General features: G+C 40.0%; 6 protein-coding genes across 17 annotated transcripts in view; 2 read left to right on the top strand and 4 right to left on the bottom strand.

Annotated features, from left to right (window-relative positions):
- sp3a (sp3a transcription factor) overlaps positions 1–8,303 on the top strand; it is a 10,375-nt gene extending 2,072 nt beyond the window's left edge. The window contains exons 3-7 of one of the 3 annotated variants that reach the window (XM_019274158.2): positions 1,084–1,170; positions 2,696–3,935; positions 4,856–5,042; positions 5,136–5,332; positions 6,242–8,303. In XM_019274158.2, coding sequence (XP_019129703.1) covers positions 1,084–1,170; positions 2,696–3,935; positions 4,856–5,042; positions 5,136–5,332; positions 6,242–6,534 — 2,004 coding nt within the window. In that variant the 3' untranslated portion in view covers positions 6,535–8,303. Of the gene's footprint in view, positions 1–1,074; positions 1,171–2,695; positions 3,936–4,855; positions 5,043–5,135; positions 5,333–6,241 lie in introns of all 3 variants that reach the window. The other 2 variants (XM_019274156.2, XM_019274159.2) reach the window with 2 other exon arrangements.
- A 30,564-nt stretch (positions 8,304–38,867) lies between these two features.
- cdca7a (cell division cycle associated 7a) lies at positions 38,868–43,010 on the bottom strand. 2 transcript variants are annotated; one of them, XM_019274175.2, is made up of 10 exons: positions 42,856–43,010; positions 41,888–42,031; positions 41,670–41,792; positions 41,373–41,573; positions 41,210–41,287; positions 40,907–41,098; positions 40,696–40,827; positions 40,447–40,596; positions 40,229–40,365; positions 38,868–40,141 (listed from the first exon to the last, which is right to left on the bottom strand). In XM_019274175.2, the coding sequence occupies exons 1-10, from the start codon at positions 42,874–42,876 to the stop codon at positions 40,108–40,110; spliced, it is 1,212 nt and encodes a 403-aa protein (XP_019129720.2). In that variant the 5' UTR covers positions 42,877–43,010; the 3' UTR covers positions 38,868–40,107. The 2 variants fall into 2 exon arrangements, with proteins under 2 accessions (XP_019129720.2, XP_019129721.2); XM_019274176.2 differs by having other exon boundaries at positions 40,696–40,824.
- A 3,001-nt stretch (positions 43,011–46,011) lies between these two features.
- On the bottom strand, positions 46,012–71,480 carry map3k20a (mitogen-activated protein kinase kinase kinase 20a). 2 transcript variants are annotated; one of them, XM_010741943.3, is made up of 20 exons: positions 71,123–71,480; positions 67,796–67,985; positions 66,068–66,155; positions 62,538–62,639; positions 61,867–61,932; positions 61,704–61,732; positions 61,010–61,147; positions 58,099–58,185; positions 57,437–57,511; positions 57,235–57,341; positions 54,445–54,580; positions 50,960–51,004; positions 50,839–50,869; positions 50,612–50,751; positions 50,449–50,511; positions 50,280–50,369; positions 48,337–48,453; positions 48,120–48,194; positions 47,802–47,952; positions 46,012–47,688 (listed from the first exon to the last, which is right to left on the bottom strand). In XM_010741943.3, exons 2-20 carry the CDS (start codon positions 67,952–67,954, stop codon positions 46,967–46,969), a joined length of 2,421 nt encoding a protein of 806 aa, XP_010740245.3. In that variant the 5' UTR covers positions 67,955–67,985; positions 71,123–71,480; the 3' UTR covers positions 46,012–46,966. The 2 variants fall into 2 exon arrangements, with proteins under 2 accessions (XP_010740245.3, XP_010740249.2); XM_010741947.3 differs by lacking the exons at positions 46,012–47,688; positions 47,802–47,952; positions 48,120–48,194; ... (4 more) ...; positions 50,839–50,869; positions 50,960–51,004 and adding an exon at positions 51,012–53,568.
- A 1,376-nt stretch (positions 71,481–72,856) lies between these two features.
- Positions 72,857–108,125, bottom strand: rapgef4a (Rap guanine nucleotide exchange factor 4a). Of its 5 annotated transcripts, XM_019255193.2 has the most exons (32): positions 108,059–108,125; positions 107,684–107,941; positions 104,853–104,995; positions 104,687–104,775; positions 103,678–103,824; positions 90,142–90,214; positions 86,424–86,488; positions 85,319–85,369; positions 85,103–85,209; positions 83,024–83,145; positions 82,741–82,924; positions 82,565–82,649; positions 82,281–82,341; positions 82,030–82,106; positions 81,775–81,921; positions 81,215–81,312; positions 79,480–79,565; positions 79,067–79,145; positions 78,811–78,961; positions 77,722–77,810; positions 77,514–77,544; positions 77,339–77,417; positions 76,955–77,101; positions 75,179–75,276; positions 74,715–74,840; positions 74,372–74,550; positions 74,187–74,277; positions 74,061–74,111; positions 73,780–73,867; positions 73,588–73,652; positions 73,448–73,502; positions 72,857–73,365 (listed from the first exon to the last, which is right to left on the bottom strand). In XM_019255193.2, the coding sequence occupies exons 2-32, from the start codon at positions 107,749–107,751 to the stop codon at positions 73,238–73,240; spliced, it is 3,060 nt and encodes a 1,019-aa protein (XP_019110738.1). In that variant the 5' UTR covers positions 107,752–107,941; positions 108,059–108,125; the 3' UTR covers positions 72,857–73,237. The 5 variants fall into 5 exon arrangements, with proteins under 5 accessions (XP_019110738.1, XP_019110739.1, XP_019110740.1 ...); XM_019255194.2 differs by lacking the exon at positions 85,319–85,369; XM_019255195.2 differs by lacking the exons at positions 103,678–103,824; positions 104,687–104,775; positions 104,853–104,995; positions 107,684–107,941; positions 108,059–108,125 and adding an exon at positions 102,314–102,428.
- Positions 108,126–114,321: 6,196 nt separating this feature from the next.
- On the top strand, positions 114,322–136,716 carry ppp1r9ala (protein phosphatase 1 regulatory subunit 9A-like A). Of its 4 annotated transcripts, none has more exons than XM_027290809.1 (19): positions 114,322–114,458; positions 115,032–117,072; positions 126,305–126,437; positions 126,816–126,936; positions 127,326–127,430; positions 127,709–127,844; positions 128,566–128,724; positions 128,867–128,920; positions 129,227–129,456; positions 130,250–130,346; positions 130,435–130,561; positions 130,738–130,889; positions 131,427–131,751; positions 131,834–131,891; positions 131,979–132,050; positions 132,220–132,421; positions 133,905–134,021; positions 134,714–134,902; positions 135,455–136,716. In XM_027290809.1, the coding sequence occupies exons 2-19, from the start codon at positions 115,201–115,203 to the stop codon at positions 135,611–135,613; spliced, it is 4,308 nt and encodes a 1,435-aa protein (XP_027146610.1). In that variant the 5' UTR covers positions 114,322–114,458; positions 115,032–115,200; the 3' UTR covers positions 135,614–136,716. The 4 variants fall into 4 exon arrangements, with proteins under 4 accessions (XP_027146610.1, XP_027146608.1, XP_027146611.1 ...); XM_027290807.1 differs by having other exon boundaries at positions 114,322–114,564; positions 135,455–135,613; XM_027290808.1 differs by lacking the exon at positions 114,322–114,458 and adding an exon at positions 114,643–114,716 and having other exon boundaries at positions 135,455–135,613.
- Positions 136,717–136,943: 227 nt separating this feature from the next.
- Positions 136,944–143,951, bottom strand: pdk1 (pyruvate dehydrogenase kinase, isozyme 1). The gene is made up of 11 exons (XM_019255200.2): positions 143,469–143,951; positions 141,494–141,635; positions 141,321–141,392; positions 141,055–141,239; positions 140,069–140,164; positions 139,903–139,980; positions 139,714–139,790; positions 139,517–139,615; positions 139,336–139,446; positions 138,135–138,248; positions 136,944–138,029 (listed from the first exon to the last, which is right to left on the bottom strand). The coding sequence occupies exons 1-11, from the start codon at positions 143,575–143,577 to the stop codon at positions 137,889–137,891; spliced, it is 1,224 nt and encodes a 407-aa protein (XP_019110745.1). The 5' UTR covers positions 143,578–143,951; the 3' UTR covers positions 136,944–137,888.
- Positions 143,952–144,179: the final 228 nt, after the last annotated feature.

Genomic DNA, 144,179 nt, shown 5'->3' with positions numbered 1-144,179 from the left:
TTCACATGTTTCAGACTTGGAGGGGGGGTATTGCACCCTGATTTGAACCTCTCAGGCAACACTTCCTCTCACAAATCCCGCCTCCTCAGCTAGGATTGAAGTGATAATAATAAATAATAATAATACATTTTATTTCATAGGCGCCTTTCTGTCACCCCAAGGACACCTTACAGTAAATAAAAGTAGACAGCAAATAACAGAAACAAACAAAAAGAACCATAAAAGTAAATCAAATTACAAGAATACAACATTAAAAACAGGTTAAAATAGGACAATGCAATTGAATCAGATGGAAAAAGCTATTTTTAAACAGGTGGGTTTTAAGTGCAGACTTGAATTGTGAGAGTGAAATGATGTGCCTAAAAGATTCAGTCAGGAAATATTCCTAATAATATCTTAACACTGAGAGCTCTGTGACTTTGTGAAGCTGTAAACAGCAAACACAGTGACCACTGCAGACCTCACCAATATTTAACTTTTTGATGCAGATGCCAATAATCAATTCATATTTAAGAGCTCAAAAACATCTGATATAACAAAAATCATCCAGAATATTGTGAATATAAACACTTGATGTAGTCACAGCTGTATAATAACTCGTCAGTGCTCTCTCGTAGACAAACTATGTAACGATGACTCTAATAAAAGTAATAAATGACCTGCAACACTTTGTTAGTATCGCTTTAAGTTACTCTGATGTCTATATATAGTATATAATATCAGTCAGACTTACAGGTCAGCCTGTGATAACAATAAATAAGTGGAGAAATAATGAAGAAATAGCAATACATTAAAATAAACAAGATTTTACAATAAGTAACTGTAGCTGCTAACTGTCAAATTAACCTCTAATGAAACACAGAAAAACTAAAATATTAAGTCACCAATTAACTGTGATTAGACTGTGAATTCAAAACATCACCTCAAGGTGCTGCCTGGGGGGCTCAACACACAGTAAACACTAAAATGTCCTTTTCACCTCCAAACAAGCTCTTTAAAGTCACTATTTCTATGTGGCCCAGTTTCTAATGGCCACCCACTTTCTTCCTTTTAAACCTCGCCCGTTCTGGGTAGGACACTCAGCCATCTCCCCTCGACCTGCTAGCAACCACCTGCACTAAGGTTGGGTCACCGTCGTCAGAGGTGGACAGAGGTGCTGCCGCTGATGTGGTAAGTCGGCACCTCTGCTACAGCAGAAGTTGAAGCCCTCAAATCACAGTGGAGCAGAAATTGGTGGTGGGAGTGTTGCTAAGGTTGCACTTGCTCACGTTGAATTGCAGGCACTGCGTTTTGGCATTTAGACAGCAGGATATGTCATCGCTACAACTGGAATTATTTAGCCAGTTTAACTACTAGTGAGACATCCGTTTCCTTCTGGTCATGTAAGAAGACCTTCTATATTCGATGTAGTTTACGCAGCTGGCAGCTCATACTAATGCTTCAAGCTGAACTTCTTATGCGCTCTGATAAAACAACCACATCAACCCTAAAGCACAAGTGCATCAGAGAGTTCAAGATAAGTTCATGTAGGTCAGAGCGTAGTTTCACGATGACACTCTTCTATCAGTGTGTTTATGTTTTTAGTTGGTGTTGAATCAGGATTTTGTTATCCCAAGTTTTTGTTGATAAGATGTTCTAAAGACAGATACTGTGATGCGAGTTAGTTTATGTGCATATAACACATTCTGGACAGTATGCTGTCGTTGATAAATGTTTATGTTTCAGTGGTGATAAGGTTTAATTATAATGAAAATGACAAAACAGCGTGTGTTCCATATTCTTGTTGCTAAATTGTATTTTATTTAAGAAGGAGCAAAATTTGCAGCTTGGATGATATTCAGGCTCTGGTGTGGAGAAAGAAAACTGTTGTAGTTGTGTACCACTGTTTAAAAAGCCTGCTGTGTTTTGGTTCCATTTCAAATGAATTAATGTATTTAATCATACTGTTGCTAAATATGACAAATCTTTCCATCAAGAATCAAAATCAGACCAAAACACTGCTGCAAAAGAAACAAAGCAATGAACACTACTCCAAGGTTTTCGCTTTAAAACAGCTGCAGGAACAGTTACATTTGTATTTATAACAAATTAACACATCATTACAGCTGTGATAACATCACAAAGTAGAGTTTATAAGAAAACTGTGAGGTTTCACACCTGTTTAACACAGTCAGTACAAACTCTGCTGTGTTTTCCCGTTAGCTCATTTTGGCTGATTTAAACCTTCAAGCGCAGCCCGTAACATTCCCTTCACGAGTCAGTTTAGTACTAATGATGCAGGACAACAAGTCACCTGTTACCTGTCAGTTGTGATTTCAGGGTGACGCCTCTTGATTTGTCAGATTCTTAATGAATGAGTGTGAACCTCACAGACCAGAACAAACATACAAGCAGCAATAAGGTTTGTTCTGGACCAAAGGGACCGTACAATAGACAAGAACACAACTTTAGATCGTCTGTAACTAAGAACAGAAACATACATGTGAAAGTCTTTCTCTGTCGGCTTCTACCAACTCAAAGAATTTAACTATGCTCTCTGCCTCCGCATGTTTGTTGTGATTGTGTGAATTGCTATCTTCAAAATATTGTACAAATCAAAGCAGCTTATAACTAGACTTCTAAATAAGTGCTTTGCATTGCTTTAGCTAATTTATTAACCACAGATGCCTAATCGGTCAATTATTTCCTTTCTCAGACATCAGATCCGTCTGCGCACCTTACTGGGACTGATAAATGGGAGGTGTTAACCCCCACATCAGCAAAGGATGAGTCTGGAATGATACACATCCAAAGTCAAGGAATATTAACATCAAATGGACAGTATGTTCTTCCTCTCCAGAACTTACAGAGTCAGCCAATCTTTGTGACGTCGGGAACGGACGCTTCCTCCGCCAACTCAGTGCCTAACATTCAGTACCAAGTAATTCCTCAGATTCAGACAGCAGACGGACAGCTGAGCTTCTCCACGTCCGGCGTGGAGGCAGCGACTCTGACTCAGGATGCCACGGGGCAGATTCAGATCTTACCTGATGGTAGCCAGAGTCTCAGTGTATCAACTGCAAACATCCTTAATAACAACCAGAACCTCATATCACAGACTGGTAATGTCCAGCAGATCCAGGGGGTTTCTATCGGCAGCTCCACCTTCAACAACCAGGGTCAGGTTGTTACTAATGTGCCTGTGGGTTTGCCTGGGAACATTACTTTTGTTCCTATTAACAGTGTGGACTTGGACTCCCTCGGCCTGTCTGGTGCTCAGACTATAGCAACAGGGGTCACTGCTGATGGCCAGCTAATTATGGCGAGTCATCACGTGGATGGCTCAGAGAGTCTGGCGAAGACAGATAATCACCTCTCACAGACACTACAAGTAAATGACTCGAATGCAAATCCCGAGATATATGTGCCAACGTCTTCCTCTCAGCTACACATTCCAGCAAACGAATCAGGTCTGCTGACGCAAGACACATCAACAGTGGCCACAGAGCAAGCTGACTCGAGTTCTGGTCTCCAGGAGGGCTTCATCCATCACAATCAGGAGCAGAGCGTCCAGGTGTCCTCAACTCAGCCCATCATTCAGCTGCAGCAGGTGCCCATTCAGACAACCAACGGTCAGGTGGTCCAGTCAGTGGCGACAGGTGGGCAAGGCCTGCAAAATGTGCAGCTGATCAACCCGGGAACCTTCATCATCCAAGCCCAGACGGTCACCCCGTCGGGTCAGATACAGTGGCAGACCTTTCAGGTGCAAGGGGTGCAGAACCTGCAGAACCTCCAGTTGCCCACGACACCACCCCAGCAGATAACGCTGGCTCCAGTACAGACCCTGTCGCTGGGTTCCAGTCCGGTCAGCATCAGCACGGGGCAAATCCCAAACCTGCAGACGGTGACGGTCAACTCAGTGGCCCAACATGAAGGAGACCCAGACAACCCCGGAGGTACAGTAGCTGTTTTTAGTGTCACGATACATAACCAGCCCACGCAGCCCGGTTCGCTTTGTTGCCCGATTAGACGTCTTCTCAGAGCTGTGTGGGCGTGTACAGACGGTGTTGGATTGACATGCTCATTACTCTCCTGTTAGGGTGGTTGCATCTTTCAGGATGAGACAGTTTAGACCTTTTATTCTTTGTATTAGTACAGAGCACGTCTCACCTTTAACCAGAGCAGAGCTCTGACCAGCCGGAGTAACTCCCAACACCTGCGAGGATTTAAAGCCAAAGTCACTGCGCTCGAGCATCGAATATAAATACATACTTCATTCTTATTTTGTTGCATTTATATTTAAAATTGACTTAATTGCTGCATTTATTACACTAATACAAAAAGATAAATCAAAGTTTGTTCTGAGCTTTCCCTGCTGTTACAAGTCAGTGTCTGCTCTGAAAATGATGAAAAAGTCTCTGAATTTACATTTAATATATTATTTTAGAAACTGTATCCAACAAAAGCTTGGTGTTATTTAATTGAGAACCTGTTTGAACAGGTTTACTTTCCTTTTGTATTTAACTCATTTATATTTTCTGTGTCCTTAAAGCAGTTTTTATGTTTTATATAATTATAGTGATCAAAACATCCTGATGAAGTTTTTGATTGTAGTAAAGTCCTTCCATCCATTTTCTGCCACTCATGTGGGCCAGAAAGTCCACAGGCTACGTTTTATTAATTATCAAAATTGCTATTGATACGTTTTCTGCCAATCAACTAATTATTTTATCACCATGCTTAATATGGAGTTTAACTTGTGAAATGTGCTGCCATGCTGTCAATCACACGCCGTAATAAAGCAGCTCTCACTGTGCAGCCTTTTTGGGAACTCTATCACGGCTTGTCTTGACATTAACGTACACATTAATTGCAGACATCCAGATAAAGGAAGAGCCGGACTCTGGAGACTGGCAGCTGAGCACCGACTCCACCCTGAACACGAGCGATCTGTCCCACCTTCGTGTCAGGATGGTGGACGAGGAGGATCAGCTGGGGCAGGAGGGCAAGAGGCTGCGCAGAGTGGCGTGTACTTGCCCCAACTGTAAAGAGTCGGGTGGGAGGTGAGTGAGCTCTTTGAATCTTCTCACTCTGTACGGGTCTGCACAGGAAACAAGCATATCAGGACCATAACTCTCCATACCTGTGTTTCTCAGAGGATCCAGCACGGGGAAAAAGAAGCAGCACATCTGCCACATCGCAGGCTGTGGGAAAGTATACGGAAAGACGTCGCACCTGCGAGCGCACCTGCGCTGGCATTCAGGGGAGCGACCTTTTGTTTGCAGCTGGATGTTCTGCGGGAAGAGGTTCACACGCAGCGACGAGCTGCAGAGACACAGGAGAACACACACAGGTGCCCTTTTTTTTTTCCTTGCTCCCTCAGTGTTTGTACATCAGGAAAACATCACTAAAAAATGTGTTAATTTGTGCCCTGCAAAGCATGAGTCACACAAGGGATGACAGCGTTTGCAACCCCACTGGATTTACATGGCATAAATATCAGGATAGGAACTAAAGAGCGTTTGATATAAACATATCCAGATTTCACAAACTTGGTGTTATTTTTGAACAGTTTGTCCTGCAGGATCTATTAACAATCAGATTATGTAACAAAAACGAGATGTAAGTAGTGAGAGTCTGAACAGTCGTGTATCAGATCACATAATCTGTTCTTAATTTTGTCGAAAAATGCCGCTATGGGGTGAAACAGAAGCAGGAATGCGGCCTGAAAGTCCGGTCAAAGCAGCACAGCAACATTATGATATCCCTTATCAAATGACATTTACTGCTAAGAGATAGATATTCATAGACCTATGAAAGAGATATGAGCACTTGCTGGTACCGTTGTTGAATATATAAACCCTATCATTGGCTGAGTGAGGCCTTCATTATGCTGTCAGCTTCAGGATCAGATATTAACAGTTAGTGTTCACGGTTAACTTTCAAGTGGATATTAAATAATTCTATTTTTTAATTAGCGAGAATTGTAATCAGTCATATACGACTTGTTTGTCGTTTTGGCAGCGACACGTTGGCATTCAGCAACTAATTCACTGATTTACCATTGGTTAATAGGAGTTTTGATTTCAGGGATAGATCTGCTGTTTATTATTTTATTTAGCATCTAAAATGTCTTTGATTTTATTCATGAAGCAAGCAAATCGAACTTCTCCTCACTTGCGAAACATATCCTCCATATAGATTGCATGTTTGACCCTCTCCAAATGTATTCAGCATCAAACTGTATTTTTCTCTCTGGCAGGAGAGAAGAAGTTTGTCTGCCCAGAATGTTCCAAGCGCTTCATGCGGAGCGACCACCTGGCGAAGCACATTAAAACTCATCAGAACAAAAAAGGCGTGAACTCTGGCGGCGCTGTGGTGGCCTCGATGGAGTCCGCGGGATCCTCAGACAGTATCATCACCACGGCGGGCGGAACCACCCTCATCCTCACCAACATCCAGCAGGGTTCCAGCAACGCCCAGGACATCCTGGCCAACGCAGAGATCCCTCTCCAGCTCGTCACCACAGTAGCGGCCAGCGAAGTCATGGAGTGATTTACGCTCCACTTATGAACTTCTACAACCTCTCTCATACTGTATACTCCTACCTGCATTTTTATTCAAGTTTTGAAGAAAAGCTAAAATTATAAATATATAAATATATATATTTTAACACAGAGACAGTCGGTCCATGTCGGTAACGGAGACTAAAAGAAGATGAAGATGGAAAAAGACATTGCAGTAAACACACAAGGAAATGCCTTATTTTGTACAATATTATGTTGTTGGAAAGGTAGGATGCCATTTTGCTTTGAATCTACTAATTTTGTTATGTGTTTTTCACAAAAGAATATTGGTAAGTTGAGCAGTTTTCTCCTCGCCTCTTTTAGTTGTTGTTTTTTCTTGATGGTATATCCTTACGATGTCCTCGGTAATCAAGGTTTGTTCCATATTCCTTTTGAGCAAAGACTGAATCTCATAACAGAGCTAATTTTATCCAGCTGAAGTAATTGTTATTGCTATTGCTTACGTCCATGCAAATGAATTGATGTTATGTCTTTTTTTGTTCTTAAATATTATGCATTATTTTATTATTTTTTGGGGTATGCGTGTCCTCCTTGCAGTCAGTCTGCTTGCAAATTAGGGAGCCCTCCACCCTCCTTTTTATTTTGAAAAACTTTTGCTCACATCTCCGACATTTTGCAGGCGAAAATCAAAACAATCAAAATTTTATATTGTAAATCCTTCTTGAACATATACTGTTGATATGATACACGTTATTTGCTTATGAAATATTTTGACTGAACAGCTATTTATATTGGGCTTTACATAGAAAATTCATTTGTGATATTAGAGGTCCCAAATATTTCAAATGGCTTCATTATATGTAATTCAAATGTGTTTTTTTCTAAAAACTTTTTTGGAGGACTTCAAAACAAACAAACAAAAAAAAAACTGAAGAATAACTTGTTGATATGTGATGCGAAGAGAAAAATAAGCCATTATTTTGGAAGGTAATTGCCAAATTTGACTATAAACTCAGGGTGACTTGTGACTGTGTGATATAAGTAGAGTTAAATCACCCCTGTAGCTTCTCGGGCCATGGTGTGAAGGTGTTGTGAAGAAATGTTTTCTGATGGACCAAAAGCTGAGGTGAAATAAGCTGTCACCATGTTACCTATGCTCGTCGAATCCCACCATGTTGTTTGTTTGTTTGCTGTTTGTTTTTTTACGATAAGGACGACCTCCCTCTTCCTCTCCCTCTCCCTCCCTCGTTCATGTTATAGAAACAGCTTTGCAGAATCTCTCACCTCCATCAGTCCTCATCACGCAGTTGGAAAAATCAGTGTATTACTGAAAGCGGTACTCTTTTTAACAGCACTGTTCTCATCACTTTCATCTTGTTGTTAATCCTTTTTTGTATAAAAAGAAAAAAAATGTTTTGTATTCTCCCCAAGAGACTGTCCTTTATAATCATCGTCAGTAAATGTACAATGTTTCTGTCTTCGTGTTGATACTTTTAACTGTATGTTGCATTTCCCTGTTCCATGTTATGTGTTTTGTTTTGTTTTTATTTTATCTCTGAACTCCAACTGATGAGTTGTTCAAATGAATACACACACACACACTGAACAGTGAATTATAGTGTCATATTTGATTTGATTATACTTTTACCCTCTGAGTCGGATAGCAGGATGCTGTTTAAACATTCAAAGAGCATCTTTATATTATGTACTAAACACTGAAGGTTTATTCTCACTCGAAAATCTTCTGTATAAATATGTCAATATAACATCAATATAAACATTTCTGTTACACTTGAATTTCCTTTCTGTTTTTTGGCTTTGTTTTATTTTATTGTTGTATCGAGGTTGTACTTTTAGCTGCTCTCCGAGGGCAGCGTGATATTTCATACTAAAATGACTAAATGTAAGACAACTTTGAATTTTTCTTCCACTTGAAACCTTTTTTGTTTTGTGTCTTTTTGAAGACTTGACATCCAGCCAGGAGCCTCATCCCCTCCTCCCCCCTTTTGGCTTACACTCTGGGTTATTAGTCCAGTAGATGTCACTACAGCCAAGGGAGCTGGACGAGAGGTATGTTTGACCCCTTGACCTTCCACATGTAGCGGCGCTAAGATGAAGGCAGAAGTCACCGAGGCCAACAGGAGGTGTGGACCCTCAATTAACTACAAGTTAATGTCACATAGAAATGTCAGGCACATATTCTGCTGCGGAGAACAAAGTATTGTCTCATGACTTTGAACAAAACCCTACAGAGACGTGAGAGGTAACAGCTTCTGGCTTTATGACCTGGATTCATGTATGTTTAAGAGAATTATCAGGATTTCAAATGAGCTGTTTTGTCTCGTTTCTGACTGTAAAGTGTGCACAGAGAAATAATCATTTCTTAATATTTTGACACATTAAGCTGATACATGCTGCATCACCCTGTACCTCTTACACTAAATGGGACATTTTACTAATTAGGTACTGTTGCTATTTTTTCTTTAATATGAGGCTCAGGAAGGCGACATAAGGGAGTTAAAAATGTATTATAGCCTACCTGGTTCTAGTGCCTGTGAACATAATTAAAACGGTAGTCTATGAAAAGCTTTATCTGGTAAATCAGAGTGAAGAGCACATGCTTTTTGAGTCTTAGTCAATTTGCTGGAAACGTGGACTGTAACGCTAAAAAGGACTCGTCCGTTTTGTCGTTCCTTTCATTTGCATAATTTAATGAATCCAATTCATTGTAATGCAATACCAAGTGCACCAGGAACATAGAATGACAGTTTGAGTTAATGAAATGTGTTAACGGTATCATCATTTACTTGTATGTTAATTAGTCCAATTAATTTCCCCTGCTCGGTAATCTGAATATTGTAATAATCTTTGCTCCCCTGCAGGAATGAAATCTATGATACACAGACCTCTGGGACAATCTGAGTGGAGAATCGTGTTTTTTTTTTTTTCCAAACGTTTGGCAGATCTGAAATATTCCTTTAGAATATTTCTGCCGTTTTAGGACAGGGGGGTTGTACTCTCTTGTGTATGGTCTGCTTTTCAGCTTTTGTGATGCAAATCACACCCATAGTTGGAAATGTATCGAGGAATGGAGGGGCGATTGTCCGGCGCCGGAGCCAGGATAACTTTGTCTTGCTTGACAAAGTGTCATTGCCTCGTAACAGAAGGAGGCACAGCTCTTCTGGCCGCTGCAGATAAAAGCTGCCATCAGTGAGGGCGATCCTCCTCCCCGGCTGAGCGTGACACTGTCCACACAGTTGTCATTTCAGCTGACCACCTGGATTGGAGGCCAACTTTGTCAGCAACTCTTCTGTTATTGTTCTTACATGTACTGGCAACAGTGTTTTTTAGGCCAGGTAATGAATCTGGAGAGGTAGAATTAGTCATTAAATCAAAGCGATCCGAGACAAGTTGTGGTTTTGATTTGTTGAGGCAAACATGTCTTTTCTGCGCACATGTTATTGTTGCTGATGTAGTTTGAACATTATGCACATCAAATATTTTGCAAGAGAACACAATTCGACTCGAGTCTCATCTTGGAGAGTAAAAAGGAAAAGCTTTTTCGATAATCAGCATTGTGTTTTTGTGATACACAGGTATCATTTCAACCAGTACTTACACCACAAGTTGTTTGTGTGTTTTTTTTTTATTTTTTATCATAGCGAAATAGCTTTTGGTTCTTCCAGCTCAGTTTGAATAGCTGTGTAATTGTACGTGGTGTTCAACTTCTCTTCCAATTCATGTGCAAAATTCATAAATACAATAACAGTGCAGAGGGAGAGAAACACTGTAATCATGCAATAACATTTCCAAGTGTATGTGTGATAGAATTCAAAATGCTATTGGGATTATGGTTCTTAACCATTGGGAGGTAATGTGAACTGTTGGCAGAAATGACTTATTTCATTATACCGTCCCAAATATACAAAATACTTCAGCGAGAGGGCTGCTTCTTCCCTATCCCTGCCCAATTTGAACTGTTTTCCCTGAGTTGTTGAAGGATAGGCCTGCAATTTTGCAAAGTGACTATTATTTGTCTTTCTCAAGGAATCAACAACTCCAAAGTACAGTGCAATGAATTGTTGGGGGCTCTGCAGCTGCATGCATTTACAATACATCCTCCCCTGTGAAACATCTCGCAGAATTTAGAGCATAATGCCGTTATTTAATTTGCCCTTGGATATGTACTCTTTTTAAGTGAAAAGCACTCAACGTCCTGCTTAATATTTTGTTTACAGCGCGGTACTAATGGTGTTTTCTCTCTCGTAAAGCATTAGGACATTTGAAACAACATAGTGTCCCGTGTTTCTACATTCCTGACACATTCTTGCCCTTGATCAACTGCAGAAGGCAGACAATAGCGCAGATCATTTTCCCCCGGGCAGGGAAACACAGCATGGATCAACTCAATAACCTGATATTCCCTGTCTTCTGAATGTGGCCAATTTAGCAGAAGGTCAGCGCCTTTTTTTATTTATTTATTTTTATTCCAGAGACAATTTGGTGACCTCCCTCCGGAGCCTCAGCAGGACCAGCGGAGACAAACAGAATCGTCGAGCTCCAAAGTGCTCGTGTTGACATTGCGTTTAGGTGTGGACTTCTCAAGGTGAACAGATACCTGGTGTGGGACAGGGGGGCTATTATGCAAACCTGATAGCAACAAGCCAGAAGTCGCGTTTGCTTGTGGATTTGGTTTGTCATGTGTTGGCTGCCAACTATTTACAGCGTCTTGGATGCACGTTTAAATTTAAAGATGTGCACTGGGCAGAAAAGTATGGTGTGTTGATGTGGCTGCAAATCATCTTCCATCATCCTTACATGCAGAGGTGCTATTCAGCGCTTCAAATTAAACACTTGTTTCGGGGAAATTATGGTCTGACTCTATTTCAGGGTGGAATTCAGATTTTTCGATCTTTATTGTAAAATTTCTCTCTCCTGCTGTTTTGCATTTACTGTATGTATGTTTTTTTTCCCAGATCCAACTGTGAAAATTGAATTGAGGACAATGAGACACCTCCATCAAATTTTCCACATTATGTTGTTCTTTGTTCTTTGCACAGTATGCGTCTGTTTTTAGTGAAGAGACAATTGCATAAGATGATGTCGAGGTCTATGAGAAGATTAGCAGGGATCACTTTTAGCCGTTCCTCACAGCAGTCGTACGGTTTCCCCGCTGTACAAAACAACTGTGTCTTAACTGCGCACCTCAAGGTCAAATGTGACAATGGCTTCAACTTCCTAGGACACGGGGAAAAGCTGCAAGTGTGCACTCAATGTTGTCTTTTGGTGACAAGAGCTGGCCCTCTGTGTTATCCAGCCCATTGAAAAACGATTTCAGATAAGAAAGGAGACGTTTTGTATCTGAAAATGTACATTAAATGGTGTCAACAACATCCCAGAGGTCAGAGTAGAGTCCCCATGGAGACTGAATGTGGCTGCTGCGCTCGAAGACTCGACACCCCCCTGAGTGGCGGCTCTGTGATGGCTCTCAGTTTCTCTCGTCATGTCCCTGGCAGCTTTGACACAGGTAATATGCATGCAGGCTGACAGTGCCTGGGATGTGCGGCAGAGACAATGATGTACATATCATTTTCCTCCCTGACTGATTGAAGACTGTAATCTGTGCTGGACTTTCTCTCTGATTACACACGTCTCAGGGAGCAAAACAAGGACTCTGAGCTGCCACTGGGCACTGGACTCATCCAAGGCTTTCAGCCTTCAAGAGGACTGAAGTCCGCCTTTAAGGTGAGCTCAATTTTCGTCCCATTTACACTATTGTTACAAGTGTCGGATAGAATGCATCTGGTAGATAGTGGTCAAACAGTGGCTGTCTGAAGATGACGCCGGAACAGAGATGTATCTGGCACCTAAGGTCATCCATTCCCATTTCTGGTACTGTCACAAATGTTTAGAGCCGCAGTAAAGGCACTCACAAAGAGAGAAACAATATCATGAATTTTACATTCACCGGCAATTGTGCTCTGTGGTTACAACATGCAAAATGTGTCCTACGGTGCAACAGGCCAATACTAAACCTGTCCAACAAGATCCACCATGAAATGCACACGGGGAGTACGTCACTCTATTGTTCTCTGCACAAAGAAAGTGTTCCACCGGTTTAATAATGAATCAGTTTTTTTCTTCTTGCATAATATGTCATGTTTGCAAACAGCGCGCGCTCTTAACCTGCATGTGTAACCTTGTGAGGCACACTCATGTCTTTATGTAAAAACCTGAGAGATTTTTTTGTTGACAATAGGTCAATCCGTTACAGAAGTTACCTAGCACATTACAAGGTTGGTCTCGGGGGAGAAGTAATGGGTTCTGGGCAATTGACCAACCTGCCATGCTTTACTGCACCTGCACTGAGTTAGAGCTGTCATCATTACCACTTCCTCTAACGTTCCCCCACAGCAACCCAGACACTCCCACTTAGAGCGATATTTCACTTTGGTGGAACATTTTCACTTTTTATCATGCATCCCTCTGTAGACGAGTGGAGGCAGTCTAGCTTTAAGATTTGAAGCAGTCAGGTAACCTCTAACAGGCCTTTGGGGTCCCACACTAAAACATAATGTTTCCAAAATAGCTCCCTATCACCAGCTACGATTCCGACTTAAACTTTTTTTCGGATTGAGAGCCATGCTTTGCCGAAAAGAAGAAGAAGAAAAAAAAGAATCTCAAAGATAAAAGGTTGTAAAAGGTGTCTGCCCACATTCTCTCAGTGTCAAAATATGAAGAATGTGAGGTTAGTCATTTTGAATGGCATTTATCCTCTATTTCAGTTGAGTTATTCGAAATGATTGCAAGATTGTACAGTCTGAAAATTATCATTAGGCCGTTCTGTAAAGAGAAAAAAGCTGTTTGAATGGTTCATTAAAATGAATCAGGACAAAAAAAAAGGAACAAGCTTCTACATTAGTTAGTTAATCAAGACGTGCTTTTCTTTCCTTTGCAGCAACACTACGTACAGGTCAGGAGGTCACACACATACAGATTTGTGATCGCACATCCACCTGAAATCTGCAATCCGATGAACATTTTCCACAAACATTTTGTCCTTTAACGACTTTAAGGCCGCTTCATCGTTAACAAACAATTTGAAGAGACGACATCCACTTAATCGATTCGAGTTTTATTGATGAAATGTCGCTACGAGGTCCGTCTAGTAGTAGCTGCTCCAGAGGTTTTATATGATATAACATGATTTTCATCAGAAGATGGAGTTTGGATGAAATAATGGATAAGGTTTGACATCAGCTAATGTCACAAAGAATACAGGGAGCTGAGAGTTAAACTGTGTGCTGAATCTCAACGCGTTATATATATTTTACTTATCTCTCTGCAACAATCTCAAATAGAAACCAGCAAATATTAATGCAGTAGAAATGTTTAGCGTTTTTTAAACGACAAATAACCAGAAATGATCAAGGCCTCTGCGTAGCGAGCCTGCAGCAACTTCGCTCTGACTTGCAGATGTTTTTCCCTCAGTTTTCACTTCCTCCTCCCACGCATGTCTTATATCAGTATTTGCCGGATCCAAAACGACCAGCTTTGAAAATGAAGGAGAGGAACTTTACATTGTGCCAGAAAAAGGAATGGAAATTACGGGCAGTGTCAGATAATTGAGCTTGTCGTAAGAGACATGTTAATAACAGACGGAGATGCAGAAGACTTGTCACTCCGTACCCTGGGTGACAGACTCTCTCTGCTGTTGATGAGCTGTTTTAGAGGGGAAATTGTTCCACGCAAACACCATCGTTATTACAAGCTGGCAAGCTGCTCGCTTGTGTACCCAATTCTGCTTGAACTGACAGAATCCAATTGACCGGCACATATTCATGCACTTTATTTTCTTTATTCTCACCAACAATGCAGATAATTACTGCACCAAGTAAAACTGAAAATAGAATTTCACTGTGTCCCAGAAAACAATGCCAGAGCTGTCTCAGCAACATGTCTGCTGAAATTGCTGTGACTGGGAGACCTACTGTAAGACAAGCAGCAATCCAATATTAGTTGTCAACTTAAAACCTACTGAAGCCATTCTCCTCTCTTTAAAAAAAAAAACAAAAAAACAGTGAGAGCGAAATAACTTGGCATTGTTCTCTCTGCTGCAAAGCAAGGCTGCATGCAAATCTTTATTCAATAAAGCATTTAGCAGCAGTTTCTGTTGTGTTATGACCTACTTGTATGTAAAATCGCACCAGTTGTAGAAGATATCTGATTCTGTGGTCTGCGACAGCATAAAGAAACTTCCATAAGCTGAAATTAAAGCATCAACTTTTGAAGATGTGCTGGGGGTCGACCTACACATGAATAATTCCGTATTTTTACATCTATTTATTTGTCTTAATGTAAACAAGGCTTATTCTCAGTGGAATACAGGCATATTTTAATATTTTTTAAAAACAGCCATGTTTAGGTGCTGAAATCACATTTTAATGCCAGAATTTGTTGTTGTTTTTTTTTCTCCTGTAAAATCATCTCCTGATTAAGCTCACAAGCCTGCATCAATTTGCATCACTAAAATCAGGCTACAAATGGTGTCTTTTACCACTGATGAAATGAAATTGTAATTTACTGCTTTATGTTTTTAATCCAGAGTTGTTTTGTTGATTAATTTAGTGTTCATAACTGGCCCTTTTTTCCCGTGAAGTATTTTTCAAACTCAATGACAAAAGGGTCGCCCCGGAAAGTAATTACCTTGTTTTCATCGCGTGTTTCTGTAAAATTCACAAATAGCAGTACATTTATAGCGGTACGTGTGGTTTTCATATTACAGCTCATTAAAGAGCAGGTTTCAGAGGGCTGGGAAACGTATATGAGCATCACTCAGATAAGTTTAGCTATTAAATGAGCTCGTTCGTCTAAAAAATGATCAAATATTTTAGACTGTGGTGTGGTTAAAAGGCACATCTACCCTAAATTTCATGTCTGTGTTCTTACCATTAATCCCCTTGGGAGTTAATGTGATCAGCGGAGTAGCAAATGGGACGTTGTCTCTGGTGCTTGTGCCTTCAGAGAACAGCGCCCATGGTGGGACGACGGTGGACTGTCTCCCAGGGGCCAGACCACATCTGCTGAGTTCACGTCCCTCTGCCACCTCTAACACAACTCATTATTAAGGATCTGTTACAAAGGCCATGTTAGTGTGTCATGTATTTTTTTTTTTACTTTAACTTTGTTGTGAGTCCCACTGTGCTGAGGAGCATGTGTGGCTGTCATACTAATGTACAGGGACACTCTAGAGCTGCTGTCCAACAAGTCGTCCGTTATCTGAAGGAAATGTGTCCGTCCAGAGGTGAGGGCGGCTTTGTGCTCTCAACCAGGCCACCTCTCAGCCTTTGTGCCAGTAACAAGCTCAGCTCAGGCTCCAACGAAGCGAGAAATTGTAAACTCTCCGGAGAGGCCCAGCGGAGAGATAAGGGCTTAGTGTTTGCTGGCAATGTGCATGGGGATGAATCTGATACGGCCGAGTCCCACGCCAGAATGGGAGTGATGATACCTCCCCTTCTATGGAGAGTTATGTTTAATCCCCTTTGCCAGTGTATTCACTTGCAAATATTCCTGTCACCATTAATATGTATTAACATCCTTCACACACTGTTCAATACAGATTTATCAGACTCTATTTTTCCTCTTGTGCTCGCCACCATCTCCCTGCTGCTCTTCAACCACCAGCTTTTTATTTGGAGAATAGACCTGAATGTGCTGCTGATGTTCGAGCAGCAAACCTTTGCCTGCAGATCCTTCAGGGTTCAATAAAGACCCTGCTGCGACTGCAGCACACAGAACAAGACAAAAATCCACCATAATTTATGGATTATAATTCACGAGTGAACATTTTCTAAATGTTAACTTCCACATTGGGACATTTCACGGTGTGACCGTACATTGTTTGAGTAGTGTGTCGCGGTGTTGGCGTTAGCAGGAATTGAAGAAATACACCATTTGATTTAGAGTTTAATAAATGTTTTATTGTGTAAATGTAAATGTGCGTATGCTGTAAGTTTATAAGATAGTGTCAAAATGTGCTAAATTCAGAATTACAAATAGTAGACTAGTACTTATATTTGAACCAATTCTAGCACATTTTATTAGTTTATGTAATATTCAAGATATTAAACTATGTTTATTGTTCATGTTTTTAGCCTGACATATCAGATGGAACACTCACATTTAGTCTTAAAAGAGGATTTAAAATTATTCAGTTCTGCTCTCTGATACATGCAGATACCTTGACTATCGACACAGTTTATTTAGATTTAAATGTAAGGATGTTGCCACTATTTATTTATTTTTTATTTGAATGTAACTTTGAATTTACAGTACACAGTACAATCTAACAAGATAAAGCACGTTGGATGGGATTTGTGTGAGATTTTGTCTGTGTTTGGTGGTCTAATCCAGACAAAGCCCTGAGAAGCTCATTACAGCCTGGTGAGGCCTTAAGCCTGTGCTGCCTGCATTAAAGCAGCCAAGAACTGTCTGTCAGCTTCCTGGCAGAGCCCAAATCAAGCTGTCAATTACTGGACGTGTTTATGGAAATTACATGTTTGTTAACATGCTGGAAAAATGTGCTCTCGGCTCAAGCAGCATGTGTTCGGAGAAACAATTTTGCTCGGAAATCACCTTTCAAATGGATGAAGGTGATCCTCATCAGATCACAGACACGAGAGGCATTTTAACTCTCCCGGTCCTGATACTTGTGAGGAAAAGCCCAGACAGAGCGAGCCACAACTAACAATCAAAGCTGGAGTCCGTGTATGATGCTATGTTTTTGTTTATTAAGTCATTTCACTCCAGCTCGACTGTTGTTCGACCCCCTTTGTTACTCGTAAAGATGAAAAAGGGGACAGGTTTGGTGAAAAGAGAAGCGCTTACATTTTGACATCCAGCTGTATAAAGCGCTAAACAAATTTAATTAAACATCTTAGAAGGTAAATTCACCACTAGAGGGAGTGACATGCTCTGATTTCTAATCAGGAATATCAAATGAATCATTTACGCGCAGTATTTCCATTTCCTCTTAATGTATGCGGCGTTCACGTCTTGCAGTGTGAACAGTTTCCACCTGAAGAATGGTTCCTTTAAAGTATAGATTCACTTTAAATGGATTTGTAACAATGCAGTGTCAAGATGAAGTTCCCTCTACCATTCAGTGTAATGTCTCCGATGAGATGTTTATGTCAATTTCCCCGTTGATTTTCTCTCACATAAAGGCCTTGATTTCAGCCTCCCAATGATCATGAAATTGAGCCAATCGACATGCATGTCTCAGATGTCTGTTCGAGCTCATCTTAGACAAGGTAATTTTGTCAGAGCAATTACCATTGTAATGTATTCCAAAGTCAGGGCATTTTCTGCTGCTTAGGTGAGCCGCTGACAGCATGTTTTGATTTTTAAGCAATTGTGCTTTTCACTCCGACATCACGCCAAGGTCTGCATTTCTCCCTATGTAACAACCCGCCATGATTCCATTATTTCACATTAACATCTAATTACCTCACTCAGACCCGCAGCTATATTGGAAAAAGCCACCGCGAGTTCTGGGGTTTGACAAAGCTGTAAGTAAAGATGGGTTGGTGGTGATGGTGGCGGGTGGGGGTGGATGGGGTCGGTGCATGTTTATGAAGAAGAAACTCCAACTGTAAGACATACCCAATTCCCAGTGGACCCGTATTACCTGTCAGGGATGATGACAATGCCCTGGAGAATGTCACTGTGCAGTGAAACTGTCATCACACAATTACTCTCACCATTACTGGCCCTACATCTCCATGTAATGGCTGTGACACACTTTACAATTCAGATTGTATTCTCAGTCATTGGCACTTAAATGCTGCACTCCGTTTTATGAAAAGATAAAGATCTCTGTAATCTGCCAGAGCTCAACCATCCCTTGAAAGCTTGTCAGGCGGCATTTTGTCGTTCACAAGAAGTTGTCATACCCCGTAGCATCTCCCTTTGTTGGGCTGGTGAAAGTGTCTTTTTGAGTGCACTATTGTGTGCTTGTTGATATGTGCTTGCCTATAGAGTCAGACTGTGTTTTGGTCCAGTTATCTATTTTGAGTCATCACAAAGGCAGCGTGAGCGGGAGTGTGGTATATTGTGTAGAGTTCAGCCGCGACTGCAGATCAGACACAGAGCATCAAAATATCCACCTTAGTCATGGATCATCAAATGAAGATCCAAACGTGGTGCTTGATTTGTTGTCTCATGGCTACCACGTTCAAGTTTTCTCCTGAGATTTAAACTTTTTTTTATTTTTTGTTGTTGTCAACACGTCAATCGAAGTAGTAATACTCTCCAGCTTCTCCAGATTGTCTGTGGCACTTAGCCCAAGCTTAGTTGTTCCAACTGAAGATGTGAATGTTTAAAAATTGGTCACAAATATATAATTTCACTTTTTATTTAAAAAATGGCTAAACAATTTTCAAAAACTGTCATTTTCAGCAAACATTACCCAAAAGGTGCAATAAGCGTATTTTTCGGGAACTATCTGCAGTTGTGGATTAATACACACTTTATGTCATGAATGTCACCCGGTGTAACAACGTGGCACTTCTAGTAGTTTGTAGACTAGATGAATGGAGGTCTATGGTACAGAGAAATAAGCTATATCATCACACTTTATATATATAAGAGATTAGAGATAATACATGTTGGTACTTCAGCTGAGTTCACTTCAGATCATAAAACAAACCATAAAAACACAGTTTGAATTGAAGAAGTAAAAGTGTGCGTACTCTTCATGCAGTAAAGATTATAGGAAGAGCTTCATTTGATAAAACCAAAGAAAAATTGCAAATATAACAACAATGATTAGATAAAGTGTCAGTCAGTTTATGATTCTGTACCACATTCAACTTTAGATCAGAAAACTTGAACATGTTCCACCTCGTTTTTGGAAATGTGTATGTCTGATCAGAGATTTAAATTTCTTGATTTAGCAGTATGTGTGATTTGGCTGCTCGTCTCATATTTAAACTCTGTTTGTCTGCAACACATGAATCTGTAAAATAACATCTCTGTTAAATCATCCATAGAAAACACAGTGTTTGTCGCCCTTTCCTGTGTAAAAGGATCCGCTCATTGTTTGTCTTTTCATGAGATTTTCTAAGAACGAAAAAGAAAACATGCATTATCACCAGGTTTATGCTTTAAGTTTCAGCTGTTAGCAGCCAAACTGCCGGCCTGTGTGTGATAGCAGATTGAGTTTAACAAGCCAGATGGGTTGTAATTGTCTGATCAATCCAATGTTTGTGAGCTTTTATGCCTTTTATTATGGTTTGTTTTCCTTACGTGCTGTTTCCTCTGCTGATTTCCCTTCCCTCGGGGAGGGTCTGTGTCAAAAACATTTTAGCTGCCCGACCAGCGTTACTTCTCTCAGGATGTGGAGTGTGCTGTCTGACTTGGGCAGCACCTCCCATGAAAATGACTGGAGCAGCATTATGTTCCCCGCCTGTCGGCCATGCCGCTGCAGTTTTACTGTTCACCTTTTCAGAGCAGTTGTCTGGCAAAGCCCCATATGATTAAGGCTGCCTAGCTTTCCACTGCGCAGAGGTTAGCGAATGCTTTCTTCTACCACATTTCTAAAGAGTAAAAAAATCAATTTAGACATTTTAAAATGTCATTTTGCGTCTACAAACCATTTGAATTCTCTCAGCTTTTTTTTTTTTAAACCCTGCAGGGATCGACCTTTTCTGTTTTTTTTCTCTCCTCACTTCACGTTAAAACATTCGTGCATCTGAATCATCAAATATTCTCATTGAAACATTAACTTTAACAAACATAACATGTACAGATGCGTCTGACTTCTGGGTCTTATAACTCAGGCATTGTTATTTTCATGCCACATGTAACAGCAGGCTTTCTTTCCAATCATAACTTAAGAGTTGGTCCCTGTACAGATGTGAAGAGGTTAACCCTTCACTTTTGGAAGCCATTTTCTTGCCTCTCCTTTACTTTATCACAGTAATTGAAACTCTTTTATGGCACTTCTGTTTCTTTTCCTAGATATATAATGTACTGGATAGATCCTCAACCTGCTCAATCACAGAGAACTAATTTAACTGTATTGTTTGACAAGTGTTCCTTACAGCTTGGTGTGAGTGAGATGCAATTTAAGAACAATTATGCCATTTTCTAAGAACAGTATGGGGCATGTAAGAATCATTTTAGATTTGCACAGGTTAAATGTAATGACCACTCTCAGTGCTGAATTTCAGAGTTTGTAGAAATGTCTTTTTATATTCCGACCTGGCTGCTTTTGCTCAGGATGAGACAAGAAATATTTGCATTGTATACATGCACATGATGCCGATGCTCGCCACTTTTTTTGGGGCGTTTGTCCTTACTTCTTCTTCAAAAGCTGCAGAATCTTTGCCCGTCTGCCACATGAGAAGCAGATCGAGTCATTTTCATACATCGTGAGGACTTAATTCTAATTCTGCAGCACATCAGGTACCTAATCTTAAAAAATGGTAGGTAAAAGACCCTGAAGGTGCACTGGCATTTCAGAGGCAGTGAAGTAAAAGAGCTCAAGGTTGCAGAGGACTGAAACCCATCTGAGTCACGTCTTTGAAGCCCCTGTTGGACTTTTAAATTTTTATCACTCCTGATATTTGTTCTCGATGGCAAATTAACAGCCTTCCTTGTGCCATTCAGTTTCCTTTCTGAAGACAAGCCTTAAATTTTGTCTAACTGCCTGAATTTACTACTCTTCTATTTTTCACACGACAGAATCAATACCAGGGCTGAAGAAGAGAGGATAAAAATTTATGGTATCTTGCAATTTAATGGTTGAAAAGATGCAATTTGAAAGATCATAAATTGTGAAGGAGCTTATGCTTCATTGCACTTGATTCAGTGCTTGCTGTTAGAACTTGATTTGCGAGTGTCTGCAAAGTGTGATTAACGAGGCGATCAATGTGCAGTGCAGCACAGTATGGCACTCCTAATGCTCTTCATTAGAATAAATAAAATAAATTGACTGCAGCTCTATGAAAACTCTGTAATGGTTAAAAATCAAAGAATGTCATCCCCCAGCCACGATTTAGCTTCTCTCAGCCTGCATCCACCTTGATCACATTACCCTGACAGCCTTGTCTCTGAACCTGCAGGGGCCCTGAGACGAGCTCGCGGTGAGCGAAGGAAAAGGAAGTGGTGTGTCGGCGGGGGCCACAGGCTATTGCTTAGTTGACTGGTAATCATAAATCGGAGGGCTTTTGTGCCGAAAGTGTTGGGGTGAATGCAGTTTGTGGAGTATTAATGCATGAAATAGCATTTCAGGCTGATAATCGGTTCGCAGAATGGTCAGTCAGTGCAGATTGCTCTTCCCTCTTTCTTTTTCATGAAGGCATATTGTTTGTAATAACATTTACCAGGAGAATTTATTCCACTTCATCTCATGTTTTCTTACCAGACAGCTTCGTATTGCCGTTGTGGAGGGAGGTGGGGTGTCAGGCTCAGCTGTTAATATTCACTCCTCCTGCCTGTCCTCCTTGGATTATTGTCCTTTCAGATTAGACTATGTGGAATTGGCCACAATATGAGCTGTCACGCAGTCACTTAACTTGGCCCTTCAATTGATTTCTTGCTCTGTCTCCCATGTGGTTGTTAAAATCAATTAACTATAAGTAACTGGGCAACAAAACGCATTTGTAAATGAGGTGGTATTGATATTTTCATCTTTCTCCATTAAAAAGCAAAGTATCGACTCAAAGGTTTATGTTATGTGTCATGTTGTCTCTTTGTCTACACTAAATGCTGCGATATACAGATCCACGAGAGTGTAACAGCTGATGAACATCCAACAGGACGCACAACACCAACAGCAATACAGTTTGTGTCAGCTAAAGCAAATATCACATTCATAACATGAGAAGTTATCTTTTGGAGGGAAATATATTTGACATGTTTATATTTCTGCACCTCAATGTGCTCATTTGTTTCCTTCGCACTAAAAGGAGATTAATATTTTATTTTTGCGTGCACTTGCAGGCTTGTAACTGCTGATGAGATGATAGGTTGCCTGCCGGAGTCCGTACGGCAACCGGCGGCCCTCCCTGCAACACCTTTGGGCTGCTACCGTAGGGTGAGTCACCTCTCCTCCCGCTCAGCCCAACCTTTATTAGCTCTCTGCCCATTAAACATGACCTGAGTGCTTATTTTGCATGGAGACATTTAATTGCGTGCTGCTGAAGCTCAAGTCCTAATAGGCTAAGTGCTGGCTCTTAGGGTGACTACATGCACTGTATATGAACTGCAACCACCACCACACCTTATTCCAATCAAAATCGCACTTTCTTGACCTGAACGTGTTAGATCTGTGCACATGTACAGATACATTTCCATTAAAGACTTGTTAAATGCTTCACATATTTAATTTCAGTTAAATCTCATCTTTCTTCACAGTGCAATCATTAGGGGAATTATTGGAAGTCATATTTATTTATCTTTTAAATTTAAAACAAGCTGTATTTCTAAGAAACTTCAGGCTGAAAAGCACTCAGGTGGATTTAAAGGCAGTTTCCTGACAGGAAGAAAATATTCTACTGCAGTCCCGGTGAGCTCAGTATGGCGCTACCGCCACCATAATTTGTGCTTAATTTCCTGCATTCATGTTCAAATGTGCAGGACTTGTGGTAATGTACTGTGCCTTGGATTGAAGTTTCCACCACCATGTTCCAACAGAATCAACAGAAAGACTCACAAAGAGCATTTAAAATGTTCCCAACATGCAGCACGTCGACTTTAAATATACATTTTCTGTCAAAGACTTAATACGGTAAATAAAGTAGGTCTGTCTGATGGTTGAGGCCAGCTAGAGAATACTGTACAACCTAAATCTAAGTTTAGAAAGGCATGATCAAAAATGTTTAATCAAATTACAGAATGTTGTTTGTTTTAATTTGCACATATTAATTAATTATTTAATCCATCCAGTGGTTGGTTTCTAACTTCTTAGCACCTAATTCCTGCATGTTGTGTGTGAATCACCCTAAAACAGGATGGAGAGTGCACCCTAGTTTTTAATTAATGGTATTCATCAAACCACTAGTTTTATCTTTAACAATATGTTGTGGATTTTTTTTTTACATAAAATCTAAATCTATGATATCATGACAACGTCAGCTGTCAGAGGAGAAAAACGTTTTCCTCTGAAATGTAGAAGTATAAAGGCTACAGAACGCCGATCCTATAGCGGCAGATTATATACCATATTTCTTTAAATAGTAAAACCTTTATAACACCTGAAACACAAACACAATAGACCTTTTTTTCCACAGCAGCCATTTCGACATGAAATAGTAGGGTTGCGGCGGGTGTTTCCAATGATACTAATTAAGGTTCAGTTACATTTATTGCAGCAGAGACTTTCCAGTGAGCCAACATGCACCACAGCAGCACCCTGATACACACAAACACCTGTGTGTGTTTACCTAGTTCATGTCAAAATGGCTGCTGTGAAAGAAAAGATCTGTTAAATTAAAATTTGAGGGATATTTGACCAAGTTCAATGAAATTAAATGAAATTAGAACATAAATGTGACATTTACGTGAAATGTGAAGTATCTAAATTGCCCATTTTCCACCAGAATATATATACGAGAGCATTTCTTCTGTTCTCTGTCCGACTTCATCATCCTTCTTTGTTTACAGTTTGTTACAGTTTTAACTTTCGGTTGATTTTTGATTGATTATTCCCAAAACGTTGGCGTTTCTGCACCCTGTTAAATCTTCTGCAACAACTGGACTGAAAACATTTTTATCTTTAACAGAATACACTAGACTGCGAGTCTTGTGGTCATTGTCCAGGTGGTCAGTTGCGCAAGGTTTGATTTTGTTTCAGCCGTCCATAATGGGAGGCTCATTTCTTGGCCCTTGTTTTCTTGAGATTTCTGCAGCAACTGTGGGTCAAAGCCCAGACATGGTGGCCACTGATATATTCCATGAGAGAGTACTGGATACCCTAAAGTAATTATTGCAGCATCCTGAATTTTTTTGTTTTTTTGTTCTCTTGATGATTTCCCTGGGTATCTCTTTTCAAATGGAGGACAATGTGTGCAATCATTTCTATATTTTTGTTTTCCACCATCAGCCAGAATACTGCTAATAAGCCATGAAGGCTTTTTTTTCTCCTTTTTCCTGAAAGGTAAACTGTATCCGAGCACAGCCAAATGGGAAGGGTCAACGCCGAAACAAAACAGATCAAGTTTTTCTGTTTTCAAACTGTGTTTATAGTAGGCTTCATGTTGCGCGGCGTGTGTCCATGAATAATAGACCGCACAATTTATTTCCAAAAGATTGCTTCAAGACCGAGATGAAATAAACAGATGTTGACTGTACCTGGAAAACCTTGTTTGTAATGAAGTTTATGTTACAAAGTTTTCATTTCACTCACGAAAAGATGCGCACAGCTCAGTGTGAGGTACATAAAACTGGAAAACAGTTGCATCTGCTGCATGTCGGGATAAGAAAAGTATTAAATCTATTTGTTATATATGAAATCCTTTAACTCTCACTGGTTTAAAGCAGACTGCAGACCAGAGTGTATGACAAATAATCATATTTTAAAAGCTGGTCACACACAAAGTCGTGTAATAAAGTAAATCTGATATTTTCCTCTGAAAGTGAAGTAGAAGTATTAACTAGCATCAAAATGAAAAATACTCGAGACCTGTCCAAAGGCTCGCTGTGCCACCTCACTTGAATTCACTCATTGACAAAATCCTGAGAGTCTTTCACAGTTATAAGTCTAATTAAATCAAACATATTGGTAATGCTAATTCACTTCTTGCTTTAAATAACAACCCCCTGCCCAGCCAATTAAAAACAACTAGTATGACAAGTGCAGTCTGTGCTTTAGTGCAGTACTTGATTAAACGCATTTCCAGCTTTACTCACGAGACATTTATTTTAAAAAGTAAGTAAGTAAAAAAGTTTTTTTTCATTTCCTCTGATTCAGTAGATGCACATTAGCTTATTCGATCGGTTATATAGTTTAAGCTCTGAGCCTGTGAGCCATCATACACTTTCTGCTGTACCTCCCACTGTCCTCCTCCCCGGCTGAGAACAGAACTGGTCCTTTTGCTTCATGCTACACAACAGAGGAATGAATATCATTGTATGAAATCATTGCTTTGAAACTTTAACAACACACTCCTCATCACGTTGGAGCATAAGGAGCTGGGAGGGGGCCACAGGGCAGCCGAGCTGTGAATAGGCCTCATCAGTGAGGGTGAGGGTTCAGATCCTTATATTAGTTATACAGGAGTCACCCTCCCCGACCTAAGGCAAATAAGCCACTTAACGCAATTATTTGCAATCACTAAATGTGGTATTCATTATAAAAGATTTTTTTTTTCTTGCCTCGACATAATTTCCTATTGTTCGTGTGAAAATGGCAACCAAAAGAGCATTTTAAGTGTTACTGTGGAGAGAAGGGCATCTTTTTTTTCTTTTTTTTTTTTTTCAAAAAACGGCTTCAAAGTCTGAATAAACTTTCAAATTGTGAGATGAAACTGAGCCTTATTGTGTGTCGAACCCCTCTGGGGGAGAAAATGGCAGGCTTCAGGAGCACATTGTATTGGGCTGATTTGTAAATATAAGCTTTTGAAACGCAGTACAATACACCATCATGAATATTTCAGCTGCTGTGTATTTCATGCCATTGTAAGACGTGGACTCTTTTTGTTAACCTTATCAGCAGGTATTGTGGTCGGAGCTACGTCATCTCAGCCATACACACTTTCATCTGATACCTGGCACGTATAGACACCCTATAGATGTGAAATCACAGAGAGGGAAGTGACTACATATAATTAGCTGATCTCTCACAGACGAAGAAACATCAGAGAGCAGATGAACAATTATTCCAAACTTTCCCTCTAGTGTTTATCCGTGCATCTGTCTTTGTTTGATTACAGTTTCAAGAACAGAAGCCCTCACTCTCTTTAGCCTCCTATCAGCGCGGGGCGTAAAACACTATTTGGTAATGCAAACCAAATATCTGACTAATTGGCAGTTCCCTCACGTTGCTATACGTTTTTTCGCTCTGCATATTTCTGCCTTCCAGATAGTAATGCAATTAAGCACAACATTTTTTTTTTCTCCCTCGACAAAATTGCTTAAGTAGATGTAATTAGGGAGTGAATGTTTTGATGAGGAGGACAGAACTTATGGAATATATCCGTAAACCTTCACTCGGGAACGTCACACAGTAGCTATAGGAAGTATGCATTTGTAACACGTGTGCAGTGACTCTTATTTAAAAGATTGACTATTTTAATATATTTAATTATATATGTGTATATTAGAAGTGTTATTGGTTGCTGAAATTGTTCCTCCTCTTTATAGGTCCTTGTGTAAAGAGCGGCTGACGCTAATATGATCAATCAAATCGAGTGGGGATCTTGAAAAGTTTTGTTCCTTTTAGTGCAAAATGCATTTGTTCGGTTTCCTTTTCTTGAGCTGCAGGGAGGCACATTAACAAAAAGAGAGTGAATTTTCTACAAAATTAGACTGTAACTTTGGAAAATAGCCTCATGGTTTGACTAACAGTGATTCCAGAAGCCTCATACTGACTTTGGTCTAACTTTATGGTGCATGTTTGCACAGAGTGTATCTGCTTACGCTGAAATAACATCAGGGAGTGATGTCTTCGTGGCCACCTTAGATGAAGGTTGTTTTAATAATGAATTATACTGATGTGCATTTTGAAACAAAGACTCTGTATTCTGTCATTTAAACCAACATTTCATTGAGCAGCTGAACCATTCCCTACTCCCATTAAACCTCATATACTGAGCTCAGAGTTTGAGAACTTGTGGTGGCATGCGCATCTGTGTGAAAACTGGTGGCAGCATGATGCGTCACAATCGCCTCTGATCAGTTACAATGGAAATAAATAATTCATGCTGGAGGAAATGAGTCTAATTAGCAGGCAGTTTGGGTCCTTTGATAAAGCTGAGGACTAATTCTATGAAGGGCAGGAAGCTCTGTCATCAGTCAGCCCTGAACAGATTAGCATCTATTATGAATGAGGGACGAGCACCCTGGTGAAACCAAGTGTGTCCGAGAGACAAACTTAATAACTCCTGCAATGGGACAAACTTCCCCTGCACCCTTCAACCCCTCCTCCTGCACAGCAACACACATATATTCTCCCTCCTTTCTCCCGTCTCTCTCTCTCATCAGTCTACACTCCCATCCCTGCAGGTCTATTGTGTGCAGGTAGAAGCATGCCGCTGCAATGGAGAGACTCGCCCCTCTGTCCATCACCCTGACAGCTGTGGAAATACATTCGCCATGCTGCATTAAGGAGCGTCCACAGTGTTTAACACCACACTTAAACACAAAAGGAATTCGGGGCCACCTTCTTGCGTGCACGTTTTCCACGTCCTTGCACCATATTCCTGGCGCGTTAAAGGAAATATCACTTCATTTCCAGCCTATTATTTCCTCACCGGATTTGTTTTTGCAACTTCTGGAGACAGACGAGCAGTAAAGAGATGCTCTGCGCGACGTGAAACTTGTGGAGCAAAAATGATGCCACATGTCTCCTCTCTCTTTCTTGCTGGGGAACAACACAATAAAGGCCAATTAGAACTGAGTGCAGAGCCGTTGTGACAAGCAAAGGTCCCGGTATCAGGGGGGACAGGCATGGGCGGGGTGGACCTGTCAGCACTACATTGAGGGAGATAACAATAAATAGCTAATAATGACACTTAATGAGCTTGATTAAGTTGATTTGTTATGGAAAAAGTGCAGCAAATGGTGGATGTAGGCGATGTGACGAGAGATTGATTTTAATAGATAGGAAACTCTGTTGGGGCTTTGCTGCACAATGGGGCTGCAGAGGGAAAAAAAAAGGTACAAAGGGATGCTGAATGGATTCTCACGAGACATATTTGAGATAATTAGATAAATTTCACACTAACATACATCATTCACTCAAGGACATTATGAACATGTTACATTTCTCAGCAGACAGAGGATTTCATATATTCTCAAGAACGGCTGGTCTGATTATTTTCAACTTACATGTTTCCAGCAAGCGCAGTATGTTCATACAGTATATGAATGTCGTTAAATGCTATTATGGGAGCAGTAATGACTGCCAGATAATTATCCCTCCCACTCAGACTTGACGGCTGCTGAATTTCTCTCATTTCACCACATAATTGTCTATGATTGAATTGGAGATTTTATATACTTCTCTGTTCTTTCAGGCTGAGTTGACTTTCCACAGTGGCGGTGGAGGTTATCACGGGCCCTACAAGTCCCCCCTGAATTGCCCTGTAAACAACATGCAATGGTGAACAAAGTTTCCCTGGCTTTTCAATATGCCTCTCCCAATTTTCCCTCGAAAGCGACAGAAAGTCAGATGAAGGGAAGTTTAATTAAGTAAGAACCTGTTGAGGAAGATTTCCAATCATGGTCTTCAGAATGAGTGCATTCAGCGTATTCATCTCCAGGCGATATGCTCTCTCTTTATCCAAGTGTGCGCTGGAGTTCTCTAGAGGGACCCCAGTTAATTGAATACATTAAAGTAGAGTGCCGGAGGCTTTATTTATTTTTCTACTTTAGTCAGACTTGTTTAAAGGAGACCAACTGCTGATGTTTGGCCCCTTCTAGAGTTTAAATGGTCTCTACACTGGGAGTGGTGTGCAGGAGTAGTGGTTTGAGAAGAGATTTGATGTAATCCACAGCCTTATTTATTCACCATGAACCCCTGAGTGAGCCTAGTTTATGTATTTGGCAGTCATTCAAATGTGCATCTTGGCCCTCAGGCCTGTGTCCCATTATGTATCTAAAGGGCTTAATACTGAGGAACCTATGCGGGTTTCATTTTGTTCCCTTTAATGTTTTAATGTCTGTCTCCCTTGTAACTTTTACGACAAGCTGCGCCACACTCTTCAAACTGACCTTGTTCGTATGAACTCTTTTCATTTTGGTCTCTTGTGCACAAAGCGACTTTAGACGAATGAAGGTATCTCACAATCATGGCTCATTCTCTGCCATTTTTTCAATTTAGATTCTGTGCTCTCAAACATTTTATTTAATCTTACATTTATACATATAAAACAGCTTCTGCAATGGAATAACCTAAACGTGGATCTCAGGTTTTCATATTAAAACAAATGTGTGTTTCAGTCTCTTTAATTGTCCTGCTAAGATCTGTTCACATGCCCCAGATACATTTCTTTTTAAATATTATCACAGATACAAAAGACTTTGAGACCTATTAATATTAGTTGTGTCGCTGGTTGCAAATGTCCTCACTGCGGAGGAGTTTGTTTCCGACTAGTCAATGCCCTACAAGATACATAACTTTCAGTTACATACAATATAAACTGAACCAGGTCTGGACGGGTAGGAATGACAGAGGAGATCCTTTAACAAGCAGCTTGATGGTGGACCTTGGGGTATTAACATCATGTGATGTGTGAAATCTAGACGGTGGCTTTCTCCCCTGTGGGCACCGAGATCAGATCCCCCGGACAACACTCATTAGTCAACATGCTCTTCACCTCCGTCGTCACATTTATCACGACGACACAGAAAACTTACTTGCACAAGCACATTATATGCTCGTTAATAACCCAGTAGAACATTCATCTTGCTGGAGAGAAAATTCATTTCCTTGCTGTGGTGCACTTGTCCATTTAAACCAATTGTCAAAAACCTTTTTTTCTTTGTTTTGCTAGGCTGGGATCGCTGTATCCCTTCAATCATAGTTAAAAAGGTAATGGGGTAAATATTATTTTGCATTATATTTAACTGGCTGGCTATCAAGAAATGGACTTTAAAGTGTTTTTTTCCCCCCGTAATAAACATGAATTTGCGGTACAAACACAAAGAACAAAAACAAAAAGTGCTTTTTAAAGGCATTTTCGCTGTTGATAAAGTTCTTTGAATTGTCCAGAGATTCATTTGAATATGTAAAACACTGCCTTTTGAATACGAGGATGCCTTTTAATTAAAAAAAAATAAAATAAAAAAGGACTAAAGTGAGATTTAAAATGAACAAGGTGATTAAGAGCGACTCTGCTGGACATTTATGTAGCAGGACTGCACGTAATGAATAAAGATTCATGCTTTAGTTCCAAATTTAAATTTTTGCACAAAATGTGCCTGATGTAGTCAGCTTTTAATCACCTCACTGACAGGAGTAACTGCTTTCATTTAACCTTGACTGAAGATCATGAATTCTAAAGCATTTAATTGGATACGTCATTTAACAGAATGAACAGAGCAAATTTTCACCAATTCAAAGGCTCAGATTGACAGACAGTGGCAGTAAGACCCACCACAATTAAAGCTGATCTGTATTCACTGGCCCTGTCACCCATCGCCATTAGTGATGTGACTGTTTGATCATCTCTGCAGAGAAACTTTGCTGAACTTCACCTTGTTTTGAAAGGACTCGACGCTGAATGAAAGACGAAGGTTGAAGAGGGGAAGGGGCTCTGGAGGATAGCGACACACACACACACACACACACACCTATCTACCACCGGGACCAAAGCCTCCCTCTGATGCACCTAACAGCAGTAACTATCCTAAAAAACGGACGTGACAGCACAAAAGAAAACAGTGCAAGTCTCACACCATTATGTTTATTATCTTCATCAGTGGCTTAATTGAAATGTTTCAAAATCAGAAAATAACAATGCCATCTTTTTGAGACATTGGAAGTAATGGCTTTGTCTCATCGCTCTCTGCAGACAATTGCCCCAGTGATGTGAAAAACTGTGTCAAGTGGTACACAGTGAAATGTGCGGCAGACACTTAATTGTTTTCCTGCCTTTGACTTCAGAGAGAACAAATTCAATCTGTGTGCCAGACATTTCCTCTGTGACTAAGCCTAACCAGCCAAAGCATGTTTGGTTAAGCAACCAGCCCCAGGGTTAAATTTCAGATTTAGCAATTACAGTTTTTTTTTTTTTTATCCACAAAAATACAACGTGTTATTTAAATGAACATAGCTTTGGGATGTTTCTGTTAACCAGATCTAATATATAGTGGTTCTCAAAGTGAGGTCTGTGGACCCCATGTGGGCCCTTTGGTGTGCCCTGAGGGTTCTCTTGTAGAATGAATTGTAGATTAATTTCACTCTGTTTTATAATTTCATACAGGGAGAATAGATCGTCTGTTTTTGGGGTCATCAACAAGATGTCTCTATGTTTATTGTGCAGATGTTTTACTGTTTTCTTGTGAAAATAATTAGATAAGTGACTGACGATGAATAATAATGTTTCTAATTCTTTGCGACGTTTATACGTGTTTAAGTCAGGGTTCTTCTTGATTTCAAGAGGATTTAGCAGATGCAAATGAATTGCATCTGCATAATATCACAGGCAACAACTAGAAACACGCCTTAGACCAAACACTTTATTCTATCCTCTTGGGAAAAATCTTCTGAAAGATTTTGCAACTGGGATGACACACTGGCTTATTCCAGCTGGATTTGATCAACGCTGACATTTAGGAACAGAAGAAAGGCATGTTAAAGGAAATGCAGATTAGGGAGACCAAATCAAATCCACTCAAGTGTTGTTCATTCTGCCCCGCCACAATACAAACCATGTGTGCCGCTTTTAAGTGGTGAAAATAATCCTAAGATTATAGAGTGGTCTCTGGTGCTAATTGTCTCAGAGCTGTTTTTCTTTTGCTCCCATTAATTCTTCCTTTAAGAGCTTTCCCCGAATGTTTTAACTGGATTTTTTTGTCAACTGTTAGCTTTGGAGGTATTGTTTGACGGCAAATGTAATGAGGGAATCATCATTTCAACATGTGTGGTGAAACAGATCTTACAAATGTTCGCCGGGACAGCTGTCGTAACAGATTTAAAATGTTAAGAAGTTTATGCTGCCTCAGAGGAAAGGCTCTTAGCGCCTGCTCGCTGATGTGTGTTGTTCTCATGCTCAGTGAGGGAAGAGTCTGACAACAGCGTGAACAGCTTCACAGTTTCCATATGAGGCTCAACAAAGATGCACTCAGCTACAACAGAAACGTCATTAACTTGAAAATGTATCTAAAAAATATCTTTAAGAAAAGTATGTTGTTTCTTCATTTGAATGTTTGAGACGTATATGTGTGCAGAGTTTTCAGGAAAGTTTCTCTGAGCTCATCTAAAATCTGAGTATAACATTATTTTGTGATGTCACAACTATCTTTGCAGCCAATCAGGGTCCAGAAAACACAGAAAGCACATTGATGTAGGAGGCATCTTGTGCTCAGCATGTTTCCTTCATAGTTTCTGAGAAAGCAAATATGTAATTATAAGAATTTTGTGGAAAAACCATGTCATATTATTCCAAAAAATATTTTCTTATACGACTTAAAATGTGTCTGGATTGGGATCTTTAAAAGTAATCTCAAACTGCCCAGCTGTATCTCACCGCCACTGACTGTTTCTCACCTCCAGCCTTCAGTAAAAACACCAAACACACTCTCACCAAGTGTCACTCCAGCTTTTTCTAAAGAGTTGCTGCATCCACTGCTGAGTTTTCACAACAATACTCACACTCTCATTGTTGCTGAATAGGGCCAATCACTAAAAAACAAAGTCAGAAGTCAAAAGCAAACCATCCATTTATCCCCCTTTACCTCCCAACGCACCCTCCCATCTCTAGCCTTGCTAAAGCCAGCGAGGGCCGTCCACTTAATGGTGACACAGGGCAGAGCAGCATGCATAGGTGCTTTCATGACTGATTGATATTGTTGGGTTTGAGGCTATAATATTAAACAAATGGTCCAATATAAAGAGCACACGGGGAATTTTGAAATTCCTCGCTGTGAAATGGAAAGGCGATGATGACGTGGCGACCATAGAAGTAAGTAAACACACTGCAGGGATACAACAGCTATCTGAGGATGCAGGTAATCTGTAATTATCCTGATAGATTTTAATCACTGATTGATTTTTTTTTTTAAGGCGATAGTGACACTCACAATTGTTTCAAAATGCCCTGTTGTCAATAGCAGGATTTTATATTGTTAAAGCAGAATTAACAAGAAACTGTGTATGTATAAGATTTCTAGTGAACTCAGTTTTTGTCAGCATGCTTTTTGTTTCTGTGACTTTCTGACAGCTAAATTGATGCAACACTTCATCTTACTGTGACATGAATGAACACTTCCATCCTGCATGAACATGTTTTTTTTCCCTCTCTCTCTCTTTTTAATGTAAAGCCACAAGTTCAAAAAGAAATAACCTTGCGCATGAATACGATTTGATCTGAAGTTATGTATATTTCATGTGTTACTGATTTGTTTTGACAGCGTTACCCGGTGTATCCACTCCACTGAAAGTCGTCCCGGGCTTGTCCATTTGCCTGTAGCCTGGATTCATGGCCAGCAATGAATTGTGTGTTGAAGGGTCTGAAGGAGAGAGTTAATGAAGTAAAAATTAATGAAGCACGTGAGCACCACCATCTCAAGGCTGTAAGCTCCTCCATGCCCCATTTATAATGTATGATCTCAATAAAATCAATCCAATGTACCAGTTCTCACTTATGGTTAGAATAGATTTACAGATTACAGCCCTGTGTTCCCCTGGTCATAATTACCCCCTCACCTTCCCCTCCCCCTCCCACACAGAGTGCTGCTGGAGTCCGTTAGAGAATTTAATGTGAAGTCTCACAACACCGTGCACAGACAATGTCATCGTCCTCCTGTCACATGCCTGAATATTCAGCTGTGATGCTGCAGGTACAAAAAAAAAGTCACCTTAACACACGAGGTGTACAAAAATGTGCTTTTTTTTGTGTGTGTTTCCTGGTTTGCAGAGCAGCATATTTGTGCTCTTTTTAATTATTTGATTAAATGTATGTGATGCGTGAAGAAAAGGCTCTGACAGCCCTTTAACTTTCTCCACCACTCCTGAAGACTTGTTGAAAGTTGAAGGGAGATAAAGTGCAGCAAGTTGCCTGTATTAGAGCTCCCCCTTCAGGTGTCATGGAGACTGAACTGTCCTCATGATGAGATACATTACAGCATGTCCACATTATTTATTATCAGAAATCAAAGAAGATTTTTAGAAGCTTATTTTCTTTTAAAATATACATTTATATCTACTTGAATATGCAAAGCGTTTGGTAAAGTCCCCGTGCCAATTATGCACAGGTGAGTGCGCAGCATGTAGTATGTATGCAGTGAGATGTAAATAAATAAATAATGAGATATATTTTCAGGAATGTCTTCACACATTTTGCCCAGCACAACAAGTGTGCATGAGATTATTGGCTTAATTTCCATAAACTGTGAATCATCGAGCTGTGGCACTCCTCCTGGAACTGAAGTTGTAAACTAGGTGAAGCTGCAGCTCCAACTAGTTCAAAGTATAAACATTCGCAATTACTGTTTGACTATGTAATGTTTGAATAAGGAGCTGATTTTTTGTTTTAGATACACTCATACAGGCCTTAGATGTGCACATGAAAAACAGAATTGTCAAGTTAAGCTGCCTGATGTACCTACCCCGCCACCTCCATGAACAATTCTGTATTTATAATGTCATCTTATCACACTCCCCTTGAAGGCAGCAGCAAGTGCACTTATGCCTTTCTTTGTTAGGGTGAGTTGGCAATTTCCTGTGAGATGGAGCAACTGCAGGCAGCCCTTTTCTTTGATAATGTCCCTGACACCTGGACCAAACTGCTGTTTCCATCACTTTGCAGGCTGGAAGAGGGGGGGAAAGGAACATGTCATAAGCCTCCTGCCACCCAGAGTCACTCACTGTGCATTTAACAGCACTCTCCTTACTACACTTTCCAGGATGTAGCGGTCAGAGTCAGAGGGATATTCTCATGTGGAAAGTTTTCTCCCCTGAGCTGCATCAGAAAGAAGGAATAGTCAATACTAGACTCCTATTTTCATTTTAATGTTTCACTTTATTACCAGAAAAGCATTTCACTAGATTTTCTTGTACATATTCACTGTACTGACGTAGCTTTACATGATGTACCAGCGGTGTACCATGTTACATTCGTACCATGGAAAGCTGGTTATTAAGCAGCAAGCCTGAAAGGGTGTTTATTACAGAGGCCTGACAGATTGATTCTAAATTATAATTAATCAGTTGATTTTGACCCACAGATTGTGATTGTGCCCTGTGAGTTTCATTTATTCAGCTTTTCTTCCGGCTCTACTACAATCACCGTAGACCTGCAGGACTCCCAAGCAAATTAACAGTCTTCACGCTACCCTGCAGCCATAATGAAAATATCAGTCAATCAAAACCCATATTATGCTGTGAAATCCTACCACATATCTCCAGACCTGCATACAAATAGAAAGTGCAGAATAAGCGCTCTATCTGTCCCAGCTTTATGGCTGGCAGTATATCAGCGAGACGGATATTTATAAGCCTTGCTGCGCTGGGCACGTCCACCTGAAGCACCACTGCATTGAGATTTTCTACTTTGTCGTCTGTTGACATGTAATAAAACAGATAATCTGGATATTAAGATGCTTTGAGGGGAAATCCAGCTTTAACTCCTGGAGGTTGGAGAGCAGGGCATGCAGGGATGTGGGGGGGGCCCATCTGCGACCTGTCTACAGGTCCGGTGATGTATAGCTGTGGGCTGGACGGCCACAGTCAAGGCTGTGTGTTGCTGCTCATTGTGCCATGGCATTCAGGGCACTTCAACCCCCAGTCCCTCCTTACAGGTACCCCGCAGCCCGCCACCGTGCGCTACTCATTTACTGCTACACTGGTTTTCATAATTAGCGCCGCAAGGCCTCATTAAATCTGCTCTAATGAATAAATATTGTATTTCATAGCCTGATTACCAGATCAGCTCAATGCTTGAGCGTTGTAAACAATTACTTCCCTAAATATTCATCACCCCAAAGTGGATGATCATTGGTATTTAATACAGGACTAGTATTTTCAAGTGCATCTTTATTATACTAATAATAGTTTTTGAAATGTTCCTTTTGTGGTGAAAAAAGGAGGGAAAAAGAGGAGCTGTTTGTTAGAAGTTGTATTCTTGTATGACGATGATTTTATATATATATATTCTGTTAATGCAGTTTAATACAGAAACCCTGTGATAAATCTTTGTCAGTTCAACTGGTGAATTTGTACCATGATTATTGAATTAAATCAAATGTTCTAATGAATAGCATTATATAAAGAGGTACTCTAAATATATTGTTCTACTCATATAGGCGTACATAAAGATTGGACAAAATATAACACAGATTCACACACACTCCAGACGTGTCTAATAAACTGATTCATCTATTGTTCTGTCAAAATCTACATAATATTGCTGTGTCAATAATATTCATTCATTTTCCATAACCACTTATCCTTATCTGTGTCGCATGAGGCTGGAGCCAGTCCCAGCTGACAACGGCCGAGAGGCGGACAGGTCGCCAGTTCATCACAGGGCTGACACATCGAGACAAACACCCATTCACATCACTTAACCTGCATGTCTTTGGACTGCGGGAGGAAGCTAGAGTATTTCCTGTGTCCATATTTTATTTTATTGCTTTGTTTCATTATTGTGTAACAGTTGTGTAATTGATAAACTCTAGATTTACAGATTTAATTGACAGATTACCCATTGGATTTGTAAATTAGTTATAAATTCTTCAATGATAATATATTTAGTATCGATTGCTGCTTTCCCATCAACTTTCCACATAAGATTCATGGATCAAAAATCAAGACAACTACTAGAAAACAGACGTTTCCTCAACAGTTAGCAACAGTTTAGTCTTAGTGTTTAGGATTTATAATTGGCATCTAGCAATTTAGTTGTGCAACTAGAGTACCTACGAAATGCACCAAACACGCTGTAGGTCGTCTCTAGAGCCCGTGTTTAGTTTGTTCGTTCTGGGTTACTGTAGAAACAATATGTCAGACTCCATGGAAGAGGACCCACGTCATCTGTAGAGTCTAATTCTGAGGTAACAAACACATAACGCTTCTTATTTTCAGTTGATTATACACTAATGAAAACATACCATACATATTATATTACATCATGTTCCATTTATGTCATATTCTGAAAATAAAGCCCCTTAAATCTGACACACTGGATCTTTAAGTCTAATTTGTATTATATATAAACCATGAGGACGTGGCACAGTGGTGTGTAAATATAGTGAGGATAGTCTGCTGCAGGTATGTCTGTCACACAGATATTAACAATGATACAATGAAAATATTCTATATTTGCACACTTTAAACTATTTTATACAAGTATTAACAATTACATGATGCCTGTTGCTGAATAATAATAATCCAACAGCTATGTTCTGACTGTCTCCATGAATCCCGTAGGACATTCCTACTGGTAATCTTTAGCTTTTCACATTTTATACACTGTAAACATTGCTGGTGTCCCTGCATGGGTGACTTAGTGACATCTGCAGTCAGCAGTTATGAGATCATCTTATGAGGTGATCAGATGTTTTTTTGTGTCTCATGTGAGATGGACCAATGGAGACAAACAGAGTTCTGCTTCAAAGCCTGGATTGTGGGGTTCCTCTCTTTGCACATTTCTCCATAACCTGGTTGTGTTGGATGGCATTCACAGGTTGGTCAAGGCGTGACCGGAAACAGGAACAGGAACTTTAGAGCTTTTACTCACAAAGAGCCAGGGCACATATGGATTTTACATTTTCTACCCACTCTAATGGACCCTCATATCCAAATATCAGCTTCTGTCCCTTGAACATTGCACTGCAGTGATGGATTCAAGCAATTTGGACACTGATTTAATATCCAACCCTGATTTTAGTCCTGACACTATTGGCTTGAAAAATAATAAACACTCATTGATGAGTGTTTTATTGTGTAAAAAAAAACATTTACTAGTTTCCAGCTTCTCAAGTGTGAGATGTTTTATATCTTTTTAAGTTTAGAGCATTTCAAGTTGAATACCTTCAATAGTCAGGTATAACCTCGGCCTCTGCAAAACTGTAAGTGCCAGTTTTTAATATTTTAAGAGCCACACTATTAATGGACACATTAATTCATATTTAAAACTATTACTTGCAGCTCTACCTGATGTAGTAAATCTGAAATTTACGGAGTTATCCAAAATTGTGCACATTCGATTCGTGTGCTTATGAATTGCGAGTATCTGACCCATTCAAGGTTGAGTAGGCGGTTTAGTGACGAGTCAACATTAGTTAGTTTTACCCTCCGTAAACAGACTACAGCTAGCTAACAGTGATGGAAACGTTAATAAACTTCCAGCCTTCAGATCTTCAATCACCGGCAGCATTCAAGATTTCTCCACCATGTTTCAATAACAGTAATTACAGCTGCCACTGTTCTGGATAGAGTGATGGTCAAGTCAAAGAAAACCGATAACATGATTCCGCAGTGATTAACGCTTTAATGAAAATGTACAGTTAACCGAACGAGCACAAAGCCAACCATCAGTACAACAGATGTTCCCATCAACAGTCCAGCATTACTCTTCCCGTTAGCAGCACCGTGCCTGATAAATACAAGCAGCAGCGAGATAACCTCCACCTGCCATTACCCTGAACAAGAAATCTCAACCGTTGATTATTTTGAAACAGTATCGTATAATCAGAGTGTGTCCTGGTGCAGGTCAAATGAAGCACATTTCAAAGATGAAAGACACAAAGGTTAATTCCATGTCGTTTCGTGTAGAGTATTACACTTCTGAACAGAAAATGCAGGCCATAACTCTATTGCCACTTCAGTGGCACCTTCAACCATTCCTACTTAACAGTGTAAGGCAGAAAATGAGCCAAAGAGACTGGAGCAGAGCGAGAATGTGCTTTAACAGGATAAAATGATTTACAGGTATGAGATTCCCATTAGAGTGTGCTAATTGTTTCCACACCATTAGTGACAGTTATCTAATGAAGGATATTTAACCAGGCGCTGTAGTATATCACACAGTTCCTCTCGGGTTTAGAAGTGAGAGGCAGTGGACCCCGGTCTATGCCCTTTCCACCTGCAGCAGCAGCAGCACCTCAGTATCATGCAGATCATTCGGCCATTTCTACAGGACACCCCAACTAAAGCAAAACAATTTTGAGCAAAAACATTTACACTTTCAGATTTACAAAAAGACGACGCAACTTGTAAAAAACACAAGCATAAAAGAGCAACTAGAATTTAAAAAAAACATAACGACACAAAGATCGATGCTCCGTGTTCATGGATCAAGTGGGCGCAGTAAAATATATACATTTAAAACAATGTAAAATACAGTACATCTAAAACAGTTCATATTTTTGTAGGTAGGACGATTTATTTTTTACATTGGGAATATGTACATCAAAGATCTTATATATATTTAAGATCACAGTGGGCTGCCAACAATTTAAGGTTGAGACGTTTTCCTAAGATTAGTTTATAATTAACCAGTCTTAATGTAAAAAGGGCTCAGCTCTCGAGGACAGGCAGGAAAATATGTGGCAGAACATACAACAAAAAATACAATGTGAACCAGATGTCAGTCAACGTTCAAGAAATGTAGGAACAATTAGCATTATAACACAATGCTAGGAACAATATTTGGTCTTTGCGTGCATGTAGAACAAGGTCAGGATCAGGATCAGCCTCCTCCGTGACACTTTACTTGCTACTCTCTTCTAGCTCCTTTTTTAGGCTGCAGAAAAAATAAGAGAAGCTCAGTGTTAAAAACAGACGTTTATATAAATAAATAAACTTAAAATCTTAAAAATGCTCCTCTCACCTTCTCAGGTAGGCATGCACATTATCAAAGCCGTGATATTTAGCCAGGTAAACCAACACTCCTGTAGCACAGCGACCGTCTCGGGCTCGACAGAAGCTGCAGTTGCAGATCCCTCTGCATGGCGGGCACTGCCACTCCTAATAATGAGAGAACAGTCAAGTCAAGTCCGACACACACTCAAGCAAATGTCTATATGATCAATATATTTAGGTACTCACGGGATTCAGCAGAGCGTCTCTGACCTCCTCTCCGTAGCGGTTACGGAGACACGGGCCACAGAACTGACCCCTCACCCCGACACACTCCGCGTTACGGCAGTTGGTTTTAGTGTCGGTTGTTTTCTGGCGGCACTGGTGACAAGTGGATCCCTGGAAATACGAAGAAATAAATGTGTGTCTTCAGCCAAAGAGCTTGACAAACAAACGCAAAGCAAATCTTTCCAGCATTACAGTGAGTGTGGGACTTACAGTGGAGCTGTTGTAGACCTTCTCCCGCACGTTGTGGCAGATTCTGTCCAGCTCCATCTCTGTGATCTCGTCCACGGGACGCACCACGTGAGGGATGGCCTTGGTACCGTTGAAGGAACGCCGACGGGGCTGCTAATGAAATAAATGTAGTTAATGAGGATGTGATTAATGCCTATAAATGTATATTAAGACCGTTTGTGATGTGACTTACTGGCTCGTCGTATTCCTCAAAGTAGCGGCTTTTGCGAACCAGGCTGAACTTGTCCTCGGGCTCCTCCTCTGGAGTTGGGCTGGGAGGTCCGTCCACCAGCGTGCGGGACCGTGTGTGGGGTCGGGACGAACGCGCCGGGTTTCTCCTACGAGCTCCCGGAGTTCCCATGCACCGCCGTGGTGTCTGACGAGGCTGCAGAAGTTCAAATTGTACAAATTAATAAAAGAGCATTGAAAGACCATCGCGTCCTGTGGCGAGATGTGAAACGACAGATTTAAAATGTTTATCCGCAGGTTTAATTACCGTAGTGGATGCCGACACTGCCATGCGTCTTGGGAAGAGTCCAGGTACTTTGTTCAGCTCCGCCATGAGCTTTGCAAGCTAAAAATAAATAAATTATTGATGAGATTTTGCTCAATAAACATGGAGGTTGTTCTGAACAATGTTCAAATGCAGAAAGTTGTACCATTTCTTTGTTCTCCTTAATATTCAGGGCTCTCTTGTCCATGAAGTTCTCCTCTTGGTCAGAGTCAGGGTCCAGTACTCTAGATTGAGGAAGCGGCTCAGAGGCAGGCCTCTTCTTGCCCGTCTTCTTGGTGGGGAACGTCATCGCGATCTTCAAGCCGTTGGACCTGCGGCCACGCCTCGGAGAATCAGAGTCTACTTTCTAAAAACAAAAACACATTCACGGTTAGAAGAAACTTTCATTGTGTCCGATCCGAGTTCTGAAATATGTTGAAATTGTATTCTCCTGAAAACTTACCATGGCTTTCATCTGACTGTGGATCACACTGTCATCAAACCCGCTGCATGTATCCTCCTCTGATGTCGCCTCAAACACCTTTGGTTTCTGTGCCATCCTCCTCGTCTGTCTCAGGCTGCTCCTCTAAAGACACAGACGCGATCTTTAGTTGCAGATGGTGCTGCACGCTCACCACCACCACCACAATTGTTAAAAGACAGTAAGACTCTTATCGGTACCGTATTTGCAAAGCCTCCGTCGGAGCCGAAGCTATCACAGCTGTCATCGGAGGAAGAGGAGGATGAAGTCTCCATGGGAACCAGCGGGGAGCTGCGGAAGCTCCTCAGACTCATCCTGGTGGACGGAGACTGGGCCGCCAGTTTCTGCAGGTGACAACAGGTACGTTAATCAGGCTGTGTTACAAATATATGCACAAAGAGCTTTACAGTAGTCCTACGAGTAACTTTTACTTTAATAATCAATTAATTGTTTGATCAATAAAACACCAGCAAACATCAAATAACACCTAAAAGCCAAAGTCGACATGTTCAAACTTTTTTATAACCAGAAAGAAATTAAGTTAAACGTCTCAATCACAGCAAATATTCAATTTTAAAAAAAAATGGCATCAGTTTTTGCTTTAAAATTACTTAAATAATCCTTAATAATACTGAAAGTGTTTACTAAAGCAACATTAATTATTACATTTTCTGTCAGGGGACTAACAAATCAGTTCATGTGCCAAATGTTTAAAATCTTCAAAGCCTTGGAGACACACCCCTGTTGGCAAAGGTAGCCAAATGCAGGTATAACTGTGTGGTTCATATTTTAATACACTTACTTCAATATTTCAATAAAACTTGCACAACTGTATTATGTTACTGCAAAGGATAACATTGGAACAATTAACTTTTTTACTATCCAAACTTAACTTATTTAAGTTAACATTACTGAAGGAGGGTGGTTAGCAATAAAACAAGTTAAAATACATTTAATTTGATGCATATTTATAGATTATCGTGCTCAGATTTGTAGGTTTAAAGCGTTGAATTAGTGTGAAAATGTAAGATTTAAATGGCAACCTAACTGTTACAATGTGGTCACAACAGGATGTTTAACTATCAGTAAAACACACTATAAGTAATATATACTACATATATATTAATTATCATTTACATTTTAAAACATGTTAGGATGTTTTTCTTACCATGGAGCGGGTGGATGGCATTTTTCTTGTGATAATCGTCCCAGAGAAAGAGAAACAGAAACACCACACACACAGGTACACACAGACACACAGCGTGCAGCAGCTCTGCAGTGAACAATGCAGGACCTGCAGCTGCACGCAGACACACTGTTCATTTCCCGCGCCACCAGAAGGTCCTGGAAGCTGCGTAACAACTACTCAGGTATTTTAACAAAAAAATAAACTTTCTGGAAAACACATCCAGAACAAAATCACATTATTTATATCTTAATACACGTTAGATATTTATTTTACCGGTAAAACCTCACAAATCAATTAATTTATGAGGTGTTCAGGGAACGAGGGCGGTGGTTCTTCCAGGTACTGCACCCTGGCGCGAATTTTTTATTTGACTATTTGCATGCAAGGCGGGTAAAATGTTGAACTCTTTCCAACATTGGAAGCAGGTCAAATTTTTTTGAATTGTGTTCTCAGCAGGTCACTTTACAGCAGACAGGACATCATATTTATTTGTTCAGACTTCATAATATCAAATGGATTAGGGCCACAAAGTTTAAAGTCAGGAGTATATTTTATTTATCTATAAGTATCAGGTATATCTAAACAAGTTGCAAGGAAGCTTGGTATTGTCAGTCAGTTTATAAGTTATTCTTCTTCTCACTCCTTTTCGAATATGTATTTCTATGTTTAAATGTTTTGCCTTATTTTTATTTTTATTTTTGTTTGCATATTTGAAATAAACATTTAAATCAATCAGTCAATCATAAAGGGCAAGACCACACCTCAACTGTGTCACATTCCTATAAATACCCACCTAACCCTCTTGTCCTCTTTTGCCCTCGTATTCTCCACAAACGGTTATCCGAGGGGGGGTATCCACCTCAACACCTGGGCATGTGTAGAGGTGGATACCCCACCAAAGCTCCCCACAAAGCAGCTACAGACCAAAGAAGAGTTCACGCTTCACTTACAACGTTTTCTTTTGTTAATTAATCATTTAAACGTATGTTGTTGATGGTGTCGTCCTTGCTAGTGAAAGATCTGGAGAAAAATAAATAATTTTGGTTGAGAAAATGGACTCACTAACCTACATCAACTCCATCAGGATGGCCGTTTCAAATCATTTGAACAAAAAGGATTTACACGGGTATTGCTGATTGCAACCAACTGAATACCCGTCGCCTCACTCCCATTTCAAGAGACACATGGCAGTTCAACATGGCTAACATGGTAAAAGAGGACCCACTCCCTCTGTAGATATAAAAGGCTCATTCTAAGCTGATTAATGAAAATGGAGTTATGTATATTGTATTCCATTTCTGCCATATTCTGACAATAAATCCCTATAAATCGTACATACTGGACCTTTAAGAGACTTTTTCTACCCAAATGGAAGAATTCTTGATAAAACTACAAACAGGTAGCTGGAATAAGAAAGGTCGTCTCTACCAAATATTCTTCAAATGAAACACTGCAGATAGAAGAAAGATGGGAGAATTAAATAAATACAGATATACAGCAGGACATGTGGGAGCAAATATAAACAGAAGCACATCAGGTAACTAATTGTAATACATGGTGGGAATTCAGATGGAAGGTAAAAACAAGATTCTCCCGCAAAAGTGTCCAAAAAGTGGCCCACACACTCATAAATAAACATAAATGCTGGAGAAGCTGCGCCGCGGGACACAAATTGGTAACCATAACCACATATTTTGGACATGCCTCGAATTGAAAACATTTTTGGTAGACATGTTTGAGGCACTTAAATTTAATAAACATTTCCTTTATACTTTATTTGATAACAGAATTTAAGGAAGGAGATTTATTGCCAAAGGAAACAAAAAGATAAAGAGTAATAAAGCTGAATAAAAGGGAAGATAGATAAAGAATAAGACTGGCAACAAAACTGAGATAAAACAAAATGAGGGCAACAGCTTCATGTAAACAACAGGAAGTGGGTATCAAAGAAGTGATCATAACAAGGCCAGGGGGAGGGGAGCAACTGACTAAATGAAACTTTGTACTTCTGGGTATCTGTAAAACAATGGAGTCAGTTCATCTGTTATATTGCTGTCACATAAATACTTTACTGACAGAGGCAGTTAGAAATGTATTGATGTGAAGAAATGTGTCTGAATATATTATCCAATCTTGGGTCAGGGAATTAAAATAAAAGTTTATTGGGTTACTTCTGAGAATCAGTACAATCTTTTTTTAATGCAATGACACTGGTTACAATCTGGTTTGTTACAGTTGCTACTTCACATTTTTAAGAGTTCAGTTTTTCAAAACTTTTCAACAGCTCGGTTAATCTCACAATTAAAGGGCACTAATTCACACATCTCAGGATCAACTCTCTTTACCAGAACACTGACATTAATCTCTCCACAATAACACTTTGTCACCCAGTATATAACGAATTATAAAAAATCTGTAAGAAAAAGCATTATGTGTCAGTGTCGTCCGTGTAAAGTAAGTATAAATATGTTTTCTGAATGTGTCCGACCAAAGAAGAAAGTGTTTTTAACCACCCAGCCAAATTTTAATGATTAAAAATATCGACAAGTTTATGAAATTAGGAGTCAAAATCAGGTAAAAATGAATTCTCAGCTGCAGGACTCTGGGGGGCGTGTCCGCTGGAGGCGCTGAAGCCATGCCCACTCGTGGGAGTAGTCATGCAGCCATTTTGAAGCGACTGAAACGTGTCAGATGAGTTCAGAAAATGACATGACTAACTATGAAACACTGAGCGAGATGAATCTCTATCTCTCTGCTAGGGATGCAGGGGTACGCTCAGTGTGGCCTTAGCGTGTCATCGAGCCACCCTTTAAGGACCGCCCACAAAATTCTGGACTGAAAACTGGTGAAAAACTGTTTTAACCTCTGACGCCACACTTCAGTAATATATCGTTCAAAGTTTTTTCACATTTTCAGCAGCTATTTTCCAACATATATAATGTGTTTTGAAAGAAATCTCAGAATTGCCTTTACATGGACTTTAAAATAAATCCATCCATCCATTTTACATCGCCATTTATCCTCACCAGGGCCATGGGGTGGAGCCAATCCAGGCAGGGTACATCATGAACAAGTCACCAGTTCCTTTTAAGTAGATTTTTAAAATGTATTTATTTATCATAAACCAAGATTCCATTACACCAAAATAAGGTCTTTTCTTTATTGCACGGATTGTGCTACCTTACAGTATAGAGTATATCACAGAAATTAATCAGTACTTTTTTATTTCTGTGCCATTTTTTGCATTAGAAATGCACAACATACATATATAAAAATACAGCAGTGCTAGTCAACCTTGTATTCTGCATTTGGCCACTACACCTTATGTCAACTCTTGCGACACACTTGGAAAATAATCTTTTTGCCTGATTTATCCCTGGTATTCCCATTCCTCATCTTCTGCAGATACGTCCAGACATGCAGCATTCACTGTGTCCAACTGATCATGCAGCAGGTGATGAGGAAAAACAAAACAAAAAAAAGAAAGGTGGGAGCTGAGTATTAGTAGTATCCCAATTAGGACTTTATGCATTTTTATTTTTTAGTTTACAGTGATTTTGTGTTGTATATCATATTAGGTTTTGAATGTAAACTGAATGTAACTTTTTTCAAAAATATGTAAACATGAAAAAAAAAAGAGTTTCGTTGGTGGTTAAGTTTGAGTGAGAGAACTGTTCATGACATTTGATTTATGTGGTCATTGGATACATTTCGCACCAAAGAAATGAAAAGTCATAAACAGTTTGGTCCACACTGACTCCTGTTATGCAGGCTGTAAAGAGGTTTGTGAGAAATGAGTCAGCAGTGGTAAAAAAAAAAAAATGGTAAGAGAAGAAATAAAGTAAAGCATTTAAATATAGAGAACATTATAATAAATACATGCTGAGCACGAGCTCATTTTTATTAACCTGACAGCAGCCTATTCTTAAAAAATAAAAGCCTATGGTCACACACATATATACATCACAGGCATGTGGTGTTATTCTCTTAAAAAGGCAGTTCATTTCTTACACGCAAGCAGAATTCATTATGTTAAACCTTTTCAGCACATGACATATTCAGCAAGCTGTCAGTTCATGTGTGGCCCACATTAAGTTCTTCCACCAGCACCACGCCCTCCCCTGCCCCCTCTCCTCTGTCGACCTCTGACTTGTTTATTGTCCTGACGTGGTAATCTCTTCTGTCGCTCCACTTTGATCCACCCTCCATCGCTGGCTTTGGCCCCCTCTTTTTCCTCACTGGGGTTTTCTGTCACAGACAATATACCTGGTATGAAGGGGCGGTTCTGTGGTGTGACACTGTAACTGTTGGACCGTGGCCGCCCTGGCTGTCGCATGGTTTTGCTGGTTTTATTATGAATATAGTTACCTCTGGTATTGGTCCATGCGTGCCCCCTACCCTGCCCCCCTCCCACAGGTAATGTGTTGCCAAAGTAGTTTTTTCTGTGGTGGTCATACACTGCTCCAGCGCTGAGCGGGCGCTCTCGTTCCCTCTCCGAGGTGCTCTCTGACGTGGTGCTGGACGGGCTGCTGCCCTTTGACCCAAGATGGAGAGGGGCTAGTTTGGCCGTCAGGCTGGCAGTTGGTGAGGAGCTGCGAGAGTCAATCCACGGAGAAACGTGGGCGCGGTTTGGAGAGCGACGCACAGCTGCAGCATAAGAAAACCCCTGGCAGCTTTCATGTGCAGACAGGAACTGCGGCAAAGTGCGGGCGTCAGACGTAGTGAAGGCAGTGAAAGCAGTGGCCGTCTGCTGGGATTTTTGGGTCATCATCTGCCTCTGCCTTACATTGTACATCCACGTGGGATCAATATCTAAAAAAGGAAGATATGCATTGATAAAAATATATATTAGTATATTCTGTGTTTAATACACAGACAATTCAACAGCAACAATCTTTTATTTGACCAGGAGCAGCAAAAATTACCAAAGTTACACTTGTCCTTGGGTTTCCCGTCGATGTTAGCTGGAGCTGTTTCGATGACAAGCTCCACAGTCTTGATGTCGTCTTGTCCACCACCGAGACTCCACGTCACCGGACAGCTATGTCTGGTGGTCTTTGGTGATTTGACATCATTCTTTTAAAGAAAAGAAATAAAAAGAATAAAAAGGACATTCAGTCTCAAAAATGTTTCTATTTGTTGCAGTTCTGTGAATGCCTTTTTTTAATATTTCAAATGGCTGTACATTGTAGTTTGTGGCATTATTTTGTGAGGTGCCTCCCACGGCTGTTAAAATGACTCACCTCATAATTGACTGTGTAGTCCACTTTCTGGTTCTCCTGTATTCCAATGATCCATTTGTCCATCACAAAAGGTGGCTGCGTTGCAATGACATTAGCTCATAAACAATTTGACCATGGAAACCACAGTACAACAACCCTATTTGTAAAATGCAGCCATACACTACAAGTCACACAACCTTCAGCGTTTGATTGAAACAAATGTGTTTATGACAAACACCTTAGTCATACGCAGCACTTCCACATCCTGGCGGTTGGCATTAAAGACAATGTCTTTGATGTAGGTTACCGCAACGTCATCGCCATCGAGCTCAATGTACATTTTCCATTTGCAGTCCTTGAAAGAAAAAAAAAAAAGATGACGGTTGGATGATGCATGTCTGGTGCACTCAGAAACAACATTTGATTGTATAGAAAAGTTTATAATTGCAGTATTCTGTGTGGAGAACTTGGATACTCTTGTATATAAACCAACAGCACAACCTAGAGGCAGTTTCACGGTAGTGGCCACAAAGCCTCATATTGTCGGGGGGTCGGACGGACATTTTAATATAAAAATATTACAAATAAACTGCAGCGGAATAAAAAATTCAAAATGATTTGTACACAATATCTAAAGCAGGGAAATACATCACCTCATTTAAAGATCAGATCGTACTGGAAAACAGTCTAAAGCTTCGACACTGCAGAAAGAATTGTCGCATTTCATATGACAGCAATAGCAAATTTTTAATGTTTGATATTATTATTCTTGGTGAGATCCAGAAGTAATTTCTTAGAGCAGGAATCGGGTCGATTTTAGGTGATAAGAGTGACGGTTTTTCCTCATGAGTTGCTGCACGCGGGACACATTAAATCCTCACTAGGAGGCACAAATCTGAACAATTCCCCAGCCCTCTTCTCCTGCATACTGAATGCTGACGAAGCAGTAATGATTCTGCCAATCCCCAAAAGCTGGCCGCGATAAACCACAGGTCACTGCTTAACCGCACAGGGTTCATGGCACAGGCCAATCCATTGTGTAGTGATCACAGAGAAAGACATCAGAGGAGTGGCACTAACACACTCGTCTGAGGAGCCTTTGCCCTCTCCTGCATCATCCCCAGGGGCTGGAAGCAGCTCAAAGGGAAAGCTTCAGCAAGCCTCTGGCTCGGAAACACACCAGTGGCCCCGCGCTGGCCTGGTGTCGGCACTGGACGGTCGCACCGGGGCTCCCAGGTCCATGCTAGTCTAATCACTCCAGCAGAAACAATGTCTGGTAATGATGCCTAGGACCCGAGTGCGTCTAATGACAACTCATACATAATTCAGCACCTTTCACTTGGCTGCACGGTGATATCCTCATTAGTAGGGGACCCTCAGTGGCTGTCAGATGGTGGCCGCACAATCGCAGGCCCTCATTTTGTCTTTGAGAAGTGCAGCTGCTTCCATGACATCGCCAGCAAAGAGGGGCGAAGAAAAAAATGCAGTGCGGGTTTGTTTTATTTAGTGCAAAAAAACCTTCCAGTTTGTAAAAACAAGGCTGACACGGAACCTGACACCAGGCAGGGGAAAATAATTAGCTCTCATTTTCTCAGCCTCCTGTTTCCTTCTCCCTGCTGTGTTTTCTACCCACTAAACCACCACATGTCAGAAGAAATGGGAGGCAATTAGCAGGCTCGTTTCAGCCCTGCCGAACACACTGAAAGAGGACTATTTATGATGGGACAATGAACAGCTGAAAGATTAAATAACGTTTGCCTTTTAAAAAGAAAATGACTTCTGGCTAAATGGGCTATTTTTGATTAAATTCAAACAGCAAGTTAAGAGCCACCCTTTCTCCACAGTTTGAGACCCTAACAAAGGGCTGTGAGCAAGTCGAGGTGGATGTGGTACATGGCTGAGAATGAAATGTTTATTTGTCTGGTTTTATACACGTCTAGCGATGCCTTCAATGGTCAGTATAACAACCGTCATCATGATTCCTTTAGAACAAACAGCCTTAGTTCAGTCATGACAAAAGGATGATTCTGTGCATCAATTTGCATTTTTTTTACCAGAAGATGTTGACAATAATCAAAGTAGATGCAACATTTATGTACAATTGTCCTCATAGATCGAATAGTGAACTACATCGGCTGCTCATCGCTGCAGAATAGTCTGTTCATTTCACTACAAACTTACAGATTTGCTAGTTCCTGGTTTCCAGTGGTATCCAAACACCAGCTCCAGATTCACAGTTTTACTCCTCTCCACTTCCTTTTCCAGCTCATCCTGCAAATAAAAGGGTGTGTATAAGCCCAGAGATGCAGCAAACAACAAAACAAAACAAAACAAAGAAGAAACTCTATACCTTTAACAGAGGTGGGAAGTGGACTAACCCGAGGTAATCGTTGGTTAGCTTTTCAATTTCAGCCTGCCAAAGAGAAAAGGTCATTCCAAATATCAACGAGCATAGGACGCATCATGTAAATGATCTGTGGATCAAAGACAGTTCATGTTTAAGTGCGCCTTGCCTTGAGGTGCATGACGTGACCTTTGGACCTGACCCCCATGTCCCGCATGTCGTTTTCTGTGAGCAATAGCAGCCTCTCTCCGGTGATGTGATTCTCTTTGAACAGATCAGCGTACCGCTGCATGCCGCATGGACCCTCCCCTGATATATATAAAGGATACAGCCAGATTTTAAACAACACACAGTTGAATTTTAGATGAACTTACTCCAAAAAGTAAATGAACAAACCTGCGCCAAATATTTGCTGCATCCAGAAATACTGAAGGAATAAAATGGTAATATATTAGTTTTAGTTAGTAATTAATGCGGCGTGAAAATCTAAATTAGTTATGAATATAATGACACTGACCACATGCTCCTCTGTCCATGTATAGATGTCAAGGGTGGGCAGCAACTGTGCACAAACAGAAGACAAATAGGAATAACAGCACTAGAATATGGATGGAAACAGGCAGTATGAAACGTGTATTTATGAAACAGATCTTCACCAGACTTAAGTAAATGTTATTAAAATGGAAAATAGCAATGTTTTCCACGTCTTCAAAGCCGTTACTTTTCTGGTTATTGTGCTGTGCGGTTAAGACAACTTGCCTCTAATGGTGTATATCAAACCGAAATGTCCATCTTGACTGATCTAACGTGATCTATTCCAATGGTAAATCATTTATTGCTCATTAAATGTAATCAGGCAGAAACTTGCCAGCCAAAATAAAGATTTCATCATTGTGCTCACGAGACTGGTGTGTGTAATGACAGAAATAATGCAATGGAAAATTGGAGGAAAGATGACTAAATGAATGAGTAATCCCCATTCACTGTGCTTCTTCCCACGACGTCTGATAACAGCTCAGATTATGAACTGAATGCCGGTCTCAATAGACAGTCGCTGCCATACATTTCAGTGCAGCCCGCCGCCTCATAAAGCCACTCAGCCCTGCAGCGTTTTCCGCCTCCTCCAGTGCTGCCGCTCGGAAGTAAACAGATTGAGAAAAACTCTGCCACTGCCAAAGTCTCAGTGGAGTGACTTAGCATCACTTTTCAAAGCAGCATGTTTCACAAATGTGCTGCCACCTCTTTTTCTTTTATCAAGATCCGTGACATGCTGTTGACAAAGGTACCTAGATCTCAAAGTCAAAATGCAGCTCATAGTTTGTGTCTTTCATGATATGTGTGTTGGGTTTAGTTCACACAATTCTGCCCCCATGTGGACTAACAAGCATGATGGGTAACAAGACCATGAGTTAGAAAGTGTCTGCTTAGTGAAGCAATATAGTTTACAATCTTATTCAAAGGGTTTCAACCAAGCTCTGTTCTGTCTTCTACCACAAAAGTTCTGGTAGTAATACAACATAATTTACAAAACATTTCACTGTTTGTTCACATATGTAAAGTAATAAAATCAATCTAAGACAGACAGATTGGCAGAGAAGAGTTGAACGAAACTGATTTATTGTCAAAATCGTGAAGGATGCAGGAAAATAAGTCACATCAAAAAAAAAAAAAGCTGCTAGTCTTCTGACTTTGCTGGAAGCTCGAGGAGATGACTAACAAATGTGGAAGCTTGGAGTGTTTCGGGGTGACCTAAGTGTCTGGATTTCACACGGGGATATGTAAATAAGAGTCTGTGTTAATTGTTATGTTTAGTCTAGCACGCATAGGGCTTGATGGCACGGGCACATGTTTGAATAGGAATATTAGCTCGTGGCAGGAAACTAACAAGCAACAACACAGGAATACAGAGGATTACATCCTCATGAGACTGACTGATGATAACAAGCGAAGGGGACAATTTAATGGGCTATGCTCAGGGAAGCATGTCCTTCCCCCAGATGAAGCATAATACCTAACTGAACACTAATGCTAATACAATTTGCTGTACTGTAAAGTGCAGGTCTTGAGGCTAATATTCAGGTAGATCATATGCCATGATAGTGTATTTAAATGTGTCTATAGAGGGAAATTATTATATTAAAATCAATATAATGACTTCTTTGCTAACTTCTGTGACTTCTGATTGAGGCCTCTCATGCAGAAATCGTTATTATTTTTATAATTAATAATAATTTTGATGTTCCTGGGCCTCTTGAAAAGTAAAGGGTAAAATGAGCGAATGAAGCGGAAAGCCGCGCAGTAATGTTCCTCTCCTGCTGTTTTGAACCTGGGTCAGTCAGAGGAAAAAACATGTACTTTCTCATCCTGGTAAGAGACTGCGTCTCAACAACTGCACTCCACCACATCCAGAACAAATTGGCCAATCTTAATGTCAGCAAAATGTCACTTCATCATAAAAGCCTGGCCTTCTCTAAGCAAGTGGCTCACGTGGCTCTTTTCCGCACAGCATGGCACTATACATCCGGTACATTAGGCATACAGTAAATGACATCTATAATATCCATAGGTGGAAGGGTACAAATATATTCTAAGATGTTTCTTTTCTGAAAGTACATCATGAATATAACTTGGATAAAGAAATAATATGTCAAAGATGTGTTTTTTAGGGACAAATAAAGATTATTGAAATGACAAAATAATCAACATGACTTAACAAGCAATTCATAAAGAAAATTGTGCTTCCACAACACCAATAATTCATTAGGTGAGATCACAGTATTCAACAGCTGTGGCGACACAGAACGTCAGGGAGCTTTATTCACTGTCGTCAGAGCTAGCGAAGTGTCCCATCCCCAGAGTCATGTTGATTTTGTGCCCTTCTCTGACACAGCTCGACATGGAGGAGTTCTGCCTGGCCTGCATGTTGACCTGCATGCCCGAGTGCAGGACAGGCCGGCCAAAGTCCAACGGAAACATGTCCTCAAAGCCTTTCATCATGGACTGCAGATTCACCTCATCGTTACCGGAGGTTGTGATCTGACATGACATCTCTGAACTGTTTGATTCCTCCGTCTTACACTGATAGAACGACTTAGCACTTATCTTTTTTGCCACAGGTAAGAAGAGCTGAGAGGCAGAGACAGGTGGAGAGCGGGGGGGACACAGGGGTAAAGGAAAAGAGGAGAGGATAGAAAAGGAAAGGAAGTAAGTAATCAATTCCAAACCACAACACAAAGTGTAAATAAGAAAAGTGGACAATTTAGGAAACTGGACTGTAAAAGGGAAGTTAACAGAGCAGAACAATACAGTAAGATAGAAAAAGAAAGGACACACAGGAAATGACTTTTATGAACTTGATTCAAAGGCTTTGTTGGCTATTTCATACTCAGACTATGGAAGCTGTGTTTTGTTGCATGACAGCCTCCAAGATATCTGTACAGTACACTACTGTGCCATTCAGTTTTGAGAAAACAGCCAAATTTTCTTCACAGAAACAAGTGAAAACGAGTAAAAAGCAAAATAGAATTTCTTGTGTCTTTTCTCTTGCGAAACATACAATGCATGCAAACAGATTAAAGCAGAAAAGCCGTGGACAGCAGGTCAGAGGCTGGACGCTCACAGTGCAATATGAATTCTAGTGCGAGATGCAGCACTCTTGTAGCATCACGATGCAAATGTACTTATCGGCCAACCATGCACTACACCGCACATAAATGCGGTACTGCCAATCTCATACGCTGGCCCATAATGTTCTCATATCGTGCTTTTTCCTTCACTTCTCATCCCACACTTTTATTTTCATTTCATCGCTTTTCCATTTCCACTTCACCCCGGAGGGAGATATGAGGAATTCTGTCCCCCTCCTAAGGGGATTGAGGAAACACGCATGTGAACAGCAGTGTAAAAGTGAAGTGCTAACGCCGTGGCCACTTGACAGTTGGTGGCGTCTGTCCTGAGGGTGAAGGTGGACCAAGGTGGAGAGCGAGATAATGAGGAACTCACCGGGCTGTTGGACTGTTCGATGAGTTTGCGCTCCCACATCTTTAGACGACGCTCTCGCTCCTTCAGCTCCTGCTCTTTGGTGCTCAGGTCTCTCTCCAGCTTCTTAAGTCTCTCGAGTGTGGCCTCAATCTCACACCTGCAGTGTACAGTAACATAACAATGTGAGGATATAGATATGTTAAAGCCAGCGTGAGTTCATAGTTTTCTTTTTGTCAACAAATCCCATGAAAAGACAAAGATACTTTACAACTTTACCCTGCCTGAAACAACTGGGCACTAGTAAAAATACCACAAATGACTAAATAGTATAACTGCTGGGGACTATTTTCAGCTGTGGATGAATACACATTTGGTGCCCTAGAGACTATGTCTGCAGCAGTAAGTAAACTACAGCGCTGGTGTTCATTGAAATGAAGGAACGTGTCATCCAGTGCAACGATGCAGCTCATTGGTGTCTTTTATCTAACTGACATGTCACATGAGTTATATATTCTGCATCATCATGACTGAAATATTCAAATCCAAGACTAAATATTCGGCGTCTTTGGGATTTCCCATTAAAAGTTATGTGGGTTTGATCTTTTTAATGACTAACCCACCAACGTTTTGGTCTTTTCATGGGATTCGCTGACAATAGGAAAACATTAAATATCCCCAGCCTGATCATTTAAACAGCAGAGTGTAAAGAGGAGTGAAATGAATCACAGTTAGAGTGCTACGACATACTTATACGACATAAAACAAAACTCTTTCTGTTAACAACCCAGGGATGCCTTGCAGTCAGAAGGAGATTAGATTGTGTCTGAGGCTTTGAAATCCAAGGACACAATCACGGGCACAACGTCTCGTGTTCACTTCACGATGGGGAAGTTTGTTTTGCCCAGCGGGTGGGGCTGCACAGTGTGTCGTGGAAATCCATGCTGAGCTTCAGCCCAACAAAAACTCAGTTCTCACACATAAACACGTGAAGCCCAGGCAGGAAAGCCCATCCTTACTCCTCCCGGTCCTCCGCTTCCTCCACCCTGACGCTTTATCAACTTCCCAAATGCTTTGTTTCCTTTTCTTTTTGGCATTTCAAACTGTTGCGGTTGCTGTACTGTAAGCATGAGAACACTGGATTTCATATGAAACAATGACTGTGAGGATAAAGAGTGTAATACGCAGTCAGCTATCGGCTTAGTCATCATCACACTCAGTGTGTAGCTGCTCTTATTTAATTTTTTACCTGTTTCTACAGCAGAAGGAGCATAAAGAGTGATCTGACAGAGGCTCAAATCAAACAAAGTCTTGAATTGTCGCGCTGTTAAATCACTATTTTATGATCGTGAGGTCATGCAGCAATAGGGGGAAGCTACTGGTTAACATAACTCCAGTAACTAGGGGATCATGCCATCATCTCATCATGCATTGTGCCGATATGTTCACAAATGCACACCAATAACCATTTTCATGTGATTTTCCACGTGTCAACAAGCAGAATAAGAAAAGAGGAACTGTGATTTAACAAGTCTTAGCACGACACTGCAAGAGTTACTTCCTGCTTTACTTTGGATTTATGAGCCACAATCAAATCACAGTTTATTGCTCATTCTGTTGTCAACGGAAAAAATAATTAAATTCAAACAGCTACAACAGTGAGCGTGTGCACAAAAGGCAGTGATGATGGACAGGCTTTATGGCACTCTGTCTTTTCATCCAGCACCATCATCGGACTTTGTGACATTGTGATTTGTCCAGTATTTTGATTTATGACAAAAATTTAACCCATCGGCCTCAGCTTTACTCTGCATTTAGCATGTAACACATTAAACTTAGATGGTAAACATTGCTCAGAAGGTTAACATGTTTCCATTTAGTTCAAAGAACCACTGTGCAGCCTCACAGTGAGGCTAGCATGGCTGTAGACTCCAGTCTTGTTATACTGCTCATACCACAAAGGATAAAAATGGCTGTATTTCTATACTGTGCACCCAATATGGATGATAAATTCAGCACTTTAACCTCATGGAAATTGTTTCATTTGAAAACTAATGAGCTACAGTATAACACTGCACTAAAACGTATCAACCTGCACCGCATGCCGTATCTATTCCTTGTAATCAGCTAACTGAGAAAAATAGTATTAATCTCGACAGACCTCGCTGTTCTGAGGTCAGAATAACATCTCTCTGCTCTTTCTACTGAAGCTACCTCCTGCTTTGATCGACCGCAAGCCTCTCCTTCCGTTTCCAGCCAGTTAAGCTCGTAGTATCAAACCTCTTGAGCTACAACAAATGTGTCACACGTTCTCAGTTTCTGTTTTCCAGCAGTGAGATTCGCTCCAACCTGCTCCACCTGCAGATGGCTGCCTGGACATGATGCCACCAGCGCAACTTCTGAGGAAAAACCTCAGAGCACAGACAAGCCCCGCAGAGAGGCAGACAGAGAATAAAGTAACAGCTGAGACTCAGGCTGTGCTGAACATCACCAAACCTCCAGCTGCTCATACAACCCAATTAAACACTTCTACTTGAAAAAGATGGTGATTATTTTTAGGGCCTTATGGGTAAAGAGAGGAAGTATATCCAGATGGATGATTCTTTGGAGGTTTTCATGCCTTTATGTAGCTATCAGTGTAATTATTAAAGATCTATATGCACGATCTCAAGTCTTTTTTTTTGTATTTCATGGCCCCCATCAGCTACATTTCCACATCATTCTTTGAAAACAGTTGCACATTTCCTTAGGCTGAGGCAGTATGGTGCTGCATAAATACATTTACTGGGCCTGGAAAAAGGCTGATCTCATTACCTCCATTCAGCCTTGTTATGAAGGAAAGAGTTGCACTGTTGAGGAAGTTGGCTGTCGTTACACATGGACTCCAAAGTAGAGAGGATCTGCTTGAACAGTGGCCGTACCTAAATCAAAACACAAACATGTTCAAATAAAAACATACATGTTTTAATTGTTCGTTTGCATGCTAATGCAATGGGTCATGTAATGGGTCACTCACTTTTGGCTCAATTGCCCAGCAGCTCCTCAACAGCTCAGCAAAGCTGACAGGACAGCCACTGGGGATGGTTAACCTCTGAAACACAGTTAATCAGTCATATGATGAGCTGCTAGTTAGTGGGTAGCATCGATTTTAAGGAATAGTTTGACATTTTGAAATTAAGGCTTACTCCCATTCTTGTGTCTTTCTTGAGTTAAATGAGAAGATCGTCATTAAATATGAAGCTACAGTTAGTCGGTTAGATTTTCTTAGCTTAGCATGGAGACTAAAAAATGGGAACTGCCACCCTGTCTCTATCTCCACATGATGGCTGTCAACCTGCAACCTCAACAGACAAAAATATTACTACACATAAATCTCTATAAAACCACAACATTTGTACATTTTTATTTAACATGAAGAATTTCCCTTCGGGGATCAGTAAAGTACTCTATTTACTCTTATTTAGTAAGAAAAGTGTTGAAATGTCAAAATGTCAAACTATATCCATAAACAGATACTTTAGGACCACGAGATTTGAGTACAATGACGTAAAGATGCAACTAGGAACTGTTCCTGACAATATATGTATATATACTGATTCAGTGTGAATTAAGGATTATTGTCCAGTTGTAAGGGTCAATACTACATGTAGAGTAGAGTAGAGTAGTAGAGTAGAGTACCTCGTTTTTTTCCACCACGAGCCAGGCCACTTGTAAACCTTCCAGGCCTTTGAAGGGGATCTCACGGGTGAGCATTTCCCAAAGCACCTGTCACAGAAGTCAAGAGCCGAGGTCAGTAAACAAACAAAACGCGTACACTCTGCTCTGTCAACATACATAATAACATCTATGAATCTTCTGTGTTGCCCCACTGGGTGGTTGGCTTTGACAGATGAGCAGATAATTAATCTGTTTATTTAGTATGTCTATTCATACACAAATAAACATTAAAAACAAAATTTCAGTCTCTCTTGGAGACCAAATGCAACGTACAAAATAGACAAAAAGATTTTAGATTCCCAGCAATCATTAAAGGCTGCCACGATTTCAGAAGTACAATAATCATACTCCCCTGATCATTTAGGTTCTTTTCAGTAAGTATTCACCGGTGTCAGAAATAACAACCTGCGTCGACATCTTAAAAATTAGACCATGAAAAGGTGGAGGAGAGCCATTTTTCCAACCCCCAAGGGCTCTACTGTACATGTGTACCATATTTCTGCATTTCTGCACTTGCCAGCTGCCTCTCATTACATGTATGTGTTTTACTGTCTAAATAAGCTGCTTAGAAATGTCTTTGAGGGGGGAAACTGCATGCTTAAATTTGCAATCATTTTCCAGTACCTGACATAAAAAGCACTCATTGCAATCATAAACATTGTCTGTTTAGCTTGTAAAATCCCACATGTCTGAATTTTTACATAATTTTTTAGTAATTCAGTAATTTATCCTTGTGTAATAGGAAATAAAAACATTTAGCTGATTAAAGGTAACTGGCTACTTCCAAAGGGTCTTTAGACAGCAGCTTAAAACAAAAAAAAATTGAGAATAGGAAACACAGTAAGTTTCTGTGTTTCTGTAAAGATTATAATTACTGCTGTTGTCAACTTAAAGGTCCAGTGTGTAGGATTTAGTGGCATCTTGCGTTGAGGCTGCAGATCGCAACCAACTGAATACCACTTGCTTCACCCTACCCTTGTGTCGGTACCACTGACAGAATAAAGACTGGACGGCATATCCATAATGTCACATACAGGTTTCTAAACAGCCGCCATGTTGAATGTCCAGCCTCTCTCAGCAAAGACGTGGATCATCAGTGGACCAGGTGTAAACGTATTTATTTCTGCTGTGAAGTTGGGCATTTTAACATGGGGGCTTATGGAGATTAAGTTGTTGTGTAGCCAGCCTCAACTGGCTGTTTGAGGAACTGCAGTTTTTGGCACTTCCACATTGGCTTCACTTCACAGCCACGGAGGTTGCTGCTTGGTTGGTGCACGAAAAATCAGTGTTTGGTTAGTCGTTCCTCGGCTACTGTAGAAACATGGCGGTGCAACATGACGGACTCAGCGTAAGAGGATCTGCTCTCCCCAGAGATATAAAGGGCTCAAGTTAACGAAAACACAATTATCATTTTCAGATGATTACACACTAATGAAAACATAGTGTTGAATGGTTCTGCCAATAGAAAAATAGAAGAAAATAAATATAGAAATGAAAACATCAGTGGGACTGGTTGACTGACAGTTAAACCATGAGTGACTAATGTGCAATTTCTAGAAACAGATTGAGCATATTCCATTTCACAGGTTCGTTTGGTCAAATCATTGTTCTTGTCAGTCATTCACTTTTTATCTTTGATGTGCCATAATGAATACATTTATACTGGATTAGTTGGTAAAATAATCAAAAGATAATAACAAAATCCACCAGTATGTACAAAACTTTTTACCTATGAGTCAAAACATTCTTTGTAAAAAGTACAACTTTGTATAAAAAGCTCTATGGTAACTTTTTACACTCTAAATGGTCCAGTATACTCCATCAGAGCCGCTTGTTGGATGGTCGAATAGCTTCAGAAACCACCTCCCTCCACACCTTCCTGATGTCGAATTAGGGGGGTCTGTGTCCGACCATTTCTGTGGGTTTTTCAAAAACGGTGATCTGACATTCACAACCACTTCACGCAGTGACTGGCCTGCTGTGTCGAGCTGAGAAAGGAACCGTGGACTGAACTATTTCTGTCACAAGTGCACAGCCTCAGGTGCAATGCTATAAATGTCTTCCAGAGACAAAAATGTGCACTATTATCCCCTTATTTAAACACTATCCATTATTTACTCTATATAAAATACAAGCATGTATTTCATATGATTCAATATTTTAAATTACGTAAAAAGGAACTTACGTAAGACATTTCCTCATAATACTTCGGAAGGAACATTATTGATATATTATGTTGATTAAACTCTAACATCATTAATAAAGTACTTCTGATTCTGATTCTAACATGAGTTATAACATTCTAACTATCTCTGGAGGTCCTACATTGTGTTTTTATGTTGGTCAAATTCAGTTCAGTTGTTTTTCCAGAACAGAATAAAACACTTAAAATGTTAAAAATAAGCCAGATTTGTCGTTTCTAAGTTTTATTGTTCATTGCTGCTCTTTTAAACTTTAGAGGATTCTTGCTTTCACAATTACGCCTTAGCGTGACAGATAAACTACAATGGCTGCAAAACGTGCAGGGGGCCTTATCCAGTTTAGTTTGTCCATTCTGGGCTACAGTAGACACATGACAGTTTAACATGGTGGACCCATGGTGTCTGTAAAGATAAAAGGTCCATTACAAGGTAACAAACATAACGATTCTTACTTTCAGGAGATTATACACTAATGGAAACATAGTTAAGAATATTATTCTAAATTTTTTCCAGTCCTCTAAATTTCACACACTGGACCTTTAACTATAATAATAAGGGAAACTGACACTACAATACGTGCTGAAAACAATGATATTCACAGTATGAAATTTAAAAAATTGTACCATAAATTATGAGAATGCTGCTTTCTCTTCCTTCCCTTCTTCACTCACCACACCATAGGAGAAAGTGTCACAAGTCTCAGACACAGGGAGGCTCTGGATCACCTCCGGAGCCATCCAGGGAAACGTGCCCACCAAGGACATGTGCGTTGTGTGGGTCAGGAACTTAGATGCCCCAAAATCACAGATCTGAAATGATTAAAACAGAATTGAGTTTATCACGGTGACCAAATCAAATGCATCTGATGGTGATGATGGCATTAATTTGTGCTACCTCTGTGGTCATCTATTGCAATCACGTCATTTACACCTGATATTTTGCTATTTTCATCTATACAGTGGTACAAGTAAATGCAATTTGGCACACTATGATCTTCATTTCAGGAAATGATATCAGATAGATGAGACGTTTCAAAATATATTTGGAGTTAGTGCATAGTTTCTTGCAAATAAAAGCCACAATACTGTATATTGTGATGAGTTTTTGTGAAATCTCCTTCGCACTAGTCTCATCCAGCAAAGAACATACAGGAAAGCACACCGGTAATGCAGTCAGTGGTTTCTTGTACATGCTAAGTCAGTCACTGCCCTCTTGTGTCCACATATTGTAGGTAAATAACATAGCAGGAAGTCATGTTCATATTCTGAAATAAAAGCAACTAGACGGCATCACTTCATCAGAGCTGGCTAATTGTGCAGCAAATGTATCTGATATAAAACTTTTTAAGTCATAATAGAAACTCACCTTTAAAACCTTGTCTGCTGCCACAACAACTTAAAGAGAAAACAGGATTTTAAAAGTCAGTTAAGTGTCTTTGCTTTAAAAAAAAAAAAGAAGTACATAATGTATAAATACACTTATATGTTTTGCACAGAAAAAAGATCATGCTAGAAATAAAATCAGTTACCATTCCTGGACTTTAAGTCTCTGTGGATCACCTTAACAGGGGCCTCCGAATGTAAATAGTGCATTCCTAAAGTGGGAATAAAGAGAAGTCACTGAGAGCGCCAACATAAACTGTAGGATCACATGAGAAAACAAGGCGTCTTTAAACTGATATTGTTCCAAGAGCGATCCCATCCTGGTTAAAATACTGCACGTGTACAGTAGCAACAAACTGAAGAGTTTACAAAGAAGCAAATTCAAGACTCCTTGTCTCTATTTATGTTACATAAACACACAGAAACTGGTCACCAGAGACCAAATCAATATTGACAGATAACAAACGAGGACTTAAAGCAGCAGCAAAGAGAGACTCTTCGCTGTAAAGTGGTTTAAAAACTTTCACAGCTAAATTTCTGATTTAACTTTGGCTGACAATTTTCAGACCTCGACACTTCAGCACCACTTCAGTCTGATTGAATTAGATGAATCAGCACGGTCCTGCTGTTTAATAAACTGTTTTAGACGTTTGATAGACATGTTGAGATTCTTGGCTTTAATAGGACTACTTGTGGCTTGTTAACATATTTCAAAATTCAACTTATTTTATTTGATAAGTTCATCTGGTGCCTATATAGTGTATATGTTTTCATGTTTAATATAATCAAGCAGATCAATAGTTGTTAATAAATTCACCTCTGGCAATCTCTGCAGCCCACGTCATGATCTGTCCCATGTTCATTTCCTCACTCTCATCACTGGACAGGTAATCATACAACGATCCGCCACTTGCATACTCTGTGGAGAAAAAGAAGTGAGTTTGTATTATTGGGAGTGACTGACAGTTTGTGATGTGACAAAGATTTTGACAGTGACAAAACTGTACTCTCGGGGCGTTACATTATACATATGAGTGCAGTATGTGAGAGCATTACGTGAAAACAATTGAAAATTGAAATTCTGCCAGACGACTCCTGGAAGCCGACTGACAGTGTCTTGTTTACAGATCGCTCCTGTCACAGTCGCTGTGGGTGAGCTCAATTAATCACAGTGCAACTGAAGATTATGAGCCTCCCTGTTCCCTCAGGAGTCCTCATGTTATCAAATCTATCAAGAACACAAAGCGATAGTGTTTCTGCTTTGTTTTTAGTTTCATACACATGTAGCCTTTTATAGAAACCCCTCCTGAAAGGACTATCTAAGGCCGAGCAGAGATAAAGCTCTGTTAAAGCATGTACAGCAGGAAAAGCCACATTTCTTTCTGCCTGCCTGAGTACATTGTGTAGATCATGTGAGGTAAAGTACTTAAATAAAGACAAACAAGCACTATCATTACAGCTAAAACAGCAGGAAATCTCTGTTTGTGCAATATAATAACCCAATTATGTTCCAACACAGCAATGTAAACATGCACAGGCACCAAGACAGGAGTCTGATTAACAATCATAAATGACACCAATGTTTTATATCATTATGAGTCTGCATTTTGCATGGCTTTTTTTTATCAAACAGCAGATATACAAACTTTGTATCCTAAATAATGTGCAACTACCAATTAACTCATCTTACTGCACATTTGTGTGCAAGTGAAGACTTGTCAGCTTCTGTACTTTGCACCTTAATACAATGCGTTCAACCACATTCCACAGATAATATGGCTACCTGTGGCTCTGTTGTAGGCTGTGTGAATCAACAAGCAGTTTATCTCACAAGTGCAACAACAAACCTTAATTCATTAGGTTGATGAGGCCGCTGATATTGTTAAACTGGTGCAGATTAGCAGAGATAAACAGGTCTCTTAAATAGGTTGTAGATATTAGCTGTCAGAAAGAGGGAACCGGCCAGCCTGATACTCTGCAGTATGTCAACAGACAGGAAAGGAAATTTATAACAGAGCTGATGAATGTGGACATGGCATGCTCAGGTTGGCCATAAACCTTTTTCCTGTATCTGGTGCTAATTAGATTCTGCTTTGATAAATAGAAACACCAACCAGCTCCTTGACAACAAAATCTTTCCCTTTCACAGCTGTAAAATACTACAGTGATAAGGTGATAAGGTGCCGTGTGCTGCTCAGATGCAATTCTGCAAGTTGTGACCTAAAACTTCAAATCTATCACCTGTCTTCTACCTATTTTACATAGATATTATGTTTTGTATAAGACTCAAGACAGACACACTGCTCACAATAATCTCAATCATCTTCGAAATTAAAAAAAACCTGCTTCAGGAAAACTGACACCAGGTAAGTCATCTGCTAAAAAATTAAAGCAGAGAAACAGGAGAGCTGCAGGATATGGAGCTGTTTGAACGTAACATGACAAAATCTTTTGCCAAACTTCGTAACAGTGTTGTGTTGTACGAGGAGGTTTCATAATGCTGTAAATGCATCAGTTTAGGAGTGTCTCCAGGTTTATCTACATTCTTCAATAAAAGGAGTTAATTATTTCAGCACGGGGAAGGATATTTTACAAACACAAATCTCATGTGCACTATCAAACTCACGATGGGTGTGTCACACAGGGAACATTTCAGTGGGTGTGATGTGGAGAAAAGTCCTCATCTAACTGGTTTTATTTTCTTTTTTAAATATAGTACGGTGTTTAATAAAAGTTCTTTTTGATGATGTTTTTCTCTTGTTGTTACAGCTTTTTCTTTTTAGGCGCCAATTTTGCTAATTGTATAAAGAGGTTTTCTGACAACACGACACAATTTCGAGCACGCATTTGCTGTTTGGCAAACTGTGTTCGTGTCACCTTTTCTCCAAACACCGCCTTTTGTTTCTAACAATCCATCCAAACAAGAGAGAAACACTGTAGTAGAGAGATATTGGATTTTTAAAAATCACAAACACACTTTGACACTGCTTATATCAATAAACAGCCCAACACTGACAAATTAAATTCTTCGATTTGTACAGAACCGTTATATTATACCAGCTCACATCTGATACGACCCCTTTTTTTGTGCGTCTGAGTATTGTTATTACACATATTTTTACTGTTCTATTGTGTTTCACTGTTCGTCTTACAGTCTTTCGTTATTTCCAAAATAAGCTGCACTGTGGGATGCATTATCCACATAATGAAAGGAGGTGACTACACGAGGACTCCCTGTTACTGACAGTGTGTTCAACCTTTTCCTGGAAGGAAAGTGATCGCCTTAGGTGTTAAGAACAAGACATTCAAAATATATGACCTCTGGATAGTCACTAGGTTTCTCAAACATGCAATAATCTCTTCATGTCACAGACCTTTTAATAATGGAGCTGTGAAACAGAAACTCTTTGATGTAGAGTGAGTAAACATATTAAGATGATCTAATGCCTGTAAAGCAGCTTCCTATCTACATATACGCATATACAAGTTTTTTGTACTTAACTGCTGCTCCAGGGCTGCCAGGTTCTTTATTTGTGCAATTGAACATTAAGTCTCAATTTTATGTAGTCCTGAAATAATTAGGAAATTAATTGCCAACAACGTCTGCTGTACTCAGTTTTTGTCGTTTGTAAGGATGTGCTGATTTGTATTATTGTAAATTGAATATATTTAGGTTTTCAGCTAGTGGTCGGCCAAAACAAGGAATCTGAAGGTGTCATTTTGGGTTTTTTTGAAATTGTGATGGTCGTTTCTTCACATGCTACCTGTGTAGTTGATTATCATTAACCTGTGATTTGTATCGGTAAAGCAAAAAGCATGTGAGTACAAAAAACAAATGCTCAAATCAAAATTAGGCAAAACTGAAAATTAGGAAAGTGCGAATAAAAATAATCCAGTTAATGGTCTTTATTACAGAAGAGAAAAGGTAGATCGAAAACAAACCCAGCAGCACAAGAGAGTTCAAAACACAATAAGTGACATCTACACAGGAGCCTCTGCACTCCTACCCAATAACGGTTTGTGCAGAGGCATCGAGGGCCTCTTACTACATGGGCTTTATTCTTCTCAGCCTCAAACCTAGACACAAAAACAAACAGGGGCACACACAACTACTGTATCAATGTGTGCACTTCCCGAACCATCTGGAATTCACTAATGCTCCCATAGAAACCTCTGCACCATTCAGTAAATAGCAAACTGCAACTGGTGCAAACAGATTGAGCTGCTGCGTTTTCTGTCATGATGTTAAGGCAGTTGCTCTGTTGCACACTGATTATAACTCAGACATACTATATATATATATATATGACATGGTCAATATGAAGGCTTCAGAATTAAAAATCTTACCAGTGACGATTCCATAGTTGGGAGCCTCAACGATTGCGCCATAAAACTGGATGATGTTACGGTGACTGAGGACGCTGAGGATTTCAGCCTGAACAATAAACACTCAATGAGAAAACATGACATAACGTTCAACATTCAGGATGGAGGCTGCTGTACAAATGTCTCAATAGTGACTAAAAGAACAAAAATAAGAGTCAACAGGAAAGCTGGCAACCAGCAACTCTAATACTAACGTCAACATGCTCACAATGTGATTGCTTATATGCTGAGGCATAATGTTCTAAGCACTAAACTAAACACAAAGTATAACCGAAGCAGGTATTTATTCATAAAAGTAAAGCATTACACAGATTGAATTTTCATAGTGATGGTGTAAGATGTTAAGGACATAATAATAAAAGGCAATCAATCCAAAAGTGTATGAGATAATTCACAAAAAAAGGTAAACCTTTGAGGAAAAATCTCAGGTGATCATTAAAAGTCAATATCAATGTTCTGGGGACAATGAATGTCTGTATGTTTTGAAGCCAGCCCATGTATATGTTGACAAAGAAAACTTGGACCTGTTAGAGAGTCGCTAGGTTGAAGTATGGAGGAGGAAAAGTCATCAAAGGATTCATCCTCTGAGGACTATGATTATCTGTACCAAATTTCATCTATCCAATAGTTGTTGACATATTTCACCAAAAAACACAAAAGTCAACCTCATGATTGCACTTGAGGAAAAGTCAGGAGATCATTTGAGTCATTTTGAATCCTCTGGGGACTACGAATGTCTGTATGAGATTTTGAGCCAAACTTCCAGTACATGTTTTTCCACAGGATAAGAGAAAACTTTGACCTGTCGGTGGCGCTACAAGAAAACTCACTAAAAAGGGGGGATGGAGAAGGAAAAGTCATCAATGTTGTTAGGATTTATCCTCTGGGAGCTATGATTATCTCGACCAAATTTCATGGCAATGTATCCAAAAGTTGTTGATGCCTTTCACTAAAAACACAAAGGTGAACCCCATGATGAGGAAAAGTCAAGAGATCACCAAAGTCAGGAGTGTTCATGAATGTCTGTATAAAATTTCATGGCAACCCAATAGCTGCTGAGATATTTCAGTCTGGTTTCAGACAGTCAGACATTGCCATTAGACAGAGCCATGGCTACAAATAAAGGAGTAAGACTATAAATATATAATAATATAACATCCTGGGTCAGAAAGATCATTGCAAAACTATTCCTAGAATGAGCAGAAACCTGACAAAACCAATTCATTTAATTGTAGCCAAACACTATAATTAAATGAACAATTGCTTCAATGTGAAAGGATTACATTATTATTTTCAATGAACAATCATCTCTCCAACACTTGAGTGAAGTTGAATGGATATCTGTGATCTTTTACAATTTCATAAAAAGAAGTGATGAATAATTTCCTGAACATCTTATCACAGGCCAACAAATGTAATACAATTTCCCTGAAAAGATTTCAAAGATAATTCTTTTTTTGTCTTTAAGACAATGAGCCCGAGCTTTCAAAGAGATTTCAAGAGCCAAATACATTCTTTCATTTCGCAATAATGTTTCTTTTGCAGCACATTTCTAAGTGGGGGAGTATAATGACCATGAGTGATGGGTACAGAAGTCACCACATCCCCCTAAATGGGGTAGCAATTAAAATGATTACTGTACTGACAATTAAAAAGTATATGAAAAGCCCAAGCAATTATGACTCCTACCTCGTTTTCAATCTTGAGCAGCTTTTTCACTGCCACCTCTTTGTCCTGGGAGATCCACCTGGCTCGGTACACACTTCCAAAGCTGCCGCCGCCGCAGTTCTCGTAGAAGTGGATATCATCAAACTTGATTTGCACGAAGGAGGCGCTTGGAGACAACATCTCATAATGACACTCAGCACCAACTCAGGTCCTGAGAGGGGATCACAAGGAAGGAAGGAAGTATGGTTCATTCAACAAAGTCCTCTTCAGTAAAACAAACTTACTCCTGCTGTGCAAAACACTTCAAACAAGAGCTTCGCCTCTGTAACACAACGTTTGAGAGTGCGACTGCACGTTAGATGAGACTCCCACATGACCCGAAAGGGCACACGGTTTGACGATTGGCTGATTCTACATGTAGTGTCAGTGTGATATCGCTGGTTTTAGCTCTGTGATTTACTGGCCATCCGCCTGCCTCTTTCTGTGCTCCACACACGCACTACTCATCATCAGTACCGGTAAGCAATGAGCTCAGGGTCCAGGCTCTGCTTGTATAAGAACGATGGCATGCCTGGTATGTTGTGATCGTGCAGCTAAAGTCACAGACTATTCCAGCACGTTCTACTGTGTTCAGTACATGTAAGGCCACAAATCAAACAGAGCAGAGACAAAAAAAACGTGACGATAAACCGTTTCTGACTGGAGAAACGCTCATATTCACTTCATCTTTTCACCTAAAAAACAAGCTCAATCTTCCCACCCAAAGGCCATACATACAGTATTTGTGTGGAAGACAGGGTTAGAAATGTAATTCTTCCAAGCTGGAGTGCACACAGATTTATTATCATATCCCTTTGTTTGTCTGTAACAGCATAAAAGCATCTTGTAAAGAAATAATCCCATCATTACAGGAAATTGTAGCTCTGTTATTGTTCATAGGTTTCCCATTTACAACTAAGCAATTACGGCTTTTAAAAGGCTGTTACCTGGGTCTTCATTGGGATTCCTATCCATCCCAGCGGGAAATGCCGCCATTGTCACAAAGGGGAGCCATTGCTTTCTGGTGATTTACTTGTATTCATGCTATACTTAGCCTCACAGCAATCTGCTTAGTGGATCAGCCCACAGTATTGTCCATCCACTCAAGAGGCCAGGGTTACTAGGATATGGTAGCACTTCTGCTCTCCCTCCTGCCAGTTTTCTCTTAATAGCAAAAGCTGCTGTAAGCACAGCAACAATAACGGCCTGATAACCATCTATCAAACCACATGTGCTTACTGTAATCAAACCTAAATAAAAAAATAAATCACACACAGCTAGCAGGCGGGTCAACTTCTATTTCGCATTTTAAGAGTGAGCAGTGTTGTGGTGATATTTAATCACAGAGACATCCAGATGTTGATATCACAATCTTAGATAGTAATCGATGATCATACAGTGCATGGTTAGGTATTGATCATCTTTATGTGGTTTTGTGAAGACATGGTTCACTTGTAAACATTAAACAATATTCAAACATGAAAAAAGAAAAGGCCACAGTTCACTGTATAAACAATCAAGACAGTGGAAAATATCACTATCAGTACTGAAGTCTGTGAAGGTTCATGAAGTCATCCAGGTTATCTTTCTTGCAACACAGATCCACAACTAAGTTCAGTGACCCCAGATTTAACACCTCTCAAAATATACTAACAATCATTAAAATAAATCAGTAAATAATTTACCCATGGGATTATTAAATTATTTCTGATTCTGATTCTGATTATTAGTATTAATATGACCGTACCTATATAACATAACCCTATAAAACAAAAGCACTGATTAATGTAACAACCCTAAATCTGTACAAATATCAAGTGTACTGTGCATTATTATTAGGCAGCCTCACCCTGTTTGACCTAGAGGTGGGTAAAATTAAAAGTTAAAAGTAAAAGTTACCATTTGACCATCTTTAAACTACTCAACATTCAAGTTTAAATATTGTTTCGTGTGTCACAAATCTAAGCCAAGCCTCAAGTCTCCTTTTAGAATAATAAGTGTGTTCATCAGGTTAGAAATATCCACTGTGACACATGGTTATTTCAAGGTAACGTACTGTACACAGTATTTATAGTGTATAAACAATCAAGACAGAATTAAATATTATTACCGCTACTAGCATTATTATGACTAGTCTAAAAAGCACTTGATATTGACTGATTTATATAAACCTGTACAAATATCACATGTACTGTATTACATCGTCATGCTCTTCGCCCTCGTGGTGGTAGAGTACTTAAAGTCTTTACTCAAGTAAAAAGTAAAAGTTACTGTTCGATAAACCTTCTCAAGTAAAAGTATAAAAGTATTTGGTCTTTAAACTACTCTAAGTATAAGTTACTTTGTGTGATAATATTGTTGACTTTGTCACAAGTCCAAGCAAAGAATATAAAATAATAGGTGTGTTCATCAGGTTGGGAATGTCCACTGTGACACATGATTAGTGTGTATACTGTGTAATACTCTATAAATAAAGACAGTGGAAAATATTACTATCAATAATAGTATACTACATAAAATAACCAGACTACTGGTGGGTAGAGTACTGAAAATCAAGTCAAAGTACAGTTACTCCATTTGACAACCTTTCAAAAGTAAAAGTATAAAAGTGGTCAATAATCTACTCAAGTACAAGTTAGTTGTGTTTTAATATTGTCTTGTGTGTCACAAGTCCAAACCAAGTCTGAAGTCTCTTTTTACATTAAGAAGTGTGTTCATCAGGTTGGAAATATCCATTATAGCACACGGTTATTTAAAGATAATGCACGGTACACAGTGTGCAGCCTTCATTTGTTCTGAACAGACTAATCTCTCTTAATAACAAACATAAGAAAGTGAAAGTATTACTGTGCAACAATGCAGGGTGCTTTTCCAACATGGCCACCGGTGGCACATTTCCAATGAGAACATGCATATCTTAATCTGAAAAGCTTGATTTTCTAATTTTTTGGGGGGGGGTTGCCTTGTTTATTAACATCTTGCATGAACGCATGTCTGTCTTTGCAGTGAAGCTGTCACAGCTGCGCACAGCCTGGCTGACAGCTCAGGCAGTAACATGCACAGCAGATAACAGACTACTGTAAGGGATATAAAAGGCAAATGTAACGAAGTAAAAGTAGATTACTGCTTCAAAAAGTAAAAAGTAAAAGTGCATTTTTTTTTTTTTTTACCAAAATGGATACTACCCATTTTACTCATCTGCGTTACTTAGTAACGAGTTACTATGCATACCCACATAGATGCATGTAAACTGCCATGTGAAGCCGGGATCTAAACCTTTACACTCCCGGGCCCACATACCAAACATACCGGCATGAAGTGTGAGGGGGTTCAGGCTTTCAGCTCGGCGTCGGTCTCACCAGCAGAAGATGAAGTTTCAGTGAAGCACCACCGTAGGAGAAGTTCCGGGAAATCTCATGTGACGAGTTTGGATTTCTTCACTTCACCCCGCGGTGGTTTTACTGGTTGCACAACTTCTTCCCACAGCTGCAGCCCAACACCGACTGGACCGACACTGTTCACAGTCTACATCCTGATAACAACAGCTCCACCAGCTGGACCGAGGAGGGACAGACCGGCTGATGTCCAATGTTTTTCTTCCTGGGACGTTAGTGCTCCAACCTGTGGTCCGTGGACCAGATGAAGTCCGCAATAAAATCCTGTATAGGTCCATGCAATTGAACTATAGTTTTTATTCTTTTGGTCACTTTCCTTTATATGTTTCAATTGATGTTTATGCATCATCATATTTGATTTCCTCAAACACCTCACCACATACTATATGACGTCACATTTAAGCTCATAATACCCTGGCTGTACTCAATGAACATGATGACGTATCAGGCATCATGTTGAAAAAAGATATTTCAGAAAATGCAAGACTCATTTTTCTTAAATAACATTCCAGTGATATTCATTGTTTGATATGTTTTTAAATAATTTAATTTAATTTAATATATATATATATATTTCAGAGATTAGTATCACTACAGGAAGGTAGTGTACCACCAGTGGGAGTTTGAGAACTGTGTGAGCTACACCATTAATTCAAAGGTGCCAATATTTCTATTCGACCCAAATAGTTAACTGTAATAACACACACATCACAACACCAGATTAGCTGGTAATGGTCATGCCTTTAAAAAGAATAGTACTTTACAGAGCTACAACAAACAAATAACTTACACCTTAACATCTCAGTCCTTCGGAGCTTGGCTTGGGTACCAAAGGATGGCTGGTTCAAGTCCAGCATGGACCACAGTATGAAGCTAGACTGGTCGGCGGAGAGGGGCCCTTATAACTGCACTTACTGCAGGGCACAGTGACATATATAGACCCACAGTACAACAGGATGTTGTGCAGTTATATCTAGAGCTTGCTCTGTTTTTTGATGGTTAAATTACTGCACCAGTTACTATGGATCCTTTAAGTAAAAATAAATAAATGCACAAATTTAGCACATTCATATTAAACCCCTACAATGATGGAAAGTAATTAATTTAACAAAATATATATATTTCAGAGTACTTTTTACAGCTATAGTTAATGCTTCATTTTTATGACTGCTTATTCTTATCAGGGTCACGGGGGACTGGAGCCGATCCCAGCTGGGATTAGACATTTAGACAAACAACCATTCATGCTTGCATTCAAACCTACAGGTCATGTAGAGTCACCAATTAACCTTCATGTCTTTGGACTGTGGGAGGAAGCCGAGGTACCCGGAGGGAACATAGACACGGGTTATCCATGTATTGATGAAATGGCAAAACAAAGCAATAAAGACACACAGTGCCGTACAAATACATCTAAAATATTTAATACTTGAATGCACACAAAAGATTTTCAGACATTTAATGTATCTCAAGACTTCAAAGAGAAAATGTGCTCACATGAATAAAAAGTCAAACAATCATAATAATTGTTTGCATGCTGAGTTCAAAATAAATATTTGTATACGGTTTACGACACATAAAATTCTCACAAACTTAAATATGTATAAATATTGTTTGATACAAAAGATACGAAACAACTGAATATCAAGACTTTGCATTCTTAAAGCATCAGCATCACATAGTGTTTACGTCTGAAATGTTAATCTGATGAATGAGGCCTGCCCCCGAAACATTGTTAATTTCTTCAACTGTCGCTCTTGTTTGACTTGGAGATGATGGCGATGTCTGCAGCACAGTGATATGAGAGGTACTTCACCCACCAACAATTACTGTTGTTAAAATACCACAAATTACTGTAATAAAAGGCTTAACAAGTCAGGCAACGGCGTCTGAAACAATATCTCATTATCTGATACGTCATTAGGTCCTCCATGTGATTGCCTGTATTGGAGTAAATTCACCCCAATGCAAGCACATAGTTGTGCAGTGAAGCAGCATCGGAGCATAACATTTCTGTCCCTGAGTGGTTTCAAGACCTGCGGGGCTCAAGTCCATGAGAGAGCTGAGTTAGCGTCCTTTGGTTGTCGATCACATTGAGCTGACGTACGTAAGTCCGAACTTCTGGGTGACTCTTGCTGGCCAGAGGTGAATCTGGACCTAAAGAGATGGTAATAAATGTTCATATCCACACAGGAGTCTAAATATAATGTGTTATCAAATGTTTGGGAGGCACACTTACTGAAGGGTTGGCTCCTACAGTATCTCAGTATCTTCGCCGTGTTAGCTATCATCCGCTGAAAGACAAAGAGCTATAATCAGCAACAAATATTGCCAATTAACTGAACAATAGATTAAAAGTTTTGACACCGACTGCCTCACCATTTTCTCAAAATTGACCAAATTGTCGATGAATGTCTTGTTGCCCTCATGAATGAATGTCATGTCTGGAAGAGAACCAACATAAGTGAGCAAAGCGAAGACAAATTACTCAGATGTTGAAACAACAGATCAACGTTGACATATAGGTCAACATTACGTTAAATTAAAGCTCATCAAACAAGCGAGTCTGACCTTTGATCAGCAGTGGCATGAAGGGAATGATGGGAGGCTCCAGCTTGGAAACTGTCAGTCGGTACGCCCGGTGGTTCCTGGACGGGTCCTGTGGAAACAATCGCACTGTTCTGAGATCTGCCGTCATGGTGTCAAACAGATCCATCACAGTCCCCGGCCGACGATGCTGCTGCTGCTGCTAAACCTAAACTAGACCAGCTGACTGTGCAAGAACTGATTTTCAATTCAGCATTCGCTTGGATGGAAAACTTTAAAGTACAAAATGAGTCATTTCAACTCACCATCAGGTTTTCAAATTCCGTATAAAACTTCTTGAACTTGCTGGGAAGTTTCTGTGTAAACAGATGACACCAAAGGTTAACTTGCAGTTAGGATAAGAATAACTTTGATTGCAGACAGGTACCCACCTCCCAGGTCTGGCTCAACCTGCACACTGCTGGGTTACTCAGTCCCATAACGATAGCGTAGAAGGCGTTCAGATTCCTGTACTCCTTACAGCTTTGACAGAAAACACAAAACTTAGATTAGCAAATAAACAAAACTACACTCAACTAAATCAAAGAAAACGGACAGTGGAACAAGGTCCACTTACTGGGCGGCAATCTTGATGAACTTCTTGAGAAGCTGCACCCTCTTGCTGAGCTGAGAACACAGACACATCTCCGTGATTACCCAAAACTGGATTTCATTGAACCGCCTCAGGAACAGGTCCAGGTTCACGGTGGTTTTCTTGACATTTTGCCTCCCAAATGTGTGGTAGATCAGTTCAAGCTGTTGGACACCAAAGAAAAACACAACTGAGCTTCTTGTGACCATAATAGTGTATCGACTGAAAGTTAAGCAAATCACATCAATTTATTCTATAACATTAATAGGTGGACTATTAAATGCCAACCACTTAGCTCAGCAGATGGCACCTGGTGTCACACCCATACCTCATGTACACAGTGAAAAAGCTCCCAGTCATAGGAAGTCATGTGGTAAGCCACATCCTTTGAGCTCATCAACTCAAAGCTTGTCAACAGCCCTGTAGAGGGGCCTTCCTGCTCAGGTAAAGGGGTCTATAAAGCAGAGAAGAAAACCTGTTATGTTAATGATTAATGATAATCATGGGGTCTAAAGTTTCACAAGTTCTTCCAATGCAATAAAATACACGCTAAAGGTACAAAGGCAAAGAACTTCTACTAATTCAGAAGTAAAAGAAAAGACATTTAGAAGAGTAAATACTGCGGTTTCACTTTACTATCAATAAAAAGATTCACGTAAAGTATTCTGCACATTCACATGGTTGGCTAGTTGGATTAGAGATGTGCAGCTATGCATAGAGTTTCAGTCAACCCTCCCTCATATGATGACAATGTGCTGTGTAATGTGTGTTTCCTGGGAGAGATTAACCCACCAAAGAATCCAACTGATCCCTCCGGCAGGCAAAGAGTCGCCCATTTATGCTGAGTGTGGAGAACACTGAAATATCATTGGGCTTGAAGATGACTTTCTCTGTAGATCACACACAAAACACACAAGCTTTAGATTTGTTAATGTCATTTTATAGTCAATGCTGCACATCAACGACTAGTTCAAAGACACGATAGAGGATCAGATCTCATGAAAATGACAAAGTGAGAACTTTCTACTGCCTTTTTTAGCCAGTTTTTTATCTAGTCGGTCTGAACACCACTTGATATTAAAATATCTCATTAACTATTAGATGAATTGCCATGTTTTGTACATTGATAGTTCTCAGATGACTTATCCTACAGATGCTTGTGAACTTTTTAATCTAAGGGCCATCGTCAGGTCAAAGTTTCCAACTTCAACTGTCCATTTGCACAACTCAAAAATTACAATATTCTCATCAGTCTCAGCTTTGGCGTCGCCAAATGCTAGCATACTAATACAATAAAATAAGATGGTAAACGTGGTAAACATTATACCCACTAACATCATCCTGTTAGCACAGTCGCTGAAAGTAGGATGTTGAAGACCCTCAGGGGGGACTCCCCTTCCTCTGAAACTATTGGACCAAAAATACAAACCTTGTATCATGCCAGAGCTTGTAATGCTCACACTCAACCACTGTGCACCTTTCATAGGTAAAGCAAAACATGACATCTTCTAGTGTGGTCAGGTTAGCAATAATAAATCTGCAACATCTCTGTTAGACTTTTATAGCTTGCAGAGAAAGTTCAGTTGACAGTTCCAGTTTGTTTAGGTACAGGCACCGATACTACTTGGTAGAAAAGCACTTTTTTGTGTGTTTTTCAAGCCTAGACGAGGCAAAAAATGATACTCACACAGGCATTGGTTCTTGGTTTTTAGAATAATGAGACATTGGAACAATGGCATGGCACCTTTACAACCTACAGCCTCACAGACTACCTTAGTCTTTTTAAAATAAATTCAGCACCACATTGCCAATGCAGGAACTTTCCTCAGAGACTGGGAAACTTTGGAGGGACTCAGTGTATTTCCACCCACAGGGACCCGGCAGGGACCAGAGTCTAAATATAGTTTCAGGGACATTATTCCCTGTTGAGTGTTGTACTTTCCAGAAGTACGGTAACTTTGGCATTGGGTCTTACAGCTCTGAACATTTCTTTTCATTAAACACAGCATTTTATTTCAGGTACCATTTTTAAAAATCTGCAGCTGCAAACATTTTTTTATTCATTGTGCTTTGACACATCAACATGGACTTACAGAAGATTTATTAGAATTACACAGAAGATTTTTTTTGGTGTTATTTTTGTTAAATGCAGACAACAATGGGCAAAATGCAGACAACAACGATTTTTCCTTGCAAAGCAAGAGATGTAGTATATGAGCTCCATGAGGATGAACTCCAAGCAAGAGAGCAGCTACAGCACTGTATTTATTTATCTTCCTTTGATAAGGACAGTGTGGACAAGTAAGACGATGAAACCTCACGACAGGAAGGAGCAGCCACCCGAAACAACTTGTGGTGAATCTTATGAGAAAAAGTGAGCTCAGGTTTTTCTCAAGCTGCTTCAAAGGCCATCCTTTAGCACCTACTGTACAAGCAATTCACAGTCAGCAAAGGCAGCTAATTTCACAGTAAATCAGCCTGGGAATAAATTAGTATAGCACTCTGCTAAGGCTCTCCCTTGTGCCATCTTTAATCATTTGATTAACATGTAGCCGCTGACATTCTCACCTCCTGCCGAACTGAGGTTGACCAGGAGCAGGTCCTCCGCTGACCCCAGCTTGTCGGCCACAGCACCGATGACCTCCCTGACTGAGGCGGCCACAGGGACACGGATCGTTGTGTAGGTGTGGTCACAGCAGTAGACTTTGAGCAGAACTGGAGGCATAAATCAGAGCAAATATAGGGCTGTTAGCAAGAAGGAGTGAAGGAGTGGTAAGGCAGTGCTGCAAGGTTAGTTTGATTAATGCAACATAAAAAGATATTAATAAATAAATGTTTCAAATAGTGGTGACAGTGAAAGACAGCAGCGTGTAGCAATATGCTGCTGATCCTTAGTTTGGGACTTTGTGTCATACACTGAGCCAAACATGTTTATTCATGTCCTTCACTCACTTTCATCATTACTCCTGATGGGCTGACGTTTCTGAAGCTTTTCATCTCCCATACTGAACTGCCGCAGTAAGATTTTGTGCTGTGACAAAGATTCAGAACATTTAACAATTTCACACAACAAAACAACTTCTACCACAAAAACTTTAATTTGAAGGAAAAAGAGTCAGTATTTTACCTTTTTCTGTGAGACTCTGGCATCTTCAGTGCTAAATATTTTTAAAAAAGCAAGAATTTGTTATGTATTTTAACCCATCTACCAATAAAACCTAAAGAGAAAGTAATCACATACAAGTGCATACAAGAGTATCAAGAGGACAACAGAACGATGAAGGCAGATGGTCACTTTTAAGATTCAGTGAACACCTTTAAAAACACTAACTTACTTTCGCTTTACAATTTTCTCCAGTTTTGTGAGTTGATCCCTGAGCGCTGGAATCGCTTTGCCATCATGAGATACCGCCATGAGAAACTCCTGCGAAACACAACGAGCTCTGAATTAAAAGAAGGTTCAAAAGTAAGAAAAATTTAATGATTTAGTAGTTTGAGTGGATTGCTGCAAAATGTATCCTGCCTGAGTGACTAATCTGGAATGTAACGGACGCCGTTTTATCTTTTAGTATAACATCTGGAGTCAGATCACAGAGACAGATCTAAGAACGAACATGTAAATGCAGTCAGCAGTCATTACCCGGCCCGATTGCTCAGAGCTGTGCATATTTTACATCATGTTGTAAACACACAGCTTTGCTTGTTATTTTAATTCAATAAATTTGCTTTATACTGTGATCACTGAGGATTCTCTATGCTGATTAGCTGGCAGGTGTCCTTTTATTTCTACTAGGATAATGTAACTGGCTGTGTGTTTGTTGTTGTAAATTAAGGGGCCTGTAGTAACCTACAGGTAAATGCAGCTTGGAGCTTAGAGTTCTTATTTAATTTCAGTCATGTTGAGTACTGTTCCCTGTGTGACTCTCCTCCCTAAATGCATTTGTATCATTCAAAAATCAAATCATTAATTAAATAATTAAAATGAATGAATAAATCTGACTTCAATTGTTCTTAAATCTGTTGATCTACAACAATGTTTCTCAAACTTTTTACACCACGTACAACCCCCAAGAATATATTCGACTCTCCAAGTACCACCAGTACATAACAGACATTAAAAACAGTAGGACCCTATTCAGATAGGTGGAAAATGGGTATTCCTGATCTTCACTTTTCTTCCTTATAATTCTTATTTGGAGCCACAATTGTAGAGTTCTTGAACCATTCATTTTATTCATTTTTAACTTACTATCTTCCTGTCTCAGTTTAGCTCATAACTAATAGTGGATGCATGGACTCTACATCATCAGTGGCACTAGTTGTACCACAAATAGAAATACCACTTATAGAAACAATGACTTTACATTGATTCTTACTGCATGATTATTGTTATTATACAGTAGCAATATCATATCAAGGCTGACCTCTAGGAAGGCCACCGAGACGTCCTCCTCCTGCAGGTGATCTCCGTGAACAGCAGCCCACTGCATCACCAGGCGGATCACCCTGCGCTTGTTGTTCAGCGTGTAGTCCAGCTTCTCTTGTTCAGAGCCCTGTGAGGCCTCAGCATGGTAGGTTCACAGCAGTTAAAGATCACAACAATGCATTTTTCTGTCACAGTGTCATAGAAATGGGAAGGAGCATTTAACCACATTAGGTAACACAGTGCTGAAAGGATATTGGGCCATCAACACCGGACATAGTTGACTGTTGGGGATGAAGACACAGTGCATGAGCACAAAGTCATCTAAGGCTGAGTCTGTGACAACAAAAAGAGAGAAGGTTATATAAAAACACCTGTGTAAGAGCAGATTAAAGAGTGTCCAGCAGGCCTTGTGTCTGTCACCTCCGCAAGCAAATGAAAACCATATGTATCCACACAAGCGGGAGTAATTAGATCAGCTCTGTGATGTGTGGCTAATTATAGATGAGAACAAACAGGTCAGTGCAGAGCAGCAGGGAAAGGACAGTGGAGAGAAACGCCAAGAGAGAGGAGGAGAGAATAAGCCCTTCACAGTAAATGATCATCACATTGATAGATTGTATTAGATGGCACTAATCTGACAGACTGAACGATGCATGCTGAGCAGTACCTGACTCTGTGAATTGAGAATCCAATCGCATCATTTCAAGAAGGTGCTCCAAAATCTTCTCTGGAGTCCCCGACATTACCTTGTATCTGGAGAATGAAACACACCCTTCACTAATCAAGGAACACTGGCTCTTAATGCTTAATGCCACGTCTGTGGCCCTCGACTGATTTGTGTTACTTGAACGTGTGTCTGTGATTGCTTCATTTTAAAACAATCCTATTTACAATCACAGAGTTCTCGGCTGGCTGAAGATTAAAGGGGAGTCTGTGGCTAAGGGCTGTCAGAGAAAAAATGTAGGGGCATCTTCTCCATCTTCTCATCCAGCCTCGGTTGTTTTTATTACTTGATAACAGCATCACAAGAAGAAGAAAGAGATGCATGAGCCATGTTGTGTCTTCCCCCACTCAGGAGGGAGAACACTGTCTTGACACTCTCGTGTGTGAGGAGGAGAAGTTGATTAGATGGCGACCCCGAACAAGTAATTGTGACTTGCCAGACCCTTTTTTTCCCCCTAGGAGCTAGACCATCATTACCATTAATGTGTCTCTCTCTATATTACAGCGACCACAGTGCAGTGACAGATGCCTCTATTAAGATAACACTTGTTGGCTGCAGTGCACAGGACTGTGTGCTCAGGAAGCATTTTCATCTGCTGCTCACACTGACTGAGAGAGTCCAGTATTCACCGGACACTTTCACACTTTCTAAGGATAATGTTGGTGATATTATATATTTTTCTTATTGTCAACAAATCCCTTCATGGTTATTTAGAATATTACATAAATAATAAATTTTGCTAATTGTTTCATTGGCTGAGGTGCCCCTTGTAGTTTGTAGTCAGAGTTGATCCCACATACACAAACTGCTGTAAAAATCAAAAAGAGCATCGAATGCGTATTAATCCACAGCTGAAAATAGTCCTCAACAAATACAAATTTCCTTAATTTTGGATATTGTTTGCTAAAAAACTACAGTGTGCATCTGCTTTAGATTAAATTAAACCATATATTTCTATTTATTTATTATTTATATATCGATCTTATATATTTATAAGATGAACAGTAGGAGTGAAGGGGCTCAGAGCTACAGACACAGCTGGGAAGTCAGAAGTCATTGTTTGTTTGTGTGTTTTCATGATATTTGTTGACAGAATAATCATAATTAATTCTATAGGGAAAAAATGGAGGCTGTGTTTAAGTCATCATCCATTTGTTTGTGTGAGTTTGTTTGTGGTCACTTTTACCTGTGGTTAGGTAAACGGCAGCACTGACATAACTCTTTGAAGCGTAAGTAACTATAACTAACTATAATTTTAACTAACACGCATACAGTCACCTGCAGTTATATATTGTTATCTGACTGAGAATTGTTCTTAAACTGTTTGTATATAACAATAATAATAATAATCTTAACGGTAACATTTTAGATCCGTCTATTATGCATTTATAAGCAGGATTTAAACATTAATAAATGTTAATAACACAACATGCTTAGACAAAATGCAAATGCATTAAGATGGATATAAAAGGAAAGAAAGAGTTTCTTCTTATTAACTTCTTCTGTTATTAAATATTTTGCATTATTATGTGTTTTAATATAATGTCATTCAACAAACACCTGCCAGACAGTTAGTAGTTGGTGCATAATGTTTTAAAGATTTACAGCACACTGCATTTGAACCTTTTCTGTCTGTAAAAGCTCTGCTGTGTGTGCAGTGAACTGTGAGTACATTTACTTGTAGTGTGAGGATGAGGCTCCATGGCTGAGACTCTTCTCTAACACCAGAACATCCTGACCATGTTCCTTCAGACGCACCGTGTTGGCCTCCACGTCCTGCACACAAACATAAACACACACAGTGAAGAGGTTAGATATAGATATTTCTAATCTTCCTAATTTCTTTACTTTCTGTACAGACCTGCTGGAGCATCATATTCGGCTCTCTGATAACAGATCACTGCAATTTACATCCCAGTTCGTACTTTTAAATCCCGGCTGCTGTATTTCAGCCTGAACACAAAATTCATGACGGCCTCAGAGCTCCCAGATGGAACTTTTCCACAAAACAAGTTTCCATCCGCAGCTAATTAAACCCAAATCTTCCTTTTATCTGAGCTTGAATTAACACAAGTCATCATGAACATATTTCATTTTTAGCTGGATGACTTAGCTAATGTGTGCAGGGGGCACATTAAATAACTTGTATGGCTGCATTGCAGACTTTTTACCAACAGAGGGCAATAGTGTTTTTTTTTTTTTTATAAAAGCATCTATAGACATTTAACAGAAACTCACCCTCAAGATCCTGTTGAAGTCCTCCTTGTCCACTCTCAGGAAGTGACAGTTGTCGTCTCGCAGGACAATGGAGGCAGCACGGGGGGCGTCATTGACAAGAGCGAGCTTTCCAAAGTCGTCTCCTTCATGGAGAGTGCAAACAACACCCTGCAAAACAAGGCGTACCGATCAGTTACTGACTGATCAGTCAATGCGCTGGTCAGAGTTGCATCATCAGCTTTGATGCTTTTAGAAATAAACTGGAGGAATACCTACTTTTCCATAGATGACGACGTTGACTGACCCCTTTAGTATGATGTACCATGATGTGCCCTCCTCCCCCTGATTGAATACTGAGAGTGAAAAGAAACAAAGCTTTGGTAGTCTGATGTTACCTAATCTGGGATTAGTTGGATTAATTCTGACATTCATCTTCAAAATGTCACCCTCTTCCTCAGGTTTTGGGTTGTTGTTGTCGTTTTTTATATATATATCATCAGGGTCACATCACTTATCACATTACTCACACACTGTTCCTGCCTTTGGATGGGCCTCAAAGATCAGCACTCCAGCCAGTTCTCTTTTTACCTGTGCAAGCAAGTTAGACAGATTTACAACTCAGCAACATCAATATTAACACAAATTACTTTTATTCAGTAGTGCAACCCGAAAGAGATCCATGCAAATTGTGCCTGCTGGTGTAAAACACCTCTCTGCTCCTAAATGTTGCAGTAGTCTGAGAGGCTAAGCATGGTTTGTGCTGCCACAGGAGAGCAGTTTTAATGTCTGCACAGTGACGATATGTACTCACAGTGGTGGATAGGTGAGATAAGGCCTTTATGTGGAGCAGCTCTTCATAAATGATCTCCAAATCGTCTGCTGTTCTTTCAGACGGGCTGTAAAAGAGTAAATATGTAAATGAAATCATAACACCATCACGGCGATTCACTTTATTTAATATTAAAGATTATAGCTTTGAAGCCATACTGTTTCTTCAGGATCATCCTCATGTGAGCGTCAGGTCCAATCTGGGAGAGGAGGAGCAGGGTATCCTGCAGCTCCTCTTGGCTCTCCTTCCTCTCCTCCTCGCTGGGTAAAGGAGCATCTTCCTGCTCATCATCCAGGAAGCGGTAGAAAAGGTACTTGTCCTGGAAGCAGAGCTCTTGATCCACTGCATCACATCCACACAACACAGACAGCAGGGCTTGAATTTAAAATCTCTGCTTCACACGTACACGTTTGCAGACGCAGCCGTCACACAGAGTCTCACCATGGTTGAGAACACCCTCTTCCAACAGCACCTGCCACATGCCCACAGCCTGAATACGAGAGTGGACGCAGGAGCTCTGCTGCATTTGCCAGTCGACCAACTCTATCCCCACACAACACTGCCTGGGAAACAGACACAAGTCTATATAAGAGCTTATACAAGGCTGAGCAGTTATGTGATTGTCTGATTTTGGTTAATTTAATGTTTCTGAAGTATTACTAAACTGTGAGAAAAGGTTGTTGTCATAAAATAATATTGATACATGTGGAAAGAAGCAAAAGATAACATTTAAACAATTAAAAGTTACAATAATGGAACATAGCATTTTCACAGTAATCCACACTATAAAACACAGTTGTATTTGATGGCAAAACATTTACTTATACAGCATATTAAGGTCATTTATACAGCATAAAGTATACTTTATGTTAGAGACTATGAATCTTACAGTAAAACACCATGATATTTCATAGCAAAACCATTTTATATGGCATTTATATGGTATTTTCATGTGAATCACAGAGCAAAACAGTGTTTCTTTTGATGAAAAAAACTTAACAGTACTAATATCCTTTTACCGTAATATTAGAAAAGGTTATACAGTATTTATTACAGTAAAATTCTGACAACCACTACCAGCTACCAGTTTTTTTTTAACCATAAAAACAACATTTTTTTTCACAGTGCACATTCTGAAAGCACTTATTTAAAGAAGGATCCATGTTTACAGCATGTGCAACACACAAAAGACACAACACGATTGTGCATTAATAGATTTTTTGGCCTCTTGGGGGCAGCACAATAGTCTGTATACACAATGCTGACATATTCACGTCATAGGGTTGTGTTGGCAGTTAGCAGTTACCGCATATGTAATGTGTATGTTGTGTGATTCAACCAAACCACTTCTGCTTTTGCAGTAAATTTTCTCATCCAAGCACTGAGACGAGGAGGTTTTACCAGGAAAAATGTAGAAGAAGAAGAAGTGAGATTTACAATGAATTTCACATGAGACAACGTCTACTGCGGTTTGTTAAGAATAAATAAAAGAAGAACTGGGAACTAGTATGAGTGGCAATAGCTGCCATGACAAGGCATTCAATTGAAATTATTAATATTCTGTCCTTGGTCTGGTTTGTTCTCAGCCAGCTCCTAAAATATCTCGTCCTTTAGATGCTACATGCTTCACTTTGGTCACTGGCTAATTGCTGACTGTATCTGTCTGCCATTTGGTGCTGAGCTGGCTGTGTACAGTGGGGTTTTTTGCTGCCTGCTGCTCCTGGAAACAACATTACAACACAGAAAAGTTGCAGCTGAGTCGGGTGACGAGTCTATATGGGTTCATCACGTATGAGCTGATTATTTGTAAGAAGGTTTTAATGCTAAAGCCAAAAGTCCAGTTGAGGTGATAATGTGCCCTTGTAAAGTTGGGCATGGATTGGCCACTACGATAAATCCTTGTGTGTTCATCTTTTTATTCTTTCTATTCTTTCTTATTCTTTATTTTAATCATACTTATATGTTTAGATTGTTTTCATGTGTGTAAATAAATGTGTTCTTATGTGATTTAACCAAGCTGCAACCTTTGTGTCTGTAAAGTGAAGCCTGTGTGGAAGTGCCAAAACCTGCAGTTCCTCAAATGTCCACTTAAGGCTGGCTACAGAACATTCATTTTGCATAAGCCCCCATCTTAAAATGTCCAACTTCACAACAGAAATAAACACGTTTACAAAAAACGCCTGGTACAAAAAACTATTTTGGTCTCTATAGCTAATTTCCCCTTTCATGACAACTGTACTGAGGGTGAATTTTTACATAACTCACCTGTTCAAATTATATTAAGGCTTAAAGTTACAGGTGGTTTGTTGCAGCATCCAGGCGTCATTCATCCCGCCTCAGGCCTGACGATTATCCTTATCTTTGCTGAGAGACAGGACTGCCAACATGGTGGCGGTGACAGAGCAACAGATTTTGAGCTTCAAAACTTTACAGAAACCTACAGGTGACGTCATGCTTCTGTTGGATTGATTGTGGATTTAAACCTTCCACAAATGTTAAAGAATTAAGATGCCAACTAACCTGTACGTCTTCAAATGATACTTCCTGTCTCTGATCATGTGAGGTGCCCTGGTGAGGATGACGTTACGGAGAATCTTCCCAGCCCGCAGGATCTTCTCAGAGGGAACCTGAACAGTACAATTCAAGTACTTCAGCACAATAGAGTCCTGCTGAGTACCTGCTACACAAACAGGTAATGATTGGTCCCTACATACAAAAGGTGATTGAGCTTACTACCTGAGAAATGCATTTAAGGTGGGGTTTGGCTGGACTTTCAATGAATGACTTCTGCAAAATAAAAATGAAACAAAAGAGGCAATATAAGAAATGTAAGAGGAATTGAAATAAAATACACCATGGATGACGATGAAACAGAGGCTCTCCTGATGATACAAAACTTAATATCACAGAAATCCAGAGAGGTTTGTTATTGGAGAACACAACAGTCCAGTAATTGGTAATAAAAGACATCAGGGAAACAATAACACGTCAGACAAGTCAAATAACTGGTGTTTTTCCTCTCACTGTGGGCCACAAAAGACCTTCCTCCCTGCTACTGTATGACTCACTGTTGACATTGTTTATTAGCTGTCAACTTTAATTGAACTTACGGCGTTTTATATTGCTTCTCAGTTAAAATAACAGTCTTTTACCAGAGTCCTGACTGATGCATTCAATTGCTTAAATAGGATAGAGATATTGTGCATTACTGTATGAAGTGTGTTTTCCTGTTTTATCCCTGCACGGGGTGGTCTGCAGGGCTGTGACATTTAAAATGCATTTTGCATGCTCCAGAGAACAGCGTAACTTGTGCATTTATGTGAAGGCTTTAAAGTTCATCATTTATTTACAAGACAATTGGGTCACTCAGTAGCCAAAGACCAGAAGCTGGGCTTTCATACTTAATTATATCTATATGTTAAAGTAATTTATAGATGTGTTTGCTTGTTACATAACAAAAAAGCACGGGCATGCTGAGACTAAACTCTATGAAGGAACAAAGCACAGGGCACCATAAATCTCCTGTAGTGCCACGTTATCAACCGGTCAGGAAACGACAACAGTAGAAAGGTGGGACAGGAACTGATATGGATGGAGACAAAACTCCACTTGTTGATTATATTTAGACCAACTTTAAACAAACTTCACATTCCACACTCGTTTCCATCCTCTGTCTGAGAGGTGCATAGCGGTAAAGAATGAGTTATTGCCACGTGTAGCCCGATGCCAAACTGTTTACTCACAGTAACACTCACCTTCACAGCCTCCCTCTCTCTCTCTCTTATAACATGTGACAACAGTGAATCGTTTAAATAATTCATGTTTGTGTCAGAGAAAATACCTTATTCTGATGTTTGGAGACTGAAACATATGAGTTGTTGCTTATGTTCTCTTTGTCCGGCATTCCTGGTTGGAAGGAACAAGAAAGTATATTTATGAAGTGACTTGTGATAAACAGAGATCAATGAGAAGAGTGTCCTATTTTCACTGAAACAAACCACAGAGAAATGAGCCCCTGAAGGTCTATGTGTTGGACATAAATCAACTATAGAAGTATACAGTACTGAGTAATTCATGCCACCAACTAACATTTCCCAGCTGCCACGTGTAACTTGCCATAAAAAGACAATTAAAGCCTTGAAATGGATTCAAAAGTAAATACAGAATAAAAAAAAACATGTTTTACATTATGTACAATATGACAATCTTTCTATTTAATTTTCTTTTAGCATAAAAGAGTGTCCTGAAGCTCCTCTTAAAATCTTTGAGCAAAACAATCAGATTTTTCTGTAAATACCCTCTTTGAAAATTTAGATCAATTATTTCTGGATTAAATGTCAGATTATGTGTGCCTTCATCTCCTTTTGATTGTTTGTTTCTTTTATTTTTTTATTATGACTACTTAGGTATTATTAAGAAAAATACCCCACAGCAAATTATTGCACTAATTTCTGTAAGCATTATGAGTCAGTAGCCGTTGTGTAATTTGTTTACTTATTTTCAGCTATTGTTTGTTGTATTAAAATTATTTGGGCTATATATAATATATACTGTCTTTTTTTTTTAAGATAGCTACATGAACTTGCATGTTGTGTTGATTATGGCAGCCCCTGTGGACAAAAGCGTTGGTGTCTCTATCGCCTCGTTTGGTTAATTTCAAGAGGAAAGAATCCGACCCAGTGGCAGGCATTAAGAACAATTACACAGAAATATGCTGATGGTCTTGTTTGTTCGTGTATATCATATAGATTTATCAATATCAAATATAAACTAGTTAAAAATTCCTTGTAGTATGTTTGACTGTATTACACAATCGTGGTTCTTAGTGGGGCAGCAACATGATGTAAAAAAAAAAAAAAAAACTGTGCCCATTGTGCAGAGGGTTTTAAGGGTGTGGTTATGTCTTAGTGTTAAGAGCTTTAAGCTTGTGCAGTTCCCCTCCAGGACAAATAGAGTAATCAGTCAGAGCTGCTCAGTCACAACTGTATCTGCTGGGAAAAACTCGGCTATTCTTAGACGTGCCTCCCAGACTGCTGATACCATAAAAACAGATACAGAAGAAGAATACATAGAAAGTAGAACATCGTTAGAAGTGTAACATTATGCTTGAGGTTATACATCCAGAAATAAAACTCAAGCATCTGTATAACTTTGTTCATAATACTCTGTGTAATTCATGGCTACTTTAAATTCTTGGTTGTTTTTGTAAATGCTGTTTTCTTTTTCTATTCTTACCTTCCTGTTGCAAAATATGTGTTAGCATTTAGACCGTCTAACCACTGAGTGAATAATGTCCAACAGTGAAAAATAAAAATCTATGTAACTTGGTCTGGTACAATCACCTGTGAGCCGTAGTTTTCTGATGGACAGTAAAGTATGTTGTGAACTGTAGCTGCTGTTAGATAATGCTGCTCTAATGTGTGATCAGAGCAGCAGGGGTTTGTACCAGGAAGAGGAGCCTTTCAGCCCCCAACTACAGGGAATACTAACAGGGAGGGGAGCTGGTGTTGTGCCAGAACTGGAGCTGGGCAAGCGAGCAATGTAACCAGATTCAGTAGCCTCTGTGGACATAAAAGTGAACAGCCTGAAGAGGACACTGACAGTAGAAGCTGAGAAGAGAATAGGACAGGTCGCCAGTTCATCACATGGCAATGAACCACAGCAGTGCAGGCCAAAACTGTGAAGTTACAGGCCAGGGAGCTACACGAGTGATAAAGCTGACAGCAGCTGCATATTCAGGTCATAATTCTCTGTAGGTTTATCACTATGAGTGACACTTTTTACATTTAATTCACACATAATTTCTATTTGTGTACTCAGGGTCTGCATATAGAATCCGTCCATCTGACAGCTGTCCATCATTTATCTGCAATGCTGCCATGCTGGTCCATGTGACATCAGGCCACTCATTCAAATGTCACATCAGTTTAATCACACCAGTAGGAATAGAGCGTACAGTATGCATGAAAGAGAGAGATGAATCCAAGATTAGACATGAATTACAACAATCTAAAATGTCATTTATTGGTTTATAAGGATTATATCTAGTTTGAGCACACGTCAGAGCAAACTGTGTCATTTCATTTCGCGTGTTCATGCGTGGAAAGGTGCTCAGGTGTGAGTGGTACGGAATGCATGACCGGAGTAATGAAACAATGCTGATGTTAAAAGCTTCACCTGTTAACACCGAAGTGCTGTAAAAGCACAGCAGTGTTGTAACTAAGGAAACTATTTAAAACATGTTTAATTCATTTGACTTTGCCACTACAGTTATGAAACCACTAAGCTGCTGTGGATGTAAAGTACGGGAGAGTGCATCAGCCTCCAGCTGCTTGATGCTTGTGTGATTTTGGTGTATCCATGCATAGAGAACATACTGAAAAATCCCCACAGTACTGTGCTGCATACTGCACAAATACCCAGAGCCTTACACAACATGTAATGCTGATAAATACTAAAGCAGGGCAGGCTGATTAACTATTAAAACGCAGTCGTAAATTTTAAGGTGAGTTTCAGATTGTGAGTTCTTTAAAATCTTTCTATGGAACAGATAAAAGAGAAACATTTAGTGAACTCTTTAAACATACATGACAATAACCAGGGAACTCCCTGCCAGTAAGCCAACAGACTCTCAGGACTGCACACTGCTGTTCATCATTTTTATGGTACGTGACTTTGAAGCAAGTTAAGTGCTCTGTTTGAGAAAAACTGAGTGAATATTGAGTTAACTTGCAACAGAAAAGCATAAATAATCAGCTTTTACCACACTACAAGAGGACAAAGGACAGTAAGTGGAGTTAGGCAGACAAAAATATTATTACATATTTTACAAAATAAGAATCTATGTTATATTACACAACCTGAAAAGTTAAGAGTTATTTCTGGGAAATCTTATAAAGTTACTGTGAACTGTGTTAAGACTTCTTCATCCTGATAAATTCTTACATCAAAGATAATCCGTATAAAAGCTTGAAAAAAATCTCAATAACTATAACTTAATCAGTGCAAATGTGCTTTTTCTAATCTGTAATGTTACTGTAAATCTGATTATAACTTGGTAAATGGAAAAAAAACAGCAATCTAAATCACCATCATATTTACATTATGTTTAAATATGTTTGTTTTTTTTGTGTCCCCATGGTTTAATATTGAGTACAGACTTTGTTTTTAACTTCTTAGTTTTACAAACATGGGATTTTTAGAGATTTTTGTTGTGTGAGCATCTTCTGATGGACTTGAACGTCTCCGGTCTGCAGTCATTTCAAGGACTAGTGACAGTTTGCAAAGGTGAGAGCCAAGTTTAAATTGAAAAAAATAGCTACATTAGCAAAATATATTTGACAAAATATATGAAGATATTTTGATTTTGGCAAAATTGGATTGACCATTGTTGTACCTATTTCTGATGATCTAACTCGACCAAACCATGTGCAACTGCAACATTCGCAAACACTTTTACTCATACTGAAACAGTCAAATGTTGACTTGAGGATCCTGTTACAATCTTTAATTGTATTTAATACAAACAAAGTAGTGAGTAGTAATTGAGGACTACTTACTGTCAGCACTACAACCACTTTCCATCACACCATAGGGTGGGACGAGCAGTCCAGCCATGCACTGATGATATTTCTGTGAAAACATAAGAACAAATCAGTCCATACAGTTAATAGTTAGTAAGGAATTATCTGTTTTACACAAGATAAACCACACACAAATTACATATCACCATATGGTGGTAATATGACTGAACATTATGCATAACCCATAAGAAGACTGTAGCATCGTAAAGACAGCAGTAGCAGTGTTATAATTGGATAAAGCAAACTTTATATTTGTGTTTCATCACTATATCTTGGCCAAGGTAAAACCCTGTGGCTAAGTGTGCGTGTGAGGTAACCTGCTGTAACTCGACAGCTAACATTAACAGCTGGTACTTTGGACAAATAACAAGATTTTGTGTCAAGTTTCTGGTTCCAATATTGCCTTTTTCATCAAACAGCTGCCACACAGCTCTACAGGGCAGTGGTGGAAGAATTACAATGTAAAAATAACGTATATAATGTAAGAAAAATCCAGTGTATGTTAGACTGTGCTGCTTTTAGCTACTGATAAACTGGCCAGTATACCTGACATTATAGTGAATACTAATACAGCAATGTGTAAGCACAATTTTACTGTTCAAAGGGTGACAGGACAAATCTGACAGTGGTGAGATGATTAATTGGGGAGATTAGTTGGGGAAAAGAACAAAACAAAGTACACAAACTTGTCGTAATCTTTTGGACTTTTTCTTATATTTTTACTGTTTCTTAAATGTCTTGAACTTTTACTCTGTTGGGTGTCAAACAGATATTTAAATGACACCATCACTGAGAATGTGCCCCGTACATGCGCAGCATTTTTATGAGGGGACACAAGGTATGGTTTTATCTTCAACAATGTGTTGTGTTACATCAGATTATTCTATGTTTCTTTTTATGTAAAATCTTAAATGCTACTTAATTACTTCTGCTGTCAAAGGAGTAAAAAGGTCAACACTTTCCTAAAGTACCTCAAAATTGTACTTAAGTACTTGAAAATGTTACTTTCCACCTCTAATCATCATAAAATACATCCAGTGGCATACAGGGACAGGCCAGTGATCTAAGTGGTCCATGTTATTTCCCTCATTGTCCTCAAACATTTCCTCTCATCAGTGTGCCGTCTTATAAAAACAAAGAGAGACAATTGTCTCCAGGCTGTGAGGACAAAAAATGAAGCTGACAAGAATTTGTCTGATATTTCTTCCTCAATAGTCGAAACATGCAAATGTAAGCAGGGCTCAGTGACTAATTATCACAAACAGGTTTCGAATACCAGAAAAGTCATTATCATAAAACTATGAGCAATCACATTATCTTTAATGTACATGTGTCACTTCAATAAATCTAACTTTTAATTTCAGTTTCTAGTCCTCTTTTTTCCTGTCACGCACTTTTCAGATTACATATCCTCATTAGTCATAAAGGACTTATTCCTTAATGTTGCGCATGAGAGCAAACAGAGCATGACAATACAAGTGTACATGCCTTATATCATCAATGTGCCCTGCAGCATCACAGATGTTATGTAATGAACATCATAGTGCACTCTTGTATATGTCATGTTCTTGTTCATGACACTAGTGCACAAAGAGGTCAATTCAACCATGGCCAATGAGCCGTAAAAGAAATATCTGCCTTATCCGCTGCAACATGAGATCATGGGTCAAAGCAGAACTCAGCGGGAGAGTACAAACCTCTGCCAGGGTGGAACAATTTTCAACTGCACTTCATCCATCCTTGCTAGTGTGGAGGAGAAACTAGAGTGGATGTTACACTTGTGAATAATGCTAAACATCCTCTCTAGAGCCAGTGTTTGGTTTGTCTCTTACTGTATGGGCTACATGGAAGAGGAGTCTGTAGATATAAAAGGTAATTAAACACTAATGAAAACATGGTTATGCATATTATATTCCATTTCTGTCATATGCTGTAAATACAGCTCCCTGAATCTTGCACACTGGACCTTTAAGAGTACCGAATGTTTAAAAAAAAAACACACTTCATCATATAAAAGCACCACACCACATTCGGTTTTTAGTTGTTGTTTTTTTAGTTTTTAAACAATTTGTCAAGTAGACTAATGGTTCAAGATTAATTTGTGGTAAAAGACGAATAAAACCTGATTATGTGCCAGAGAGCAACTACGCTCTGAGTCAATAAAAGGCTGATTGAGGAACACTTAGTGACCGGCCAATTGTCTCTACCTTCCTATCTTCTGGTCAGAGGAAACTGAACGAAAGCAAGAACTACAGAGCCATTTGGTCTTCGATGGTAATGTACTCTCAGAGGCAAATTCAATTCTAACCTCTGAAGTCAGTTAATTTGCTTTAACCCTTTAGGGGCACATGGCCTTCGCCCTCAATTAAGAAGCAGTATGTTACTTGTTGCTCATTACGACACCGATTAATGTCAACTAACAGCACACTCTGATTATGAAAATGTTTCTTTTGTGGAGGGGACAAAATTAATTTCATTATTCAAACAGAACTGAAGCCTTCAAAGTCACTTCGACAAGCCTATCTGTCTTTGTTGACAATTAGAGGGTTTAGGATTAGGGAGGAGCACTTAAACTGAGCAGCACATGAACAAATGAGCCAATAAAGCCATGCTCCCTGAGGGGTTGTATCCAGCATGCGGTGTGGGGGTGTTGTTTTAGAGGAGGATTACGGCCATTGTCAGGTGTGTAAAAAGCACTCAGTTTCTATTTTGTTAGTAATGATGTTTCTGACTCTTACGACACGCAATGCTTTTGTTTCCGCAGGGAGTCTTTTTTTTTTTTTACAGCCTCATATATCAACCTTTTGCCTGAGTCAGAGTTGAAACCATTAACTGTATACCTATTAGTCGATCAACAGAAAATTATTTGATAGTAGATTCATCCTTTAAGACTTTAAGTCTTTCTCCACGTTGAATATTTTAGGTGAGGTTTTGGTTTGTTTGTCAGACAAAACAAGATACCTGAAGATATCTGTGTGGGCTTTAGGAAACTCAGATGGAGATTTAATGGACCAAATGATGAATCAGTCAGCTGAGAAAATAATCAGCAGATTAGTTGGAATAATTAGTTGCAGCCCTGCTCTTGTCTGCCCGTCACGTCCTTGTTTGTGCTCTGTGAAGCTCTCTCTGTAACCCAAGAATTTAAGCAATGTTGGGCACTTTATATTAGTTCGACATTTTGGGACATGTACTTATGTCTGATGGGAAGAAAGATACACTTACTGTCTGTCCCACAGACAGTATAGAACATGCATGTCATACCCTGACCTACGTCGTTGCTGTATGTTGGCAGTCCTGCCTCTCCCTTTTCTAAAAATCAACAAAGACATGGATCATCGGCAGAGCTGAAGTAGTGACAACTGGGGGCTCAAACAAGCCATCTGTAATGGCAACATGTTTATTTCTGCTGTGAAGTTGGACATTTTAACATGGGGGCTTATGGAGACTGACTCATTCTGTAGCCAGCCTCAAGTGGTCATTCGAGGAACTGCAGTGTTTGGCACTTCCGCATTGGCTTCACTTCACAGCCACAGAGGTCGCCCACTGTCCACTAAATGTGTAGATGGAACTACCAGCCAGTTATCTTAGCATCAAGACTGGAAACCTACCAGGCTCCATCCAAGTAGATCATTAAATCTCATTTGGCACGTAACAGACAGACAGAGCCAGGTTACCTGTCTCCTCCTGTTATGGGAGTGGTAGCCATCATCTCATCTAACTTTTGACATGAAAACAAAAAAGTGTATTTCCCAACATATTTATATATAATGATATAATGATCGCTTAAATATCAATCAGTATCCTTTTAATTCCAAAAGATTACTGGCGCATTGAATCATTTTAACACGTCATCTGGAGAGATTAAAACTGCAACTATACTGGAACTGTGACAAAATATTCAGCAACAACTTCAAACTTAAAAGATTTATAAGCTTATATACTTATTAAAAAATCCTGAACTCATTGTGTTCCCTTGAAATGCAAATTCAAATATTTATGACAACACTGCATGTCACAGTAAAACAGCCAGTGGGTGTGATTTGTGCGGCTACTTCCCTGTAGTCTGTCACTTTATAACCATAATACTGACAGAGATGTCCTTATCGTCTAGTAAAGGGACAGGAAAGTTCTGTTTTTCCACTGATGTATGTTCCTGACTGCATACAATAAAGACCTTTAGGTGTATTTGACTGGGTCACATAATCTGTCATGATCTGAGATGCAGACAGCGAGCGCAGTGGTTTAGTCAGACAGCTTACAGCGTCTGATATAACTGCGCCTCTTCAGAATTGTTGTCTTATTTTTTATAAACTGATTTCATCACGTTAAAGGAGATTATGATCTGTTGCTTCAGGCGGATTTACTCACAGTATCTGAGAGGTGTTACAAACACTTCCAGAAGAATGACATCCGAAGTGATATGATCAGACGGGGCCGGGGAGACGTGTAGGAGTCTAAATCCCATCACATCTATGACTCTAGGAATAAAAACAAATCCTAATCCTGAACTAATTCAAAGTGATCTGTTGCATTTGAGCCTAAGAGGAGTTTAAAAGGGCTCCTTTGACAAATTTCAACCTGATATAAAATCCCTAATCGCCAACAAGCAGCAGAAACATGAATATCAACAGATCATTTCTTCACTTGTGGTAAAGATATCTCTCAAACTAGAGAATCAAGAAATTGTTTTAGATATTTAGCAGCTTTAAAAATGGTACAAAGACATATGGACACTTTAAAAGGCATAAAAGATAAAGAATTACGTTAAATGTGATCAACTAGGTGCACAAGCTCTTCCTTAAAATTGTTTGCAGAGATTTTTCCATTTTTCTATAGTTCAGGGTTTTTTTTTATCCTGGATGGAGATCTTTTACAGAAGCAATGTGGCAGCATTAGTGTGGATGTCTGTTGTCACATGCAAACAGCTTTTTAAAAATCACCTGGTGAGAGAGTGGTCAGGCAACGACAGCGTGTGGAGCCAGAATATTTTTTGCATATAACTAATTTCGACCACAGCAGAGTTGGTGAATGCTGGAGCACTGGAACAACGAACCAAGACTGTTTTTGTGATTTTGTTTCACTAAAATCAGTGAGGTAAAATTACTGTTTATGTGACTAAGGACTTTGCAGTTAATTCAGAATGCTGCTGCACGTGTTCCGACAGGAACCAAAATCAAAGATCACATCTCTCCCATTTTGGCTTCCTTGCATTGGCTACTTATTAAATCTAGAAGAGAATTTAAAATTCTTTTCCTTACTTACAAAGCTCTTCATGGTCAGGCACCATCATATCTAAAAGAGCTCATAATACCTTATTACCCCTCTAGAACACTGCGCTCTCAGGACGCTGGGTTCCTTGTGGTTCCTATAGTTTCCAAAAGTAGATTGGGAGCCAGAGCTTTCAGCTATCAGGCTCCTCTTCTGTGGAACAAACTACCTTTCTGGGTTCGGGAGGCAGACACGGTCAACACTTTTAAGAGTAGACTTAAGACTTTCCTTTTTGATAAAGCTTATAGTTAGGGCTGGCTCAGGTCATCCCTTAGTTACGCTGCCATAGGATTAGACTGCCGGGGGGATATGTTTGTGTTGATTTGTGACATCCATTGCACGTCTGTCCGTCCTGGGAGAGGGATCCCTCCTCTGTGGCTCTTCCTGAGGTTTCTTCCACCTTTTTTCCCTGTTAAAAGGGTTTTTGTTGGCAAGTTTTTCCTCACTCGAACCGAGGGTCTAAGGACAGAGGGTGTCACTCCCTGTACAGATTGTAAAACCCTCCGAGGCAAATGTACTTTGTGGCTTTGGGCTATACAAATAAAATTGATTTGATTTGATTTGATTTGATTTGATTTAATTTGATTTGAATGGAGTGGTGGCTTTGAGGACAGAGATAGCAGCTGTTTCTTTTCACATCTAACACTGTGTATTATTTATTTCAACCAAACCAGAGTTTGTGATTGCAAGGACAGCAGACAGACTAACCTAGATGGTTTTGGTGAATTTTGTTTCTCTCAAGTTTAAATGCGATAAAAGAGAGAAATTAAATCAGGTTGATGGTTGTATTTTTCTGTTTAATAATAAAAACATGTGCCTTTCTTGACATTTTTTTAAGCTGAACTCACCATGCAACTACCAGGAGAGGTCTGAGCTTTACCATCAGACTATCTTATCTTGAGATACTAAGTGGTATTACAAAGTATTACAGGAACTGTTATTTCTTCACATTCTGTTGATAACTTAAACTCTTCAGTCTTAAATTCTTTAAGTAAATGTTCTGCATCTCAGTGTGCAATAACAGCATAATACTGCATTCATCTTTCCATAAAAAGAGGCATTATAAATCTCTGCAATGACAGATGTGCTGTTCTGTATTCCTCCAGTGAAGCTCGGTCAACTGATGTGCTTATTTGCTCTCATACACTGACTTCACTGTTCACAGCAGCAGGAGTGCTCTGACATCTGCCTTAACCCTATCCTCTAATAAGAATGTGTCATTTCCCCCCATACACAGTGTATATAAAGCAGTGTGATATATAGTCCATATCTCCATCTGATGCACATGATTGCTATGCTTAAAAGAGTCCACAGATAAGTGTAGTGTCAACTGCGTCGTAACAACAGATCAGTGGCGACATTAACCAAGTCATCTCAGTGCATTCAAACACTGTCTTTCATGCTTCAGCACATTATTGTATTGTGCAGATATCTATGTGCACGAACGCACTGATATAATTCACCCCCAGATTACATAACCTTCATAGTCCAAAGTGTTCATTGTGACTTTTACATGCACACTTCAGGCCACTTAAGGAAAACAATTGAGGGAAAGACCCTCCCAAGAGTTTCACGTCACTTCTGCTCCATCACATTTCAGCACTTAGGATAAATATTCCAGTAGGAATGAAAAGAATAGTTTTGCAACATCAGCAACAACACTTCTGCACTTCAGTTTCTCATGCATGTACTAAAAGTTTGGCAAAGATTACCTAAAGATGCCACCAGCGTCCCATGCAGCCTTTATTTCTTGCCAATGACTCGGAGATCCTCCACACCCTCTTCCATCCAGGTGTTAACAAACGCATGTAAGTCCGAGAACATTAGTCCAACATGATCCAGCAGCTCCGTCACAGCAGCCTGTACAGCGCCAGAGCAGAGCGAGTAGACTGTGTCAGCCCCAGCAGAGTGCCAGTCAGCTGCCGTCTTCTTCTGAGCAGCAGTTGCTAGGTGATTACTCAACTCCACTCACTGAGCACACAGGAGAGCATGCTCGATCGCTCTCCCTCTCTCTCTCTCTCTCTCCCTCTCTCTCTCACAAGCCTTAGCTAATCTACACACACACACACAAAACAGTGTAGTTGCTCATTTTCAGCTTGGCCACATTCGCAGAGAAAGAACTACAGCACAGTCTGCTCAGTCTCACAGGATGTGAAGACTAATAATCACAATTCTAAAAAAAAAAGATTGTAAAAAATCTCCCTGCTGCTTTCAGCAACTTACAAATCCACAGGGAGACATTTCCCCTCTGTGGAATTCAGTTAGACTTGTGAATATTTTCTTTCCGCTTCTAATTCAAACCTAAAACGTACAGACAGTACCACCCAGTATCCTGTTCCTATCAGGGAGCTCCTTCCTCTCAAGGACAGAGACCAGATGGTGTCTTATCTTTGACCTTGTTACTTCTCGAAGCCAGAAGACAGCTACATTGAACTCCCTGAGCATTTTCCAAATCAAGATATTAATCACATTATCAAGAGCTTATAAAATCATTAAGTTTTAAAGTACCTGGTAGCACCTGGTATGGTTCATATTTGTCTCATTTTAAGGATGCTTTGATTAATCAATGGTCTGCTTCTTGTCTCGGGTGTTTGAGATTTGTCTTGCCAGTGTATGTCAAAAATGATCACACTCGTACAAGTCAATAGAGTTTCATCACCTCAATACATTGCTGTGAATGTAATAATGGAAAATAGTCAGTGATGCCTCACAGATTAACACATTTTAATGTGTTTTGTATATTCTTTTTCATAAATGACAATCAGTGATACCATTTAATGACTCCTGATGCTTCAAGGAAAATAATTAAAATAAAACAAACATACCCTCATACATGACACACCATGCTCACTTTTACACAACTTTATTTATTTCTCTTGTTATTTCTTGATTTGTTTCCTCATTTGTCACGTGTAGTGTTTGGAGATACAGAAGGATGTCAATGAGAAACAGCGAGATGAAGCTGGAACAACGACTGAACAGATGTAGGTGTGTGTCGCTGAATCATCATGTCAAATCTGACTCCCTGTCAGTTTACAATCCTGACTGACAGAACGCACCAAAACAGCTTCTACAATATCGTTAAAAACATGAGATGATAAATTATGTCTTCTTATTGGTCATCCTGAATTTGATGGAATGAAGGCTTGTATTGAACAGGCATGAGTTTAAGATGCTTGCCTCAGTCCATCATAATGACAGGCATGCAGAGGCGCTGGAGAGAGAGAGAGAGAGAGAGAAATCTCTATTTTCTGTCTTTTCTCTTCATGTTAGTCACGAATTTGATTTGAAATTTGAAACTGGTTTACTTTTTTTGTTTGAATTCAGTCAGTCAGCTCCTCTATGCTTAAAGATACAGGTTCAACTCAGCAAAAAGGCAGAGAAGAGTAAATAGAGACACATAAACAAGGCGATGATATGGAAGACGAAAGCTGAGTTTATTTTGTGCGACGGCTGAACATGAATTTAACTCTAATCCTGGATCTTTCCGTCTCATCCATCTAATTTCATCTCAATCTGACTTAATTCTTCTATAAATCCTGCAAAAGCTGTTAAAACAAAACACTTTGTGACTAAAAGCGAAAATAGAACGGATAATAATCATCTGCGAGGCCAGTTGCAGTTTTTAATGCATGAGCCTTGTTTTATTTCACAGGTTGGAGTTCAGATTCTATGCTTCTTTTTTTTTGATTATGTAACAACTCTGTGAGCAGAGATAAGAGAACACAACACAAATGTTTTGATTTAATCTTCCTGCTCTTTCAGTGCACATATCCGCTGTACCCTTGGAGGGACTCTGGCTCTGGATGTGGCACACTACTTGGATGCTGAACCACCAGAGGATCCATGTGGCCTCCTTTTTTCCAACCTCCTCCCTACACCCAATCCTTAGACACCATAGGGCATGCAGTGTCCCTGCCACTTCCTCTTCATCAACTTTCACCACTGGCTGCCCACCAGGCTTCTTCTACCGACTTATGATGGTGACACACCAATCCTCCCCTCCTCCCCACTCACTCACTCTCTCTGCTCAGCACCCAGCAGATACGCCTTGAGCTTGAACGTGCAAAATTTGTACAAGTGAAAGCATTCATGCTTGTACAATGTACACATGCATATGAAGTTTGTTTACATCTAATCCGAAATCTCAAAGCTTCCAGATAATAAAAGCTGGTCTGTCTAGGCCACATGCAGGCCCTAAGAGAGCAAAAAACACAATTGTGTTGTTTCTATCACAGAGCCCATCGGAAGCAGGAAACAAAAGGACGAGCAATTTGATGATCAGGCCTCATCTAAGCTTCGGTCAGCGCGCCCGTGTGTGCTGAGCTCGGCTCATGTCTGCTCTGTTAAACAAACAGCACACGGCTGCTCGTTCTCAGTGTTTATAGCAGTCAGCAGCATGAGAAGATAAATATCAAAGTTGCTTGCATGAGCGGCACCCGTAGACACATGCAGCGAGTTTGCTACATGTACTCGCACATGCACCACAGTCACACGCAGAAACACTGAACAGACGGGGAACGGGGAAGAAGAGTGTAAACAAGCATTAGCTCTCTCGACGTAGCTCCTGTTCTCCTGAACAACTCCATGAAGATTTTAGGATAAAGGGCAAAAACTGGAGAAAGACATGCACTGAATAATTGACACGGACAGTCATGAATAAATAACATTATCCATCGGTTCATTAGGGCAATGCTGTGCTCACTGTGGTATAGTTTTGTACGAGTGCTTGGCCACAGGCATTTTGCAGGAGGACAGCTCTGTGTGGGAGGAGGAGGAGGAGGAAGAGGAGGAGAAGATGTGTAGGTTTGTTTCAGGTCTTCCTCCTCAGAGTAGGTGGTACCTCTCCCTTTGCATCAGTTCTTTGCTATCGGCTGGCATCAATCAATGCATATTTCTCTGTTCACTCTGGTTTTCAGGGGCGGAAGCGACAAGAATAATGCATACTGAAAGTTTTTCATGCAACACGAATGATATTTCAGCTTCAATGAAACATTAAAGCAACATACAATTACAACTGGCTTGTTCACACCTAAATTGTAGACATAATAATGCAACAATGTCAGATATTCACATAGGAATATGAAGTAGCTGAACTTAATTTATTTAAAACAGGAAGGAGAGTTGATGGCACAGTTCATAAGAACTAACAGACAAAGTCTGAAGTCTGATGCCACCAGTAACAAGATACTACATAAGCAATTTTTCTGCATTGCGGCAACGCTGCGAGAACCAGCATTAATTTCAGGAGGGAGAATAAATTGGTGATACTGCGAACAACAAATAAATAAATAAATAAAAATTCTGGGAGCTGGTGTAATGATTATCTGTCAACAAGCTGATTATGTGGATTTTGACTCGATAGCCATTCAGTCACAGCTTGGCCAACTTGTAACAGCTCAGCACATCCAACAACAGAGGATCTATGTATTGATGCTAATGCTGAAAACTGTTGTCATGGTTTTTGGGTGAAGTACATCTGCAAACACTTCTGAGGGAACATAGAGCCAATATTTCATTTGGAGGACGTTAATCTGGACTGCATGAATGATGAAACTGGCAAACATTTCATTACATTACATTACATTACATTGCATTTAGCAGACGCTTTTATCCAAAGCGACTTACAGAGGAGGACAAGGACATTTCATAAGGGGACATTAAAGATTCCCTCAACACACATTTTTTAGATTTATGGGTCTCTACATATACATAAATATATAACATGACAGGAATGTAATATGATATTCATAACTGATTTCATTAGAATTAGGATGTTTTTATATTTTTGTTACCTTAGAATCAGACTTTTATATCTTATCTTTATATTTATATCTCATGGTGAATTATGTTTCTACAGTAGACCAGAACAGACAAACTAACCACTGGCTCTAGATAGGGCCTTTAGGACAGTCTCAAACTAATTAATTCTGATATACAGTATATAAATATTCTGTAAACATCAACACAGTAACAACAATTATTAACTTTTATTAACTTTATTAACTATAGAACTAGTGAACTTCACACCTTCAAAATTAAAGTTTAAGGGAGATTTTCAGATCAATGTGCTTGTCTGAGTCAATAACTTATCAAACTAAACTTTTGGCTAAGGAAACTAATGTTTCTAATGTCCACGTCGCCTCTGTTTGCCACGCCCGATGTGTTTTTCGGCTCAGCCAGTGGAGTTTCTCTTTCAATCAGCAACTACACCCCTAGATGCCACTAAATCCTACACATGTCCTTTAAGGCATATAGACCTTCCTCACAGAAAAGTTTTCATATCAAACTTGTGTAAGTTGCATACTGGGGCAATGATTGGCTTCCAAACTCGTCGTCGGGATGTCACAAACTCCTGCTCATACGTCTACTCAAAGAAATCTTTGAACTCAGATTTAATGAGCGCACAAAGAAACTTTCCACCTCCGACAGATGTCAAACTTCTGCACAGTGAAAACAGTCAAGGGAAGTAATAATAATCAAAGAACATGTTTGAGTGGAGGGGCCCTTTAACATGAGATAGTGGGTGATAACTGACAGTTTGATGACATAAGATCAGAAATGATTTACCCAATGCTGTCAACCTGTTAAAAAACATATCACATTAAAGCAACACAACAGCAGCTGCACAAATTAAAAGGTGTGACATGAAGAGGGTTCTTGCTTCTTCATAATTAGATTGTTGAAATAATATTGCACAACATTGCAACAATGCCAGATATTTTCCAATGGAAGCACTCCAATAATATCTATTAAATATTCAGTATTGACACTACATCTCCACACAGTCAGTGTCATTAAAAAACAACCAAGGCCAGAGAGGTTTAAGAGCTTTAGGGAGTTAAAATCAGAAGCCATAAAATCTCATCTGAAAACAAACCTTACTAAGGATGTCGCCCCAGGGCACAGGTTCAGTGTGTAGCCTATAGCAGTACTTCCGCGTGATCCTCAGCACACATCCAGATCAGGATTAAGTATCCAGTCACACTGCTGTTAGCCGGTGTACTGACATACACAGGCCATAATTTAGCCCCTCGTGCCCTTCTGTGCCGGAGGAAATGGGCTGTCTCTCTCGGTAAACCAGCCCATTTCAGCGGCTTCAGTAGAGGGGGGCGCCGAGAGAGGAGAGAGGCCTCTGCACAGCATGACATCTGCCAACTAACATGCAGGAGATGGAGAGATAAGTGATGCATTGTGACCAGCTTACTTTGGTTTGTCCATAAATAATATTGTTTTTCTTTAGTATCTTGTCACAATAAGTCTAAACTCTATGTACAGTATGTAAATGTGATGTTTAAAGATATACTTTTATTGTATCATGTTGTTGTTGTTTTATAGTTATCAGTCTGTCTGAAGTAAACATAAAAAGCTAGACCATATTTGTTTCTCCGCAGCACTGCACCTCCATCTAGTGGTCAAAAGGTGTAAACCTTCAGCACTCTGATGAAATCATTATTAATGCTTGCACACAAACTTGGAAGCAGGTTAGAGTATAATAAGTGAACAGCTCATGTTATACTTGCAGGAGGCCAAAAAAAAACAACAAAAAAAAACAATAACTTCACAATCCAACCCCCACTAATCCACAAGACACTTAGTGCCTATACACCACCCACGCTTTGGCTTGCACTTAGCTCAATTCGTCACAGTTTTCACATTCAACATTTCAAATCCAGCAAGAACAAGCTAAGACAGGTGGCTGTTTCCTGGCTTCACGCAGCCCCCTCATTAGGTTGGAAATGAAAGGATAATTGGACAGAGATTCGTGCTGCAAACGCAGCTGTTAAGGATTTGCTCTTTGCAATCGATGTGACATGAAAGAGTCATATTTTTACTTTAAGTATGTAAAAATTTTGTATTTTACCTGTTGTGGGTGATTGTTTGTAGGTTTCATTAAAGCCTCTTACGCTGATTTGTGTTTTTACTTCATTAACTTAGATCCAAAGATCTGTGACCAGGGTAGTTCAAGAAACTATAAAACCAGAAACCATGCTTATACCTTATGTATACTTTAAGTAATGTGTCTAATCTTAGTCCTCTGACTAAAAGGAAACAAAGTCAGACAAAAGAAAATGACAAATAGACATGCTTAGTCATATTTTGCTTTCAGCTTTTTCAGATCTCTAGATACAACCTCCTACCTTTATTTAATCCCAGAGTTGTGTCACAAACCGCAATATAGCTGGAGTATTTCTGTAGGCTGATATAAGTGTAGATGAAGCACACATTGATGGAGGTACTCACCTCCCACAGAGACCTGAACTCCCTCTGTTCAATGCGTAGGAGCTCACTGAATTCCCGTGTGACAATGGTAGCATGCCGGGGGGTGTTATCCAGGATTGACTCCCCAAATGCTGTGCCAGTCCCGAGTGTACATATAGTAACAGCATCCTATAATAAAAACAGAGACGATGTCCGCATGGATTATTCCTCCATAACGATAAAATGTCCATCTAGACAAGGATCTTGTGAAATGCTAATGTAATGCCCTCATTCTGCTAGGAGGGGAGAAAGGGCTTTTGTGTGAAGCACTTGAGGAGCAGTGCTCTGCACTGATCAGATCACTCTTAAAGGTTAGAGGCAATCACCTGAACACTTGTGGTAGATAGATGGATGCACTTCAATCTGCAAAGACATTATTCCAATCAGCACCCAGACAGATGGACTGAAGTGCATAAAGCTGTGGTATTATAAACTATTCAGTACACTAATGTAATAAGAAAAATAAAATAAATATATATACTTTTTTTTTTACTGCCCATTTTCCAAACATGCTTAAGGTCGGATGTGAATTCTTTTGCATGCATGATGAATTTCAAGTGCAGGCTTAACTGATGCAATCATTTAAATATTCACCCAGATAGAAGAAGATTGTAACATTTAGAAGAGGGTGCAGATTTAGTTTAGATTTGATAAATTAGCACATGAAGCTATCATTTTTCAAAAAAGATAGATTATCTGAGACAAATTAATATGATGTGTGTAGCACGCTAGAAAGAAGAGTGCCATTCCCACCTGTAATTCCTACTTGGTTTTTTGTTTTTTTGGCCTTTTCAAGCTTTATTTTGATAGAGACGGCTGAAGAGTGACAGGAATGTGGGGAGAAAGAGAGACGGGGAATGACATGCGGGAAAGAGCCACAGGTCGGATTCGAACCCTGGGCTTCCGCAGCAAGGACTGAGCATTCACACATGGGGCTACCAACTACCAACTGAGTTAAACCTACTTACGAAAAAAAAATCATCAGTCATACCTGATAATTTGATGTCTCTGAAACTTTGACATCCAGTGAACCGGAGAGGACGGCATACCAGCTGGTTCCAATGTCTCCTTGTCGATACACTAAAAAGCAAAAGAAACAACCTTCTGTACTCTCTTAGATACAGTGTGACAGTTTCAGAGCTTGTGTTTTGACTCACAGGTGATGCCTTTCTCCAAGCACTCATAGAATCCACACAGGCAAATCCGCTGTAGCAAACTGGGATGAAATCTCTCAAAGGCCTTCACATTTTTCAGACGTGCCTGGATGATGTCGACGTCCTCCCCAGAGCGCTCTGCCGGTCTGGGGAAATAAAAAGAAAAGGGCACTGTACAGGTAACTGCTAAAACATATGGGTACTAAAATAGACTACAGAGTTTGAGTCAGCCAGAGCAGTATAAGTACATCTTGGCCTGGATTCTGAAAAACATCTGAAGCTCTGCGGGGGGGATGTGACACCAATTTGTCCCTGAGGAACGCTGCCTCCTGGTTTCATGTTAAAGCTTACAGTTGCTGACAGCTTACATTTTCACAGCAGAACTGTGGACAGAAGGTCAGAATTCACAACTGTTGCAATATTTAGGAAATTAGACAACAAACAAGTGTGTGCTGCAGACCAAAGTGGATCAGGAAACACATGCAGAATGGCGACAACCGTTTTATAAGCAAAGTTTTATACCAGTGAAATGAAGTTTAGAAAAAAGTATCTTTCTTTTCCTGGTCCAACGTCAAATGAAATCATTCAGAGGAGTCTTAGGTTAAGATAAAAGCTTTGTTTCAGTGTTTAGGAAGTAAACATTAAAAGTCAACATTTCACTATGAAAAGTCACAGTGTTCGTGACACTTATTTTCTTTAATCTTTATCTTTGTCTTGAGAAAATGGACGCAATTTTGACTCTTGTCTACCAAGCTGTTTACTGGTTGCTTTAGGTGGATCATGAGAAAAAGCGACTATTTACACAAGGATAGAAGTTTAATATGAAAGTGCTCACACACAAACACACAGATTAGCGCTACACATTATTGTGAACATTGTATTGTTCATCATGTTGCACTCTTGGACACCAAAAAGTAACTTACAGGCGTTCATAAATTCAAAATAAAGCATTACTTGGGCTTGTTTCTCTGCACATACACACACAAGCACATTAGCACGATGCTGCACACTCTGTTTACATCTTCTGCAGACATGCATGGTCTTTCTGTGTCATTTAAAGGACCCCTGTGTTGTCCACAGTACCTGTATGAACTTCATTCATAGACACCACAAATTGACCTGATCAAAAACTAGCTGCTACTGTACTGTAAAGAACATATTAGTGCATGAATGACTAAAATAAATTCAGTGATTCACCCCTGTAACATCTCTGGCTTAATATTGGTTGAAAAATGTTTTATTGTTCTGTATTATCTGCAATCGCAGTATAATAAAAGTGTTTTCACCGCATTGTCAACTCACAGTGGTCACATTAAAGTATCTCCATACTGTGCTCTCTCTGTATAATCACATCTGAAGCCACAGTTTATGTGACAACAAAGCTAGAGAGAGATGTCTGGGAGGCCGAGATTCAAAGCCAAGATGTTTATTTGGAAACCAACCAAGAAAGCAACACCAAAAAAAAAAAGGTTTTCAAAAGGTGCTGATTTAGAGTCAAAGTGAAGACTGTGTTTTCATCATGAGCCAGCTTGTTACTGTATGAACACTACAAACCATGCTGAACTTGCTGAAGAAGTAAACAGCTGCTTCCAATTTACAGCCCAGACTTTAAAGCAAAATGAGGGGGGTGTTATATTCCTGCATCCACAAAGCTCTGTGATAATATACACAGTTTAATAATGAAACAAGTGCAACATGTTTTTTTTTGTGTTCGCTCGTCTTTTGAAGTTAAATTAAGTATATTTCATTAAGTTTTCAGATGGGGTGACAACAAAAAACAACCTCATTTGTACTTCACTGCAGCAGAACGATCAGATGAAGCATGCATGCGACAGGTATTTTCTAGGAAAAGGTGAGTCACACAAGATCCATTTGATTTAAGCGACACAGGCGGCTTCGACGACTAACCAGAGGATATTACTGTGCAAACACGTCTGGCAAACTGCGTCATTTTGCTGTTTATAGCTGATGTACTTTGGACCCTTTCTTTGTCATGGGCCCCTCTTACTCTCACTCCTCACTCTGTGTATATAAGTCAAGCTACACCTGAACTACAGTATATGAACTTAACACCTAAACCACTATGTTTATGTGTGAACTCAAAGTGTTATCCCACAATGCGATGAATCAGTTATTGTGCAGGTCACGTACACAGTTACACATTGCAGTTTTTTTGCTGTGGTGAGTGATGGACATTACAGTTCTGCAACACTGCACCTGTCAGTGGTGACAGGTGCAGTGTTGATGACGGTGATTCATAAATATTTTAAATCAGATGCACTATCACTACAGGCTATCAGCTCTTAACGGATAATTCAACAGCCTTTTTTAACAGATCACTTTTTAAAGCAGTTTCTTGCAGATGCTTGGTGGTTTATTACCTCTTCTGACAGGTGTGCATGCAGTAGTTTCACATTTTGATCAGGTGATTTGAGGCAGATTTTAGTCTAAAGACAGCTAGACGGTTTTAGGGGTGAAGCATCACAGTATTTCCTGGATATTAACAATAATCACAGTAAGTGGTGCAAATAAACCTCTAACAGCACATCACACGCCTGTCTAAAGTTATTAGCCTTTGCTCCAATATTTCACTACCCAATTAGTTTCCCTTGGAAGTAACCTCACACATGACACCTCCAAGGATGTCCTAATTCAAGTCCGTTGGGAAATTTAAAACTACAGGAGTCGAAATCAATGTTTTATTTCTGCTACTGTAACCCAACGCCCAAGCTCCTGAGGAAAATTAAAGATGGTGTTAATATTCCGTCATGAGTCCATCGCATAGTGGCCTAAAACGAGTTGGTGTGCGCGGTGACAGGTTGTAAATAGATTACCTCTTATCCAGACAAATAATCCACTCGGAAGATTCCGACGAATGTGAAGAAGTGTGCGCTGCTACCATCTTGCGATCCTCCTCTTGCCGCTGCTGCTGCTGCTGCTGCTGATACTGATGCTGCGGTGGTGTTGGTGCTGGTGGAGGTGGAGAGGGCTGGACCAACAGCAGCACTTCATCTGCCTTCACTCAATCACTGCTGACAATCGATCCTGTCCCTGCTGCTGCTGCTGCTGCTCGGTGCTTACCTGACCAGGAGCTGCACCAACAGTAAAATACAGCAGAGGGTTTGCTCAAAGGAAAACAGCATCTGTCATGTTTAGGTAAAGTAATGATGCTCAGTTTGATTTGAGAGGGCAAAGAAAACGTGACTCACTTTACAAAGCTGAAAAAAGGCAACAGTTTTCAGCAGAGCTCAGTTTCAAGTTCAGGTTCATTTCCAAGTATCATCACATGATACTTGGATATGGACCAAGTATCACCACATGATACTTGGACATGTATACTTATGTGCCAGCTGGAGCTATGGAGACCATTTCACAGTTAAATACACATTAAGATAGACTGGGTGCATCTTCAAACTAAATCAGTCTAATACAAAAAGTCCAGTGTGTTTGGTTTAGGACTATTTATTGACATATTATTTCCAATAGAATATAATATTTATTAGTATGTTTCTATTAGTGTATAATTACCTAATAATAACCTAAAAAAATAAGAATTGTTGTGTTTTTTGTTGTCTTATAATGAGCCCTTTATATATATATACAGTGAGTGTGGGTCCTCTTCCAAGGCGTCCGCCATGTAGAACCGCCATTTTTCTGCAGTTGGCCAGAACAGACAAACCAAACACTGATGTAGATATGGGCTCAATTTGGCAGCCAGAGTTGTTGTTGTTTTTTACGTGCTTGAAAGGTGAGTGTGAGGCGTGGTAGAGTATTCATTTTGTTGCAATCTGCAACTTCACCACTAGGTGCCACTAAATACACACTGGACCTTTAAATTGATCACAGAGAAGGTGTAAGAGCAGTAGTTTGTGTTGCTGTTGACACTAAGAGGTGTATCTAATATTTTGTCCTCTGTACTTATATCAGTGAGGCTAGACTAACAATGCAATGAAATAAACCTTCACAGAGGTATAATTTATTGTAGGGCTTCAGCATATGTTTACCTCACATAAAAGACAAATGAATATAACTATAAAAATAGTTTTAAGAATATGGTGCAATAGAGGTGTGAATGTTTGTGGGTTAGAATATCTCACCCCGGTGTAAAAATGTTCCACTTGTTAACTAATACAACATAAGTTGTGAAATAATAACAATGATTTTTAACAGTTCACGCAGACAGAGTTGTGCCCACACTGAGCAGCTGCTCATACCAACTAACCTTTACTCTGCTTTAGTCACAACCTAAAACCATCTCACTCCCACAGCTCACTGATCTTAAACAACGTGACTGGAGGTTGATTTAGTCCAAACCTGAAGAAATGATTGTGTCGTAGCAGCCTTGTGATGTGTTAGAGAAATATCATGTTGCATGACCATGAAGCAGCTGGCAGCTGATGGAGGACGTGTGTACATGTGACTTTAATAAATGGCCTGTCAGCACAATGAGTGCAGGAGATTAACATATTACTGAAAAGAGGACATGGTGGTGACCTTATGGGTAGCCTATAGAGTAACATTCACATTATCATCATGAGGATCCACATATATATATATACTGTATGTATATATCCAGGGACATGACATGAAGAAAATGACTGTCCATGTAGATAATTACATGGCTGCTTTTATAACTGACTGCAACAGCCTCCCGCTGCACTTTGTATAGACACTGACAGCTTGTCTTCTATCAAAGTGGGAACATTTCCATAATGGCCCTGAGAAAATGACACTTTGTAATAAGAGGTCACATAATGAAAGGGTCATTGGTCGCTCTCTGTTACCTTGACAACAAATGGTGACAGCGACAGAAGTGACAAGGCTCAGTGGTGCAGCTCTATAATGCCTTCTGGTGCCACTGATGAGATTGTGAAGAAAACTGTTTTGAATGCTTCTGTTGTTACTTTTTCTTTCTTGTCATACTTTTACTCACTTGTACAACACAAAAATACCACAAATCAAAAGAACAAACCAAACATAAAATGATACCCCATGGCTTTGAAAAGCTGGACATCCATAACAGCAAAGTTGACCAAAGTCAAAATAAAAAAGCTTTTCATTTTGAAAGCTTGATTTAGCCTATTAAAGCTCAATCGCTAGTTTTTGTTTGTTTGTTTTTTTGAACAAATCTGAGTCTGAATTACAGTCACATGTTCAATTGAAAAGTTTGACCATAGATAAATAATAAACTATTGGTATGACCCTTACAATTGAAAATATACACCAACTGGCTACTTCAGTAGGTACAATCTAATGTGAATACAACAACTATGACATACATTTGAGAGGAGGTATTCATTTAACTATTATGTTTAGTATCAAGGTTATAGTTTGCACTAATGTTAAATTGGAGTGCATTAGATTGAGAGGTAGCCATAAATGCCAATTCTCTAAAAAACATTATTGATATGAACAGGTCTTGTCTGTACCATTAATAATAACTTTAGTTGCTGTGTAGTGTCATATGTGACAATTGTGTAAAACTACTGATATGAATGATAAATTGTGCTTGTTTTTGTTGCAGAATATATGATGCTTTAGGGTTTTAACTGTTATTAAAATTAAAATTATGAGGCACTTCTTACTCTTCCCATACCCTTTATAAAAGGGAATTGTGTGGCAGGTTGTTGCTGTTTTTGACGTTGATCACATTTTTAGGACAAAAATTTAAAAGCATATATTTCAATATGCCACAAGATGGCAGCATGATCCTTCTAAAGGGTAAAAGGTGTAGCACGTCAGGGCAGAATGCAATTTAAACTTCCCATTTGGAGTAAAAAGGGTGAATTATTGTGCCTTAAATATGATTTAAAATATTTATTTGACACTGTAACTAAAGCCTCAGTCTCAGTCTAAAACATTTAGGGTTCCTTAGCTTGAAAGGTCCACAGCAAAATATCTAAAACACTGTGTGATTTCCCAGAAATGTTTTGCATATTTTAGTTTATTTTGAAAAAGAAATTGATTCCAGTAGTCCAAAATAAACATCACACATGCACATCTTTTCCCTCAGAATGACCATTAACCCTTCCCATCACACAGTCTCCTTTTGTTAAGATAAATAGTTGAGCTGAGCTCAGGACGGGGCATGCACAACTCAAAATACACATTCCTGTAACGCTGCATACCACCAACTCACAGCAGCATGCGACCAACACATAACAATGTGTGAGGATGTCACTACACCTTTGTTAGTACTTCTCGTACAGTTCACAAACCACTGTGGCTCGCTGTTCTGTCAGAGAAACATATTTGCAAGTAGCCTAAATGTGCAAACAATCATGGATAGAATTACTGTTCATACTGAAAAACACTGACTGTGGCAAACTTGAAACATTTTCTGTGAGAAGGAAAATGCACTGAGCCTCAGACGTTGTCTCAAAGGTTCCACTGGCTACTCTGACCTGCTCTTCACCTGCTCCTGTTTCCATTTGGTTTGCCTTATTCATTCGATGTTGTTTGAGGGGTTGCTATAGGGACCACTGGCTTGGCTGCGGCGTGCCATGTTACCCCTGGGAGAAAGCCCACTGACTGTGTATATATGGCTTTTCAGATTCACAGTTGCTAGGAGATGATCCAGCACGCTGGAACACACTGACACATGCCACCCTTATGTGCACACACAGCATAATTTCAGATGCTTATGAGCATTTTGGAAAGATAGTTGTTACTGCTGGTATGTAGAACTCTTTATGAACTCATTATGAAATACTGAACGTTCAGGGTCAAGCTTCTATTAAACAGTTTATTCTTGTCTTGAACACTTTGAGCCTTACTTAAAAAAGCAAAGTGCAAATTCCAGAGTCAAAAAACATGATGTTTAAAACGATGTGTCCGTAACTGACTTTTCACTCCCACAGCCAAAGGTCAACGGATTTACATAAAACAAAGAAATACAGAACACCTTAGAAAGCTTTAATGCACAGTGTAAGCAAACAGATACTACATAAATCATGTGAGTGCTCATACGAGGCAGTATAAAACTTCATCAGATAACCAAGTCTCAGAGGAATGTGAGGGCAGATAACTCCAGAGGAAATGCCAGAAACGTCTCTTGTATGTTTTAAAACACTAATTTAGAACTTTGATATGACGGGCTGGAGTAGCCCAGAATTTTCCTAATATGCTTTAAAGAGAATTTAATCATCGAGGGCAAAGGGTAATGATCTATAGAAGAAGAAAGAAACTCAGTATTAAGAGTTCAATATTTCATGTTTTATACAATTAAAAATGTAGACGGGATTACACTTTAGGCAACTGAAATGCTCGCATGCTCTCATAAAAATGCCTTCTAAATAGATCACCATCTGCTTAGGCCTCTTGCTGCAGTCTGGTTCATATTTATCAATAATTACTTGCCTATTTGCATTTTTGTCATGTTTGGTTTCACACATACCGGCTTAAAGACTTTGCATGTTCAAACTGCTTTTATGGGCCATTTATTGTTATGTTATTAAAACTTGGATTTAAAAGTGATTCAAGTTCTTCATCTTGTAAAAGTATTAACATTTTCAGGTGATATCAACACAAGAGAAGACCAAAGAACATCTTCTCCTACTTGATCTGCCTTCTAGGATTGGATGATATTTTTGCAATGTAGGTTCTCAGCCACCAAGGAAATCTGACTTTCATTCAAGTATCTTTACAGCATCTCTTTATGTTGTGACTCAAGCAGGCACATATTGTGAGTTAACTTCCACAGTGTTTCTCTCTTTGGGGAGGGGACCTGATTTTAAACATGACTGGCAAGTAAAACCTAAATGCTTTATGTTTTCGGTGTTCTGCAAAATCACTTTAAGAGATATTTTCAGGATAATGAATTAGACATTAAAAGGATAAAACTAGAAAATGTCCCAAAACACTTTGCACACCCAGAATATAGGATTTCTGTAGATGACCTACTTTAATTCAGGTCAAATTTAAGAGTTTTAATACATTAAATGACACATCCGCTCCCACGTCGTAATCTGGAATAACACTGGTGACAACAATTGGGCTTGTTCTTTATTGTCTTTGACCTAGCATTGAGCAATCATTATCTGCCTCCTATCTGAATATTTATCTATAATTTTTTTTGATATATCATATAAAACACTTTGACATGCCTTTGGTATGAAACGTTCTATATTAATATACTTGCTTTGTCTTATTGTTACTCCGACAGCAGAAGCTCTGGGTTCCCCAACAAGAAGTGACACAGAAAGACGTAGATTTAAGACCATGGGACCTCAGGAGAAGCCCTGCTCCAGTAAGACATGAAGACAATGAAGCAGTGATGCTCAACCTGAGGTTCAGGGCACCAATCCCCTCAAGAGTTCCCAAGATAAATCTGTGGCATCACAAAATGATTAAAGAAGCATGAAAGTAATACTTATATTTCTATATTTCTTTACTAAATTTTCCTAAATGTGTTGCCTTTTTTTCTTGTAATATATACTTTACTCATTCAGTGCCTCTAAAGATTATTGAAACTAAACAATCTCAGAAGGAAAATCATTCCCGTAGGTAATAACCTATGAGGAGTTGTTGACATTATTTCATTTGAGCTGCCAAAAATGGATCCACGTGTAATCCAAGTGTAAATGCAACAGTGTGCCAAGTCATGGCCAGATTAGCCAGTCAGGGAGCACTGGGGCAAACATTTGCTGGTGGGCTCCAGTGGATTATCACCATCTTCTGTTGCCTCCCAGTTCCCATTGAGTACAGTGCACACAGAAGATATGTGGCAGCTTTATTAATATGCTTATTAATATGCATAAATGCATAAACACAATCTAAACGTTAATGGTTTTCTAACTACTCTACAAAGAAGGTAATTTATTTCTGCTAAGCTGGGGGACTATCAAAGACAATAATAGTAGTAGTATTAAGAATAATAATAATAATAATAATAATAATAATAATAATAATAATAACAATAATAATAGTAGTAGTAGTAGTAGTAGTAGTAACAGTACTAGTAGTGTAATGCTAAGCTGGTTGCAAAGAATGATTGTAGTAAAGGCTCCTTTAGCTCAGGCTTGGTTTAAGGTGACCGGTTCAAGTCTAACACAGACCACAGTGACCTGCCGAGTTGCCCTTGAGCAAAGTCCCTGCACCCAGCTACGTGTGCTACTTGGCTGCCCCTCACTCCACCATCTCTCTAAATTTGCATATCTATGAGCCCTTTGTATGTGTGTGTGTGTAGTTGCATTCGGGTCTATGTGTAAAAATCTAAAAGATTAATAATTGATTAATCTTTTACTGTAAACCTTGCACAGCCTCGGAGTGGTAACTGAGGTCTGCTTGGTTATATTTGTGTTCTAGGTGTGGGTGTCTAGGTGAGCTCTTTCCCACGCCTTTCTTCTACAACTCCTCATGTCTATGCACAGTGCGGTGGAGACAGAGGGGTGGAGGAGGAGGAGGAGGAGGAGGGTGGAGGAGGTTACAGTCCTGGAATGTGGGCGCGCTCCCGTCTCTCTCTCTCTTTCTGTGTTCTCACCGGTCGCGGCGCTCGGGCACAGACAGACTCGTGTGCGCGCCCAGCCCCGAGACACGACAGGTCTGGAAGTCCGAGGAGGAGGAGGAGGAGGAGGCAGGACAACGCTGCTGGAGCGGGGAATGATGGCGGTGAGCAAAAAGAAGGGACAAGTTTGATACTGTAAAAGAAAACCCAACAGGGGCATTGTGGTTGATATTTTTTTTACGGCGCCTAACACGATGAAGCAAGTAGGAGGTGAGAGCTTCTTTTTTTTTTAAACAAACTGTTTCTCTTTGACGTTACGTTTGTGCGTAGAGAGCCCGGGAGGTTAACGTTTCCAACGGCTCGTTACTTGAAATGCCACAATGAATTGTTCAGACTGAGGCACCGACGTTGCTGTTGGCCCAGTGAGTTTAACTTAGTTTTCTTCTATTTTTTTTTTTACAACCATAACTAATGTTTAAACCGGTTGAACTAAGCGTAATAAAAGATAGTTAAGCTGGTTTAAGTTAGTTTAAAAGTTAGCCTAACGTTTGCGCTCAATCGAATCCCAGACGTTAGCGTTCCAATTTACGTTCACCTAACGTTAACTTAACGTTAACTTAACGTTACATGTTCAAACTCACCTTTTAGCTTCCACGTCTTACGTTATGTACGTTAGGAATAATGGTGTCTGTCTCCGTGTTAAAAGATTTTTTTACTCTCCGTCTCTCTCTCTTTAGATGACTTCGCCGTGTGAGTGTTCAGTTGAGGAAACAGTGCTCCATAAAAGAAGCTCCGCCGGACCCATGGCACCGTTTGTATAAAGTTTAGCAGTTTACCGACATACACGCAAGAGTCTCTCCAAAACCTTGGATTTTCTAATTGGGCTGCAAACAAAACAAACAAAAAATGATCAAAGCGGAGAGCAAAGGAGGCGAGAGGACCCTGAGGAGTGCGTCCCCACACAGAAATGCATACAAGTCTGACTTCCACGCCATTAAGTGCTCCTTTGATGGGCCAAAATCCGAAGGCGCTGCCAAATCATATGCAAATGGATCCAGTGACACCCGGGAGGACTCGAGGGGGAGACCTTTTGGCACCAGAGTGAACAAGATAAAGAACATATTCCTGCAGATGGATGGTCAGCAACAGGAGTGCCAAGAGGGGAAAGTAACTTTAAAGTCTGAGGTGCCCCAGGTGTCCCCACCAAAGGTGCAATTCCCAGCCAACACCCACCGAGTTAACTTCAACAGCTCTACAAGCCCAGAATCACAGAATTTAGAGAAAACACCCAAGGGAGAAGATGTTGAAATTGACAAAGTGGCTTTAGCAGAGAAGTTTTCTGTGACCAGAAAACTCTTTGAAAGGGGCATCAAAGAGCAGCCTTCGGCCGAAAAGCAGTCCTCAAGCAGAGTGGTGACTCGTCTGTCGCTTGGAAGTGCCTCTGATGAGGGGAAGAGCACAAGGAGAGTATCAGGATCCTCCGACACACTTGAATGTCGACCGGATGAGAAGGCTGATAGTGAGAAAAGATCCAGAGCGTCACTAAATGCAGGACCTATGTCCAAAAGGTTGGAGAATTATATGGCAGAGAATGACTCGGAAGACAACAACACAGCTGCTGCAAAAGGAGAGCGAGTGTCTGCTAAACAACACAGTACCACTGAACATTTACTGCCTACCTCTCCAACAAGGGACAGCTTACACAAACCTACTTCTCCTGTTAAAGAAGCCACTAACTCTACACCTGTCACTGATGCCACTAAGAAAAATGCACCCCAGACAGCGTGTGTCATAAACAAAGCAGCGCCTTTGGGGTCAAGTGTTGGGCTTAAACCAACATTCCCAGTTACCAACGCAGCATACAAATCTGTTTCTCCGACAACTGATGCCACTAACAAACCCATCTCACCAGAGCAAACAACCCCAGTTAGCCATGGCTACAAACGCTCCTCATCATCCAGTGATGGATTTAGTAGGACATCTGGTGGTGGGGATGAAGCCAAACCACAAAGTCCGCCCCCAAGGGATGTGAAGAAGCCTCTTCCATCATCTGGTGGTTTTCAAAACACCAACAAGGCTAAATACCCTGAAAAAGCCAGCAGTAATGATGGAGCAGTACACAGTCCTACCGGGGTTAAGCCAGCCAGCCAGACCCCATCACTGGACTCCAGGGGGGTGGGCATGGTACGGGCAGAGCTGGTAGTGGTTCAGAATGAGTCCTCAGAGAGTGAGGAGAATGAGGATGAGAATGTTGAAGATAATGTGTTTCAGGAGCAGAAGGTGCAAAGCACCAAATACCAACCGACAGACCTGAAAAGATCCTTTGCACCAGAAAAACTGAACTGTAATCCTGCTCATCATGTCTTAGCGAGGGATGTTGCAAAAGAGACGCAAAGGATAGCTGAGACTGTGGGTGAAGGTAGAGTCCTGGAAGACAATGGAGGATTTGGGTTGAAGGAGGAGAAAAGGGAAGACCGTTTAGTTCTGAGTCAAGATGGAGATACTAATTGTGAAGAAGATGACGAGGGAGCAGAGGAGGAAAGTGAGCTGGAGGAGCAGGTGGATAGAGCCTCACCAGTAGTGTACGGCATTGAGAATGCAGCATTTGTGGATGACAGAGATGTAGACCAGGTCCTCAGGGAAGAGGAGGAAGAAGAGGACGATGAGGAAGATCAAATGTATAGGGAGTATGACGACTGTTATGAGACCCCCGGTCTGTCGGATGAGGAGGAGCCTCCCTTAAAGAGGAAAATCAAATTCTCCACAGACCCCATTCTGGTGAGTATTATGTGTTCTGCTGTGTACTTTTGAACTGTTGCTGCTCAACCAAAGCACTTAAAAACATATTGCACATAACAGCACAGTCATAAACCGCCACCTCACTGATTCAGCAACTGTCTGACCTAGGTGTTTCCCTGTAGACACAAGACAAATTAGTGGAGGCTGAGAATGAATGCTTTTGCCGGGCGCGTTGACGTCGCAGCTGCTGCACCATATCATCAGACAAGCTTTGTCACAGATCTAAAAACTAAACTATATTTAATTTAATTGTAGTGACCAGGCAGGCAGGTAATTTGACAACCTAATCTCCTAGTGCGTTCACCCTGCAAGTGATCAGGAGAGAGGGCAGATTTTTGGGGACATGAGGTAGCAACGTTGTTTGTGGTATTTTTGGAAATACTGTTGACATTGCATAAGGACCACAGCTGAAGGAGGGCAGCAGTGAGGTAGAGACATGTGAAACTGTAGACTGTAGGGTAAAAAAAACATCACGGGCACCCCTGAGTCACTGCGCTGCATGGGTATTTTTACTCATGTAGAGTGGTTCCCCCTCTGTTTGTGAATCATGTGTTGTACTCATGAGGGACTTTTCACTTCTCTCCAGCATGCATGTGAGGAATTCAGGGATTATACTCTCCCATATGATATATTTTACAGACCACAGCTGAGTTATCTTATTACTTCCAGGGGGAATTCCTGATTTTAACGATCGCTTAATTTATAGGGATATGAAATTTTTGTGAGAAGCAGAGAGGAACATTCTGTTTTCTTTATTTTCTGTGAATGTTTTTTAGCATTGAGAGGTCTAATATATCTTCATTCAGGATAGAAGTCGAACATTTGGGTTTGTAGGGCTGGGTGATTGACAGAATATTACAATATTTTTGACACGTTTTGAATAGGTCTGTTGGTGCTTTTCATACACTGTTTAATTCATTGTATCCTCGCTTGAACAGTCAAATAACTTGTTATAAATGTCATGAACAATGCAGCCTCCAAGACCTGGAAAAGACTTATTTTATACTATATTATAATTTTACGGCAACAAAAATATCTTTAGTCTCATATCATGAGAAGTATATCATACGTATATCTTGCAGCTTTACAGTTTGTACTCCACACAGGTTTTCCAGCTGGCGTAATCTCTTTTGGTATTGCCACACACCATGTGTTGTAAACACTGCCAGTGGGTGTTTAAAGGGTGTGGTGGACGTGTAGGTGATATCTTCTGCCATAGATAATCCACCGTCACCATATGTACAACATTTTTCCAAAGCGGGGAAAAACAAATCACTCAATTGCATCCTGCATAGTTTGTGAACAGCTCAATGTTTATCCAGGCCTTAAAATGCACTGTTATCTCAGGGTGTGGACCCCCTCCCCAGCCCAGTCATCCTGGCAGGGGGTCCTGGGAGAGGGGACCAGAAGCTGACCTGAAGAGGAGGGGGACGCAAACAACAGCAGTGCCTCCTCTTCCCAAAAACACAGCTTTATAGTTCACAACAATATGCTGGACTGTGTCCCATCAGGTCGCATACAGCTCATAACAGCTGTGAGTGAAAACTTTATGCAAAAAAGAAACTGACACAAGGTGGTAGTTGTTAATATGTGAGCTTATATCAGTGGGCTGACTGAAAGATAGTAGCTGTGACCAGAGTTTTCATACTGCACACTAAATAATATGGCTGGCAACTTGTGAAAAGGAGAGTATGCATACAGCAAACCAAATATTAAGTTATTGGGCCTGGAATATAGAGCTGCAACCAACATCGATATTTTCAAAATCAGTTTATCTGCCATTTTTCCCTCAATTAACTGATGATGATTTTGGTCTATATAATATATGAACATATATGAATGTGTTCAGATTGTTTGCTTTGTCCAACCAACAATACAAAACCCAAAAGTTTTAAATTGTTATCTCATAAGACAAAGAAAGTGCCAAAGTGTCACAGTTGAGAAGCTAGAACTAGGTAATGTTCAACATGTCATGTATGCTTAAAATAACCTAAATAATAAAACTCAATTCAATATAAAATTATATGGACTGATAGGACTTAAGTTACTATGTACAAGGATTCGAACACAGGACCTTTCCCCCCAGTTCCTATGCTGGTTGCTGAGAGAGCACCTATAATGATGCCCAGGGCAAAGTAATAGATTCAAAATGGAACAAAGATGAGGTGAAGTAGCAAGTTAAAAAATGTACAAGCATTCTTTTCCAATTAATTTTGTATGAATGGGTACATGCAATGGTCAGCCTGGAAAAAAGAAGAGATTTGTCAAAACAATGCCATGTGCATGGATTAATACCACGGGGTCAAGGTTATGTGGTATGCATGTTAGCCAATTAAGTCACACAAATGTCCTTTGGCCAACGTTTTTTACCTGGCTAACAAAAGCCTCCCACTAGCACTGCGTCATTCTCCACAGTCTGCTAGTCAGAGCTGGCACTGGGATCGAGCACACTTGAGTTGTAGCTAACTAGAAGAGAGGAAGTGCTTTGTGCTCCTGGCTCACAACGGGATTAGGTCCCAACGTAACCCGAGTCATCTTGACAAAGGAGGTGTCCTGTGTGGAAGAAAGGTCGTCTTTGTGAAGAAAAGGAGACGTCCAGTTTCAACATGTATCACTCTTATCAGGGTTGAAAAACAAGCTTGATTGAAGAGGGCTTTCTGAGGTGGTTAAGATCCCTGCACCTTGATTTGATGATTCCTAAAAATGAAAGTCTCATATCAAGCCAAATATTGTATATTTATGGTTGCTAAACACATAATGTGATGAAAATACTCAATGTGCATTATGGGGAAGGCAATGGCTCGAATAACTGCACGGTGTAGCACTGCAATTATTCTATAGTATAATCTGTGAGAAGATTCTTCTGCATCGACGGTAACACAGAGTCACACTTTAGTAGGCCATTGAAATGCTGCATTCCCATTGCTGCTGTGTCAGTATATAAGTTTGCTATACCCTCTGGCTGCATGTGCAGTATAAATACTACACCACAGCTTTAAATTATATCTTTGGTCTTGGTGTGGAGGTTATTTCCTGGTTATCTGCAAATAAAAACCAGCCCTGTAATATTAGATCTGTGCCTAGGCATGTTCTTATCCGGAGGAACTTCTAAACTTCAGATCACTTCGGTTTAGCAGGTCACATCCTGCTGGAATTCACTTTTTACGTCATTATAGTTTGGCAACAAGCCAAAAGTTATTGAATGATTAACGATCCCTGCTGTAGGTGTGTTATCTGCTTGGGGACAAAGACTGCAGTCATTTTCAGGCTAGTCATGTGGGATCTCAGGAGAGATCGTCTTGGGTTTTGTGTGACATGGTGCATTTTAGGACATTTGGAAGAGGAGTAAAAAAAAAACGGTCAAAATGTCTGAAACTATGATCCGCACCTGTTGCTTTGCTCCACCTGTACAGAGTCACAGGAAGTACCACCAGCAGTCATTGGTCATGTGAACACATTGTCCCTTCTTGAACACACAGGGTGTGGTAAAGGATTGTTCGGTTGATAGTAACTGATAGAATTCAGCGGTTTTCCTTTTGTTGGCACTAAAATTTTGTGAATTTGGCTCCCCATGTGCCTACAGTAAACTTTGTTCAGCGTCTGTCTATAGACATTTCACCTGTGTCAGGTGGAGTACAGCTTGTAGACATAAACGTTGAGCCAGATAACATGAGATTCATGCGTGCCCTGAATGTGCATTGTGCCGAGCCAGAGGGTTTGTCATTCTATATAAGGGTGGAAATCCTACAGTTGTAATAATAATAATTCATTTTATTTAAAAGCACTTTTCAAGATACTCAGAAACACTTCCGCTGTACATGTCCATTGTGCTCCTGCCATTAAGTTCCACTTTTTTTGGGTGCGTCAACATAACTTTATAAACTATGTACCATGATCGTATAATAATAATAATAATATTTTAGGTATTAGTGAATTTAATTCAGAATAATACACTACAAATCACAATAAGAGGGTAAGAATGAATCTTTCCCCCAGCCCTGTTCTTTATATAGAGCTGGAAAGTTACAGCCGGACAGAATCCTCTGCCCTTCTGTCTGTGTTTTATGTGATTTAGTGAAATGCAAAAGGAGCATGCTCCATATCCTCTGGCCTCTGTAGCCAACCCATCCCATAGTGTTATGCTTTCCATTTCCTAAATGTGATGGGTCTTCTGCTGGCCAGAGGAATGTGTCTGACTAGACTCCACCCTCATCCCAACCAGCAGACAAGCCCTCCCCTTGTAGGATCCGAGTTCCCTCCAGCCACCTGGGCAAGTGTGCGACTATCCGACAGAACGGGGCAGAATACTAATGCAGTCAGCTCAATGCTGTTCATTAAACAACTTGGCGTGGGTTGAGTCTGTGATTGCCTTAAACGCTTTCATTATGTGATTACAGACAAACACATTAGTGGATGCTGTGTGTTTTCACTGAAAGTTAACAGTAATTGTGTGTTAAAGATTTCGGCAGCCGCTGTAGGACAAAAGTAGCTTTTGTGGGCCTTTTATAAACAAACCTGTTCAACCTGTTTGCGCCCGCGGCCCTTTGGAAATTTGAGTCTATTATGGCTCTTGACAGACTCCACCTCTTTCTGCTGTAGGTCATAAATTCACACTTGAAACGTAAACATCAGTTACTGTCAATCAGTGTGAGCTTCACAAAGTGTTGATAATTCCACAGGCATACATAGAGGAAGTGCTATATATATATTTTGCTCTTTCTCCTGGTGTGTTTACATAAGATGTAAAAGCTGGGCCCCATGCTTTCTTACCTAATTACTTCATGATCTGCGCCAGGCCGCCACCCCTGCCCCGGCTCGCTCTCACAGCGTGTTTTGATTTGTTGTCTTTTTGTAGGCCCGCTTACAGTACAAGCCCCAGTCCAATCCGGTGGTCAGCCCTCGTTTCGCATTGGCAAGAAATTTCTCTGGTTTGCCTTTCCTCGCAGCTGCTGACTCATTTCCCACATTGGTATTATGTTGTGGGGAGGGGAATGATGGTAAGGGTTTCAGTTTGGGTGTGGGCATGTGTACATCTGTGCGTGTAAGCACATGTAAGAGAGAGCAGACCACTGCAGTTGTTGGAGATGGATGAAAAGGCCACACATACTGCTGAGAGCTAGATTTTGGGAGTAAAACAACAAAATATGACAATGATATAACAGTCTGTTGACCCACATGACAACCTCAGTGACCGCAGATATAATTTAGGGAAAGAAATTGGGATTACAAAAACATGTTTGATACCTTGTTCTGCATAAGCTTGTTAGTTCTTTTTTCGTCTCTCATTCTTGTTGGAGTCAGTCTGCCTGATCAACAGTTGAATGTTTTGGTTTTAGCTGACAGTACATTGAGCCTGTAGCTGTGTTTTGTCTGCTAATTGGAGACAGTGATAATGTGAGCTGTGTGTAGAGCTTGTTTGTGAGGCAAAGGCTAATAAAGAGACTGATTTCTGTCTTTCTCGCAGAGAAAACAGCGGTTGAGTGATTAGGTTTCAGTAAAGAAACGAACATTGTCCGAAAAAGGCCCGGGAGTCCATGGCAACAGGAAAGTCAGACATGGGAGCCAGGGGGGGAGAGATAAAGGGGAGAAGCTATCTGAATTGCTGTTGCTCATCTAATGTTAGAGCCAATGATACATTGGTGCTCCCTATATTCTATTAGCCTACATTTTCAACCCTTAATTACTAAAGTCTCCAAAGTCTAAACTAAAGAGCATCTTTCATCCTTAATGAAATTTCTGTCTGCTCTAGTTCTGTGAATCCATTTTTAACTGTCTAAATTAGAAGTTGATCAGCTTTGTCTGTCCTATATATAGAAGCGCTTTCAAGCTTGTTGTTCAGAGACATGCAGAATTGGTTTAATGATGCAAGTGGGGGAAAAAAAACATCTTGAGTAACCTGTTAGTTATCTTAAAAAAGAGACTGTTCAGTGCTATGTTGTGTTTGTATAATGTAGATGCACAATATATAGGTCATAGATTAAACCTATGGGAATAAGTTTGTTCAAGTATAAAAAGAAGGGAGGAGGAGGAGTAAGACGTTGGTGGAGGATCAAGGCCCCATGAATAGCATTCCTGCCCGTACCACAGAGCTGCAGTAGTGAGCATAATCTTCAAGTCTCTAATCTTTTGGTCATTTGGTTAGTGAGGCTACGGAAGAGCGGTACCTGCAAATGTCCCAGATCAGGACTTGTTGTTTCCAAGATAACACAGTACGCTTGCACTTGTGCACAAATGTGCGTGAAAATCAGCACAATGTTGTGCAACGTAAATAGTCATAGTAATTCACTTTGATGGATTGCATACAGAGATCAGTGAGTTATCCTTGAAGCTTACTATCTGCGCTGCTTTGGGCTGCGTCCAATGGCTACACAGTGAGGAGACAGAAAGACAGAGGGAGAATGGGATTGGGGCTTGTGGTTGGTTCTTCAAGTCTTGACACGCTGCAGGATCTACTGTAGACCTCAGACGCTGTTGCCCAGAGTGGAAATGTTTACGTGATTATATCATAAATCCTCGTAGAAAACGTCTCCATCAGTCCTTTAATACTGCAGCCCTGCTCCTTTTTTTTATTTGTAATTTATTGTAGGATTTGTAATTATTTCTGTCGGTGTTAGTTCTTTGTTGTGTTTACTGCAGCCTGGGTTTGTACTCTCTATATAATGGGAGCAGCATCTGAGCACATCACAGGGATTACTGTCTCTCAGATATCCAAGGTTGCTACACACCACATGACAGCTCACTGTTTCTAAGTAAGCCCATTTATTGTGTTTTGGTGTTCAGTAAGTCTATATATATGCACTGCTGTATATTTAAATAGCCTCTAATAACATGCTGCTAGTTATACAAACAAGGTGGAACAACAGAAACTATAGCAAAAAGTAAAACAAATATCAGTTTGTGACCAAGTCAATTTTGTTGTTGAAAGTCCAGTATACAGGTGTACTGAGTATTAATTCAGTAATTAAATCTCTAATAAAATCCTAGAAACTAAAATAGACTGCTTCCAACTCAACATTTGCAGATGATTTTGTCAAACTTGCATGCCTTAACGTGTGTGTGTGTGTTATAGTGTGACTCATATAAACGAATCACTTTATCCCAGCTCACTAACTTGCTTACTTAACTTGATCATTCCAAAAAAAAAAAGGATGACAGAAAATTAAAATGTTAAAATGTTGAAGATCAAAAGTGACATAAGATTCAAGACTAGGATACCCCCTGGTGGTCTGAGCTCACAGTCCAGACAGCCCGGCTAATAAATTGAACTAACATTAGCTTACAGCCGCTATTGCTTGCAGTAGTTCACTTTACTGTCCATCAGGAAACTCTGTAAATCACCAAGAGCTGAGGTGGAGGACATCAGAGGGAAAGCCCTAAAATATGATCCAGTTTCACCAAAATAAGTGAATCTTTTGCCGTTGTGTGAACTTAGTGCCGTAAAGCATTACGTACTTCTTGCGGGTGATTGTACCCAGAGCACAAAGTTACATCGTGCAGAAACAGATGAAAAACAATTGAAGGGCATGAAGCTCAGCAAACGTTCGATAGGAAGACTAAAACCTACAGCTCATACTTTATTCTGTTTTTCCACTCTGTTTAATTCTCAGGCGGAAACTCTCTCTGTTTTGCTCTGCCTCATTAGTGAGCCTGCTATTCAGTGAAACTGCAGTTCCCCTTTGACAGTGGAGCCAAATTATCAGTGTGCTCGTTATTAACTCAGTCAGATGGTCACAGCATCCTGCCACCATCACCACCAGTATCATCGTGACGCCATCCAGATTAAGACTAATGATGACCAAGGAGGGGTTTTATATTACCGACCCACTGTTGGGTTCATCCACATAATCAGGCATTAGCCCCAGATGGAGTCTGCTCAACTCTAATCTACTTTTTTTTATCAACAATGCTTTATATCTTTATATATTAGTCTCTCATATCTGAACTCTCTGGAGCTTCTCTCCTTGTTCTGTTAGGATCATGCCGGGTCAGGTTTATTTTACTCAGACTTGTAAATCAGTGATTATGCAGACATTGTAACATTAGTTAGAATGTGCTCGGAAACCTCAGTTGGCCTCGACGGCATGCAGAGAATTTGCAAAAACCTTGCAGTGCTGATAACTACAGCTCCAACAACTGGTCTACTGACAGCAAATTTTAAAGGACCACATTTTTCTTAGTCTAAGTCATTTGAAGATGCCACTTTGGGCTCTGGGAAACTGCTTTTTTTATTGAAAATATTAATCAAGAGAAAAAAGGGTTTGTTGCAGCCATGCTGCTAATCATGTCTTCACATTGAATTAACTTTACACTCATTACATTGTAATATTAACAGACAATTATGCTGAATATTGTACTGCACATGTTTCTAAGAGTGGATTTCGAATACCATTTCTGCTTGGTAGCATCTGTGGTATTCAATGTAAATAGCGCAGTGTGTTGTTGAATCTAGTAATAACCCTTAAGGTTGAGTTTTATTTTTATATTGCCCTTTATTTGATTTCTTTTTACTGTGCCAATGACAACACTTGTCGCATCCGAACAATGATCTTTGCTACATCCACTGCTTAGCTCTCCCCAGCTGTGCCCTACTTTCCATGCAGCTCATGTTCTGCTTTATAATTCCAACCAGAAAACTGCCTCTGGGACAAATCCAGCACTTTGCGAGGCCTGCCTGCAAAGTTCACAACTTCTTAAAACTCAGAAGAAAGTCGTGGAGTATGTCTTGGGAATGCGTCTTCTGCTTCTGACACTGGATTTATATCTGTTCAAAAATGTGATGAAGATGAGTTGAAGAAGCAGAAGATTATTCAGCTACATAATCTTTGTCAGACACCATTGTGAAAACAGTGGCCACAGTTGATGAAGTTGTGAATTTTGTTGTCAGTGGTTCAAATCATCATCAAAGAGCTTGGCAGTCCCTCAGCAGCTGTTACAGCACGCTTCAGTAGTGCACTGGTGCCATAATTTCCCCAGTAAAGGTCCAAAGTATGAGCGTAATTCTCCCTTCCCATGCATTTTCTCTCAAATGAAGAATGTGTCCTTGTTCAGCCTGCCAAGATAAATCTGAATAACTCCAAACTGGAAATATGTCTGTGTCTGCACAGATCGCATAGATAGGTCTCAACATAAATCTGTCTGATGGTTAACTACTTGGTAAGGACCTGTGGGGTGGTGTATTGAAGCTGTGCACTTGATATGCTCACCAACGCAGGTCTTCAGTACCTTCTCCAATGAGGAATATGATCGGCGCAACGATGACGTGGATCCAGTTGCAGCATCTGCAGAGTACGAGCTGGAGAAGAGAGTGGAGAAGATGGATGTGTTCCCTGTGGAGATTGAGAAAGGTGAGTTCGGTAACAAAGGAAAGTACATTTCAGATGTGTCACAAGCAAACAGTGAGAAACATGAGAAACATTTATCTGCATTCGATGCACAGCCACACAAAGGCACACAGTAATGACTTTGATTTGTTGATTTGTGTTTTAACAATTTAGGGTTGTGACCTTGGTTCAGATTTTAAGTCAGGAATATTTAGGTTGACAAATGCTATTAAATGGCTGGTCTACTTAAACATGAAAGCCGTTTCTAAGTTCGACAACGTGCACAGTTAATGATCTTGTACATAATCTTTAAGCCTGAAGGGCATAAACATGTGAAATTGAGCCTACTTGCTGTTCTTTCTACCCACCCTTTAAAATCCTCGTAATTCCTCTGCATTTTAGGAGACAATGGACTTGGCATCAGTATCATAGGAATGGGAGTGGGAGCTGACCAGGGTCTGGAAAAGCTTGGCATTTTTGTGAAAACCATAACAGAGCGAGGAGCAGCTGAGAACGACGGACGGTGAGTCGAAGCGCTCAAACAATTTTTGCACAACTACACATTTAAATTACAAAAATCTGAACGTTTTGTTTTCCAGCCAGAAACGTAGCACACGCTCACTGTACGCTAAGACGCTACATCAGTTTTTAAGCATTCGAGGAATTGCTCATCCACCCCGGGGCCCAGCGACATACAAGACACAAACAGCCGGGTTTATTAATAACTGCCCGGGGAAGCTAAAGAAAATAGTCTCAGTGCATCTGTTTTCCAGACATTTTTAGATTTGGTATATTGCCAGCTGAATTGAGGCTACTGTATTTTTTATCTTTGCTACTATGCTGAAGGCGGTGCGTCAGTGTGTAAATGCTTTGAAAACCTCTCTTTGTAATTACTGTCTTTTGTATCTTTAGTATACAGGTGAATGACCAGATAGTGGAGGTGGATGGTATCAGTCTTGTGGGTGTCACCCAACTGTTTGCTGCTACAGTCCTGAAGAACACCAAAGGCACAGTGAGGTAAGCTCGAAGTCCATCAGCTTGACCCATAAAAATAACTTTATTGAAAAGATCTTGTTGGTTGACGAGACTTGTCGCTTGTCGCTTGTAATGATGAGTCAGTTTATTTCAGACCATGTTTTTTTCTAGAGAAAGAGGAAATGTATCGTATGTAAATAATTTTTCATATGGAAATGAAAAGCCCACGCAAGGGATTAGGCTTAAACTGCATCATCTAGGAAACATGTAAATTATTCCTTTTTATACGGCACATTAACAAGTGCAACCTAAAAAAACAGGTTCCTGATTGGACGAGAGAAGCCAGGGACGCAAAGCGAGGTAGCCCGCCTCATAAGCGAGACACTAGAGCAGGAGAAGAACCAACAGCAACACCAACACCACTTGGATGACCCTTATGAACACTCTACAGAGGAGGTGAGCCTCGTCCGGGAGCATCTGCCTTTATGATTAAAGTACAAATGATGTGTGACATACAAGGAGTACAACACTGTGCAACAACGTAACCTTGTATCCGGTTTACTTACACTGAATGACAGATGTAAGACGTCCATCTTTTTCAGGTTTTCAGCCACTTCCATTTATGGATATCAAAGTTTCACTTTACAGTAACTCTTCATTAGCCTCTTTGCCACACCTAGTCCAATCCCACTCAGCTCGAGCAGGAGCAGGCTGCAGCTGGCTGTGAGTAAACCATGTGTCACCATTCTGCTGGGCTGGAAGCTGTTCATTCCACCGCTGCCCGTCTGCCAGAGTTATGAAATGTTTGCTTTCTGAAGTTCAAGCTGCCACAAGCCCGTTTTTACGATAGACTAGGGCAGAGAATTGTGGGATTTACTGGAACAGCCTAAGTGAGTGGACGGTGTTCCGGTGCTCTGTGGTTATGCAAAGCGTGTGAATGTGTGTGTAGGTGTGTTGATAGTCTAATTTTTCGTTGAGAATATTGCCGATGTTAGTGTGCTCTGCATCCCTGTGAACCAGGCAACCAGTGTTTGGTTACGATGCTACAATGTTCCCTTCAGACTGTGGTTAGCTGTGCCACTGGGAGTGTTGTTGACACACGCTGAGCATGTCCCTGGGCATGTAGGGTGTGTTGGTATTTGCAAAATGTGACGCAACGTGTGATGTCATATTTCAGGAGGAGCGCTATGAGGAGGAGGACGGAGTGGATGAGCGGATTCTGGGCTCTAATTTTTCTCCAGGGCGAAACGCAGAGGTGTTTGAGCTGCCTGATTCAGAGGCTTTGTTTATGCCGACCAACATGGACAGTTCCCAGATGGCCTTCAAGTTCAAAGAGGTATCATCCACACCATCATTAAGTCTTATGTGATTTTAAATGTGTCAAACATTCTGAATTCTGTTTAGACAACCAAATATTATTCAGAACTTAAAGAAATGGGTGTAACCAAATCTTTTATTTTCCTATTCTTCATCCCTAGCTGCAGCTCAAACACAGCATTGCCACAGCTGAAATAAACCAACTGAAGGAACAGGTATGACAGAGATGATATTTTCTTTTAGATATTCACATAACAAGGTAAATAAATGTACAATTTACAAAACAGAAACTTTCATGAACTTTTCTGAAGTTTCATCCGTGAGTTATTATACTGTGTATGTGGGTCCTCTTATTTTTTTCAGAATGGTGATTTCTTAGCAGCCTTTTTGCGTCAGTGTGACCCAGTTCTTTTAAATCACTATTTAATACAACAAGTAACACACAGACTGTATTAGGCCAGTGGCCTGACTGCTAAAAAAAATTCAATTTAACCAACCAAAATAACACCTTCTCTGTATAGTTAAGGACATCTGAGGAGGACAAAGCATTGTGGGAAGCCAGGGAGTCTGCATTGGAGCAAAAGATTGAGGATAACAACGACAAAATCCTGAAGTTGGAGAGTTACTGGCTGGAAGCCCAGGAGCTGTGTAAGAGTGTGAATGAGCAATTAGCTGAGACTCAGACCCAGTATGAGACCCTGGACAAGAAGTACAACAAGGCCAAGAAACTGCTCAAGGACTACCAGCAGAAGTGAGTTTGTCTTGAGTTACACAACACTTCACTGCTGAAGGGGTCAATACAGTTGGATTTAGTGGTTTACCCAAGTTATTGAATTCATATAACACATTTAAAAACAACAGATCAAGAATTATTATGGCTTAAAAATACAATAGGCAAAATCCACAGAAACACATTAAATTCTGCAGTGAAAATAACATTTGTTTAGCCAGTGTATGAAGAAAATGCATGTAAAAGAGTAGACCTGATCAGGACAAATGATTCTACAGTCCATGGACAGTATTGGAAAATGTCTGATTGATTAGACTTTAAGTAGGAGCATTGAATAGGGAGGAGTGAATGATCAATACACCTGAGAGGACTAAATGCCATGTAATGGGCATCTTGTGTAGTAGAACTATGGAGCAAGGATTAAAGGTCAGATCCCTGGTGTATATACATGTATAATGTAGTGTGGCGAATAAACTGCATGGATTGACATCATTCATTGGACGTTTTTTATTTTGTGATTTGGGTGAACTGGCCCTTTAATTCAGACGGCTCATGGGACATGGATCTTTCCAATATAGAACTTGCTCTTTACAGTGCCAATGTGTTTTTCAATTTACGCTCTGTTTTTGCACCTAACAGCAACAACTGATGTTGTTAAACTAAGTTTATAAGCTCTGATTTTACATTTTGGGATTTTTGTAAGGACAATATCTGCAGGGGAAATTCAGTGGTTTATAGATAATCACATAAAATGGAGAAAACGTTACGAGCTAAAGGTCTGATGGAAAACCACATTTCCTTGTTTTCTCCCCAGAGAGATAGACTTTGTGAAGAAAGAGGAGGAGCTGAAGAAAGTTCTGGATGAAAAGGACAAGTGGTACAAGGAGCAGCTGGAGAGTTTGCAGAACAGGGTAAGACCCCAGCTCGAAAGAAAATGCTTATACAGCACAGCAGAGCTGCTAGAGACACTGAAATGAGCCTGTGTTGTTTTGTCCACAGTTGGCCGCCCTGGAGTCCAGAAATGCCTCCGTTGTAGACCGTCAGACTGGTCAAGACTCAGCAGCAGATAAAAGATTAAGCAGCCAGGACCCAATCACCAACACGCAATCTGTTGACTCACTACTAGGTACAAAGGTTTACTAGAGTTTAAATGAGTTTTAAAAGGAAGTTTACGTCATGGTTTTATTGTGTGATCTGTAAAACATTCACAAGTACAATTCATCAACCCCAGTAACCCTGGTAAATAATTAAAAAGAGCACAGTGTCTTATTTATTCTGTTTGTTTTTTTCCCTCTTGTGTAGAAAAAGACTGGAGTGAGTTTGTTCCTGAGACTGAGCGTCTGGACACCAGTGCACACAGAGCTAAAGGCCTGCTGGCTCAGAAAGCCAAACGTCAGCCTCCATCACGCAGCAAACTGAAGGAGAGCCTCGCAGTGACTTCAAGTCACTCTCAGGTCAGCCAACAGCACACGATAGTGATTCATCACTTAATCTTCTGGAAACTAAGGTCCTGTGTTGTATTAGCATATAATCAGATTTTAGAGTCCGCCTCTTGAGGCTAGATGTATTAAAATGAAACATGAAACCTCATTATCATTAGGGCATGTTCACGCTATCTTGAGGGTGAAATGACTAGTTACAAAACACAGTGGTGTCTGTTTCTTATAGAAGTTGAGAACTTAACTTGAAACACAACTTTGTTTACATGAGCTGACTAATCACAGTGAACAAGGTTGGATTCATGTCAGCAGCCAAAGTTAAATACTTACAGCTGCTCTACAGTAAGTTAATCTGATAACACCTGGAGTAAGTCAAGTATTTTTCCAGCCTTATTTTAGTTCGACTGTAGTGTGACAGGTGTTTCATGTACAGTGTATGCGTACGTAACTGAGCCAATCAGAGCTGAGGAGCGGTGCCTTCTGTTATATAAATAGTTCAAATCCCCTCTTCCTTGTATTGTCCTTGTAAATAATTAGTTCTGGGCCCCACAGGAAACTGAAGAAGAGGAGGATCAGGAGGAGCCGGAGTCTCCCAGGAGGAGGCGGTCCATGCAGGAGAGCCTGTCCCTCCCGGTGCCCATCTGCTACCCTGGGAATGGACAGAAAGACGATTCAGCAGAGAGCAAAGATGGATCCAAGAGTAAGGCAGAGCTGTCCAGCAGCCCGTCTTTGTCAGCCTCACTGGGAGACAGCGTTGAAAGCAGCGGGAGTCCTTCTTTGTCCCCTCCAAAAGACTCCCCGTCACCACATTCCCCCTCCGGTGTGACGCGCAATGTCAAGAAGCGGGAGTCCAAAAGCAAAGGCAAAGACCTCAAAGGTACGCAGGAGCAAATGTGATGGCTGCAATACAAACGCTTTCTGCTGCATCGTTACTGAGCCCGATTATTGTTTGATTTCAGAGGAGCTTAATGAGGCCTCACCCACAGGAAAATCTAAAAGACGATTTCCAGACTTTGGGTAAGAGTCCATAGCGATCGCTGTCATTTGTTTCCAGGTCACCATCATTTGTTTACTAACTAAAATAATGTTACTGATCATCAACAGAGGACTTAGGAAGTCAGGTGGAAAAGGGAAAAAACATGACAAGGAGGCGATGAGAGCGTCTTTGGACAGCAGGTATGTTATACTCAACTTGATTTATAACAAAGGTGACAAATATTCCAGATGTCAGATATCAGATGGATATCACTTACGAGTCATTTTTAATGCAACACATCATGTATTAAGCTGTTACGTATGAATCAGCGTGTGGAGAACCATATCTTCCTCTTTCTTCAATGCCTAGGGGATCAGCAGAGTTACTGGAGGAGTCTGGAGGGAACCTGTCTCCTGCAGATTCAATGACCTCCATCCCGACCTGTATGCCCTTCTCCTGGTTTGGAGACAAGGAGAGGGAAAGAGACAGAGAGCCGTCCTCCTCCAGCAGCAGCCTGCCGTACACTGCAACTGAGACTAGCAGTGAGCAAAGCCAGGATCGCAAGAATAAAGTATGTAACTTGACATGAGGATAAACACTGGACATGAAGAGTATCCAAGCACGTTAATGAAATATTAGTTATATTTCATTTCAGGTGTCTCATTCATGTAGTGTTAAATAACATCAGTGGGGTCAAGAACTCAATCTGTCTCAGTCATTCTCTTGGCCGGCCGTGAGACACTTATTGTCTCTTCTCCATTGTCATATCATAATATATTCTTCTCTTCTTCGAAGGGGTAAAACTAGTAGACACATATTGGGCTTATGTTTCTAGACACGTGCCTTCATTGAACAGCTCCCCAATTAAGCTACAGCACGCAAAGGCTGCAGTAACTGGATCCGTATGTGAAGCTAGTGGGGAGGCATTTGGTGGCTTTTCAATGACTTTGCAAGTAGTGACACATCAAACACATCCAGCGAAGCGCCTTGCTAAGTGCTGCACAGGCTGCGGCCGGGCCTGTGTTCCCACGATGCTGTTTAATGAGTTCAAGACAGGCTGAACCAAGAAGACATGAATACTAAGAGAGCAGTTTGGAGTTTGCTGCTGTGTACACTATGGTAGTTTTTCTCAGTGCTTCGCTGCCTGGACATTCATTTCACTTTACCGTGTTTCCTTTAAACAGACAAACCTCTCCTGGTCCTCTTTATTCAGTCGCTCATTAGATTTGGTACAGTATACACATTTATGTTTTTACTCTTGATCTTAGACCACACGGTAGAGCGATACTAACAAATGTAGCTCTGCGATTTGTAATTATTCACCTCAACTTATCCAATGAATAATTCACTGCTGCTTTCGTAGTGGGTATGTGGTAGTGTTATAAGAAGCTTACGTTATCCGATGTTACTTCTATCCACATTCAGAGAGCCTCGTGGCTTCTATTAGAGGAAACGGATCAAGACAAAAGTAGTTTCTCAGGCTCGTTAGCACCAGCTAATCTGAAGTTTGTTTGGTGATTTGTGTGTGAAGTCGACACTAACCTCTACGTTGTGACTAACTCATATTGTGCGACCTGTAATTCTCACACTACTCCGTATGAACTTGTACATAGCTGATGCACCAGCCTGCAGATGTGAACAGTGTTGGTCCAAATTTAACCCACATGTGTGTCTGAAAAAAAAAAAGACAGTTAAATTTTTGAAACTGTGCATCATAACAACATTACCCCATACCTGAAATGTGTGTTTTCACGAGTAGTCGTAGTGTTAGTTGTTGTGGTTTAGAGGTGGCTGATGTAGTTTTGGTGGTGGATTGGTTTCAGTAGATACTCCCTTTGCCTTGTTTTCACGTCTTTAAAAATCACTAATTGCTCAAATCAACAAGCTGCCACAGTTAAAATAATACATCAAATAATCAGAGTCCTTTTGGAAACAGCACTGCACCTCCCCCTCACACCTGTAGCGTTGTGTTAGTTTGCTTCTCCTAGTAAAGAACTTGTTCTTTGGTGATGTGCTACTTTAGTAAATGCGTTCCTTGTTTCCACTTGTTCCAGAGTTTTTCAGTCATAGATGATTCTAATCCTGCCAGTCCCAGTACAGAGATCTCTGGGTTAGTTGCTGAACCCAATCTGTCTGGGCGCTCACACACTTTAATCTTCTCTTCCAGCGAGGTGAGTGCTCTCCTTCTTGCGCAGTCACAAAAGCCGTGTGGGACGCCTTGATGCAGCTGAAAGGGGACATTCTCAAGCATGCTCTTTGAGCCCCCCTCCCCTTTCATAGCTGAGATAAAACTGTGAATGCAGAGAGGATAGAAGAGAGCTGCATGTTTGTGTGTGTGTGTGTGTGTGTGCGTGTCAAAGCTGTTTTGTTTTGTGTTAAAGCCAGTCTTGCAGATCAGCTTTTCATAAGTCAGCTGTGATGTTAATAGTTTGAACTTTTGCATCTGTTAGAACCGTCAAACCAGTGCTTCATGTCCTTTACAAGCTTTGGCAGACCACAGAACAAAGTCGACTGCTCTGCTGCCTGCTCAGCGGTGTTTCAGCATCTCATTTGATCTGAGAATGTTTCTGGTGTTTTGCTGTCATTGCACGCTTGTTCTCTCAGTGCTAGCTTGGGAAATTTGTGCACTGCACACAGTTTGTGTTCAGCAGCAGTTGCACTACTTTTTGTTTGTTGATCCATATAGTACATGGCATCGTATGGCTGCTGTTTATATGGATTTATTTCCCCCATGCACTAGACATGATAATCTTTTTCCTTTTGAGAGTTCATGACATGAAACATTTGGTTGAACCCGCTCAGACTTTCACAACAGTGTGTTTGTTCTTCTAATATCTGCTGGTGTTGTCTGTGTCCCCTGCAGACTTTGGATGATGAACCGGTAGCTATAGGAAAAGAGTATCAGTGGCAGAACCGGCCTGTCTCTGAATGGACCAATCAGCAGGTCTGTCACTGGTTGATGGGCATGAATATGGACCAATACACACCTGAATTCACAGCTAAGGGAGTGGACGGCCAGCAGCTCCTGCAACTGGACAGTGACAAGCTGAAGGTAAAAAAAGAAATAGCACCTGATGATATCATTTACTTTACATGATAATGAAATAATGGAGTAATGTTATGTTTGTATTTGTTTTTATTTTTTATCACACAAGGCCTGTTTGTGCAGAAGTCATTATTTAACCTGGCCTTGTCAGACTCTGACTGCCACCTTGTGGCCAGAAGTATTTTTTCCTCTTATCAGCAGCAGCTAGTAATATTTAAAATGAATATTAAAGAAAATGTTATCACAAGAATATTGAACTCTGATGATGTCACTATATATGAATTATTAAAATGGCTCCAGCTCTCAAATGTGAATAGTTCTCACTCTAATATAAATAAATATAAAGGTTTTGCATTGTTGTCTGGAAATAACAAGCAATCTGAAATCATATCAGCTCCAGGAACTTTTCATTTCTCTAATAATTTGTAGATGTTTTATACAATTTTCTGACCGTGCAGATGAATTGCAGCTTTATTTGGTCCTTAGCTATTGTTATATTTAAGATGTATGTTGGCATTAATGTGTTGTTTTATATCTGTTCATATTTTTTTCTCTCAGGCACTCGGAGTGTCGAGTCAGAGCGACCGCTCGACCATCAAGAAGAAGCTGAAGGATCTGCGTAAAGCTCAGGAGAAGCTGGACAAACAGAGGGAGAAAAAAGAGAAGGAGGTTCGACGCAGTGGGAGACTTCAAGTCAGTACGGACTCTGTCTGCTGAGGAAGCAGCTCTGTCTAACTCATAAACTCCATCACTAGCAGAACCATCAGAAATCTTTTTTCTTTTTTTAAATATATATATATATTTTTGGTGCCATGACATTCATGTCGCATGGTGTCGCAACCAGAGAACATGACTGCCAGGAGTGAACCTGTGCCGACTGAGGAGCCAGTTATGATTCCTACTCATGCTGTAGCATCCCGTTTCTCTTGTCATCACTGTTTCTCTCAAATATTTTAACAAATCAGCTTGAAGCGTTTTTAACCGAAAGATGGGGAATGTCAAAAACAAAGTTGGGTTTGTGACCAAAAAGGAATCCTAACATTTTTTTTACCACTAAAAAGCTAGAAGCTGTTATTATGAAACGTCTGTAGCTGTTGCAGATCATGCACACATTAACCTATGGAAGTCAAACGTATACTGCTTTTTCAGCATTTTATATTTTTGCTAGTATAACTTGCCTGTTTCCATGTACAAGTCTTTTGCAGGAACGGTGATTGTACAGTTCAGATAAAAGCACTATATTTGTCTTTTAAGCTTCAATGGGCGACAAGGTTTTAAATGTATAAATAAGTTTTATACATGTGCCTATTAACTGCATCTTTTTTTTTTTATTACTTAAACACCATTGTTCATTTTATACTCTCTACATTTTTCTACTAAGTAGAATAGCTTGGCCGTCGTTTTTGCTGAATGAAAAGGCAACAAACAAATCAAGTAGGGACGAGGTGAACGCTGCTGCTGCTGTCCCTGACTCTGGCTGTGTGTCGCTGAGATGGTACCACGACGCTCCATGTAAATACACACACACACAGCATGCGGGTCTGCTACACGTACGCCTCACCGGTCCGTTAGACAGTGAGCTGTGCCTATGACAAGGACTTGCGTGAGTCGGGAGCACAGCGTCGTGTATAAATGTGAGGCTGAGCGATGAACTGTGCGCAGCCAAACCGAAGTGCTTCCTTTCTTCTTCCCGAGCGTGATGCCGTGTTCTGTACGGAACGCGACGTGTCGGAGTGCAAAGAAAATCATGTTTTCACACCTTCCGAATCAGAGAAACATTTGTTGGTACACACAGCATCAATAAACTAATTTTCACTTTACGTGGTGTGTCCGCTTCCTCTTTGCTTCAGATCATTTGCATTTACAGTGACAACTGCAAACTGACACATTTCAGCTCGAGACCCAAAAGAGAAATTTGTTGTATCCCTGGGATTCAAACCTGTGAAGCTTTCACACTGCCACACAGTGCCACTGACAGTGACAGAAAGAAATCTGTTTCCACCATCACTTCATTAACACAAAGATCTTTGACACAAATAAGAAACTGTGATTGAAATATTCTTTTTTACTGAACATGCAGCATGACTGTTTTAGTGTAACATGGAAAATATGAATTATAGCTTATTTAACAGCAGCCCCAATACTGTACTTAGCTCTCTTATACTGTGACACAAACATGGTTCATCTTGTTTCAGATTTGCAGTACCTCATTTGCAAATTAACACACTTTAGGATGAAAACTGAAAATCCATCAATACTTTTTTTTTTTTTTTTGATCGCACGGAGAAGAAATGCCCTCGATGAAAACAACGAAGCCCCCGACAGATTTAAAAAAAACAAGCAGCAACCACTTCTCTAACAACTTTTCTCACAAACCTCACACAGCACAGCACACTGTAACAAACTTACACTTTCAGCAAAAATAAAAGCAGCAACGCAAATAAAGAGAAGAACGTAAACCAACGTTTGTAAAGACACTTACAAAACATCGTTCAGCCAAACTACTAAAAACATTTTTCCAGTTTTCCTCTTGGCATCGAACCACGCAGAGAGCTTCAGTCGGCGAGGTTTTAAGATTTTCTGTCCTGAGATTTTTGTTCTCAAAGCCTCTAAAAAACTGATTTCAGCGTATCACAGATACTCTGTCATCATGTTTACACATCATTTAAAGATAGCTACATCGTCACAGTTCTTTAATAACCATATTTAAAGGGCTCCTTAATGAATCATGTGGTTATGTTTTTAAAAAAAAGCTTTCAGTAACAGCTTTGAAGATCTTTACTTTAGGAACAATGTGGCTTTCTAGAAACCTGGTCCTGATTCCTCTCGGTCCACCAGTAAAAGTACGTCTTTTAAATCTGTTGTTCTACGTGTAATATGGCACTAAAACTTTGATCTTTTATTCTTTTCTTTCTGTACAAGGAAATCTACACACACACACACACACCTTCTCATCTCGCACACTTTGCTACCGGACTGCCGTCGTTCACATCTAGACACTGCGAAATGTTGTCATGTCCTTGGGCTCTTTGCTGGGGACACACCAGTCGTCCGCCTCGTGGATCGTCTTGTAATGTTTCCACACGGACTTGTTGTAGACGGGGAGCCTCTCGATGGACTCGGTGGAGAGTGCCTAGCACAAGATTGAGAGAAAAGTTATAATAGAGGATGTAAAGAATGCATGCTTCCTTGTGTGCGAGAGAGAGAGAGAGACACAGTTAGTATAAAAATAAGTCACCCGAATGTAGATCACAGCGTCAGTTCCGTAACCCTCCAGAGAGTACAGCTTCAGGTCACCTTGAAAGTACCGGGCGTACAGTCGAGAGATGGGCAGGCCGTACCCGTAACCAGCCTGGACAAAAACAAAGTGCAAAATAAAAACAGTTTAAAGACGAGACAAGAATGAACTGTAAAGCTGAACTGAAAGGTCGATTCAATCACAACTCCATCCACTCACGAACAGTCTGATGTGGTCGCTGGGGGTAATTTACAGCGTTTAATCACCATAAAGGGGTAAATTATCTCCCTCATTACAAGGCTACTTACAGAGAAATCAATAATCTGACAGAAATTATCGATCTGGCATTGATTTTTATACAACAGTTGGTTCAGACGAAGTAATTTGATTGGACCAGAGTCACTCCAGGAACAGCACTAAGACTTAAAACTACATGTGTCTTTACAGGCGTTACATTAACAGTCTTCATCTACCTTGGATGAATATATTTCTGAACACTGATCATACTTAACAGTTACCTGACGTTTCTGTACAGTTGACAAAATGTTAAAAAAAAATAAACATATTAGCTGTTTGGATTAAAACTAAAGCTCCCTGCACTGTGCGGGTTTAAGAAATACAGTATGACATCTGAACGATTCATTACGTGACCGTTAAACAGATTAAGTCACACGTCGACAGTCTTTATTGTTAATTCAGCATCAATATAATTCACAAAGATAAACTGTGCTTCTGTAGAAATGTTACATTTTGGATTTCGTCAACAACTCAAGAACCACATGGTTGGAATCAGTTTGGTCGAGTCCCACTATACACGAGTACAGTCTTAGATCTTTGCCCTTGCAAATCAAGTTTTATAAGTTATGGAGGAAGTTCGCGCAGTTTCAGGTTCACTTTCATTGTTATACAAGTTGTTTACAAGTGACTGAGAAGATGAACACACCAGAAACACAAATGGGAGGCGGTGAAGAGTTAACATAGGATTTAACTTGTCATAGCAGCACATCACAGACGTGATTAGTAACATTAACGACGGCTGCAATCCATTTAGGTGTCCCAGTTCCACGAGCATGTTGTTATTAATAACACAAGTCTGTTGTGGAAAAGTCCATGGTTTGGTATTTTGATGGTTGGATCAACGTGGACTCACGTCCATCCAAACTCATTCACACCGTAGCGATCATACATGAGGAATACTGACCAGAGGAGCAGCTCTGGACCCGTCGATGCTGGGTCGGGGAGCTGTGGAGTACGTGTAGGTGAACAACCGGTCAATCTTGCGCAGCGGCACGCCACCTCCACGATCGCTCACCTGGAGACGAACAGTATATTTTCATGTTTTAAATCTTCATTTTCACTGGTGAGTTCTGGTGCTGCTTTACCTTCACTGTCAGATCTTCAGTTCCCAGAGCGACCTGTGCGTGGATGGAGGGATACTCCATGGCATCGCCGTACAGCTCCATGGTGGCTCGCATGGCGTTCTGCGTTCACCACGAGAGGGGCAACATATAAAACATGTAAAAACTGTATCATGGAAGAACCAGCAGTCCAATTATTTGAGTTTGAAATTGAGTCCTACCTTAAAAAGTTCAAACACCATGTGGTACAAATGAGATGGAACGTAGACCACAGTGACGGGTTTTCCCTGCTCTTTGACTGTCAGCACAAACAGACGATTAAAAATTTGATTAAACTGATCAGAAAAATGTTAATTTATTCACCAAGGATACCATTTAAAGTGCTTAAGACATCATGTCATTTTAATTACCATTGAATTCCTCCAGCACCAGCTCAGGAGAGTTCATGTAGTACCGATCACAAAGGTTTCGTGCGTTTTCGTACGCATCTACGAGAAAAGGACACAAATGAATACTCGATCGAGCTCGTCACAGGATGTTCCTGAACAGATCAAATATTTATGACGACAAGCTCACCTCTGATAACCTCGCTGACACGACAGTGGGGATCAATACTGCCGATCTGTTTGGGATGTGCCGGGTTCACCTTCACCTTCCCACCGAAGAGGAGAGCTGGAATAGAAACACATGTGGGTTGTTACCACGCACTGCCTGTGGATGTATGTTTCTCTATTAATGAATCATTTCACCTAGAAAATGTCACAGTTTGTTCCCAAATCCAAAGATATTCAATTTATCAACTGTATAAGGCCTTTAAATGACCCTCAGGTTTTCACCTAACGCATACTGTAATCAGGAACTGGTGACTTGTGTATCTTTCTGTAAATCATTTCTTTGTTTCGTTTTCTGACACACAACACAGTTCAAACATCTCTCCGTCTTGTCCACAAAATTCAGGCCGTGGTTAAAGTTAAAACGCTCCAGCTCTGCACTCGTTAATCTTCAATACACAGGAGCCTTTTTCTCAGTTTTGTTTCTTATCTTTTACACTTACGTTTTATTATTTTATGTCACTAACATCTAAAGAAAACAACAAAACTGTTACCAGAAACCAAGACATGATGTGTTCTGTTGAACTGAAAGTTCTGTGCCAACCTTTTGATCTTGCCCTGGGCGTGTTCTCTCTAATTATCTAACAATGACCTTGTTCAGCTTGTTTTTTTTTTTAATCATCCTCATATTTCACCTTCATCCAGGAAAACCAGTTTTATTTTGTCTCTTTGCCTTTAAACAATTCACTCAGGTGAGGGCGCAGATAGAGTACAAGTCACTTCAAGTTCTTTTCCAAATTAAATGACACCAGAAAACATGTCTGGGTGTGGTTTGTGGCAGTGATGCACCAACAAAATCAAGACTGGACTGGACCAGGACTGTTTGTGTGATAAATTGACACTGAAACGTCATAATGTCATTGCAAAAATGAACACTGTGCTGTGAGGGCGTTGACTTGAAGTGCAACTATAGTTTAAAATGTTTTATGAAGCAAGAGAGGATCTACTCACTGTGCTGGTTGAGCAACATCCTGATGGATATCCTGCTCATGTAGAAACGATCTAGGAAATACTGAACGTTCTGGCTGACGACCGGGTCCGTGCCGTAGGCCTCCTTGTACTCGACGACTCCCTGAGCCATGGTGGGAATGACATCATTGTGTCGATTTCTGATTTTTATCACCGCGTCTGTGAAACTAAACAAAAGACACGTCGATTACAGCGAAGCATGCAGAATAAAACAGACCTCGTAGTGTGTAAAGTTTTCATTCACTCACTCGTATGTCACTTTTTCACTGTCCGCGTTTTTGTCTTTGAACTCGAGAATTTCCTCAAGACTTTGCATGTACCTGCAGGTGGAAAAAAAACAGTTATCACTATCCATTCGCAGGCGTTGGTGTAATCTGAGAGATGATTAAGCCAATAGGAGAAAGAAAATAAACCTGCATACCAGCCCTGCACCAACCGGACTGAGGGAGTTCTCAGTAAGTTGTCGGGCAACAAGTTGATCTCTTTCATGATGTTTGCCAACCTCACGGGTAACTCCTGTCTGAGGAAGGCGAACGATGTTTTCTCACATGCATCTCCCGAGCCTGAAGGGTATAAACACACAGAGAAACATCACAAATCTCTCATTAATCTGTTATCATAGGTCGGCGGTTCAATCGCCGGCTCATGTTGGCTGCATGTTGAAGTGTCACTGAGCAAGATACTGAACCCCAAATTGAGTTTTCTGTATCAATTTTCAATTTCAATTTCAATACATCACGAAACAACATTAATTTACCGACTGTAACGTACAGTTTTTACTGTGGTAGCTGTCTCTAGGACGTTGTGAGCGATGTTGTCAGATTACTTTATGTCAATATTTGATTTCTGCATGAATAAAATGAAAGCAAAGCATTTTCTATCATAATATACACTACATCAATGCTGTGATATAAAATACAGATACCTCCACGCACGACTGTCCGCCCTCTGTGTTAGTTTGATGACGTCTGTTTGGTGAGCTGAACCACTAAGAACAATACAAACTAACGTAACAAGTTATATGAGACGGCTCCTGCATGTTTACATACTGCAGTTTGTACTCCGCACTGTGCGACTCTTACTGTCTAAATGTATGAAGTGAAAATGATTTACTTCCAGGTAGGAGGAAAGAATAGGAATCTTTGTTTTCGTACAACCATGAAAGGTCAATATGCGGAATAATTTGAACACGGAACATAAACAAAGAACAAATATTATTTAGTTCAAGAAGATTTACAAAACTATATTTTTTCTGAAGTCTAAGGTATATTTGGTTCACAAACACAATGCTGTATACTTGTTGAACACAGAATTAGGATAATGATTTATAAATATGTATGGTGCATTAAAATATCTTAGATTTGGCTTTTTTGTTGTTGTGTTTTTCCACTGCAAGCAAAAGAAATAAACATGAAAATACAAAAGATAGATAGATAGATAGATAGATAGATAGATAGATAGATAGATAGATAGATAGATAGATAGATAGATAGATGAGTGCAGTGAGAGGTGTGTGCAGCTCCCGATAGGTCAGTACTATCAATATCTGCAAACAGAGAGCTGGCATAGTAGAATGAAGAGGATCTGTGCTGGCTTTTCTCTTAACCTTGTAACCATGGGCATACCGGTGTAAGTTCTATTTGGTTTGATGCTGTTTTTGTAGTTTTCAAAGCTTGTAACTATTACATCTTAGTGTTTTATTTAAACAATTTCCCTATGGGGATTAATAAAGTACTTCTGATTATTTACATAGGTATATATTTCTTTTGTTCCAGATCAGGTCTGCTCCTGAACCCTGACTCCTTTTGCTATATTTGTGCTAGTTTCACCATTCCAAGTCAGAGGAAAGCAAACATCAGTGCATTTGTCAAACAAGCATATTTTAAAATAAAACTCTGTGACGTCATGGGAGCACCCTCACAAAGTGTGCAAGCAGTGTGTCAGAAGAGTTTACACATGTGGACCAAAGGAACAGGTGAAAAGTTGGCATGTGGTTACTTTTGTTTTATCAGAATTTAACAAGAAAAATAAAAGTAAAACAGAATATCTTAATCTACCGTCAGCTATAAGACCAATGCCTCATTCAGCTGAAACTCTAGTTTTTGAACAGCCACCTCCTCTAGAAGATCTGAGAGATGTTGAAGAAGGCAGTGACAGCTCTGATGCAGATTTTAAAATTCACAAGGATTCAACAAACAAGCACATATCTGTGAAGTACAGTATTTTTCTTTGGATTCAGCACCCAGAAATGAGTTTAAAATCAGCTGTCAGACCTAACTCAACAAACACTGTGAGTTTGTGTGTTTCCTTTTTTTAATTAAACAATAATTCATTATGAGAAGGCTCATTAAACATGAAGTGACTGCACATTTGTGTTTGGATCATTACTCTCTCACCAAAATCCAGAAACTGCTTCATTGACAGAGGAGAGGGTGAAAACTTGGAGTAGTAGTCGATGTCCTTCCCGATGGACACGCTGCTCCGCAGGAACCGTAAGATCCGCATGCTGACAGGCCCGGCGCCGGCTCGCTCTGGCGGACGCTGATGTTGTTAAACACGGACAGAAATGTCACTTTTAAGTTGAATCCTCCGCAGCTCGTCACGCAGTCACACTTCAAACCTGCTGTCAGCTAATCTATGTTGACATTAGCACCCGGGGCTAACTTTAGCAGCTCGCGTGCGCACGGGCCGTTAAATGTAACGGTTTTTTATTGATTGATTTGGTGAAATTTGAACATCCATAATCAAAGAAACTGTCAAAATGTTTATAAATCAGTCGTTGCTTCATCTGCTCGTTGCTGGATCTTTGATGTTGACACAGCGTGAAGCCTGTGCAGGTACCCAGAGAGTCATGACGACAACAAGATAGAGACGTTTGTGCCGAAGATCGTTTTAAAAAAACTTTATTGATATAAAAATATAGTGGTGGTATTTTATTTGTATTCCTATATTATTATTATTATATTATTACCTATTATTATTATTATTATTATATTATTTATTATTATTATTATTCTATTTTAATTAATTCTTATTTTTTTATCTCTCTTCATTCCTTGGTTGTTCTTGCTCTACTGATATTGTGCATGTATTCCCTTAAATTATTT

Source organism: Larimichthys crocea, chromosome XVIII, assembly GCF_000972845.2.
Source record: "Larimichthys crocea isolate SSNF chromosome XVIII, L_crocea_2.0, whole genome shotgun sequence".
NCBI classification, from domain to species: Eukaryota; Metazoa; Chordata; class Actinopteri; family Sciaenidae; genus Larimichthys; species Larimichthys crocea.
This window is presented reverse-complemented; position numbering and strand designations above follow the sequence as displayed.

What these genes read in the sequence shown, in the direction of transcription:
- ppp1r9ala (XM_027290809.1), top strand. Translation starts at nt 115,201, where the DNA reads ATGATCAAAGCGGAGAGCAAAGGAGGCGAGAGGACCCTGAGGAGTGCG. An exon ending in AACACCAAAGGCACAGTGAG is followed by an intron (nt 127,431 to 127,708) that starts GTAAGCTCGAAG and finishes CTAAAAAAACAG; the next exon opens with GTTCCTGATTGGACGAGAGA. An exon ending in ATGAACACTCTACAGAGGAG is followed by an intron (nt 127,845 to 128,565) that starts GTGAGCCTCGTC and finishes GTCATATTTCAG; the next exon opens with GAGGAGCGCTATGAGGAGGA.
- cdca7a (XM_019274175.2), bottom strand. Translation starts at nt 42,876, where the DNA reads ATGCCATCCACCCGCTCCATG. An exon ending in CAGTGTCGGCATCCACTACG is followed by an intron (nt 41,099 to 41,209) that starts GTAATTAAACCT and finishes GAACTTCTGCAG; the next exon opens with CCTCGTCAGACACCACGGCG. An exon ending in AGGTCTACAACAGCTCCACT is followed by an intron (nt 40,597 to 40,695) that starts GTAAGTCCCACA and finishes TCGTATTTCCAG; the next exon opens with GGATCCACTTGTCACCAGTG.
- map3k20a (XM_010741943.3), bottom strand. Translation starts at nt 67,954, where the DNA reads ATGTTGTCTCCAAGCGCCTCCTTCGTGCAAATCAAGTTTGATGATATC. An exon ending in GCAGCAAATATTTGGCGCAG is followed by an intron (nt 50,752 to 50,838) that starts GTTTGTTCATTT and finishes TATATATATCAG; the next exon opens with GGGAGGGTCCATGCGGCATG. An exon ending in AACCAGGAACTAGCAAATCT is followed by an intron (nt 48,454 to 50,279) that starts GTAAGTTTGTAG and finishes TTTTCTTTCAAG; the next exon opens with GACTGCAAATGGAAAATGTA.
- pdk1 (XM_019255200.2), bottom strand. Translation starts at nt 143,577, where the DNA reads ATGCGGATCTTACGGTTCCTGCGGAGCAGCGTGTCCATCGGGAAGGAC. An exon ending in CTGAAGATCTGACAGTGAAG is followed by an intron (nt 139,447 to 139,516) that starts GTAAAGCAGCAC and finishes GTTCGTCTCCAG; the next exon opens with GTGAGCGATCGTGGAGGTGG. An exon ending in GGTCCAGAGCTGCTCCTCTG is followed by an intron (nt 138,249 to 139,335) that starts GTCAGTATTCCT and finishes GTTTTTGTCCAG; the next exon opens with GCTGGTTACGGGTACGGCCT.
- rapgef4a (XM_019255193.2), bottom strand. Translation starts at nt 107,751, where the DNA reads ATGGTAGCAGCGCACACTTCTTCACATTCGTCGGAATCTTCCGAGTGG. An exon ending in TTTTTCACTGTGTACATGAG is followed by an intron (nt 74,551 to 74,714) that starts GTATGGGTGTGA and finishes GGTGTCCAACAG; the next exon opens with CTTGAACTGATCTACCACAC. An exon ending in TGGTCAATTTTGAGAAAATG is followed by an intron (nt 73,503 to 73,587) that starts GTGAGGCAGTCG and finishes TTTGTCTTTCAG; the next exon opens with CGGATGATAGCTAACACGGC.